Source organism: Camelus ferus, chromosome 10, assembly GCF_009834535.1.
Source record: "Camelus ferus isolate YT-003-E chromosome 10, BCGSAC_Cfer_1.0, whole genome shotgun sequence".
Classification (NCBI taxonomy): Eukaryota; Metazoa; Chordata; class Mammalia; order Artiodactyla; family Camelidae; genus Camelus; species Camelus ferus.
Genome location: NC_045705.1, coordinates 56,576,055 through 56,712,583, shown reverse-complemented (window position 1 = coordinate 56,712,583; position 136,529 = coordinate 56,576,055). Strand labels below are relative to the sequence as shown.

Genomic DNA, 136,529 nt, shown 5'->3' with positions numbered 1-136,529 from the left:
AAAGAATCAATAGAGCCATGAGAAATGAATAAAGCACCAAAAGAATGAATATAGTGAGAGAAGAGACTCCAACATAAGAGGCTGGGACGAGAACTAGACAGTAAAGAGTATTCAGACGACATAGTGAGGTAAGAAGAAAACTTTAGCAGACAGTCATTTAGGAAACAAGGAAGTAGGGAGTGTGTGTGTCTGCCACATGTTGCCAGAGAGCTGGGTAAGATGGGGTTTAAGAACTGATTATTTGTAGTTACCAATACTGTATCATTTCCCTGATACTTGACTCACACTTAATTTGTCACTCACAACCTTAGCCCACAGCTCTGTCCAAATCAAATAAAAAAAGTGAGTGGAAACCCTGAGCTAGCTGTGCCTGCACCCCATTTTATAAGTCGCACTCAGAAAGCCCCCACAGCAGGCGTCCGTTTGCGTGTTCTGAGGAGGCTCTGTTTCTCAGCAGGCACTGCAGGGAAGGAGGGTGAGGGTGGAGGGAGGCTCAGCGGTTGCTGAAAGGAGACTACGCTGTGCCTCAAGGGAGTCGTGACTGACGCAGTAGAATGGTGAGGGAGGGCAGGAGCAAGAGCCCCGGAAGACTAGGGACTGGGACAGAGAAAGTCCCCAGAGCCACCCCCAGGAGGACACCAGGCCCATCGTGGGTCCCTTTCAGGATGTGCTTTGGGGACAGGCCTGCTGTTTCCTTTTTCTTTTGGGAAAAGAGTAACTGATTATGGGGACGCAGCCAGACCGCTTTATAACTCCGTTTTCCCCACCCTTCTCTCACAAAGAGAGGAGAACGGCATCAGCTTGTCCTGAAGCTGCAGAAAATGACCTGAGCCTCATGCTGCAGGGGGAGAGCATGCTGGGTCTGCAGTGGTCGGGGAAGACCAGGGGTACACAGGGCACAGGGAGGGAGCTGGCTCAACTCGGGTGAGAGGCAAGCAGACCAGGGAGGGGGACTTATGCTGGGGTCTGCTGGCTGCTAGAGGGCTGGAGCAGGAGACCTAAGGGGCCCAGGGCAGGGAGAGAGGCTGTGTGAGCTGCAGCCAGCAAGAAAAACTAGGACAACCAGGATAATGGCAGAAATCAGGCTGAAAATAGTAGTCACTAGAGGGAGTCCCCAAAGGCTGAGTGAAGGGCCCATAGAAGGAAGAATGCTTAATGGTTGAGGGGAGTAGGCTCGGTCAGGGCATGAGCTGTGGAATGCACAGGGCAGAGGCATCTCTCGTGTACCATTCATGCCCAGACAGATCGTTTACCCTTGTCTTTGGCACCACCTCATCTCCTGATTTTCTTGTCTTCTGTCATCCTTATCCTTGTAAGTCTGTCTCCATCTAACAGGATATTTTCTCTTTAGCCTCCTCAAGTGCTTTATCTTCTACAAGCCTCAGATCCTTCCATCCCACCAGTATTAGAAGAAACACTTTTCTGTCTCCCAGGTCTGTTCTCCTGTACTGTGTGTTAGGGAGCAGCTCAAGAAGACCTTCTCTAAATAACCTGGACCAGGGTAGTCGCATCCTTCCTGTTAGGGCTACCTGCTCTCCTCCTGTTTCACAGTCTTGCCCCACCTCCGCCATAGCTGCTGTAATAGTCTGGGGCAGGGAGGGGGGGGGGGAGAAATCCAAAATAAGGAGATAGAAGAGACAGGTTAGTTATCTTGCTTATTGAAGATTTCAGCAACAACCAGCTGTATCTTTTCATTACGGTCCTATAGACAGAATCCTGGCATAGGAGTCAGAAGATGTGGAATTTAGTCCTTTATCTACTACTTACTTCCACCATGATCATTTGGGGACTCAGTTTTCCAAATATGCCATTGTAAAGTTCTCTCAGGACCGAGGTGCAGCCCACCAAGTGGTTTACAGCTCTGACTGAATAGTCTCTAGGTAGGGAGCCACATCCACTTTGGGGAAGAAATGACAGGGGCTTTCGTATGTCATTTGCTGACATCTTGGCTGTGGGGGCAGGAAATGAAAGACAAGAACATGTAAGGACCAGACAAAACACTCATGCCAAGCAGGGTGACAAGTGTTGGGACTCTGAGAGGAGACCAGATAAGCAGAGTTGAATTGTGAATGAAATTATAGGTATATCTTTGTTGCATCTGGAAAGAGGGAAGCTTGTGGATTATTAGGCATTCTAAGCAGAATAGGGAACTGTGAGACTGAGGTGTGGGCAGATGAACTGGAGGGCCAGTGATGGTCAGCAGAAACACTCAGGTTGCAAGGGAGACAGGGGCACTCAGGGAGGAAGAGAGCCCTGTCTGGAATTGGAGAAAGCACATTCATTTAGGATAAGGGTGACAACATGTATAAAATGCTATTCCTTTATTCATTTAGGAAGTATTTAGGAAGTGCCTATATCCATGTGATGGATATAGTGGCAGTAAATGTAAACACAGCCCCATTGTCATGGGGCTTCCATGCTGTCCATGCCAATGCTGAGTCCTAGAGAAAATGAAGATATCCATTAGACTTGGAGGAGGAGTTTCTAATAAAAAGTGGGCTTTCTTCGTAATCTAGTTAATCAAAACTGATGGAAGATTTCATAGAACTTCCATCTGTGGAGGGAATTAAAATTGCGAGATACCCAGTGAGTCTCAGTTTGGATTAGATGGTGATGAACTGTACAACAGCAGAAAGAAGGCAGTTTCTCCAGGAAGGGAGTCATTCATGCATTTATTTAAAAAGCACTTACTGAGCACCAACCATGTTCTGTGAAAGTAGACATGAATAAGTCACAGTCCTTGTAAAACTCTCACAGTCCAGTGAATGGACAGGTAAGTGCGTTGGTGTCATAGATCATAGTCTCCTTGTGTTAGTTAATTCAGCCTATTAATGAGTCCTCACCGAAAACACGGAGAAAATCTGCCGGGAGGAGTCTGAGACGGCTTCACCGAGCAGGTGGCAGGATCTTGGCCTGGTGTGGAAGTGGGCAGAAGGAAATATTCCAGAGAAATAACTGTGAGCTTACAAGCATGACTTATTTCAGCAAGTGGCAGACAATCCAATGTGGCTGAACCTAGGATGAATATTTAGAATGTACTAGAATTCAGGCTAATAATTTAGGCAAGAACAAATTTATAAATACGTTGAATAGTCTTAAATATTCCTCGTAGTAATGAGATCTCAGGTGGTTTTCAGTAGGTCTGTCACACTGTGGTGGATAGATTGAGTGGGGGTAGAAAACTATAGGGGAAGACTTTACAATGACACAGGCAAGAGACTATGTGGCTTTGGGAAGACAAAATGGCACAGAGAGAAGCAGTGTGAGAGAATTCAGGGTAAGGATAAAAGGGCATCATTATTGAGAAAGAGCTGGCCAAAGGCTGTGTGACTGGAGCATAACAGAGAAGGGAGAGGTGGAAGGGATTGAAGCTGAAAAGTGGTTAGGTACCAGACCAGGCAGAGACTTGTAAACCGGGGCTAGGAGTGTGGATTGCATCCTTAGTGCAGTGGTAATTCCAAGAAGGTCTTAGGCAAGGCCTGGCATAATATAAATTTGCCTTTTTAGTAGTCTCTTCAGCTGCAGCACGGAGAATGGATTATAGCTTGCCCAAGATTCAGACCAGGGAGGCTAGTGAGGAGGCTTTTGCAGTCTGGATGAAAGGTGATGGTGAGTCAATAAAGATGATGGCAGGAGAAAAGGAAAAGAGTAGGGAGGGAAACACATTTTGCAGATTGATAGGATTTGCTAATGAACCAGGTATGAAGAGGAAAGGATTAAATTAAGGATTATCCCTGGGTTTCTGACCTGCTACAGGATGGATGGCAGTAACACTTACTAAGATGGGCAAGTCATTGGGAGGAAATAGTTTGTGGGGAGATAAAAAGATTTGTTTTGGCTGAGCTTTGTTTGAGATGCCTGAAGAACATCCAGGTGGGGATATCGCATAGGCAGTAGGATGTACTAGTCTGAAAGAGAGAGTAGAAGCTGTGCACTTGGGAATTCCCTGAACAGAGATGGTAAAGATGCCAAGAGGAATGAAAGAGAACACCTAGAGAAGTGTGAGAATAAAAAGAGAAGGAGGGAGAAGGAGAGAGTTGGGGGGAAAGGAAGTGATGACAGTGGACGGAAAGGAAGTAATAGAGATGGAAGCCAGGTTGGAAATGACTGGAAATTAAATGAGACGAGGAAGCAGAGATTTAATACAGTCAAACTTTTAAGCAAGTTGTGCTGTGAAGAGGAACAGAAATAAAGGGTGTTAGATGGAGGAAGATTTGAAGCCAAGGGATACAGGACTGTGCTGGTGTTAATCAAGATAAGCCTTTTAGAAAACAGGCAGACTTGTGCTAGGAAGGAAAAGAGTAAGGACAGAGAGCATGTGTGCAGTGCCGCACAGTTTTCAGGGTCTGTTCTCACGCGTGATGGCACCTTTCCTCATGATGAAAGTCAGTAAGGTGGTCATGGGAGGTATAGTTATTGCCTTTATTTATAGGTGAGGAAGCTACAACTTCAAAAATATCAATGATTAATGTAAGTTTCTGCTGATGGCCTTACATGGGCCCAAGTCCTTAGATTCTAAAGCTTTTCCCTGTATTCTGGTAATGAGTTAGAGTTTTATTTATTTAACATGATCACTCTGGATTTGAACTGTTTGTGGAGCAACAAGGTGGAAGCAGAAGAGTATAGTGATTGAAGACACTGAATTTGAAGGCAGGGAAGCAGAATTCTCCAAATTCAAGTTTACCAACCATGTGATGGTCAGGAGGTAAATTAACCTTTAGTTTTCTCAATTAAAAAAAATATGCTCACATTTACTGAGCCCTTTTTAATGTTCTAGATTTGCACTATGTTTTTTTAGTTAAAAAATTTCCCGTCTTATAGAGATATAGTTGACAATGACATTGTAATAGTAAACACATTGATTTGATATACATGTATATATTGCAGAATGATTGCCACTAGTTAACATCTGTCACCTCACATAGTTATAATTTTTTTCTGGTGATGAGAACTTCAAGAGCTACTCTCATAGCAGCTCTCAAATATGCAATACAGCATGGTTAACTATAGTGACTATGCTGTATTTACATCCCCAGAACTTATTTATCTGATAACTGGAATTTTATTCCTTTTGACCACCTTCACCCATTTCCCCCAACTCCCACCTCTGCAACCACCAATCTTTATTTTCATGAGTTCATTTTTTTAGATTCCACGTATAAGTGAGATCACACAGATTTTTTTTCTGTCTGACTTATTTCACTTAGCATGATGCCCTCAGTGTCCCTCCACATTGTCACAGATGGCAGGATTTTCTTATTTGTTGCGGCTATATAGTATTCCATTGTGTACATACCACATTTTCTTTATCCACTCATCCATTGTGCTAAGTGTTTTAAAACATTATCTCAAAAAATCCTCAGAAGAATCTTTTTATGTAGGAACTGAGAAGAAAAGAGAAGGGACACAGGTCAAAATTGGGGAAACAAATGACTATGCATTTTCAAAGTAAATGATGATAGAAGAGGGGAAAAGGAGACAAAGGGACCCCAGAAGGAAAAAGAATAATGTGAAATTCCAAGAAATTCAGGGGTCAGTCTTGCAAAAAGGTGAGAGTGGAGCATCTCTTCTTCTGAATGTCATGAATGCTAGAAAGAAAAGTAGGTGAAGTTGGAAGTCTATAGAGATGAAAGTTAAAGTTGCTTGAAGAAGAACAATAGGACTTCTCACGTTCTCAAGTTAGCTGGAGGTGGGGCTTTATGGCGAGATTTCTGAGTATCAACTAGGGACCTATTTAACCTCTCCTAGAATCTATAGAACTTGGAGGGAAGTAAATTATTAGAAGGTCCTGGGCTTAATTGTTTTTTATACAACCAAGCGTGACATTTCAGGACAGAGACTCCCCTTTCATAATTGAGGCTGAGATGGGAGGAAGAAGGAAGACAGTGAGTGTTCTGGGGTAAGATTTGAATTAGACAGGTGCCTATATCCTTTATAAAGCTGTCCTTGGCCACACAAAGACCACAGAAAGCTCTTCATCCACTCAGTTCGTTTATGAAGGCTGCCTTCCAGCTCATTTCTATGTAATGTCCTGACCACCCAACAGTTTTATAAGCATCTTGAGGGCAGAGATGATGTATAATGTTCTACAGTGTATATTAGGATTATTGTCTAATCTCTTTTAAGGTCCAGAAATAGGATCAAGGGTTAATTCTTCCACATAAATGATCCGAGTTTTAACTTGAACACTGTAATTCTGCTGACGTTGGATACTCCCTGGAGGGGCCCTGTGGAATTAGACAAGAGAAAGAATTCCCAGTGGCCATGTCAGCCTCCAACATCACCTCAACTCATCCGGCAGTCTTCTTTTTGATGGGGATCCCTGGCCTGGAGCACTTGCATATCTGGATATCCATTCCCTTTTGCTCAGCCTATACACTGGCCCTTCTTGGCAGCTGCACCCTCCTCTTCATCATTCAGGCCGATACAGCCCTCCACAAGCCCATGTACCTCTTTCTGGCCGTGTTGGCAGCCATCGACCCGGTCGTCTCATCTACAACGCTTCCCAAAATGCTGGCTGTTTTTTGGTTCAGACATCGGGAGATCAACTTCTATGCCTGTCTGGTCCAGATGTTCTTTCTCCACTCCTTCTCTATCGTGGAGTCGGCAGTGCTGCTGGCCACGGCCTTTGACCGCTATGTGGCCATCTGCAAGCCACTGCACTACACCACAGTCCTGACTGGGCCCCTTATCACCAAGATTGGCATGGCTGTTGTGACTCGGGCTGTGACACGAATGACTCCACTCCCGTTTCTGCTCAGCCGCTTCCACTACTGCCGAGGCCCTGTGATTGCCCACTGCTATTGTGAGCACATGGCCGTGGTAAGGCTGGCCTGTGGGGACACTCGCTTCAATAGTATCTATGGCATTGCTGTGGCCATGTTTATAGTGGTGTTGGACCTGCTGTTTGTTGTCCTGTCTTACGTCTTCATCCTTCGTGCAGTTCTGCAGCTTGCCTCTCAGGAGGCCCGCTACAAGGCCTGTGGGACATGTGTGTCCCACATAGGTGCCATTTTAGCCTTTTACACACCTGTGGTCATCTCCTCGGTCATGCACCGTGTAGCTCGCCAGGCCGCCCCACATGTACACATTCTCCTTGCCAATTTCTATCTGCTCTTCCCGCCCGTGGTCAATCCCATCATCTATGGGGTCAAGACCAAGCAGATTCGTGAGCGAGTCTTAGGACTATTCCTGAGAAAGGATGTGTAAGTGGACAGTGAGGGACAGGCGGAGAGAGAGTGGGACAGACTGAATGCTGGAGTCGGGGTGAGGGAATGATAGTAAGTAGAGGGCTCCAGAGTTGCCTTGTGTTTAGTTAGTTTATAAGCAAGCGTGTGCATACACATACACACATAGAAATAATGTTCTACGTTTAGTTCGTATATGGTCAAAACCTTTTGCTTGTTTGTTTTGAGTATAATTGGGATAGATGGAAACCTTAAAAATAATAGTAAATACTAAAACACATAAACATAGAGTGTAGCATGCCTTAAAAGAAGCTGTTTCCAAAACAAACATCTGCTTATCTTTATTCTTACACAAGGAATGTCACCAGCCAATAAGTCACATATCACTCATAAAGAAGGAATGGCTTTGCTTCCAGTACGAGTCCAATATTCTAAGGCTCACCTAGCCGGATGATACCTCTAACACCAGAGCAACCATGATTAGTCACAAACATGAAAGGAAATTTTGTTACCTGATGTATTCACTCATTTGAGTTTAGCATTCCAACAAAGCACGAACACATGCAGCCCATAGGCACAAAATTTTCCCATCACACAGGGAATATGAAATTAGGAAACCTGGTGCTGTAGTCTGGGTCTAGTGACAACATTTCCAGTCACCTAACGAGGACTTCCCAGCATCCTAAATGAGGGTGCAGGGCTGCATGTCATCCATGAAGTAGCAGGGACAGTGCTTAAGTGTAGGACCCAGTTCAGCTCAGTGATCCCACAACTCCTTCCTTCCTGCCACTCAAAAGTCTTGTGTTACCTTTGAATCTCTTTTCTCTCACACTGTGTATCTAATCTGATAAGAAATGCCATTGGCACATTTTACAAACACACACAAAATCTGATGACTTCTCAGCACATACATGCCACCACCTTGGTTATGAGCCGTCATCTTCTCTTTTCTGGATTACTGTAGTTTCTCTTTACTTATTTCCTTATTTCGTCCCTCAACCGTTTGTGCTATTCCCATCATAGAAGACATAAAAAACTTTTAAAAATACATGTCCACTTATGTTATCTATTGAATTAAAACTCTGGTTTTTATTCTGAGAGAAAGGTCGAACCTTGAAAAGTCCTTACAGTGGTACTTACAAGGCCTTGTGTGATCAAGAAGTTCTGGTAACCCCAGGAAGGCTAAATAGAAATAAAACTATACCTAGACACATTGAAAAAGTGCAGAAAGTTAAAAAAGTTTTAATAGCTAGGGATGGTGGGTTCATTATAGTCAAGGGATCCACAATTAGATTGACATTTGACTTCAACATAAGCAGTGGAGGACAGAATGCAGTGGAATTCTATCTTGGAATAGATAAGAACTACCACTTTAGAATTCTAGTACCTGTGAAAATGTCTTTCAACAAAGAAGATGAAAGGATGGGTCGTAATAACAAAAATTGATGGAGTGTGTCACTATTAGGCCTGCACTAAAAATGTAAATGTAGTTCTTGAGGCAGAAGGAAAATGATCCAGACAGAAACCGAGACGTACGGGTAGAAATAGTTACTCAAAGCATCAGAAGCCATGTTCTGACAGCAGAGTTTCTCCCTCAGGCTTACGGCCTTGTGAGGTGTTTCCTATGACTAACGGGCAGCGGGAAAAAGAACTAAGGCTTGGTTCACAAATGGGTTGGGAGACGTGCTGGTGCTAGCTGAAAATGGACTGCCGCTGCGTTACAGTCGCCGTCACGATATCCCCACGTGCCGCTCCTAAGTGCTGGAAGTAAGCTTGGCACTGCGTTCAGTCACCAATATCTCATGGAGGGAGAAGTAACCTAAGGTTCAAACACACACTAACTACCCAGCGGTAGCACAGGCTGAATAGTTTGTCCGGGACCTGAAACAATAAGGTTGGAGGATTAAGGACAAGCATGTCAGGGAATAGATCTGTTAATGGGGCCATGGCAGTGGGCGCAGAGCATTCAGGCCTTTTTCTTCTCACCTAGTGCCCACCAGAGAGCGCCCGCTCTTAAGTAGGCTCTCACCTACTTGGGATCTCATCTACAGGGGCAGATGACTTACCTAATGAATGTCTGCCAGCTTCCCTCTCTGGCCCCCTAATGCTGGCTCAGTATGTCCATGAACAGGGTGGCCATAGTCACAGAGGTGGAGACTATTCACGGGCCTAACAACATGGGCTGCTCCTCATCAAGGCTGGTCCAGTTATGGCCGCTGTTGAATGCCCAGCCTGTCAGCTGCAGAGGCGGGTGTCATACCCTCACCCCACCCCATGCCTCCAAGCAGTAGAGCAAATACATCAGACACCTTCCAGGCTTAAGTGGGCAATGATCCGCCCTTGCTAAGTATATTCTTTCTCTACATATGGATTTGCCTTCTTTACTCAGAGTACCTTCTCCAGTACCACCATCAGTGTACCTCAGTGTTCTTGACCCATCAACATGGCGTGCTATATAACGTCATCTTTAGGCTAAGTGGCTGAAAGGAGGTGCAATGACAGTTTAATGGCTATAGAGTTTACTGAACTTACATATACCTCCTTAGAAGGAGCTGGTCGAATTGAATGCTTGAATGGCTTTATCAATGGTTTAGCCAAGATGTTAGTTTGGGAAGGCCTTGCGGAGCTGGGGAGCTGTGCTCCAGAATGAAATATTTTCTAAACCGACATCCAGCATATGGAACCATGTCCCTAATGACTAGAACTCATATTCCAGTAACCAAGAAATGGGAATGGGTTTAAATTTTCTCATCATCACTCCCAGAGTTCCAGTTTTGGTATTTAAACTTCCTGTCCTCGCAGTCTGAGGATCTGTTTGGTTTGAGGGAATATTTCTACTAGAATTCTGGTTAAACTTCTATTGAGCTTGAAGCCTCAACTACCACCTGGTCTCTTTGTCTTTTTCATGTCAGTGCACGAGCAGGTAAAACGTGTATCTCTACTGATAAGCTTACTTGACCCTGGTTACCACGATGAGCTAGGGCTGTTGCTGCACAGTGCAGGCAGAGAGGAGCACACCTGGAACCCAGGGGGTTAACCAGCATGTCTTGATTTTTCCATGCTCAGTGGTAATACTGTATGGGCAAAGGAAGCAACTAGCCTGACAAGGACAAGACATAGAAGAGTTCAGTCTCCGTGGGAGTAAAGATCTAGTTTACCCGCCATGCAAGCAACCTATACTAGTTGAAAGGTTAGATAAGAATAAGAGAAATCTACGAGTGGTGGAGGAAGAGGAGATGAATATCAAATACAACCTTAGGGTCAGCTATGACATTAGAGATTATAGCTTGTTTTACTCATTCTCAAGCCATAAATCCCACCAGAGATTGCAGCTGCCTACTACCTCGAAGGGGAATATATAAGTGACCGAATTCACACCTTCTATTTCTAGGAAGAAGTGAAAGCATCTTGTTTTGACAGAAAAGCTACATACTGTGGTGTGAGCGCTGGATATAATGGATGGCGTGGGTAGATATGCGTGGTGTAAGGAGAGAAATATATTGAACACTTTGTACACACCACTCTGGCTCTTCTCATCGTCATCTGTTCCCTGGACCTTTGTCCATTTGTTTCATTCCAGCCACTGCTGTGGCAACGGCTCTGTGTGGGGTCTGCTCAAATTCATGTGGGCTGGGCAGTTGCACACAGTCCTTCACCTCATGCCCAAAAGGCTCATCTCTACATCCCCACTCTAGGCTTCCTTGTTGACCCTGTCTTAGGGTCCTGTAGAACCTACTTGGTACTCATGTATGGGCAACCGAGAAATAGGACAAGTTAACACTTAATGCAGTCAGCCTTTATCAACAGGACATGGAAGCTAGAAGATAAATTCGCCTCGCCCTATCCCTACTCCAATCAGGTTTTTATAATATGACATCGTTCATGTGCACTTCTACATGATGCTGCCATGCTGCTAAGCATTCAGTCACACTTGTTACAAAATGGTGATCAGCTTGGTGAAACACTGTTACATTGGCTTGCCTTTCTTCTGTACATTGCTTTACCTTTTCCTCACTCCTGCTTTCCTGAATTACAATCCTTAATTAAGTACCAGTAAATAAGCTTTTCACTCAGGCTCGCCTTTCAGAGGAACCCAGGCAAAAATAATCAGTTTCATTTCTCAAGCTTTTACTCTAGAATGTTCTTCTATGCAGGTAGGGACTGTGTCTTTCTGGTTTCTGCCCTTTTTCCCCAGTGAAATTTGGCTTGTGTAGCAAAAAGTTAAATATTAGTTGTTCAACATAAGCATAAGTTCAACAAATATTAATGTTGCATTAATTCTATTGATGTAATTTAAAAGAAGAGGTATTTCAAGAATGAAAGAGGCTGAAGGTAGAAATATCGGATGATCCAGGGGCACTAACCCTGCTTTCTAGCCCTTGATGAAATTGTTGCCTTGTTGACATTGAGTCTGCTTCAGCAAGCCAGAGGGCCTGATTTTACAAACATTCCTTTCAATGATGTACATAAATTAGTGTTTGTTGCTGAAGATTTTTCTTGAGTGGTGATATAATGTCCGAATCAAAAGTTCCAGTGCAACAAGTTTTGAGCTTCCAGATCCAGGGGTATTCTAAGTGTGATTCCCTCCTTCCCGAAATAGGAACCCTTCTGAGATATGGGTATCCACTTCTTCTCTGGATACTCTTAATCCAGACGCTTAATCTGTGATAAATTTCTACTTCCAAGGTAGGGGGAAATCATGGTTTCAAATAGATTTATAGTAAATACATATGCGATCTCATTTTTTCTAATCTGTGACCTGTCAGGAATGCTTTGAAAAATGGATTGCATTAATAAGTTAACTAATGTTAACCTATTTTTGCATTTTTGGATTAGAATCTTTGTTATGTATATATTATCTTTATAATGCACCTTTGGTTGGGTTTACTGATTTTTATTTTGGGGTACTTTTGTATCCTTTGTCATAAGTGAACAGTGTATAATTTTGTTTGTTTCTTTTCTATGCTATTGTTCTGTTTCGACTTTAGGATGATGTTACCTTCATAAAGTGAATTGTGAAGCTTTCTATATTTAACATATTCTACAGGTGGCTCCCTTTGAATTTCTATCAAAATTTTTCCATAGAAATTACCTTTTGTCTATGCTTAGTAGTTTTTGCTACATAGATGTTTGAATGTCTACTTATCATTCATTGATGTAATAACTAATTGAACAAGAAATTCTGCAGTGCTGCTGTTGAGCTGCTGGCCTGCTCCTTTTATCTCTAGCAAATTAGATAATCTTAGGAAAATAAAAAACAAAACAGTGCTAGGAGGCTACCTCGGGTTAATATAGTTTAAAATCTTCCTTGTTTAGCTAGGGAAGTAGAAGTGGTCCAGAGAGAAGGTCTTTTCTTCACACGACAAAGAAATGCCTCAACTGTGGTCTCCTACATGTAGAATTGTGCTTATGTTCTATGACACTCTCCTTTCAGAATTTTCTATATTGTGTGAATCCTAGCTCCTCTATAATTTCCAGCAGTCCATAAGTTACTTTAAATCACCAGTCATGTCACACTTCAAGTCGGCTGATTCTGTTTAGTGATGAACTGCTGGCAGTGGCGGGGACAATAACAGAGTGTGGTTATCATCAAGCAAGTCACCTTCTTGAATCTGGGCTTGGACATGTGTTAAATGTTTATTTTTGAGTAGGTTATTTAATATCTAAAAGCCCCAGTTCTTCAAATATTACAGGGATATGAAAATAGCTACGTCACAGAGATGAAATAAAATGGTAAATTGTAAAGCACTCAGCACTTGGCCCTACATGAAGTTAGTTCTCTATAAATCAGCTGGATATATTGGCCTGAGGGTGATGAAGGGAGGTCAGGACCTGAGGTAAAGATTTGGTAATCACCTTCGGTTTGCACTGAGATGGTAACTGAATTTGTGAATGATGAAGGCAGTGGTTAACAACCTGGGCTGTACATAGAAATCACCCAGAGGACTTTACAGAAGCTACTCTTGGTGTTTAGAAAAGCAACACAACCCCTGCCCACCCCCCACAAGATTCTGAGGGAACTGGTAGAGAGCAGTGGTTCTCAGACTCCAGCCTGCATTGGAATCGCCTGGAGGGCTTGTTAAACCACAGTTGCTAATCACTATCCCAAGAGTTGCTGAGTCAGAAGATTAAGAATTTGCATTTCTAATACTTCTCAGGTGATGCTGCTGATGCAGCTGCTGGAGAGATTCGTGAACTTAGGAGTACTCTCCTGGCAGCATAAGCACCCCTGTACTAAGGCGTCAGAGTAAAATAGTAACTGCGCTCCAGCTGTCCTCATTAGAGATGTCAGCAGTTTTCCTAAGCTCACAGCTGAGGATCAGGATGAGGACGCATTGATGAGAAAAACTCTAAGCCATGGAAAGTGGGTTTTGATATCAAGTGCCGTCATCTAGAGGAACAGTTTGAGACCCTGAAGTGACTGAATGCCCACCAGTTACACAGTCTGGTTTTGCCCAAACAGGTTTCTGGAGGAAGGGGGATGGACCTGTACGTGGAAGCCATGCAACTGAGGGAGTTAGCGATGTTTTCTGCTCAGAGATAAGGGATATGCCTCTTCTTCTATAATAATTAAGGAAAGAAATATTTACTACGTTTCAGGTGGAATGGTGTAATATCACTGTTTCTTGAGTTTATTTTCATTCATATCAAATTTAAGATTCTAGGCCATTTCCAACAAAAGCTGCAGCTTTTTTCCCCCCTTGTTGGCTAGTGAATTATACTGTAGTTACAGATGGACATACTCAGAAGTCTCCCAATTAAAAAAAAAAAAAAGGTAAGCACCCGTCTTCAGCTGCCACTTTACCTCTAGTTTAACAGATCCAGGAAGCTCATTGGCTCCAGCCTGACCAATCATGTCCGGCCTCCCCGCTCTGACCAATTAGGCTCCCTCAGCTTCCTCTTAGGTGAGCCTGGCCAGCTTGCCTCCTTCCCTGCTGTGCACTGAGCTGAGGGGCGGGTTGATGCTAAGTGTTCGCTGAAGAGAAAGGAGTTTTCAAACTTAGGTGCTCTTTTCTGTCAGGGTCTGTTTTTCTCTGCCTTCTTTGAAAAACAGTGAATTTCCTGCTGCTTGGCTTCGGGGAGGGGGAGGACAGACAGAATGAACTGAAGAGACGGGTGATCCTAAGAGTTACCTGAAGACATGGGAGTTACCGAATTTAGATTCTCTTTTCTGTCAGGGTCTGTTTCTCTCTGCTTTTGTGCTTCTGCCTTCTTTGAAAAACAATTTCCTGCTGCTTGGCTTCAGGGAGGGGGCCTGGGAAGACAGACAAAATGAATAAGGCGCCTAGATTTTAGTCCCTTTTCTTTCATCTCACTCTTCACAAAACATTTACAAGAAGTCAAGTCTTGGGCTTTCCTTCCAATAATGAAAACAGGAAAAGTTGGTACTGAGTAAAGGAAACCCTTGAGGCTGATCAAATACTAGAAACTACCTCTTGAGGGAGTTCTCTCCTCCTATACCTGCTGCCTTTACTTGGCTCCTTTGGGCTCTTGGAAAACCTGGGGTGGGAAATAGTTCTCCAAGATGATGCTAGCTAAGGGGCAGAGCTGTGAGCACCAACGCTGCTTCCATTGGGAAGGGCGTTTCTGACGCTCCATCTAGAGCCCCTTACAACGAAAGTCTGCAAGAAGGACCTTCTGTGGTTGGGTCAAGCTTTGTTTCTAACTCTTGCGTAGTCTCTTAAAATTAGCCTCACTGTCCCTGACAAGGGTGGCTTGTGGGCTCTCCTGACTCTTCAGTATCTCACATCAGAGGAAAACTGCATACAGCCCACTGTCTTCCTGGTGCCTTCACTACGCTTGCTTTATGGTTAGCTTCTGCCCCAGAGCCACCCAAACCTTCCAGGAAGGACTCGGTGTCTACTCCATTTTGCATCTAGACCTTTTTGCCTTGTCTGAGATCCAGTTTTCAAGGCTTTTTCGGGACACGAGGGCTGTTGGCCTAATTTAATTTTGGTGTTTCTCTCCATGTCTCTTAATCAGGAAGCTTGAAATTGGGTATTGATTCTGATTCCATTTGTCTTGCTGGAACTTGGGGGACACAACACAAGACCAGGAATGACTTTCACAGGGAAATGGACTGCACCCCCATGATGCCCTCTCCTTTCTGCTGTTGAGCTCTCCCTCTTTACCCCTCAGGCTTGGGACTTAGCGTTTTCCTCCTCATAGAAGCACCTGGTTCCTCTCGTGCACTTTCTTGGCCCCTAGCTCTTAACAGTCCTTAAATTCTTTAATTCTGTCTGAAGTAGCCTTTATCTTCTATGGCCCTAGGATTTTAGACTAGAGTTAATCATAACAATACTGCTGAAATGACAGTCTGAAACTTTCTTTAGGGTCCCCAGACCCAGGAGTTCCCTTCCATACTTTATGTTCAAACTACAGATCCTTGAGTTCAAGAATCTCCACCTCAGAGCTGTTTTCTGGTAGGGTTTGCTGCTGCTCCCCAGCCTGCAGCTGAGCCTCTCCTTGACCTCACAACTGACTTGAACAAGATCCCTGTCGTGTACATGGGCTGGGGGTTGGAACTGAATTAGTAAATGGGATGGTGACACTGATCTAGAAACTTTCCTTCTTCCCTCCTGCTACTTCTGTCCTCGCAGAATGGAGGACTCCTGACATACAGGAGAAGCTATGAAATGCTTTGAGACACTGTTGATAAGTGAAATCTAAGTTTACTTCCTATAGGACTCCTTTGTCTATTGCTTAAAGGAGATGGAAAGTTTTCTCCTTAGTGCATGAGTAGTTGCTGCTGAGGGCTGAGCTATGTCGTTAATTCGGAAGCTCACAGATGCTGTTCATCACTTAATGAGACTTAACCCGCAGGCTTAAATAGCCTCACCTGTGGCTGACTTTCCAGAGCGTATCGTCTATGCAGAATAGACGCTTATTCCTCTCATGAGCCATCACAACGTGAAGCAGAATATCTTAGGATCCTGTTTCCTATGAACTTAACAGAATTGTTAACTTAAAGATGTCGTGGGGCAGACCAACAACCCACTAATGATGCCAATTAGTGTGGGAGTGGCAGCTGCCATATTGGAGGGGGGAAGGGCGGTGGTCAAAGCCTGGATCAAAGGGTGGGGAGGGAGCTTGGAGCAGGGACAAGGAAGGGGACCTGCCAGGTGCAGGAGAAGGTGCTCCTTGTAATAGGGTGAAGTAGGTGTTTGTGGCCTCAGGGGCTCCCCTTACAGAATGCAGCAGTGCTATGGGAGCAGGAGTTGCTGCTCAGCCTAACATGTATCTTCAGCTGGCATGCAGACAAGACATTAGATCCCACTGGGAGCTTCCTACTTCCTGTTTTGCTAACAGTATCTGGGACTAAAATCCTAAAACGAGCCCAAAGAAACTAAAGGTTGCTGGTTTGAAGGTGTTCACCAGATTTGTGTCCCTGAGTAGATGTTCTCCCAGCTGAAGACTACTCAGGTCACCTGGGAGCTTTTTGTTCCTGGTCATGTGATAACTCCTGAGCCGGATTCACCTCGGGGTGCTGTAAAGCCGTCTTTAAAGCTTCTTCAGTTGTCTCATTTGCTGTGTTGTCACTGAGGATTCCAAGCCCCACCACGTGGGGCTTCTCCAGGGTTTGCATGTCCTATGGTGATATCAAGAATTCTCTTGAGTTGACCTAAATAGGAAGCAATTCTTTTGGGGAATAGGGAGGTGCGGACTCACTGCACATAAGTTATACTGAAGGCCTTTCTGCAGTTGGATACCTGCATTTCCTACATTCCTTACGATTGTGGTTTGAAAGACTTTCCTGAACCCATTCTCCCTAACCCACCTTCAAAAGTGCTTGGTTTCAGGCTATACTGAATTGTAATAGTTGATAAAACTCACGATGCACACTATCACCTTGTTTCCTTCCTGTTCCTGTAAGCAGACTTCAGGTTGGCTGCCTTAACTCCAAGTTCTTCACAGAGGTGGTGGCATCAACAGCCATAAGAGTAGGGGGATGTGTGTCCGTGGGGACTTAATGCTACCTCAGTACATGCTTTTTCCTTCTACCTGCTGTTAGACTCGTTTCTTGGTCGGCAAAATTTGTAACATCTCTTCTTCAATGATCACCAGCTAATGCATCTTCTTAAACTATCGCTCTAACATGACTGTCAAATAACAAGTCGTGAACATCCATCCCTCTGACAGAGTACCTCTTACAAGGAGTCGTCACCCCACCAATGACTGCCTGACATTCAAAAAGCTTCCGTATCCTTGATCTCAAGAGACAATATTCGGATTTATCCAGGTTCCTTTAAAACCTTACAGTTTGGTTCCTGAAACTGGAACTTGGATTAACAATCTACAGTTTCCAGAGTCAAAAAACTCCTGGTGTTGTGGCATAGGAATCCTGCTCCTGCTGGCTCCTGCTGCTTCAGCAATGTGAGAAGGGCGCCCAATCTCCCTGGTTCCGTGAAGGAACTTTACTCCCCTGAGGGGGGGCAGTATTAGAAGGAACTGCTGACCCTTCTCTCTCCGTATCTCCCTGGCCCGGCACAAGGGATGCGTATCATCTGTTGAGTGGAGATTGCAAACACCAAATACTACTTGCCCCCATTCTACCGAGTAACCGTCTCTAATCCTGTGGCTCGCTGCAGCCCGCAGGTGAAAAATAGGTGTTTCTTCGTGAAGCTGGTTAGTGTCTCCTCAGTCCATCAAAATACCACCTTGTATTGTGAAGCGAGCAAGTAATGACGGCTTTAGATCTTGGTCCCATACTCCATTCCAGTTTAATTAGCCAAACCAATATTTTCATTCCTGTGGTGATGAAATACAGTGTGTGTTAAAAGCATGGGATTCTGATGTCACACTACCTGCGTTTTGATACATGACTTATTACCTGTGTGTCCTCTGAAACTGCTTAACCTCTCTGTTCCTCAGTATTTCCTTGCCTGTAAAAATCAGGGTAATACACTTCTACTGTAAGGTGGTTAATGGAAACTAAGGCAGCAAAGAAACCTGAAGAGCTGAGAAGTGTTAAACTGATGTCAGGCACTAAAATATTTACTTGGCTCCCAGGTCTTAATTGTCTCAGTACTTACAGGAGAAAGGAATGTAACTATCACTTAGGAACCCCAGTTCTTAACTCCCACAGTTCACTATGCCACCTTTTTTCCTGGGGAATACCAAACTCTTCTCTCAATATCTTTACATTTCCAGTTCCTTCAGTTTGGTAGATGGCTTTAAGTGTGGTTATGTCCTTCATCACTTGATCATTAGCTCAGATATGTCTTAGAGGAATCATGCTTGAAGTCATGTCTTTATGCGGCCTTTTTCTCCTGTTAGACTATGTTATACTGTGAGAACGTGTTCACGTTTATACGACCAATGGCTAAAACGTTCTAGCAGCAGAAGATACTCCAATATATTGAGGCCCAGAACACTCATCAAGGGAGCAGAATGTGAGACCACCTGGATGTTGTGGGTTGCAAGTCAAGGATGATACTAACCGTGTCCCAGGTGACAGTGTGGGCAGCACTCAGTTCGAGCCGGGACTCAGGCTGAGGACGTTCTGAGGTAGCCACCCTCTCCCTGAGGGACCGGGCCACACTAAGCAGTCTGGACTTTCTTGATGTGATAGTGGAGGCTTAGAAAAAGCCCAAGGATCCTTGTACCTCAGGAAGCAGTGCTGTGTTGTATCACTGACAATGTGGTGGTTACTCTGCCAGTCAGCAGGAAAATAGAACCAGCTCACAGAAGTTAGCTGACAGAATTCATAGGATGAATTGGATCAGGAGGAATGACATGGTTAAGGAATCTAGTTATGCACCCAGTTGGCCTTCTGCTCTGCCTTCCCACAGGATTAAATCCTCATTCAGCAACAAGAGATCACAAGTTTTTTCCTTGAAGTTCATGAAAAGTTAATGTTTGAGGGCTGAGGTTTGTCCTCCCTAATTTCAGAAGATCCGTAATCTTCTCGTAAATTCTGACACCACTGCCTCAATATTCATGCAGAGGCTCACAAATACCTTTCAACATTTGCTGATGAAACTGCTGACCCGGCAGGGTTAGATTGTCCTCACCTGCAGCTTACCTCTTAGAGAGCTGATCTGGATCCAGTGTCGCACAAAGATTCTTCTGTTTCAGGCCGGGATGGCTCTTGATGGGATTATCTCAGGATCCTGTGATTTTTCTACCACTTGGCACTGCAGCAAAGCAGTCTCTGCTCCAAGCTCACTGTGCTCTGTAGCCTGAGAAGGACAGATGTAGTCAGCAAACAGCTCAGGTTTCGTGAGTGCTGTGCACGGTCACTTCGGAGTTTCTCTCTAAACAGATGGGAATAGATGTTATCAGTTCTCCCAAATTACCAAACAACTTTCTTCCCTTCTGCAGTTATCCTCACCAATTGAAAAAATGCAAACAACCAGATCAGAATGGAGTATTAACTTGAATGCACAATCTAAATGTCTTTTTTTGTCTCCTGGGGAGGAAGAAGACCAGGAGACCAGCATCGTCCATTTTTGGGGAAATAGAGCAGAAGTTCTCATGGGGACAGGGGAAAAGAACAAGGAACAGGGTTTCTCCCACACGCCTGTCCCCAGGTGTGAATTCTTTCATCTTAACTATTGAGCTTAATACAAGTTGTAAATCAGGCTGGTCCTTCCGGTGCGGTCGACCATCTGAGTAATACGATGGTCCTTACAGTGACGTAAGTATTTCACAGGCACCAGTCACTGCTTTCATATTTAGGCTAGTGGTGATTAGTTTCATTATTCCTGAAAGGCTTTCAAAACAACATTAAACAACTTGGACCAACTGGCATAATGCTGCCTTTTTTGTGCATAGTTCTGGATACTTTAAAGTCCCATATCTCAACCACTGCCCTCTGGATCACAAACTTAGTTGATTTTTTTTTAAATGGTTAAACTCTGAAAACATAATCTTGACTTAAAATTGATTAAAAAAAAAGATGAAGATCTGGTAAAATTATTTCATCCACCAACTCCTAAAAAGCCTGAATGAAGTCTCTAGCTTTATTCACCACGTGAGACTAAAAGCCCTGGAATGTATGGCTGTCCATTCAGTCTACGGTCTAAAGGGAGGCTTCTAACCCTAGGAAAACTTCTTTGCTCCAGACTCTCCCTTATCCTGGGAGGTAAGGGTAACTTTTCCCCTTCTTATACTTTAGCTTCAGTCCTTCAAGTTGTTGTAACACAGCATACTCAGTGATCATGATTTATGTCTGTTTTCTGGGGACAAACCTCAGATATCCTATTTTCTAAGTTAACTAATGATGGCGCAGTGCTCTCTCTAACCTGGAATCTGATCACATGTAAATCATAAGAATGTGTCCCAACCTCTAATACGTTTTTAAATCCCACAACCTCCCAGAGGTGCTCGCCTCTGCCAGTAACTAAGCCATTTGTTTCCAGGCAGTGTTTATCAATCAGTCCCAGTTCCATCACTTCCCACACTCTCACCTGTGACTAAGATGCTGTGGGAACTCTTCCTACCTTGTAGGTACTTGTCTCAAATGCTGGCTAAATCCCGTCCAGCTTAGGTTGAACTACTTCAAGGACAGTGTGTCCCTATTACAGAAGCCTGTGTTGGATGAAACTCCTTGGCAGGGATAATAGGAAGACTGCATCCTATGTTCGTGCTTGGACTCAGTGGGTGATTCCCTTACCATAAGCTGAATTTACAAAGTGACAGGAAGAGAGGACTAGAAACCAAAGAACAAATCCAGTATTTGGATAACATACATAGTATGTTTAAGGCATAAGCTTAAACTGCCAACCTTTTTAAAGAAAACAAACAGCTAAACTTAAGTGTCAGAAAAATTGACAGTACTCCTCCCACTTCTTTCTCCACCAAACTAGTAATAAAGAGAATGAAAAAGGAATCAAAAGTTGCAAGCCTAAACGCAGTGGGTATTCTGGGTTACAGGGGTTTAACCTGGATTGAGAGTCCAGGAACAGACATGGAGAACAGAAAGGGCTCTGTGTGGACGTGCAAGTTAGAGTAGTTAAGAGAGTGTGTATCACTCAGTTCTCCAGGGAAGCAGGGCAAATGGGTGTGTATATAAAAGCTATTTTTTTAAACACTTTTTATTGATTTATAATCATTTTACAATGTTGTGTCAAATTCCAGTGTTCAGCACAATTTTTCAGTTATTCATGGACATATACACACTCATTGTCACATTTTTTTCTCTGTGAGTTATCATAACATTTTGTGTATATTTCCCTGTGCTATACAGTGTAGTCTATTCTACAATTTTGAAATCCCAGTCTATCCCTTCCCACCCTCCACCCCACTGGTAACCACAAGTCTGTATTCTCTGTCTGTGAGTCTATTTCTGTCCTTTATTTACGCTTTGTTTTTGTTTGTTTGTTTTTGTTTTTGTTTTTTAGATTCCACATATAAGCGATCTCATATGGTATTTTTCTTTCTCTTTCTGGCTTACTTCACTTAGAATGACATTCTCCAGGAGCATCCATGTTGCTGCAAATGGCATTATGTTGTCGGTTTTTATGGCTGAGTAGTATTCCATTGTATAAATATACCACATCTTCTTTATCCAGTTACTTATTGGTGGACATTTAGGCTATTTTCATGTTTTGGCTATTGTAAATAGTGCTGCTATGAACATTGGGGTGCAGGTGTCATCCTGAAGTAGATTTCCTTCTGGATACAAGCCCAGGAGTGAGATTCCTGGGTCATATGGTAAGTCTATTCCTAGTCTTTTGAGGAATCTCCACACTGTTTTCCATAGTGGCTGCACCAAACTGCATTCCCACCAGCAGTGTAGGAGGGTTCCCCTTTCTCCACAGCCTCTCCAGCATTTGTCATTTGTGGATTTTTGAATGACGGCCATTCTGACTGGTGTTAGGTGATACCTCATTGTAGTTTTGATTTGCATTTCTCTGATAATTAGTGATATTGAGCATTTTTTCATGTGCTTTTTGATCATTTGTATGTCTTCCTTGGAGAATTGCTTGTTTAGGTCTTCTGCCCATTTTTGGATTGGGTTGTTTATTTTTTTCTTATTGAGTCGTATGAGCTGCTTATATATTCTGGAGATCAAGCCTTTGTCGGTTTCACTTGCAAAAATTTTCTCCCATTCCATAGGTTTTCTTCTTGTTTTATTTCTGGTTTCCTTTGCTGTGCAGAAGCTTGTAAGTTTCATTAGGTCCCATTTGTTTATTCTTGCTTTTATTTCTTCTAGGAGAAAATTTTTTAAATGTATGTCAGATAATGTTTTGCCTATGTTTTCCTCTAGGAGTTTTATTGTATCTTGTCTTATGTTTAAGTCTTTAATCCATTTTGAGTTGATTTTTGTATATGGTGTAAGGGAGTGTTCTAGCTTCATTGTTTTACATGCTGCTGTCCAGTTTTCCCAACACCATTTGCTGAAGAGACTGTCTTTATTCCAATGTATATTCTTGCCTCCTTTGTCAAAGATGAGTTGACCAAAAGTTTGTGGGTTCATTTCTGGGCTCTCTATTCTGTTCCATTGGTCTATATGTCTGTTTTGGTACCAATACCATGCTGTCTTGATGACTGTAGCTCTATAGTATTGTCTGAAGTCTGGGAGAGTTATTCCTCCAGCCTCTTTCTTTCTCTTCAGTAATGCTTTGGCAATTCTAGGTCTTTGATGGCTCCATATGAATTTTATTATGATTTTTTCTAGTTGTGTGAAATATGTCCTGGGTAATTGGATAGGGATTGCATTAAATCTGTAGATTGCCTTGGGCAGTGTGACCATTTTAACAATATTGATTCTTCCAATCCAAGAGCATGGAATATCTTTCCATTTTTTAAAGTCTTCTTTAATTTCCTTCATCAATGGTTTATAGTTTTCTGTGTATAATTCTTTCACTTCCTTGGTTAGATTTATTCCCAGATATTTTATTACTTTGGGTGCTATTTTAAAGGGGATTGTTTCTTTACTTTCTTCTTCTGTTGATTTATCGTTAGTGTAAAGAAATGCAACTGATTTTTGAACGTTAATTTTGTAACCTGCTACCTTGCTGAATTCTTCAATCAGCTCTAGTAGCTTTTGTGTGGACCTTTTAGGGTTTTCTATATATAGTAACATGTCATCAGCATATATTGACACTTTTACCTCTTCTTTTCCAATTTGGATCCCTTTTATTTCTTTCTCTTGCCTGACTGCTGTGGCTAGGACTTCCAGGACTATGTTGAATAGGAGTGGTGATAGTGGGCATCCTTGTCTTGTCCCAGATTTTAGTGGGAAGCTGTTGAGTTTTTCACCATTGAGTACTATGCTGGCTGTAGGTTTGTCATATATAGCTTTTATTATGTTGAGATATGTTCCCTATATACCCACTTTGGTGAGAGTTTTTATCATAAATGGGTGTTGAATTTTATCAAATGCTTTTTCTGCATCGATTGAGATGATCATGTGGTTTTTGTCCTTTCTCTTGTTGATGTGATGTATTACACTGGTTGATTTGCATATGTTGAACCAGCCTTGTGTCCCTGGGATGAACCCCACTTGGTCATGATGTATAATCTTTTTTATGTGTTGTTGGATTCTATTTGCTAAAATTTTGGTGAGGATTTTGGTGTCTATGTTCATCAGTGATATTGGCCTATAATTCTCTTTTTTTGTAGTGTCTTTGCCTGGTTTTGGTATCAGGGTGATGGTGGCTTCATAGAATGAGTTTGGGAGTATTCCCTCCTTTTCAATCGTCTGGAAGAGTTTGAGAAGGACTGGTATGAGTTCTTCTTGTATGTTTGGTAGAATTCCCCGGTGAAGCCGTCCGGTCCTGGACTTTTATTTGTAGGGAGGTTTTTAATTGCTATTTCTATTTCCTTTCTAGTGATCGGATTGTTCAAGTGTTCAGATTCTTCTTGATTCAGTTTTGGTGGACAGTATGTTTCCAGAAATTTGTCCATCTCCTCTAGGTTATCCAGTTTGGTTCCATATAGTTTTTCATAATATTCTCGTATGATATTCTGTATTTCTATTTTGTTTGTTGTAATTTCTCCATTTTCCTTTCTTATTTTGCTAATTTGTGCTCTCTCTTTTTTCTTCTTTGTGAGTTTGGCCAGAGGTTTGTCGATTTTATTTACTTTTTCAAAAAACCAGCTTTTGGCTTGGTTGATTTTTTCTATGGTCTTGTTAATCTCTATTGTATTTAATTCCTCTCTGATCTTTATTATTTCCTTCCTTCTGCTGCTTTTTGGGGCTTTTTGTTCTTCTTTTTCTAATTCATTCAGGTAGTGGGTTAAATTGTTTATTTGAGATTGTTCTTCTTTTTTGAGGAAGGCCTGTATCGCTATAAACTTCCCTCTTAGCACTGCCTTTGCTGTGTCCCATAGGTTTTGAGTGGTTGTGCTTTCATTATCATTTGTCTCAAGGTATTTTTTAATTTCAGCTTTGATTTCCTCATTGATCCATTGTTTTTTCAATAATATATTGTTTAATCTCCATGCTTTCCTTTTTTTCTCCTTTGTTTCTCTGTTGTTGATTTCCAGTTTCATGGCATTGTAGTCAGTAAAGATGCTTGAGATAATTTCTATCTTCTTAAAATTGTTGAGGTTTCTTTTGTGCCCAAGTACATGATCGATCCTGGAAAATGTTCCATGTGCACTTGAAAAGAATGTATATCCTATTTTTTGGGGGTGTAATGCTCTGAAAATATCCACCAAATCTAGTTTTTCTATTGTAGTATTTAATTTCTCTGTTGCCTTGTTTATCTTCTGTCTGGAAGATCTGTCTAGTGATGTTAATGCAGTGTTAAAATCTCCAACTATGATTGTATTCCCATCAATATCCCCCTTTATCTCTGTTAGTAATTCTTGTATGTACTTAGGTGCTCCTATATTGGGTGCATATATATTAACGAGTGTAATATCCTCATCTTGTATCACTCCTTTAATCATTATAAAATGTCCTTCTTTATCTTTCTTTATGGCCTTTGTTTTAAAGTCTATTTTGTCTGAAATCAGTACTGCAACACCTGCTTTTTTGGCTTTTCCATTTGCATGGAATATCCTTTTCCATCCTTTCACTCTCAATCTATATGTGTCCTTCTCCTTAAAGTGGGTCTCTTGTATGCAGCATATTGAAGGTTCTTGCTTTATTATCCAGTCTGCCACTCTGTGTCTTTTGACTGGAGCATTTAGTCCATTAACATTTACAGTAATTAATGATAGATGTGTGTTTATTGCCATTTTGAACTTATCTTTGCAGCTGAATTGGTATATCCTCTTTGTTCCTTTCTTCTTCCTTTTGTGGTTTGGTAATTTTCCTTTGTATTATCATGGATTTTATTTAATTTTTGTGACTCCTTTGTAAATTTTTGGCTTGTGGTTACCCTTTTTTGTAAATCTGTCAACCCATTACTATAACTGTTTTTATTAAACTGATAGTAACATGATCTCAAACCCATCCTACTGTTAAAAAAATTTAAAAAAGAAAGAAAAAAATATTCTATATTTCCCTGCCTCCCTCTCCCACTCTCAGTGATTTGTATGTCTTTTATAATTTCATGTTTACTTTATTTGTAATTCATGAGTTATCACCTTTCCAGTTGTGTGTTTCTCATTTCTGTAGCATCCTGCTGCTTTTCTATTTAGAATAGCCCTTTCAATATTTCTTTTAGCATGGGTTTAGTGTTGCTAAACTCCTGCAGCTTTTTTTTTTTTGGTCTGTGAAACTCTTTATTTCTCCTTCTATCCGCAAGGATAGACTTGCTGGATAAAAGATCCTAGGCTGCATCTTTTTTTCATTCAGGGCTTTGAATATATCTTGCCACTCCCTTCTGGCCTGTAATGTTTGTGTAGAGAAATCAGCTGAGAGCCTTATGGGGGTTCCCTTGTAACTTACTCTTTGCTTTTCTCTTGCTGCCTTTAGAATCATTTCTTTATCCTTGACTCTGGCCATCTTGATTATGATATGTCTTGGTGTGGGTCTATTTGGGTTCTTCCTGTTTGGGACCCTCTGAGCTTCCTGTACTTGGATATCTGATTCCTTCTTTAAGTTTGGGAAGTTTTCAGTCATGATTTCTTCAAAAACCTTTTCAATCCCCTTTGATGTTTCTTCTCCTTCTGGGACCCCTATTATGCGAAGATGGGACGCTTTATATTATCCCATAGGTCCCTTATGCTATTTTCATTATTTTTTATTTGCTTCTCTTGTAGTTCTTCTGAATGGGTGCTTTCTATTGCCCTGTCTTCTAGATCACTAATTCGTTCCTCTGCATTGTCTAGTCGGCTTTGCACAGCTATTAGATCCTTCCTCATCTCTGTCAATGAGTTTACCCATTCTACTTGGCTCTTCTTTATAGCTTCAATTTCATTTTTGACATATTTTATATCTCTAAACACTATCTCTTTTAATTTCTTCAGCAATTCGATCACTCCTTTTTTGAAATCTTGATCTAGTAGGCTATCGATGTCTATTTCGTTGATCTTTCTCTCAGGGGATTTCTCTTGTTCTTTTAATTGGGAAAGGTTTTTCTGCTTCTTCATCTTGCTCATACCTCTTTGGCACTGTGGTTTATGGAGTATCAGTTGTTTATTTTGGTCCTTAAGGATTTTATCTATCTGATGCCTATTTATGAATAGAACTTAGGGAAAAAAGAAAAAAAAATAGAGAATTTTAAAAGAAGGGAGAAAGAGGGTTTGAAAACAGTGTATAATGAATAATAGAAGAGTGAGTTGAAGCAGAGTATTAATTGGGTTGAGACGTCCTTTTGAAACCTTTACAAAAAAGGGGGGGGAGATGTATAGATGTATTTGAAACCTGTGTCTAATCAATAGCAGGACATCAAAACCCAAGAGAAATAGAAATGAATTAAGAAGTAAAGATTAAGAGAGTAATAGAAAATAGAACAGGTAAAAACAGATTTAAAAAAAAAAGGGGGGGAGGTGTTTGTCGGTGTTCTCCTGGAGTCTGTGTGCTTTTAATGTGAAGTCTTTCTGTCTTCGTCCTGCTTTGGAAGCTCAGCTTGCTGTTTTCAGAGGCCCTCCGTTGGCGCCCTCTTCTGTGCTGCTCCCAGCACCTGTCGGCAAGCAGATCGCGCCTCCTCCTAACACTGGGTCAGGTGCAGCTCTCTGCTGTGGGTGGGCGGGTCGCTGCCCCTCCAGATGCCGCAGTCAGATGTTGCAGACTGGCAGGGTAGGAGGGCGGGTCGTGCCCCCTCCCAGCACCTCGGTCAGGGGCTGTGTTCCTGCCAGAAAGGCGGGGGGCCGCTCTCGCCCTACCTGTGCCGCCGCTGGTACCTCAGCTGCTCTGTGCGGCTGCGCGCTCCGCCCTGGTCGGCGCTCCGCCCTGGTCGGCGCTCCACAGGTGGGCTCCGGGAAGACCGAGGGACAGCCCTGTCCCTGCTCCGAGCCAAAACCCAGCTCCTTGTTTGTCTTTGTGGAGCAAGTTCTCTGAGGGACCAGGATGGAAGGATGCTATCTGCCCCGGGCTGCAGGCCAGTCTCAGTCTGGCCTTTGAGGCTGCTAAGCCCTTCGGTGCGGATGCAGGTTTCGCCCCCGCCCCCGCCGGAGTGCTCAGCGCGGAGGATATGGTGGCTGTGCCTGAGCCCCGCCTCTCTTCCCCCGAAAACTTTCCGCGGGTTTTCAGAGATGGGGGTGTGCACCCTTCCCTCGAGAGCACATCAACCTTGCTGTTTTATGGAGGGCCCAGGTTGTTCTGCCCTGTGCACCCACAGCCACGGCGCGCAGCCCCTTGCGTTCCCCCGGGGCTGCCTCCATGCAGCCCCTCCCGTCCTCCGCCCGGCTTGTGCAGCCTGGCCCTGCCCGCCGCTGCCGGCCCGCGTCTCAGGCTGGGTGTCGGGGGGACGCTCTGTGCCGTTTAACTTAGTTCTGTTAGTCAAGGGCTGCTCTGTACAGATCCGAGCCTCGGAGGCTCCCCCTCCGTCCTGCTGGCCTCTCAGTTGGAGAGGGGAGACCCAGCAAGCGAGCGCCAGTCCTCCTTTGCCACTCCCTCCCCGCGGGACCCGTCCCGCGCTCCTTTGCCTTTTGTTCTTTCTTTTTTCCTTTTCTCCTACCAGATTTTTGGCGTCTTTATCTTTTGAAGAGGGCGATGTTCTGTCCGAGTTCCACAGGTGCTCTGGTTGGCTGAGTGGGTCTGTAGATGTGGGTCTTGGTGTATTTGTGGGAGAGGGTGACCTGCAAACGTCCTTCTACTCTGCCATCTTCTCCGTCTTTATAAAAACTATTGTAAGGAACTGTCTTATACAATTAGTGTCCAAGAATTCTGAACCTACAGCTGTCGAGCTGGAGACCCAGGAGAGTAAATGTTGTACTTCCAATCCAAGATCAAAAGCCTGTGAACCAGGGAGCCTATAGTGTAAACTCTGCCTCTTCTTAGGTCTTGGGCCTGCAATGTTTCAGCTGGAGTCCAGGGGCAGGGAGAGACCAGTGTCCTGGCTCAGGGTAGCCAGGGGGAAGTTCCCCCTTACACAGCCTTTGTTCTGCCCAGACATCCAGCAGTTTGAATGAGGTTCACCTGCTTTAGGGACGGCATCTGCTCTGTTCTGTCTACCAATTCAAGTATTAATCTCATCCATAAACACTCTCACAGATACACCTACAGTGTTTGGGCCATGGGGTGCCCAGACATTTGGTCAGTCAGGTGTTCACGTAAATTAAACATCACATGATGGGTCAGAGGGCACAGAATCTGATAACTCAAGACGAAGACAACTGGAAGCCCAAAGACCAAGTGATGACTGGGCAGGAGACAAGGCACTAGGACTGGAATACAGAGAAGACCCAGTGCGGGGAGTTAGCTGGGAACTGAGAGGCTGGAAGAGGTGAGGAGGCCTAGAAGAAAGGCTTTAAGAGGAGGAATGGAGGTTACATTTTACTTAAATGTACCAAATTCATAATATCTATACCTTGAAATACTGTCTTGAAGCTTCAGAACGATGCTTATTGTGGCTCCAGGGCACAAACCTCAGTGTCCATGCTACCTGGGCCTAAAGACTCTGAGATAATAGAATTAAGAGAACAGCACTGCTATGGAACAAATGATAAATTCCTTTCCCTCCACATGTCTGACATTCAGGTCAAAGGGCATTAAGTCGTTCTTGTCCATTTCCCCAGCAGCTGGAAGGTGGCATTCCATGTGGCACAGCAGGGCTTAACATGCCAATCTGTTTGTACTTCTGTAAACCTGTGTTGAAAATTGGGATGAACTCCTTCAGGTACATCTTTAATGCATCTGGACTTGTGTCTTAAGACTGGATTAAGTGTCCTAAAAACTTCAAATATACCAGGATGAACAGAAATGAAAGAAGCCAAGATACTTTGGTGAACTGGATTTCAGTATTACCCATCTTCCTTCCCTGGTGCCTTTTCCTAGAGTTCTGCAGTTCCATTTACTCATGTTCTCTCTGACCCTTTAAAGGCCTTGCTAGCCTGAACCTATTTCCAATGGAATTTATATTTCCTGGACCTCACGCCTTCTACCGGTGGGGGCAATGTAACACCAGCTTCTGTGGCTTGGCGGATTTGGTCATGCTTGCTTTGTGGTTAATGAGGCAGACTTGGTGCAGATAGCTGTGTAGTAGGCTGTGCTCATTCTTCCGGTCTGGGGAAGTGATCACCCCTGTGGTTTCTAGCTATATATTCCAGAGACTTCTCAGTGCCCCAGACTTCACAGACACAACAGCGATGTCATGGTCTTTACCCTGGCCTTAGCTCTAATTCTGTAGCTGGTAGTCATCCTCACCCTTCTGGCCACATTGTTCTTTTGGCCTCTAATAGTATGAAATGAAGTGCTTATTTCCAAATTGCTAAATACTGCAGGATCTTCATATAGTATCTACTTGACGAGAGTTCTTTTCTGGTACCTGCTCTCTGCTGGGTGTTAGCATGCCCTATGAAGATACTTTGGTTTATTCCCATATGCCCATCCACATGCATCTACTGTACACCAACTTGTCTTGTTTTTTTCCTTTGAGACCTGTAACCAACAGTCAAGCCATTTGCCACTACCCACTGGTATATGTGTATTTAAACCTCAAAGTGGAGTTTTTCCCACACAAAATGAAAACCAAGTGCACAGGCTAAGCTGTGCCCATTGGGAGGGCTCCCCCCCATCACTGTCAGTCAAGGCCTCCCTGGAGTGGGATTGTCGTGCAGCAGCCATCCAGCCTTGCCTTGCACTCACAAGTAGATCTATCCATGAATCAAACTTGACCATTTTCTTTTCTCATGTTCTGGAATGCATGTGACTCAACAAGGTCTCCAACATGCTACATTTCACGTGCTCAATAGCCATGTGTGACTCGTGACTACTGAATTAAACAGCATTAGATGTTAGAGTTGTGCAGGATGTTAGAGTGCCCTGTATTATGGGAGTTAAAAAGTCTGCAGAGAAATCAAACTATTATACAGATTGAATGGTAGCCTGGGCTAATTCTATTTTTAGAATGGCCATCCAGCTTTCTCCAGAGTTGGGCCACATCAACAACATTCTACCCCCTCATTGGTCAGTCATTGGGCTGCCCTAGAAGAGCTGTGGCCTTGAAGTTTCTGAGGCTGAGACAGTCCCTGGAGAAGCCGACAGATAGTCTGCTTGGTAACAACAGCTAAGGCAGCGGGTGCTTCACTAAAGGGAAGTCTGGTGGCACATCAGTGTCTGCTACACTGGACCAAGGGATCCTCACAAATCTGTTTTAGACTTTAAAACCCAAGTTCTTAGGTTCCTTGAATTCTACCTATGCAGAATTCTAGATAATATCACTTCATGAGATATTTGATGGTCTGACTTTTTTCCAGAATCTTAATGCAAATAGATCAATCCTTGTTTGTATGATTGAAAGGGCTACAAAATCTTCATATTTTTATGGATCAAGAAAAGTGAAAAAACTAAGTTTAATCAAGCCAGTGGCTTTGCCTTTTTTTTTTTTTTTTTTTTTGGAATGGAGCCCTGTAACTTCCTTAAAGGGGCCTAAATACCAATTTTGCCAGATTGAGTACTCCTGACATAATGGACTCTTTGGCCTATGGAAGGTCCTTACTTCCTTTTTCCATAAAAAAAAACCCCTCCTGCCCCTTCTCTCCTACCTCGGATCAGCTGAATAGAGAAAAGGGAATGGCCACAGGCAGATGGTGTTTCAGGGGGGTTGATGGTAGAAGGCCGTGGATAGGCTTAGTGGGAAGAGTGGGGACCCCCCCGTTTCTGGTTACTTTCAAAAGCCAGCCAACTCTCCCAACCCCATTTTCTCCCAGTGGTCCTTTTAGTCAGTCCCTGGCTTAAGGCCTAATTTTTGGGTCCACTTGGTAACATTAACAATACGTGATATTTCTGAAGCAGAAGTTCAGTCCCTGTCCCTTGGTTTCCTCAGGCAATCTTTTAGCATTCCTTAAGGATTTGCTTCAGTGACATTTTATTGGTATTTATTCAGCTTACCTGAAGATTGAGCAAGCCGATGCATGCCTACCAGTGATTTCCTGTTATCCAGGTACCCTAAGCCAGTTTGAGCAGGTTTTTTTTTTTTTTTTTAAACGGGAAGTATGTCTCCGCCTCATGGGCTAGTGGAACAATACCCAAACCCTCAGGCTGAGCACTGTATTAATCTCCTGGGGGATTTTTTCATCTCATACCTTGTTTCTGGGTCTAAGTAGGGGAAAAATTGCTTAGAAATATGAAAGATGTCTTCTCCTGAAATGGCACAAGTAAAGAATTTTTCAGGCTATAATTGAAGTCCTCTTTGTGGCAAGAACAACTTACTTTGCCTCACATCCATCTGTACATTTGTCCAAATGCAGAATTGCCTTCTCCATTGAAGTCATCCAAGTATATTTTTCATAAAATACAAGATACGCAGTACTGACTTGTATATTTCAGTAGCATGGCGCAAAGTTTAGGAAAACTAGGAATTGGTGTTCTCAGTGAGAAGCTTCCCCTCACCCCATTTTAATGATTTATCAACATTGGGATAGTCCCATTCATTTGTCATCAACCCATTCATCTGTAGCCTTTTCTCTTTGGGAGAAGCGATAAGCAGCTATCTTAAAGACACTGTTCTGGAGATGATATCCCCTAAAGAGACTTGTTCCCTAAGAAAAAGGACAAGGGCATATATAAACTTGTTGCCAAACTTTTTACAGAGGTATGTGTTACAGTAGGCATCTTGGACTTCAGGTTAATGCATTGTCATCTGCATCATGGAACAACTCCATCACTGGCTTCCAATGTGATGGCTTCAAGGTCTGCTCTAGTTAGAGATCATCATGAAGCACAGACTGGAAGCTGTATGCCCTTTTTCTATGAAGGAGATGAGATCTCTTTCCAAGAGGAACATGCATTCTGATTAAGTAGTTATTATAGCATTCTTCCTCCAAAACAGCCCTCGTACAGTGTTCTAGACTCTTGAGACTTCTTTCTTGGCCCCTTAACCTCTGCCACACACTTGCTGACCAGTTTCACCTACATTCTCCTGCACAAATACCCCTTTGCATACCTAAGAGGACAATGAAGCCACACAGTTTTCTGCCTAGTCCTTGATCAGAATTCTTGACTCCTACTTTTCCCTCACTGCCTCTATTTAGACCTTCTATCCTTAGTCTGGCTCAATCACTAACCTTGCTTATCAAAGACTGTCTCCTTCTTAGTAAACCTAATTTGATTTCAAAATGTAAAAACATAGGTCATTTGGCTGAAAACTCAGTATTTGGATTTCTAAAGCAAAAGGCTAGTTGACTTAGAACTTTGGATCCATGAGTGGTTCCAATGACTATAAAATTTTGTTTTAAAAATAGCACTTAGCAGCACTTCTCTATAGGAATTTAAAATCTTGTCAATTTTCATGTGACCAGTGTCTTTTAAATCATGAAATGAGGCATGATAACCACTAGATGTTTAAGCCTAGAAAGGCTAGACATGTGGGAGGCAATTTCTTAAGATCTAACTTTTAAAATGGGTGCCAGCTGGACCATGATCACTTTTTTGGACTATTTGAATCTTGGTGAATGTATTCCTAATCATTTTCTGTTTTCACTTTGTATCTTTAAATTTTACTTTTTAAATTTTGGTGTACAGCAAAGTGATTCACTTACACATACATTCTTTTCCATTGTAGGTTATTATAAGTGTGTATCTGTTAATCAAAACTCCTAATTTATCTCTCCCTCCCTCCCTTTTGGTAACCATAAGTTTGTTTTCTATGTTTGAGTCTGTTCATGTTTTGTAAGTAAGTTCATTTGTATCATATTTTAGATTGCACATATAAGTGATATCATGACATTTGTCTTTGATTTACTTCGCTTGCATTGACCTAGAGATTATCAAAGTATGTTCCAACAAATGGCATTATTTCCTTCTTTTTATGGCTGAATAGTATTCCATTGTGTGTGTGTGTGTATTTTATATATATACATATATATATGTACATATCTCACATCTTATTTATCTAATCATCTGAATTTGAGTTTTCTTCAGATGTATGCCTAGGAGTAGGTTTGCTGAAATACATGGTAACTCTATTTTTAGTTTTTTAAGGAATCTCCATACTATTTTCCACAGTGGCTGTGCCAGATTACATTCCCACCAACAGTGTGTGGGCAGGGTTCCCTTGAAAAGCATATATATGTGTGTGTGTGTATATATATATACATACATATATACATATATATATAAAATGGCTGGCACTGCAATCCATTTTTGCATTGCACAGATCTCCTGCAAACAGATTTTAGGAGCAGCTCCTCCATAGTTCCCATGGGGCCTCACTTGCTAAGTGCAAAATTAAAAGAGAAAGGCTAGTGGGATGAACTCTTATCCACCCAGTGTCTGAAACTCATCTCAGAGCCACAGTTACTATCCTGTCTATTTGGAATTCCCTTCACCCTCAAACATCACCATCGCAAATCTTGGGTCACTTCACAGGCAAGCCATCAAACCTTCATTCCTGGGAGGCTGAAACCTTACTTATACTCTTCTTACTTCGAGATGTTGTGCACGTACACTCATGGTTACAATGAAGTAAGGCAGTACCTGAAAATGCCCAAGGGGATCACCTGATTTCTGCACATGTTTACAAATTCTTGCCTGTATCTGTCCTATAAAAGCAACCCTATCTCTTCACTTCAGAGTAAATTACTCCTGCCAGTATAGTAACTCCTCTTCCTACCTGCTTGCTCCTGGCCATTGGAGTCCAGAGTAGCTTGATGGTAGTTGTAACTTAGCTCTATGGGACCCTTGCTGTGTCCCTTGGCAGTAGTGAACCCCCTTTGAGGACCAGAGTTTCCAATCCTGCAGGACTAAGATTTGTGGGGACAGGAAGCAAAAATCTCCTAGAGGATCACAAGGAGTGACATATGAAATACTCCTGCTTCTACCCCTTTCTTTCTTTACTCCTGTATTTTTCCTTTTAGGGACTGAGCACCATAGAGATCTGGTTCAATTCATAGTCTGAATCCTAAAGGATGGCTCTCTACTTCTGTGAAGAGCTGCCTTTTAAACTGCTTTTTCCCCACTGCTTTTGGAAGACGACTCTGGCGTCCTGTGACGCCAGCTGCTTCTGGCTGGAGAGGTAACATAATACCACCCGTGGGGCCCACGGTCATGAGACCTATCCTGCACAGCCTTCTCTAAAGAAGGTCTGTTCTCTCAGTACTGTGTCATGTGGGATGTCCTGCCTGTTAATCAGGCATTCAGGAAGCCCTCTAAGAGAAGTGTTGGCCCAGGCTCTGTGGGCATGAAAGGCAAATCCACACCCAGAATAAGTATGTATCACAGGCAGGACAGACCACTGTACTTTCTAGGGTTGAAGAGGCCCAGAGTAGTTGACTTGCCACCAAGTGGCCTTCGTGAGCAGTAAGTGTTCTGTCTAGGTTTTGCATGGACCTCAGGTGCTGACAGGCGTTCAGAGGCAGCAGTAGCTAGTCAGCCTTGGTCCGTGGGCATCTACACGGCTGGTCCACACGTGGTCTCCTTTGCTGCCCCTGTTGCCAGTCCCATAAGGCCTTAGTGGCAGTGATGCTTGTACCATAGTCTGGATCTGAAACAGTCCTTTCCTGCTCTGGGCCCACTCAAAGCTGTTCTTCCATGTCTTTTGGTACAGGGACTAAAGCAGGATTCCTAAGTGAGGAATACATTCTCTTCAGAATCCAAGGTGGCCAACCATGCAGTGTGATTTCTTTCTGGTAGAAAATGCAAGATGAAGACCTTTTACTTTAAGAATGTTTGTTTACCATTGGACTCCTAAAGTTCATTGAAGTTCTAGGTTTCTGAATATTCTTAGGAGTTATCTGCTACCCTCTGGAGCTATATGTGTCTTACTAAGGCCTCTAGTATACTAAACACCTGGGGCTCATTTTGCCAAGTCAACATCATGCTGCTGGTGGATCACTGGGGTGGCCTGTGGGATGCCCTGACATCTTAGAACCGTACTGTAGCACAGGAAGAGAGTTAACATGCCCCTGAGGCATACTGTATGTGAGAACTTTTGCCCATCCCCTGTTAAGGGAAACTGTTTCTGATCTTTTATAACTGGAATGGGATTAGACTTGAGACCTATTGGAGGTTATGCCTATGTGAAAAAATGCAGAGGGAGCTAAAGGATGCTGAATGAGCTGTTGGATCACAATGCCAGTCTCTCGTCTGCAAAGGACTGACTGGAGGATAAGGAGCGAACATCTTAGACTTTAATGTATCTCTAAAAGCTTCAGTAAGACCAATGAGTCCAGGAGCCGTAGTTACCTCTCACAAGTGTTCTGTCTTACAGGAATGGTCCTACTTTATGTCCCTCTCAAACCTAGTCACTGCCTGGGAAGCTGCTTGTGAGAAGCGTGGCCTCAGCAGAAGGTCGTGATGGATTTGCACACCATCGGCTAAGGCTCAGGCGAGCACATTCCCTCTCGTAGGCCATCTGGGAGGCATATTTAAAGGTTTCCACAGCGGTCCTCATGCCTGCTTGTATGCTGTGTAAACTCCTCAGGCTTTTCTGGTTAGGTAGTGAACTTAATGGGTCTGGGCTGCGTCCAGGTTTTACAACACTTATGTTAAAATGCAGAAGATATTAGAGCTGACGGACTGTACAGTCTGTGGAGAATAAAAGCAAACTAATTTATGTGGTAGGCTGAATTCCAGAGGAAGAGTGCCATAAATCGGGTCCGAGTTTGTGTAACTCCCTTTAGTATACTCTCCCTCAGGAAATCTGTGCTCTGAACTGAATGAGAATGTTTCTAGTTTTTCTCCTGCAGTTAATTTGGTGGTTAGATGATATATTAGAACAATTTTTAGAGGTAGCTCTGAGTTCTGGGCCTTGCCTTTTATCTTTTGGGATAAAGGAACCACAGGAACATCCCTGAGAGCCAGTGAACATACACTTGGCACTAACTCTAAACTTTTTCCCCTGGTCCCAGCCATGGTTGAGGTGAGCAAAACAAGAGTTTGCTTATGATTGCTTTTCTATTTATAGGAAGAATATTTGATTCCTCCAAACTCAGACATGAGTTTCAGGAACAAATACTAGGATGGAAGTTAGAGATGTTAGAGGAAATATGACTATAACTGGAACCTAAATGATCACACAGTCTAGGTATCCCAGTAGGTACATAAAATTAACTACAATTATTTCAATTAAGTAATTGGAAATACCCCAGTTAATTGGAATAACCAAAGCAAAACCAGAAGTCATTTTCTGATTGTTACGAAGTGATCTTTCCTTTACACTTGACTACTTGGTATCACGCCCAGTGATAGTTTGTATACCTGAAGCTTGGTATAGTCACTGCCTTCCTGCCTGTTTAGTTTATGGAGTGGTGGAGTTTGCCATTGGACTTGGATAGAATCCAGCTCTACACTTTGTCCCTCTGAGAACACTAAGAGGAGTGTGCTTCAGTGATCTGTGTACTCCCAGTTCTGGGAGTAATGCGCACAGCTAAGGTCTGCTGTGTTGGGAATCTTAAATGAACAGGATTCAGATTTTGGAAAATGCCTTTCAGCCCTTTCACAGTTGAGGCAAAGGAGGGTCAGAAAGACTAGAAACCTTAACATTAAAAACAAACGTCATAATGGCTGATTTTTACCTCTTAGAATTGCCCAAGGTCACTGTTCATATTATCTCTGGGAAGGTCAATTTCCTCATTTGCAAAGTAGGGATAGTAATTCTTCCCTTACAGTGTGGTTATGAGAATTACATTAATAGCTTTCAATCAACAGCAGCTAAGTGCTATACTTTCTAGATGGTGAGCTAATCTTTAACCTGGAGGGTAAAGTCAATGTTCCTATAAATGTTAGAATTCATAACAGTTTTTGGTGATCCATTTTAAAAAGACACATTACAATCAGGGATCCTACACATGGATCAGGGTTAAGGAGAGTTTCTGTGGGAAGGGCAAGGTTTTCTTTTTCATGGAGCCCTTTTATGCTTCAGGCTACCGGATGGAGCAGCTGGCAGGGAAAATATAAGGGCAATGTTGAGATGTAGTCACCTTGACTCACTCCCTTGTGTTGAGCTGTTGTTTTTCCCAGGCCATTCTTTCGTGAGTGGTATTCCTCATACTTACTAGACATACAGACCAGTCTTTCTAAAACACTTCATGTTTTTACTAATACAAGCAGTTTGAGCAGTATCTCACTTGTTAAAGACTTAAATCAGAAGATGCTTTTGTTGTAGCTAAGTCCACTTTGATGGAATGACCTAGTTTTTAGGATTTACATATTAAAGTACACACAGAAAACAGTAGTAATATTACATAACAGAAATTTTACAAACTCCAACCAAAACATTTGATCTAGGCAGCTCAAACTCTATATTCTGTGCTATTGTGTATGAAATGTGAACGATACACCCTACCTTGATATCTGGATATTTATAAGAATTACTTACATGCCTAGTAACCACTAACTGCTACTTGTGTTACTGATAGTGTTATCATTGTTTTGTCTTCTCTGTAGTTTAAATATCTTTGAGTAATTAAAAAACCATCTACCCTTAGAGTTTAGAACTGTACTTTGTGTTTTAGCATGACTTTGGTGATTTGAGATGTTAGATTAGAATTACAAAATCTAGAGACCACAGGGCTTAACATCTCACTTGCTTGAAGTTCCCAAATGGGAAGCTGCCCACTATACTTAAATACTTTCTCCATGAGCTTTTCTAAGAGAAGGAAGTATCAGTCATTGGATCTTAGTTGTTATCTTTCAGATTTGAGAAGTCTCTCTTGGATTTGCTTGGTGTGAACAGCATAGACAATGGGATTGAGGATTGGAGGAATGAGGAGGTAGAAGTTGGCCAGCAAGGTGTGGATTGGAGGAGGCACCTGGTGACCAAATTGATGAATGAGGGAAGAAACAGCAATGGGAACATGAAAGGTCAGGATAGCACAGATGTGAGAACCACACAGCCCCAGGGTTTTAAGCCTGGTCTCAGGAGTAGCTAGCCCCATCACGGCCCTGAAAATCATCACATAAGAGGCAGCAATGGCCATTAAGTCCAGGATTAAGACCAGAAAGCCAATGCTCAGGCCATATTTTGATTCCGATGTCACCACCTGCCAAGGTGACCACAGCCCTGTGCTCACAGTAGGAGTGGGAGATGACACAGGCTTTGTAAAGGGGCAGCTGCAGGCGGATCATCAGAGGCAGGGGTCCAATACAGAGAACTTAGGAAGAGGGCAGCTAGCCCCAAACGTCCCACCACAGTATGCGTGAGCACTGTAGCATGATGTAGTGGGTCACAGAGGGCTACACAGTCGTCAAAAGCCATAGCTAGGAAGATGCCCGACTGACCCGTGGTAAAGCAGTGAATGAGGAACATTTGAGCCAAGCAGGCATCCAAGCCTATGTCACTAGTGCCAAACCAGAAGATTGCCAGCAGTATGGGCATAGTGGAGGTGGACAGAACCAAGTCAATGATGGGCTGGTGCAGGCTGCATTCCACTCTTACCACAGCCAGAATGGTGACATCACACCACAGCTACCAGGTACATGGAGCCAAAGGGGATGGAGAGCCAGATGTGCAGGGGACTCCACTCCTGGAATGCCAATAAGTAAGTAAGTTCTTTTTCTGAGTTTCTAAGTTTCTAGGTTTGTTTCTAAGTTTTTTTCTAGGTCTCTAAGTTTCTTCCTTTCTTTCTGTTTCTTACATTCTGAGTTTCTAAGTCTCTAAGTTTCCAAGTTTCTCTGTTACTTTCTAACTTTCTCTATGTTTCTTTCTAAGTTTCCATTTGTTTCTGTCTTTCTAAGTTGCTTGCTTTCTAAGTTTCTTTCTAAGAAAGGAATTTAGAAAGAAAGAAAGGAACTAAGTTTCTAATTTTCTATTGTTCTTTCTTTCTGAGTTGCTTTCTTTCTAAGTTCCTTTCTTCCTTTCTAAGTTCCTTTATTTCTTTCTCAGTTTCTTGCTTTCTAAGTTTCTTGCTTTCTAAGTCTCTTTCTTTCTTTTTCTTTCCTTCCTTCCTTCCTTTCTTTTTCTTTCTTTCTTTCTTTCTTTCTTTTCTTTCTTTCTTTCTTTCTTTCTTTCTTTCTTTCTTTCTCTCTTTCTTTCTTTCTTTCTTTCTCTTTCTTTCTTTCTCTCTTTCTTTCTTTCTTTCTTTCTTTCTAAGTTGCTTTCTTTCTATATTCCTTTCTAAGTTCCTTTCTTTCTTTGTCTTTCTAAGTTACTAAGTTCCTGTCTTTCTAAGTTCCTTTCTAAGTTGCTTTCTTTTCTAAATTCCTTTCTAAGTTCTCTTTGTTTCTTTCTTGCTTTCTAAGTTCCTTTCTTTCTAAGTTCCTTTCAAAATTTCTTTCTGTCTTTCTATGTTCCTTTGTCTTTCTAAGTTCCTTTCTAATTTCTTTGTTTCTTCTTCTTTCTAAGTTCCTCTTTCTTTGTTTCTAAGCTTCCATTCCTTTCTTTCCTTCTTTTTCTTTTCTTCCTCCCTCCCTCCCTAAGTTCCTTCCTAACTTCCTTTCTAATTTCTCTGTTTATTCTTCTTTCTAAGTTTCTTTCTTTGTTTCTAAGTTTCCCTTTGTTTCTAAGTTGCTTTCTTTCTAAGTTTCTTGCTTGCTTTCCTTCCTTTTTCTTCCTTCCTAAGTTCCTTTCTAATTTCTCTTTGTTTGTTCTTCTAACTTTTTCTTTCTTCCTAAGTTTCTTGCTTGCCTTTCTTTCTTTTTCTTTCTTTCTTCCTTCCTCCTTTTCTTTCTTCCTAAGTTTCTCTTTGTTTCTTTCTGTTTCTCTCTAAGTTTCTTGCTTTCTAAATTTCTAAGAAAGGAATTTAGAAAGAAAAAGGAAGTAAGTTTCTTTCTAAGTTTCTATTTGTTCTAAGTTCCTTTCTTTCTTTCTAAATTCCTTTCTAAGTTTTTCTTTCTGTCTGTTTTCTTTCTTAGTTTCTCTATTTCTAAATTTTTTTCTTTCTAATTTCTCTTTCTTTCTTTCTTCTTTCTTTCTAAATTTCCCTTTGTTTCTTTCTAAGTTTCTTGCTTGCTTTCCTTCCTTTCTTCCTTCCTTCCTTTCTAAATTCCTTTCTAATTTCTTTGTTTCTTCTTCTAAGTTGCTTTCTTTCTTTTTCTTTTTCTTTCTTCCTTTTCTTTCTTCCTGTCTTTCTAAGTTCCTTTCTAAGTTTCTCTTTCTTTCTAAGTTTCTAAGTTCCTTGCTTTCTAAGTTTCTAAGTTTCTTGCTTTCTAGGTTTCTTTCTAAGAAAGGAATTTAGAAAGAAAAAGGAACTAAGTTTCTTTCTAAGTTTTTTTCTTTCTAAGTTTCTCAGTTCCTTTCTTTCTAAATTCCTTCCTAAGTTTTTCTTTCTGTCTAATTTGCTTTCTTTTAGTTTCTCTTTCTTCCTTCCTTCCTTCCTAATTTCTGTTTCTTCTTTATAAGTTTCTCTTTCTTTGTTTCTAAGTTTCTTGCTTGCTTGCCTTCCTTCCTTTTCTTTCTTCCTTTCTAAGTTCCTTTCTAATTTCTTTCTTTCTTATTCTTTCTCTTTGTTTCTAAGTCTTTCTTTCTTCCTTTCTTCCTTCCTTTCTAAGTTCCCTTCTAATTTCTCTTTGTTTCTTCTTCTTTCTCTTTGTTTCTAAGTTTCTTTGTTTCTTTTTTGCTTTCTAAATTTCTTGCTTTCTAAGTTCCTTTCTTTCTAAGTTTTCCTTTCTGTCTAAGTTCCTTTCTAAGTTTCTCTTTGTTTCTTTCTATGTTCCTTGCTTTCTAAGTTTCTTTCTAAGTTTCTCTCTAAGTTTCTTGCTTTCTAAGTTTCTATTTGTTCTAAGTTTCTTTTTCTTTCTAAGTTTCTCAGTTCCTTTCTTTCTAAGTTCCTTTCTAATCCTTTCTAAATTCCTTTTTAAGTTTTTCTTTCTGTCTAATTTGCTTTCTTTCTTTTTCTTTCTTTTCCTTCCTTTCTTTCCCTTCCTTCCTAAATTCCTTTCTAATTTCTCTGTTTCTTCTTCTAAGTTTCTCTTTGTAAGTTTCCCTGTTTCTTTCTAAGTTTCTTGCTTGCTTTCCTTCCTTTCTCCCTTCCTTCCTTCCTTTTCTTTCTTCCTTTCTTTCTAAATTCCTTTCTAATTTCTCTTTGTTTGTTGTTCTTTCTTTCTCTTTTTCTTTCTTTCTTGCTTGCTTGCTTTTTTCTTTCTTCCTTTTTTTTCTAAGTTCCTTTCTAAGTTGCTTTCTTTCTAAGTTTTTTGCTTGCCTTCCTGCCTTCCTTCCTCCCTCCTTTTTTCTTCCTTTCTTTCTAAGTTCCCTTCTAATTTGTTTCTTCTAAGTTTCTCTTTCTTTCTTTGAAAGTTTCCCTTTGTTTCTTTCTAAGTTGCTTCCTTTCTAACTTTCTATCTATTTCTTCTTTCTTCTTCTTTCTTTCTCTTTCTTTCTTCCTTCCTTAGTTGCTTTTTTCTAAGTTTCTTGCTTGCTTTTCTTTCTTCCTTCCTTTCTTTCTAAGTTCCTTCCTAATTTCTGTTTCTTCTTTCTAAGTTTCTTTCTTTGTTTCTAAGTTTCTTGCTTGCTTTCCTTTCGTTCTTTCTAAGTTTCTTGCTTTCTAAGTTTCTTTCTAAGTTTCTACGTTTCTGTTTCTTCTAAGTTCCTTTCTTTCTAATTTTCTAAGTTTTTCTTTCTAAGTTTCTTTTTCTTCTAAGTTTCTCAGTTTCTTTCTTTCTTAATTGCTTTTTCTAACTTTCTTGCTTGGTTTCCTTTCTTCCTTCCTTCCTCCCTTTTCTTTCTGCCTTTCTTCTAAGTTCCTTTCTAATTTCTCTGTTTCTTCTTCTTTCTAAGTTTCTCATTCTTTGTTTCTAAGTTTCCCTTTGTTTCTTTCTTGTTTTCTAAGTTCCTTTCTTTCTAAGTTTCTAAGTTTCTATTTGTTCTAAGTTCCTTTCTTTCTAAGTTTCTAAGTTTTTGTTCCTATGCTTCTTTTTCTAAGTTTCTAAGTTTCTCAGTTCCTTTCTAAGTTCCTTTCTTTCTTTCTATATTCCTACGTTTTTCTTTCTGTTTAATTGCTTTGTTTCTAAATTTTGCTTTTCTTTCTAAGTTCCTTTCTAATTTCTCTGTTTCTCTTTCTTTGTTTCTAAGTTGCTTTCTAAGTTTCTTGCTTCCTTTTCTTTCTTTTTTCTTTCTAAGTTGCTTTCTTTCTAACTTTTGCTTTATGTCTGTCTTTCGAAGTTCGTTTCTAAATTTCTCTTTGTTTCTTTCTAAGTTTCTAAGTTCCTTGCTTTCTAAGTTTCTCTCTTTCTATGTTTCTCAGTTCGTTTCTTTCTAAATTCCTTTCTAAGTTTTTCTTTGTGTCTAATTTGCTTTCTTTCTTAGTTTCTTCCTTTCTAAATTTCTTGGTTTGTTTTCTCTTTCTTTCTTCCTTCCTTCCAAGTTCCTTTCTAATTTCTCTTTGTTTCTAAGTGTCTTTCTTTCTAAGTTTTTCTTTCTGTCTGTCTTTCTAAGTTCCTTTCTAAGTTCCTTTCTTTCTCAGTTTCTTTCTAAGAAAGGAATTGAGAAAGAAAGGAACTGTTTCTTTCTAAGTTTCTATTTGTTCTAAGTTCCTTTCTTTCTAAGTTTCTTTCTTTCTAAATTCCTTTCTAAGTTCCTAAGTTGCTTTCTAAGTTCCTTTCTTTTTAAGTTTCTTTCTTTCTAAATTCCTTTCTAAGTTCCTAAGTTGCTTTCTAATTTCTCTGTTTCTTCTTCTAAGTTTCTGTTTCTTTCTATGTTGCTTTCTTTGTTTCTTGCTTTTTTTTCTTTTTCTCTTCCTTTCTAAGTTCCTTTCTCTTTCTTTGTTTCTAAGTTTCTTTGTTTCTTTCTTGCTTTCTAAGTTTCTAAGTTTTTCTTTCTGTCTTTCTAAGTTTTTGTCTTTCTAAGTTTCTAGCTTTTTAAGTTTCTTTCTAAGAAAGGAATTCATAAAGAAAGGAACTAAGTTGCTTTCTAAGTCGCTTTCTAAGTTTCTATTTGTTCTAAGTTCCTTTCTTTCTTTCTGTCTTTCTAAGTTGCTTTCTTTCTGAATTCTTTTCTAAGTTTCTCTTTCTTTCTAAGTTTCTCTTTGTTTCTTCTTTTAAGTTTCTTTCAAAGTTCCTTCCTTCCTCCCTTTCTTTCTCTTTCTTTCTACTATGGGTGTGCATGTTATACTCTCAAAGTACAAATGTCATTCCATATAGATCTATATCTAGATGTTGGAAGTTCATTCAGTAAACACCTTTTCCATTTAATGACCTTTGCCCATAGAGTACCTGAATCTCTTGCATGATATTGAGAACAAATAATGCATTTAAGTTGAATCATGTTAATTTAAGGCTTCTACTTTTAATAATTTGATTTTCTGCCAGAATAGTTTATATATCTTAATAAAATGCAATCCAAAAATGGGCAGAAGACGTTAACAAGCAATTCTCCAATGAAGACATACAGATGGTAAATAGGCACATGAAAAAATGTTCAATATCAGTATCAGACATGCATATCAAAACTACAGTGAGGTACCACCTCACACCAGTCAGAATGACCATCCTTCAAAAGTCCACAAATGATAAATGCTGGAGAGGCTGTGGAGAAAAGGGAACCCTCCTACAGTGTTGGTAGGACTGTAGTTTGGTGCAGCCATTAAGGAAAACAGTATGGAGAGTGTTCAAAAAACTAAAAATAGATTTACTATATGATCCAGCAATCCCACTTCTGGGCATATATCTGGAGAGAACTCTAATTTGAAAAGATATATGCACCCCGATGTTAATAGCAGCACTATATACAATAGTCAAGACATGGAAGCAACTTAAATGTCCATTGACAGATGACTGGAGAAAGAAGTTGTGTATTTGTACAGTGGAATACTACTCAGTCATAAAAAATGAAAATGCCATTTGAAGCAACATGGATGGACTTAGAGATTATCACACTAAATTAAATGACAAAGACAAGTATCACATGATACCACTTATATGTGGAATCTAACATGATACCACTTATATGTGGAATCTAAAATGTAATACAAGTGAACTTAATTTACAAAACAAATAGACTCACAGATAAAGAAAATAAACATAGTTTACCAAAGGGAAAAGTGACCAGAGGTATAAATTAGGACTTGGGATTAGCAGATATAAACTACAATAAATAAGGTCCTACTGTACAGCACAGGCAAGTATATACAGTATCTTGTAATAATCCTATAGTTGGAAAAAATTAGTAATATGTATAATTAAATCACTTTTTTCATATTTTCCACAATCACTTTGCTGTACACCAGAAGCTAACACCACATTGTAAATCAACTATACTTCAATTAAAAGGTTGCTGCTAGTCAAAGATGTCACCATTAATGATTTTTAGTGCTTTTCTAGGTATGAGAAGATGCAAGAAATTGAGGTTCATAAAATTTCTTTAAAATAACCTGAAGGGCTGATCTGCCGGGTTTTTCCAGAGAACAGAGTGCCTCCGTCCAGATCTCTGCCGTAAACTCCTTTCAGGGTGTACTAACGTGTCAGTGACTGCAGTGGCTAGTGACTTCTTACAGGACAAGGTGACAAGCAACATTCTTTAGTTTGCAGTGCTCCCCCATGGTCACAAATTTGACCATGATTTGGGAGACATTTCATGACCGTTCTGTTCCATGGTGATAGGGATGCTCATTCCTAGGTCAGGTGAGGATTTTGTTGATAGGCCACTTAATGTGCTGTCACTGGACTGGACCCTAGTGACAGCAGCCAAAGCCTCTGGACCAGCTGTCTCACTTGTCTGGTGTGGTCCAGGAAATGATGCCTTCTTGTTGCTTCTTCCCCTGTGTAGAGTTATACCATTACAGTCATTGATCTTATAGAACTATAAATCTGGTCAACTGCTTCAGTCACCTACTCCTTTCATCAGAGGTTCAGTCATGTATTTGGCAATACAAGAAATAACGATCTTGTAAAATAGGGAGAATGTGAGTGTTACAGCTAGTAGTATCAGTAAGGTCATAAACAAGAATTTAAGCCAGGAACTTCCATGAGGTATGGCCTAGTATGTCCCCAGGTTGTCTGACTTAGTCTTTTCTGTGCTAATTATCTATAAGGGAAACATTATTCAGGCATTGTTCATAAGACACCCGGCCTAATTTCCTAGTGTTACTAGGCTGTTTAGCCTTAGTATGATTTAATTGCTCCCAACGTAAGTGGGGCCTTAAATGATCATAACCGGATGTTAGCCAGGTTATTCTTTGGCTAAATTTGTGCTTATTGCCCTGAATAAGCTTGAGTAATTTAAAAGAATTTACATTTATGGCCATGATCAGACCAAGTATGATTGGTCAAGTGAGGAAGTCCCAACTAATATCAATCGTGAAGCAAACAGAACTGTAACTTCTCCTAGAATAAACTTCCTAAGGACCATCCAATTAGAGCCTTGGAGTGGAGAAACCCACCACCATAACCCCAAAGTGCTGGATATAGGCAAATGACTACCATCCCAACAGTTGGATTAATTTTAAACTCTGCATAAGATTGTGCCCAAGAAAGAAATAACATTTGTAAGCAAAGGTCTGAGCAATCATCAAGGTAATTTGTATATAGGCCTGGTCTGGCATCAGCCGTCTAATTGGGATTTTGTCTTTCTCTTACCCTGGTCTGGTAGTTTCTGTTCTGGTCAAGCATTGTTTTAAGGTGATTTTGAGGTCATCATTCTTCTCTGTCCAGTACAGCGGCCCTTTCTAAGTGGGATATATTAATTCAGTTCTTTCAGTTAGGTTGTGCATGAGCTAGTGAAGAGTACCTGGTAAGTGTCCTTCCAACCTAGAGTTAAGATAGTCCTTTAAATGAGTTTCCAGTATGCATAATCTCCTGGTTGCATGTCATGGGGCATTTGATCTTCATCCAAAGATTGTTTCTGAAGCTTATCTCAGTAATCTAACTAGAATGTCCTTTTAATAATTCAATTAAACTTTACAGTAACAACAAAGATCTATCTAGAAAGTGACTCTTAATAAAAACAGACCTCTATTTAAAAACTTGAATTTAATACTCACTGAAAATCTTTTTTTCCTTAAAACTAACCTCATTTCTAAGAAATACAGCCAAATTAAGACTAATTTATTTGCAAAATAAGTCTGGTTTCAATAAACTTGGCCTTACTTACATAAGTAATTGATCATACAGGCTGTTTTAAAATTGACTTTGCTAGAACTTTTTAAGGAATCCCAGACTGAATTCTTAACAAGACCTCTCAAGGCCAGGAAAGCCATGCCAAAGACTTGTCACTGATTTCGAGTGTGGTACAATGGATTTGGGTAAATCCCTCCCTTTTCAAGGTCCCCAAAATACTTTAAGATCCTTGTACGTGTTAGGAGGTGGCCTTCCTAATTTACCTGATAAATCTGCTGGGAACCTAAGTTTCCAATCTCTGGAGGGATCAGGTAGAGAGAAAAGATAAGTGTTTCAGTTCTGCTTAACAAAGGTATAATTTACCAAATTGCTAACTCCTAATTAGATTGATGGGAAGGGGTTCCTTATATCTGGAAAACACAGGATTAAAAGCCAGTAATATTTCAGACAGAAACTATATTAAAAAAAAAAAAAACTATTTACCAGTTCATTCAGTCCTATGTAACTAGTCCTTCTTAAGTTTTATGAAGCCATCAGGTTTTCCATTAGAATTATTTAATTTCTTACCCAGTTCAGCAGTATGATTATCAGAAACCTGTACTTCTCAGAAAAGTCCTTGCAGTGAATCTTCTTGAAGAGGAAGCACTTTTGCAAAAAAATCAGAGAAAAACAGTAACTGTCTAGGAATGACAAAAGATGTAAGGCACAGTTAAAGACCTGGTTACAGTGCAATTGGCAATTTTGGTTACTGCTGTGACATACATTTTAAGATAACTACAATTATGACAACATTTTACCAGCACATATTCAAATTTTTAGAAATTTCATATAATTTCTAGAATGTCTAATATCATTTCCTCATACAGTATAACCTGAGATTTATTACTTATTTGACAATGCTTCCCATGTAATAACACAAAATGAACCTAATTAGTTAATAACTCACTTTGGGATGTTTCAAGGGCCCACTGAAGTATCCCCCAAATTAGCTAGAGGTGAGAGGAAGTTCATTAGAATTTAATTTGGAAAGTTTGACCCCCAAATATTAAAGATTTAAAATACTTGGTCAAATAGGATCACAAGTCACTGTGAAACAATACTTAGTCACTTAACCAAAGTGACAATAAAAGATTTCAAAGGCAAATACAGAATGGATCACTTAAGATTTTAAGTTTCTTTACTTTTTATCAAAAGTAGCTCAATAGTGCAAGAAAACTTTGAACAGAATGAGAAAATCAAACTCCAGTCTTGTATCAGCTTACTTTAATAACAAAATTCATTTACTTAAATTTAATCCAAACTTAGTCAGTCTTGACCATGCACAAAATTTTCTTCTCAGGGTTCTTCCTCCACAAACTTTTCATAACTTTCTGTATCCATATTAGTTTGCCCCTTATTTTTTTCATCAGAAACAACTAACCCTAGGACAAAATTACTTCTCCCTTATAAAAGATGCAATTCCATTCCTCATTCTTTTACTGAAAACATATCCTACTATCCTACTATATAATGAAATGTTTCTCTTATTTCTAGTAGCTTTAATTACACACTTAAATTATAACTTTCAATTCTTAAAAACTTTAACTTCTAGTGAAAATGAAGAAGTAAGCAATTATGAACTGTCTTTTATGCTATGTACTGTCTCTTATATTAACAGTCTGTAGATTGGCAAATACCAATCATTTCTAAAAACATGTGCTTTCTTAAAAGAAAATCACAGTGTGGCACCAAACATTTATTAATAGTCCTAAATAGCTTTAATTCTCTGTAAAGGAAGCTGGTGTTCAGTAATTAATTTTTCAGTATCTTATTTCATTTGGAAATGACCTAGATGTTCAATAAACTTCCATCATTTGACTTAACTTGAAATTTTAGAGTTTTGTTAAGTTATGAAAATAATTTAGTAGATATTCCTAAAACAATTATTCCTAAAGAGAACCTCACTCATGTCATTTATATTTAATTTGCTTATAAAATTTCATATCAAGTTGTTTTTATGCTGACAAATTTGCAACAGATATAAAAGCTTATTCAACTTCTAGTAAAGCTAGGTATAATAAAAGTATTATACTTAATGTTGATGATTCTAAAGACATATCTGTATTAAATCAACAAATAAACTTTAATATTAGGTATTAATTTAATACTATTTGCCAATTCACATGAGCCTGAAATTAATTTGGGTTCTTTTCTAATTCTGAAAGTTGATATAAGTGCTTAATTTCCTTTAAGCCAATTAACTAGAGCTCATTTACAAACTATGATAACACCATCCAAAGATGAAGGCATGTATTTATAATGCACACATATACTGACAGACAGAACTAGAGATCTCATTACTTTCTTTTATAACTTACTCATAAGTCAAGTATTATACTATAAAACTCAGTACTTTATAAATAGCAGCTGGAATAAGTGAAGCTTAAAAGGCCCTTCCCCATCCTCTCCCCAACCCTCAGTCACAGGAATGAGAGGTGGTTTTAAGGGTTTCTGAGAACCTTAGTAGAACATTTACATCTCAAGGCATAGAGAGTGGAAAGCAAGTTCTAGAAGGACTTGTTCTCTCAGGATTAAAATTCTGAAAATATGTTTTATCAAGCCAGCTTTATTTAACAACTGCATATGCAATGAAAGTGCCCATCTTGGCCATTTTCAGGGCACAATTTTTCTTTAATCCCCAATTAAGTACTTGTACATACAAAACTTACACTTACATAAGTGTAGCTGGGGTGTTAGTTGGAGGCTGGCTTTTTGACATTCCTCATTTCTGTTAGAGGGGCTCTATTTCCGATTTTAAAGTTGAACTTGTTGGGGATAAAATTTACTAATTCATTTCTGTGCTGGGCCAGTGTGCTGCTTTGAGCTTAACTCCTCTAGGTTGTCACCCTAGAGTTGTTTCAGCTCTTATGTGTCTGTTTCTCCCTTTGGTGGTCCAAGACCACCATGGGTGCTTGGATCAGCGAATGACCAATTCTTATACATGATACCTGGATGAGCATATCTTTTAATGAGTAAGTTTCCCTATGGGACCACTGCACTGTGTGAGGACTCTGCCCTCTACCACTCCCATAAATGTCTCAGTTGCCTGAGAAAGCCTTAATTGACCCAGGAGGCGGCTTGTCCCTCTTCTTCAGAGCAAAGCTCTCATGTGTTATCTCCACTTTTACTCTGACAATTACCTGGTAAGGCAGCCAAATTGAGGGAAAGCATCAGATCAGCCTCTTACCTAACCACTCAGTCCAGATTACTCAGGGTTTTTCAATCAGTCTCCAGCATCTTTCAACTGGACAGGCGGGCACCTGGGCCAGTGTCTTTTAACTGTACAGCCAGGTACCTATCATACACTGTCAAATAAAATTCAGGATCATTAATGAATAATCAGTCAATATAAGAATGAGACTCACCCAAATTTGGACTCTGCAAGGAGGTGGATGGGCACAAGAGGCCTTTGCTGGTACTAAGTCTTTAGATCCTTGTAGTGTTCAGGCCAAAGAGAGAAGTCTGCTTTGGGTTCCTTCATTGGTTGCCAAAGCTGGCAACTGAAGGAAAAAAGACACACAATGTGAGAGCTGTGAGTTCAGTTTTGTTTGGGACTTACTGAGAACTATAGCCTGGGACACATCTTCTCAGCTCTGAGAAACTGCTTCCAAGAGGTAGTGGTGTAGAATTCAGTATATATACGATTTTGGTGAAGGGGTTATTTGCAATCAAGCACAATTCTCAGTGGAAGGTTGCTGCTAGTCACAAGGAGCAGATGTCTCCATTAATGGTTTTAGTGCTCTTCTAGATATGAAAAGATAAGAAATTGGGTTCATAAAACTGATCACTGGAAGTGAAATCGAATTACCAATAAAAAACCTCCCTACAAATAAAAGTCCAGGACCAGACAGCTTCACCAGGGAATTCTACCAGACATACAAAGAACTTACAAGGGTCCTTCTCAGATTCTTCCAGAAGATTGAAAAGGAGGGAATACTCCCAAACTCATTCTATGAAGCCACCATCACCCTGATACCAAAACCAGGCAAAGACACCACCAAAAGAGAGAAATACAGACCAATATCACTGATGAACATAGATACAGAAATCCTTACCAAAAGCTTAGCAAACAGAATCCAACAGTACATAAAAAAAATTGTACACCATGATCAAGTCGGATTCATCCCAGGGACACAAGGATGGTTCAATATATGCAAATCAATCAATAAAATACATCACATCAACAAGAGAAAGGACAAAAACCACATGATCAACTCAATAGATGCAGAAAAAGCATTTGATAAAATTTAAAACCCATTTATGATAAAAACTGTCACCAAAGTGGGTATAGAGGGAACATATCTCAATATACTAAAAGCTATATATGACAAAACTACAGCCAGCATAGTACTCAATGGTGAAAAACTCAAAAGCTTCCCACTAAAATCTGGGACAAGACAAGGCTGCCCACTATCACCACTCCTATTCAACATAGTCTTGAAAGTCCTAGCCACAGCAATCAGGCAAGAGAGAGAAATAAAAAGGATCCAAATTGTAAAAGAAGAGGTAAAATTGTCACTATATGCAGATGACATGGTACTATATATAGAAGCCCCTAATAGTTCCACACAAAAACTACTAGAGCTGATTGAAGAATTCAGCAAGGTAGCAGGTTACAAAATTAACGTACAAAAATCAGTTGCATTTCTTTTCACTAATGATGAATCAACAGGAAAATAAAGTAAAGAAACAATCCCCTTTAAAATAGCACCCAGAGTACTAAAATACCTAGGAATAAATCTAACCAAAGAGGTGAAAGATGTATACATGGAGAACTATAAAACATTGATTAAGGAAATTAAAGATGACTTAAAAAAATGGAAGGATATCCCATGCTCCTGGATTGGAAGAATCAATATTGTTAAAATGGTCATACTGCCCAAGGCAATCTACAGATTTAATGCAGTCCCTATCAAATTACCTAGGACATATTTCACAGAACTAGAACAAATTATAATAAAATTTATATGGAATCACAAAGACCTAGAATTGCCAAAGCATTACTGAAGAAAAAGAAAGAGACTGGAGGAATAACACTCCTAGACTTCAGACAATACTATAGAGCTACAGTAATCAAAACAGCCTGGTATTGGTACGAAAACAGACATATGGACCAATGGAACAGAATAGAGCCCAGAAATGAACCCACAAACTTTTGGTCAACTAGTCTTCAACAAAAAGGCAAGAACATACAATGGAATAAAGACAATCTCTTCAGCAAATGGTGCTGGGAAAACTGGGCAGCGGCATGTAAAGCAGTGAAGCTAGAACACTCCCTTACACCATTCCCAAAAATAAACTCAAAATGGATCAAAGACTTAAACATAAGACAAAATACAATGAACCTCCTAGAAGGAAACATAGGCAAACCGTTATCTCACATACATCTCAGTAATGTTCTCCTAGGGCAGTCTACCCAAGCAACAGAAATAAAAGTAAGAATAAACAAATGGGACCTAATTAAACTTACAAGCTTTTTCACAGCAAAGTAAACCATAAGCAAAACAAAATGACAACCTACAGAATGGGAGAAAATACTTGCAAAAGAGGAAACTGACAATGGCTTGATCTCCAGAATATACAAGCAGCTCATATGACTTAAGAAAAAAACAAAGAAACTGATCCAGAAGTGGGCAGAAGACCTAAACAAGCAATTCTCCAACGAAGACATATGAATGATCAATAGGCACATGAAAAAATGCTCAGTATCACTAATTATCATGTTACAGAAACAACAGGCCAGTCAAGAAACAAGCACCACTCGGAGGGTTGGAGTACTCAGATGTATTACGCCGGCGGGCTCAGAGGGGCTTCTGCTCCGAAGCTCTGAGCACCTCCAAGACGTGTGCATGAGGTTTTATAGGGTAAAGTACAAGCTTGGGGTATTAGGCCAATAGGCATGGAACAGCTTTAGCAGCATTATCATCACAAAAGTGGAGGCGGGGAGGCAGCAAACCAAAATTCCAAAGCTAGATATGTATCTTTGAAAACCCAGCTGGCTAGCAAAAAAACATGAACAGCAAACCAACACTAACTAACCTAGATTTACAAGTTAGTCTAGCAGAACTCAGATCAGTATTCCAATACTTAGATTTGTGAGTTATCTTGTTAGCCCAGCCCAGCCTCTCCTTCACATTCCTAGACTTGTGAGTTACCTTGTTAGACCAGCCCGGCTTTTCCTTCACAATCAGAGAAATGCAAATCAAAACTATGATGAGGTATCACCTCACACCAGTCAGAATGACCATCATTCAAAAATCCACAAATGACAAATGCTGGAGAGGCTGTGGAGAAAATGGAACCTTCCTACACTGCTGGTGAGAACGCAGTTTAGTGCAGCCATTATGGAAAACAGTATGGAGATTCCTCAAAAGACTAGGAATAGACTTACCATATGACCCAGGAATCCTGCTCCTGGGCATATATCCAGAAGGAACCCTACTTCAAAAAGACACCTGCACCCCAATGTTCATAGCAGCACTATTTACAATAGCCAAGATGTGGAAACAGCCTAAAAGTCCATCAGTAGATGACTGGATAAAGAAGTTGTGGTATATTTATATAATGGAATACTATTCAGCCATAAAAACAACATAACTCCATTTGCAGCAACATGGATGTCCCTGGAGAATCATTCTAAGTGAAGTAAGCCAGAAAGAGAAAGAAAAATACCGTATGAGATCACTCATATGTGGAATCTAAAAAAAAGAAAAGGATAAATGAACATAAACATGAAACAGAAACAGACTCATAGACATAGAACACAAACTTGTGGTTGCCAGGGGGAAGGGGGGCGGGAAGGGACAGACTGAGTTCAAAACTTGTAGATACTGACAGGTATATTTAGAATAGATAAACAAGATTATACTCCATAGCACAGGGAAATATATACAAGATCTTGTGGTAGCTCATGGTGAAAAAGAATGTGACAATGAATATATGTATGCTCATATATAACTGAAAAATTGTGCTCTACGTTGGAAATTGACACAACATTGTAAACTGACTATAACTCAATAAAATAAAATTAAAAAAAAGATTGGGTTCATAAAACTTTCTCCTAAAAATATGTAACTATAAGAAGGCTTGTTTTGCCATGGTTTCCCATAGCACAGAGTGCTTCATTCCTTATCTCTGCCCTCAACTCCTTTCAGGGTGTGTTTCAGATCAATGACTGCAGTGGCTAGTGACTTCGTTCTTGTAGAACCAGATGGCGTGTGACATTATTAAGTTTGCTGACCCCTCTATTGTTTAGAAGTGTTTATCTCCCAAGTATTTGGGGGGGTTTTCCAGCTGTCTTTATTCATTACTAGTTTAATTCCATTTTGGTCTGAACATATTGTATAGGATTTTTATATCTGCTAAGGTGTGGGGTTTTTTTGGCCCAGAATGTGGTCTATTTTGGTGAATATTCCATGTGAGCTTGAAGAATGTATTCTGTTAAATGACAATATATAGATGTCAGCTAGACCGAGTTGATTAATGGTGCTGTTCAGTTTAACTACATCCTCTCTGTTCTGTCTGCTGAATCTGTAACTTGCTGCCAGGGAGGTGTTGCTCTCCAACTGTAATTTGAATTTGTCTACTTTTCCTAACAGTTTAAGCCTTGCATATTTTTATTGTTGTAAAGTGCATACACATTAAGGATTGTATTCTTAGGGAAATGACCAGTATCATTATTTAATGCCTCTCTTTACCCCTGATAATTTTCCTTGCTCTAAGCTCTGATTTGCCTGAAATTAATACAGCTTTTCCAGATTTCTTTTGATTGGTGTTAGTAAAGGGATAGTGAAACATATATATATGCTTTAATCTGTCTGTCTTTATACTTAAAGTAAACGAAGACAACATCTAATTGGGTCTTGCTTTTCAAATCCACTTTAACTGCCCTCCCCACTCCGTTTTTAAAAGACAGATTTAAACCCAAGAGTGTAAACATTCTCCAGGTCTCAGACCCTTATTAGTAAGTCAGAGCTGGCATATAAATTCTAGCTAACAAATCATTTTTAGGTACCTGATCTTTGATCCTGAGCAGTCTCTGAAGTCTCATCATGAGGCTGGAGATGTCTTCTGGAATATCTAATTCCTCTAGACTCTGACTCTTCTTTGCTAGTTCACATTGTTTTAGTATTTTTGTATCCATCCTGCACAAGAAAATTAGAATACCTTAGAAGCCTGGGGATTACTCCGATGCAGACACAGGGAGAAATGACAAGAGGGGAGCACAGCTCATGAATTGAGTATTGAACAAAAAGGCAACCTATAAAGTGTCAGTAACCAGGCTCCCAAGGAATCTTGAAGTGATTGTCATGTTTAGAAGACAAGTGCCCTCTATTCACAGTTGGTGTCCTTGACATCCTGCCCTCATCCTTAAGTGCTTCTCAAAAGTCTCATTAACATAAACTAGCTGTGGTGGAAAGGGGCTTTTTATGAATAACAAGATATCCATTTCACCTTTATGGCTCTGAAGCATTTTGAGGAACTGAGGACGAGACCAAGTATTATAGCAAAAGATGCTCCTATTGCTCTCAACACTCAGGAAATTCCGAGGGGTTTGGGAGCAGTAAGCCCAGGAACTACAAATGAAAATGATATATATCTGAGAAATATACTTAAGTCTTCCAGATGATCTAACCACAGTAAAGCTGTCCACCCCCTGGTCTTAGAAATGATCACACCTATCTGAGCACTTATATTTGGTGTAGCATTTATAGAACAGATATAATAGTACCCACAAAAGTATGACTCACTTGGAGAGGCCAGCGTAGGATAGGAATAGATTTAAAGAAGCAACTCCTTTGTACTACAGAGCCATTACATTTTTACTTTATTGTACTAGGTTGATTATTCTTTCTCCCCTTCACCTCCTGCTACTTGTGCCTTAAACTTCTGCAGCACTATTTAGCACAGAAATTAGCTGGGTGATTATCTAGATCCAATTCCTCCTCAGGCCATTCTCCTTAGGTATTATGTCCTGAGGAGGCTTTAATTCAACCTCTCAATATATCTGATCATCAACACTTGAATTTCCGTATCCTCCCTATCTAAACAGCCCCGTTAAGACTTCAACAACAGGTTTCAGAATCAGAGCCTTCGGCTCCTGTGTCAAGAAGCCCAGAAGTTTCTTCTTGCCCCATCCCACATTCTCCACATTTTGCCACTAAGAAATCAAGGGACATTCTATTATTGAGGACCACTCAAGGGAATGAGTACAAATGAGTTTATTGGGAAGTGATACTTTTAGCCATGTTCTTGGCAGTTTGTCCAGTTGTGGCAGTTATGAATCATCTCTGTATTGACAAACTCCAGCATCTGGTACAAAGATGCCAACTATACTTTATCCTATTTGTCCTCAAACCCTGACAACATCTCTCTTATAAGGTAGGGGTTTGATTTAGAGAAAGAAGTGCGGTTCCCTGGGCTGTGCAGGAGAAGAGGGGTTATACAGTGTCCCAGCAGGCATGACCCTTCAATTTGCCAGCTATCTAAGCAGTCATGTGCCCATCCTCATGTTGGCGAGTCACTCCCTGTACCACAAAGATATAACCTGGAGGGGTGCAGGTTATACCTCCCAGGATAGTGTCACTTTTGGGGAAGTTCAGAAATTCTTTTGGGGTCCTTTTTGGAGAGTTCCGAATTTATCAAGACAGGGGCAAGAGACATTGCAAGCCTTCCATAGTTTATGTGATGTCCAACTTGCTTGGCTCTCTGGCATAAAGTGACGTTATTTTTAGCCCTTACCCACCTGTCAGTTGTACATTTCAGGGGATTTGGGGGCATCACATTTTCTCACAAGAAATGCAAGGGACTGCGGAGGCCCAGGAGTAACTTCCCCTGAGATGGATACTACCTCAGACAGGTTGAAGCAAGGGACTGGGATATGTTGATCTGAATTAGGAATGTGAGGTTTGAAGGAAAAAGATTATAGGAGGTCATGGGGTCTGCTGCAGTATCAAAATGAATTGTCAGGACCACTGATGGGAGATTTTGTTCATGAACGGCTTGAGGGATCATATGACATATCCAACAACCACTTAAATTTCCACCTCTGGCTACACTGAGACAACATAGTTATGAGTATTTTCATTCCAGGAAGCAGCAGACACCAGTGAGATGAGACAGTAAAGAAAAATAAGAGCCATTGTTTCACTCAGGGCCAGCAGCTTACGTGAGAAAACAGTGGTGACTCTAAATTTTGGAACTAACCCCATTATTACAAAGGTTAAATTAGAGCCGGGGTTAAGTGTCTCCTATCAATATCATGACAAGTAACAATGACTACCATACCATCAGATAAATGATTAACTAGAAGAAAGCTAAGGATATAAACAACTATCAGAAAAATGCTATTATGAATGGCTATGAGTAATTCATTACTTACCTAAGATACTTTAATTTTAACTAGAGCCCCCTTACAGACTTGCAGGAGTACTGACTTTCAGCTAATGTCGATGTTTTCTTTATAACTGTGGAACACTATAGATTTGTAGTTGGGTCAGGAGCCAGCTTCACTCATGTGATGGGCCCACAGCTTGACTCCTGCCAATTTAATACATGTGAATGAGTTACTAGCAGATACTGATAAGGCCCCACCCACTGGGTTGGAGTTAGTATCCCATGCTCTTAGATTGGAAGAATCAATATTATTACAATGGCCACACTGCCCAAGGCAATCTACAGATTTAATGTGATCCCTATCAAATTATGCGTGATATTTTTCACTAGACTGGAACAGATAATCCTAAAAATTATATGGAAGCACAAAAGACCCAGAATTGCCAAAGCAGTACTGAAGAAAAAGATTGAAGGTACAGGAATAACCCTCCCAGGCTTCAGACAATACTACAGAGCTATAATAATCAAAACAGCATGGTATTGGCACAAAAACAGATCAATGGAACAGAATAAAGAGCCTAAAACTAAACCCACAGACCTATGGTCAATTAATATTTGACAAAGGAGGCAAGACTATATAATGGAGAAAAGACAGTCTCTTCAGCAAGTGGTGTTAGGAAAACTGGACAGTTCCCTCACACCATATACAAAAATAAACTCAAAATGGCTTAAAGACTTAAATATAAGACAAGATGCTATAAACTTCCTAGAAGACAATGACAACCTATGGAATGGGAGAAAATTTTTGCAAATGATGCAACTGACAAAGGTTTAATTTCCAGAATATATGAATATCTCACACAACTTAATAACAGAAAAACAAACAACCCAATCCAAAATGGGCAGAAGACCTAAACAAGCAATTTTCCAATGAAGACATACCAATGGCCTATACAGGCACATGAAAGAATACTCAGTATCACTAGTTATCAGAGAAATGCAAATCAAAACTGCAATGAGGTATCATCTCACACCAGTCAGAATGACCATCATTCAAAAGTCCACAACTGATAAATACTAGAGAGGGTGTGGAGAAAAGGGAACCCTCCTACACTATTGGTGGGAATGTAGTTTGGTGCAGCCATTATGGAAAACAGTATGGAGAGTCCTCAAAAAACTAAAAATAGACTTACCATATGATCTAGTAATCCCACTCCTGGGCATATATCCAGAGGGAACTCAAATTCAAAAAGATACATGCACCCCAATGTTCATAGCAGCATTATATACAATAGCCAAGACATGGAAACAACCTAAATGTCTATTGACAGATGACTGGATAAAGAAATTGTGATATATTTATACGCTGGAATACTACTCAGCCATAAATAATACCATTTGCACCAACTTGGATGGACCTGGAGATTGTCATTCTAAATGAAGTAGCCAGAAAGAGAAAAAAATACCATATATCACTTATATGTGGAATCTAAGAAAAGAAAAAAGACACTAATGAACTCATACTAGACAGACTCTCAGACATAGTAAATGATCTTATTGTTACTGGCAGGAAAGGGGGTGGGAAGGGATAAGTTTGGGAATTTAATATTTGTAAATATTAACTATTATATATAAAATAGATAAAACCCAAATTTCTTCTGTATAGAAAAGGGAACTATATTCAATATCTAATACTATATATTGAATATAGTTCAACATAGATAATATTGAATTAGATATAATAACTTAATGAAAAGGAATGTGGAAACACATATGTATATACATATGTATATGTATGACTGGGACATTATGCTGTACACAAGAGATCAATTCAATGGACTATACTTCAATAAGTAAAAAAAGTAGGAGTTGTCATCAGAGCCTGAGGAAATGTGGAGTTGGTAAAGTACTAAAGAAATCATGTAGTGATAGATTGTCCATATACTTACTGTAAAAGCAGAAATCGGAACTATTGAAGATGTATATATACATATTGTATTTGTATGTAATAAAGCATATACATATATACATACAATGACATATACCCTATCACATTCCATTATGTTAATATATTATAAAATAATAATTTACAATAATGTAAATATTAAAAGGCTTAAGAAAATAACAAATGAAAATTTAAGATTCTTTACCTGAGTAGAACACTTTGTGCCCTAATTTGCAGACCAATCATTTTAGACAATTGGGTACTTTGGAATCTATGAGACAATATATGCACAACTTTGACATCTTCAACAGTTTAAGTTCAGATTTCTGCTTCTACAGTATGTGGACAGTCTGTTGCTTCTTGATTTCTTCAGCTCTTTATCCAACTCCACACTTCCTTAGGTTTTGATGACTACTCCTGTTTTTATGTCATCATTGATTTTTGTTTTGTTTCATGGAGGTAGAAATGCCAGGATCTGGCCATGGTCTTGGATTTGTTTTATACTCTTTCAGTGATCACATACACGTTAAAAACAAATCTGACTTCCAGTTTTATGCAGGTGATACCGCCAAAATATATCAAACATAAACATCCAAGGGAACTAGGGTTCATAGGGAAGAGGACCAGAGAAGAGACAGCTGAAGACACAGCGAACGCATTGGAGCTCTTCAGTCTTTATCTGAGTGCTGTTCAGTGCTTACGTGGGAGGAAATCATCTGAAACTAAGGAAAGACCACTTAAGATTAGAGGAAACAATCTCTAGTACTCATACAAGGTTAAGAATAAAGTTTCTGTTCCCACAAGCCAGAGTGGAAAGCCTCATGGCTTAGAGTCTATCAGATAGATTAAAAAAAAATGTTTTTACTTAGTAGTGGTAACAAATTAAGCCTAAACTAAAAGCTTCTCTAGTTCTGACTAACAAAATCTAAAAGCAAAATCTGAAAGGATCAAACTGTTTAACAACTTAACCATGTACCAGAACAAAGCTCAAGAATATACATAATACAGAAGTATCCAGTACTCAAAAATAAAACTCAGCAATCTGGCATTCAGTCAAAATTAACAGGAAAATATACATAATAAAATCAATCAAAACAAATTGATAGGTACATATGATAAAATTTGCATGTGAAGATATTAAACAGCTATAAATATATTCTGTACATTCAAGTGGCTAGAGGAAGGACGGAGTATGTTAGACAGAAGCATCGGAAGATAACCAAATCAAACCTTCAGAGGTGAAAATCACAATATTGGAGATTTTTAAAATGTACATTTATCTATGAAAATTACAATAAGAAAAAATGAAAACATCTGAGAAAAATACAGTGGAGGGAAGTAACAAGCACAACTGTGGTGCAGAAGTATTCCAGTCGAAACACCACGTGCAATGATATTCAAGTAACTTTGGTTACTTCCAATATGTTTGCTGAAACGTAGACTGAAGCTTGCCTTCCTTGCTTTGTTTATTGGTATTCTAAGTCTGTCATTTGGTCATTCCCAAGGACTCAATGGGCTGCAGCTGTCCTAGCTAAAAGGGATGTCTAGGTCAGGTAAGGAGTCATGTAGAGGCATTGTTTGGGCAACATTTATACTGCCTCCATCCTTAGCAAAAGACCTTTTCTGGGGCAAGTAAAGAAGATTGGAAAAGCTGCCAACACAGTTGTTTTCCAGACCTTTAGTAAAAGAAGTTGTAAACTGTCTTCACAGTGTTCAAGTATAATTTTACTTTCTAGAAATTGTGGAAAGCTTTCCTCAAAGAGACCAGAAATCCTTTACCAAAAAAATTCAAAAGGATAAATGAGCCTACTTCTGTGGTCTGCATACTTGTGTCTATTGTGCTTAATTTTGTGAAGTGAAATAGGAAAATATTATATAAAAACTCATGCCTGATTTTTCCTTTCAAGTATTTCCAATATTCCCCTTTCTACTTTGAGGAAATCCATGGTCAAACAGAATACATGCTAGCCCCTCATCTCCACAACTCAGGTAGGACTTGGTGGCATGGGTCTTATTTCACTGGATTCCCTGGTCAGAGCTTTTTCCTACCATCACTAAGTATTCTGTATGCCCTACAGGTACAGAACTGTCACTTGGATTGAGCCCTTGCCTTAAGAACGTGGAGAAGTCTCTCTCGAATTTGTTTGGTGCGGACAGCATAGACAACTGGGTTGAGGATAGGTGGGAAGAGGAGGTAAAAGTTGGCAAAAGGATATGGATATGGGGAGGCACACGATGGTCAAATCGGTGAGTGAGAGACGAAACAGCAATGGGGATGTAGAAGACAAGGATAGCACAAATATGAGAGCTGCATGTCCCCAGGGTTTTAAGCCTCGCCTCAGGGGTGGCCAACCCCATTACAGCCCTAAAAATCATCACATAGGAGGCAGTAATGGCTAGTGAATCCAGGATCAGAACCAGAAAGCCGATTCCCATTCCATATAAGTTGTTAACTGTTGTGTCACCGCATGCCAAGGTGACCAGGGCCATGTGCTCACAGTAGGAGTGGGCAGTGATTTGGGTCCGGTAAAGGGGAAGCCTCAGGCGAATCATCAGGGGCAGAGGTCCAATGTAGAGTACTCCACGGAGGAGGGTGGCCAGGCCCAGACGTCCCACCATTGCATGGGTGAGCACCGAGGTGTGGTGTAGTGGGTCACAGATGGCCACGTAGTGATCAAAAGCCATGGCAAGGAAGATACCTGACTCTACGGTAGCAAAGCAGTGGATAAAGAACATCTGGGCCAAGCAAGCGTCCAGGTCAATGTTGAGGGCACCGAGCCAGAAGATGGCTAGCATTTTGGGCATAGTAGAGGTTGATAGGACCAAGTCAATGACAGCCAACATGCACAGGAAGAAGTACATCGGCTGGTGCAGGCTGCATTCCAACTTTACTGCTGCCAGGATGGTCACATTTCCCACCACAGCCACCAGGTACAGAGAGCTGAAGGGGATGGACAGCCAGAGGTGCAGGGACTCTAGCCCTGGGATGCCAGTAAGCCAGAAAGAAGTAGGCACCGAGCAGGCATTATTAGACATGAACATGTTCGATGGTGTAGAGAATCTAGGAGACAGCTCTTAGTCTTAGATTTTTACTCCTATGATAGACATTGCCTCTGGAAACTGGACTGCTGGATCCTTATTTCCATCCTAGGTAAGCGGTGGAACCTATAATAAAGAATTCTGAATGCCTACTTGAAAATGGACATATTACATATTTGATAAAAGAGACTGTGCATGAAACACCCACTGGTAAATGCAGAAACAAGCCTGCTCATGAATTCACTGCTAAATTGCCCTGTTCCAGTGTACAAGTCCCCAAATTGTTCATCCCCTTTGATCCAATAACTTTTGTGTTTTCCCTTTCCTTTAGGAAATGTTTCTCAAAGTTCTGTGTGCAATGATTACATGCAATGATTAAGTGTAAGTCCATGCAAGCATGCTTCTGCATATGCCTCTTATCACTGTATGAAGAGTAACATCAGCCAACAACATTATTAGCTGTTTGCTTCCAACTTCTCATTATAAAATCAAGAATTGCAATGTGTTAAAAAATACAGCATTGTTTAAATTCTGGTAGCTCCATTTAATGAATTACATTATGTTTATTACATTTAGAGCTATATGTATTTACCTAACATTTAAACATTTAAAATGTTTACATCATATTACAGTAAGTGAAGAGGGGATGGCAGAAGGCAGATTAAAGTATGATATTTCATTAAAATGTGTGTTATATTAATATACCTTGGATGTAACTCTAATTTTCTCCCTTTTGTGTATATGTACATTCTTTTTTGAGAAATAGCCAAAAGCTTAAAAATCTTAAGATTACCAAAACCCAATAAAAAACATAAGGGGACAATTTACTAAGGAAAGTATTAGTGAGGTACACAATTCCCTTGTCTTTAATGGTTTAGCAATGGTTCAATCAGATTATTGACTCTGACTTTTTCAAGAGGTATTTGGCATAGGACCTAATTTTTCAAAGAAAAAATTCTTATTTAAGGTGGCCCAGATCTAATGGGTAGAAAGATGAATAGCTAATATTCCTTAAGAAATAGTTACTCTAAGGACAGACTGTTCAGCTTTCTGAGAATCTGGGCATTATCTGTAATTTGAGATAAAAAAATGCACCTTGTCTTTTACTTATGAGCAAATCTCACTAGACATTTGCCTATTATCTGATGATAGCAATTTAAACACGAAATGGACCGATAGAAAACAGGTAACAGGACCCTTCTTACTGATCACATCCTTCCTGGTTCCTATTCTTTAAAGAGACAGTACACTAAAGCACTGGCCAGTACTTGTTAAAAAAGCCCCGTCCACTTCTTGCTCTTCTGCCCTTCAGGCCCTCTAAGAATCTAGCAATGGCTCCTATTGCTTCATCTCCTCAGGGTTCAGAACCTGAGAGCACAGGGTCTAATTTGGGTCTTGCCCTGTCTCGGGCTTGCACTCATTTTCCCCACTGATTCTCAGCAGGGTCAGCTCAGTAGGGAGTGTAGACTCCCTACACTCATGTGATGGTGACATGGTGACTGTCTTCACACAGCCATGTTTCTGCTGAGAGGGCTCACCACCTTCTTAGTTTTCACCCAGGCAAATTTCCCTCACCCTTCAAGGCACATTCCAAACCATCTATCCTCTACGAAGCCTTCTTGGATATCTCTAGTCTATACCAGAGTAGCTGGGCAAGTGGTCACTGAATTCCTCTCAATTGTCTCAAATTCATGCACATTTCAAATTATTTGTGTCTAAAATATAAACAGCAGTTACATTTCCACAGCAAAGTAGTATAAGGAAGGCCCCTATAGAACCTCATGGGTTCATAATTCAGGTTCCAACACACAATTTTAGATTTTTTACGAGTTTGCTTACTTCTGGGTCAGGTATTGAGTGGGTGTTAAAAGAAAAAGTTCTGTGAACTTTAAAATGGTTCACAAATGTTCTTTTATATTAACTCTGACTTCAGCAATTCTGTGACTTGAGTACTTGAATGTGACAATAAATGATGACACGTGTGAAGTTACTTCCTCGGGGATCAAATGTAAAGGTTCTGTGAATCTACAGGATAAGATAGGAAAGGGCAAGGACAGGAGGCAGAAGAATCACAGAGGCAGCTTAGGGCACCAGCTTTGCCATCCAACAGAGTGCAAAACCAGGTTTCCCATGCCAGACCATCTAACCCTGTGTGTGGGTAATTGCCTAACCTATTGAAGTCTCAGTCTTTTTCTTATGAAAAATGGGGAGACTATCAGCTGCAAAGGGTAAGGATAAAGAACAAGATTATACTGTATAGCACAGGGAAATATACACAAGATCTTATGGTAGCTCACAGAGAAAAAAATGTGACAATGAATATATACATGTTCATGTATATTGTGCTCTACACTGGAATTTGACATAACATTGTAAAATGATTATAAATCAATAAAAAATGTTAAAAAAAAAAAAACAAGTGAAGTGAGGATGAGGCTCTTGGCACATGGCAGCAGCCTCCTTTCCTTCAAACTCTTAGTCTTTTCTATGGGATGGAGGGTAGACCATAAATTTACACTCTACAAATTGGAACAGTTTCCTTTGTTTCACTATCATGTGGGGCACCTTTGAAGATTCCTCAAAAGTCTAGGAAGTACAGGTGATAGGATTTATGGGGAACACTAGCTGCTATTTTTTTTTCTCAGAAAAGGGAGAATATCTGAAGTGTTCTATAAAAATACTGTGATAGACCACCATCCTAAAACAGAAAGGAGGCTAATTACTCAAAGTCAGGGTAGGTAAAAGCAGTGGCTACTTATCATTAAAAACAAACAAACAAACAAACAAACTGTGTTCATGGGATGGAATTAAACACAGATTTCTAACTTTGATTTGTGCCAGACCCCATTTAGTCAATGAAATCGTAACTGAGTTTTAGGCTGGGACAAAGAATGTGAACAAATGTATAAACATAAAATCCACCCAGTTGATAATTGGCATCTTAAGCAGTGGTTTGAACTAGGTTGCGGCATCTAAACCTTGTTTCCCTGGAATGTTCTAGAAAAAGTGACATTTTCCGTATCAGTCACGTAAGGGCAACCTTACCTGGACACCACGGACATGCCTGCAAGTCCTGGAAGAGGTATTCTGATGCTGAGCCTGAAGTTCCTGAGATGTTCTGTTGTGAAAAACGTGAGTTAGTAGAGTTAGAAGGAAGACACAATTAGTTCAAATACTGTTTCTGGCTCTGTGACTTAGACTGGCAAACAGCATAGCAAGCAGAGGATTACACTGCCTGTGAAATGCAGGGAGTGACAGCTACCTTAGTTGCTTCGTATATTACAATGAACTGTTTGTGACTGTGTCTGCACACACACGGAAGATGAAGTGTTAGGACGCCTGGTCTCTGGAATAGGTATTGTATTTCCTCCTTACCTAAACCTCCGTCTGTTTTTGCCCCCAGCCATAGAACACAGGCACCACTATTTTCATATGACCTTAGTAACTCCATGTTCTTCTTTCCCAACTGTATGAATAGCCTTTTAAACATGGATAAAAACAATTAAAGAGACCTGCTGATAGTGTAGAGATGTGGTTGAGGTAGACGGACGGTTGCCCGACTGTGGAGCAAAAGACAAGAGGTGTAATCAGGATGAAATAGTTCAGTCTTTCATGTGCCGATGGGGAGTACTAGGAAAAGCTCTCTAGCCTGGGGTTTCTCCTCCTCGATTCATAACCCCGTCCAATTTATACTCAACTTATTTCTTCTACTTTTGATTAGAACTGTGAAAATAAGCTCTGGATGGATCAAATGACATATGTAGTTTCCAAAAACTGGAGTCTGATTCCAAGTGACTGTCTTCGTGTTTAGAATGTATGTACCCATTTGAGTGCTGTCCACAGAGCTCTAGGCTCTGTTCCTTACAGTGGTCACCTCTTGTCTGGATGCTTCGATTGATTTAGTTCACAGTCAAGGAGAAGCCATGGCCCTGACCTCTTCAGTATTTTCTTCTGTGTCCCCTCTTTATCCAGGTACTGAAAATGGCCAGTTACTTCCCAAGGGTTGCATGAAGAGACCTGCACCTGCCCTCTGGATCTTGAATTACCCTCCAGGGGAGTAGTTGTCACTCCTTATTTCATTCTCCCTCCCGGGACTAGATAAGACTTTTTTATTCCTAGTCTTCTACTGGGGATCTTGGCTGGTCCCAAGTCTCTGACTGTCATCCCTGAAGTCCAGAGGTATTCAAGGACTTTAAGAGTGACATTTGGAGAGAATTCACAGAAGGATGGGGGGAAAAAAATCAGATACGGGTATAACCAACATGGACACTTTTGTTAATTATTGCTTATATTATTTTAAAATGTTAAGATCTAGGTTATACAAAAATAAAACTACTTAAAATCTGTCAATATTGTCTTTTTCATTGTTATTTTTTCAATTTGTGTTCGCTTAAATATTTATACTAACAAGTTACAATAGCTGTGTCCATGGCTGTTACTTTTCCTACTACTCTGGAAAGTGTAGGTCAGGCTCATTTCATTTTTTCCACTATGTGGCACAGACATATTTGTCAATAACCTTTTTCTCCTCAACCGTAGGGTAAAAACCCAGAAGTAAAATTACTGACCATTGTGCAGGCCTCATAAATCCTGTTGTCAAACTGTTCTCCGAAAGTGGTCCAGTTTGTGTTTAACCAAGCATCAAGTGAGCTCATTTGCTAAACTGCCCTGTAATCAATTTAAAAATATTATACAGAGAATAAAAATGCAATATTGTTTTCATTTCTTTGATTTCTACACAGAATGAATGCTTCAACATGTGAACAATTTGTGGCCAGTGTATTTATTTTGAACAATTTCTCTCCAATTTTTTTCTACCATATACTTAATATTCTTAAAGTACAGAGAGTGATTTTAGAAAGTCTGGCAAAGTCATTTCTTACAGGAAGTTCTGACATATATACAGAGAGGTACTTACACAATCACGATTAGAGATTCAGAATATTCCATCTTGATTGTGACAACCCTCCCTGAGATTTCCTAAATATTTGTACACTGTTCTCTCTTCCGTATCCATCTTACTAGGCCCTGAACTCTTATTTTAACCTTTCCTAATTGGCTCCTGCCTTACTTTTCTGTTCTCCTGTTACTTGGGTGCCATTTTGAAAGTGCAAAATTGATTGCTTATACTAAATGTTAATGAAATTATCTGCGATTTATTTTTTCATCCAGGTCTAATTTCCCAACCAGAAGATACCTGGTTTAACACATTAATATCTGCTATTCTAGGAGGTTATCTCTATCTCCCTGTTAGAGGAATTGTTAAAGTCTTAGGCAAAATTGGAAGGATACAGAGATCTAGATGTAGATTAGAGGAGTTAGGTCTGATTTTAAAGCTCCTTTTCTCCCCCTACCAGGTTTACTGAGCTACAATTGACATAAAATTATGTAACTTTAAGGTCTACAGTGTGATGATATAATATACATATATTATTAAATGATTAACATAATAAGGTTAGTGAACACATCCATCACCTAGTGACCATTTGTGTGTGTGTGTGTGTGTGTGTGTGTGTGTGTGTGTGTGTGCAGCTGCAGTGGGTTGTGACTTAACCCTCTGTAGAATGGGATGATGAGTGATACTTTGTTTATAGAAGCAACTAAGATGTCCCTCAGTAGGTGAATGGATAAACTATACATCTGGACAACAGAGTATTATTCAGTGCTAAAAGGAAATGAGCTACCCAGCCATGAGAAGTCATGGAGTGGTTGGGTTCTGGGATGTAGGAGGCTCCAGAACTCACTTTCTCCCATAGGCACACCAAATCTACAGCTACGTATGGAATGATTCCCTCTGGAAGAAATCCAGAAACTAGCTGAGCAACTCCTACACAACAGGTGAACAAAGGAAAAAACCTACACTGAAACAGGTAGGGGAGGCCAGGAAACAATTTCGCCACAAGCTCCATCCCCTGTTACAGCAACACACAACTGGGAAGGAACTCACAACTGCCAGCTTTTCCCTGAGGAGCTAAGGGTTTAGACCTCATATCTGGTGTCCTAACTTTTAAGGCATCCACCTGAGAGTTGAGCCCACAAAACATCTAGTTTTGAAAGCCAACAGGGCTTGCCCCTCAAGACCCACGAGGCTATAGGGAACCAAGAGTTCTTAAAGGGCTTGTGCGAACTCACCTGAGCTAATGCCCCGGGGCCAGCACATCTGCGGCAGACTGGAACACCAGTGTCTCATGAAAGAGGTTTATCTGCTTGTATTTTCCATTTCTGCTGGAGGGGCGGCTTCTAGTTTAATGTACATCTAAGGGCCAAGCACAGTACTCTCCGAGACTAGGAAGGCCCCTAGGCGCCATCTCCACGCTCTTTGCCTCACTCCTTGTTGCTGGTATCTCAGAAAGGAGCTGGTGCACACGTGCAGCTTTCTGGCTTTCGTGGCTGACACTCCTTGATTGCCTGTCTCCGGTGGCCACCAGGGCATTATGTTTGTAGGTCCCACAGAACTGTGACAAAAAGCTAGACCTAACTCCTCAGGGCACAGTACAGAAGCGCCCAGTCATTCTATGAAAGAGGCCCATTAGCTTATCTTAATAGCCGAAGCCAGGCTAATTTAACACACATGAAGGGGCCAGCAGTACTTCCCAGAGATGGGGAGGCTGGCAGTCATCTTTGTCGTGCCTCACTCCAGATTACAAGCATCTCCTGTAAAGGAGCTTGTGCACACGCTTGGCACCCAGGTTTTTGTGGCTGCCACTAAGGGAGACACTCTTTGATCATGAGGCTCTTGTGGCCAGCATGGCTTACAGCCTGGTTGGACCAGCAAACGTAACAGAAATGGTTCTTAACCAGCTTAACCCCAGGGCACAGCACAGAGGTAGCAGACAGCAATGCTCATCTCTCAGTCTTCCATTGAGAGCACTCAGAACTTATTGTGGTAATCATCTCACAATATATACATGTATCAAAATGTTATAAAGTTATGTCAGTTTTAGGTATACATTCATTACATGTTAATTAAAAAGTTAAAGACATGGAGGAAACAAGTGAATATTACTAAGTGAAAATTCAACCTGAAAAGACAACATACCATATGATTTGACCTGTGTAACATTCTGGAAAAGGCAAACTATGGAGACAATTAAAAGAACAGTGGTTCCAGGGATTAGGGGATAGGGAAAGATGACTTGGTAGCGAAGACGGATGTTCGGGCAGTGAAAATACCTTGTATGATACTATAATAGAGGATACACGTCCAAACCCATACAACACCAGGAGAACGCAGATGTGAACCATGGACTTTGATTATGATGTATCTATGTAGTTCAGTTTTGTAACATGTACTGCTCTGATCGGAGGTATTGCCAGTGTGTGGGAGCAGGAAATACAGAGGAAGTTTGTACCCTCTGCTCATTTTTGCTGTAAACCTAAAACATGCTAAAATATAAAGTCTGTTACATTCAGAGCCTTCTCCTTCAGTAAAACTTCTAAGGGTCCAGTGATGTGAAGCATGCTGAGAATCCCTTTCTAAGGGGATGGATAAGTTGGTGCATCTGGCCCCTCCTACAACCAAAAGAGGAAAGAAAAAAAGGCACAATGCCTAGTGGGCTTCTCTGAGTTTAGGAGAAAAACATTCCCCATTTCAGTGTGTTACTCTGGCCCACTTACTAAGAAAAACCAAAAGCTGCTGGTTTTGACTGGGATCCAGAAATAGGATCTGCAGAGGCTGGGGCTGCTGAACAAGCTGCCTTGCCCCCTGGGCCATATGATCCAGCAAACCCCATGACATTTGAAGTCTCAGTGGCAGACAGGCATGCTGACTGGAGCCTTTGGCAGACCCCGATAGGTGAACTGCTCTCGGGGCCTTAAGATTTTGGAGTAAAGCCCTGCCATCTTTTGTGTTAGGTGAACGTGATAACCACTACGCTATGGAAACCAGACGTCAGCCTGCTGTCTTTGGTGGATAACTACTCTCCATTTAAAAAATAGCTTGTAGCCTGCTACTGGGCCTTAGTAGGGGCTGGATGCTAGAGCGTGGGCCAAGTGACCATGTGACTGGAGCTTCCTGTCACAAACTGGGTTTGCTCTGACCCACCAGGCCATCAAGTGGAGCTTGAACGGCAGGACTCCATCAAACAGAAGTGGTGCACACGTGACCAGGCCCACGCAGGCCCTGACGGCACAAGCTACCCAAATGGCCCCAATGCCCATTGTCTGTACTGCAGTCCTGCGCGCTTTCTCCATGCCCACAGCTGTGCCTCAGGAGGAGTTCCCTAGGATCAGGCTACAGAGGAACAGAAGACCTGGGCCTGGTTTATAGAAGGTTCTGTGCAATGTTGTACAGCTACCACCAGAAAATGGACACCTGCAGTACTACAATCTCTCTCTGGGTCATTCCTGAAGGCCAGTGCTGAACAACATCCCCCTGTGGGAAGAATTTTGATCTGCACAGCTGGTTGCCTTTTTTGGGAAGGAGAAATGGCCAGAGGTCCAAATATTTACTGATTCACAGGCTGTGGCCAAAGGTTTGGCTGAATGGTCAGGGACTTGGAAGGAACTTGATTAGAAAATTGGTAACAAGAAAATTTAGAGAAAAAGATAGGCAAGGGCAGAAAAAAAAAAAAAGGAATATTTATGTCCCATGTGAATGCCCAAAGGATGACCTCAGCAATGGATGATTTAAAAATCAGGTAAATAGGGTGACCTGTTAAGAGAGAGATTAGCCTCTTTTGAAATTGAGCAGGACCCTGTAGGGATTTCCCAGGTACAAGCTCCTTTATGTCCACTGCTTCTTGTTTGTAAACAATCTTTAGTTTCCTAGACCATCTGAGTTCCAAAGGGCAGACTAGAGCAGTTAATAGGGAAGTGAGAAAATGCAGAAAAATGAAAAGCAGTTGAGTAAGAAAAGTAATAGTTTGAATAGCAGTTCAGCCATAGAACAGTCACAGGACTCCTAGTTTCTCCCCAAGGGATAGAGCTGACAATCTGGTGCATATCCTTGAGTCATTTTAGAGAAACCAGGACCCCACAGGATGGAAACTGCTGATCACAGCCACGGAGAACCAGTCAAGTTGGAGCCAAAAGAGTGATGACCAAGATGCCAGAAATTTTTTTTTGTTGCTTAAGACCCAACTAATCAGAAGAACCCATTGGCTGATCATGTGTTAGGAAATTTACCCTTTAAAAACCCTTGCCTGAAAGCCATTGGGGAGTTTGGGTCCTTTGAGGATCTGCTGATATCATTAATTAGAATTTGCTTTCAAAGATTTAAACAGTCAGGAGAAAATACAAGACCAACAAAGTACCAGAAAATGAAACAGCAGATGTCCCCTTTGGTGGCAGCATTCAAAGTAAAAGGGAGCAAGAAATCTGAGGAGAAGGTAAGATCCTGGGGCCCAAGGGAGTGAAAGATGGCCCACAGCAGGGAGACCACAAAAAGGGACATGTTAAGATGGGTCCCCACTGCCTATTGTAAACAAGAAAGCTAGAGCAATTTCCCTCACATTGGCCTAGGAAAGAAGCTGAAAGAGGAAGAGAAAGCATTGCTTGTGCCAGAGAGAACAGAAAGTGATGAAGAGTGAGGGAGCCCGGAAAGTCTGTCTGGGGAAACGGGCTCCATCCCAATTTCCACCATGAGCCTCAGGTAAACATTTTGGTAGGAGACAGACTTTGGTTGATACTGGAGTCAGTTACTGTTTTGAACACTTGATTAGCCAAGTTAACCCAAGAAGACACAGTAGTGACCACAGTTACCAGAAAGTTTCTCCAAAATCTTTTTGCACCCTCTCAACTGTCAGATGGGGGCTACTAATTTAAAACACAGTTTGCATACATGCCAGAGTGGCCAGTCCCCACTGCTGGTCATGAGCTTTATTTACTAAATTGAACGTTAAAGAGGCTTTTGCACCTGGGTGACTGGAAATCGAGGTGCCCACAGAATAAACCTGTATCCTGCAGATGGCCCTTGGTCAAGGAATAAAGGAGTCCGCCAACAGCATTCCTGAAGACATCCTTCAGTGGGATGGGCTGTTGTGGGGCCGGGAAGAGCCAGGACGACTGGACCAGAGAAGATAAAGCTGAAGCTCCGAGCCTAAGGCAATACCCCTTAGAGGAGCAAGCAAAGCAAGGATCCAGCCTTTGACAGGGGTGAATAAGCTAGTATTTGAAAAAGGCAACCGTATAATACATCCATCCTGCCTGTTAAAAAGCCCTGCACTGAGGAGTACTGATTTGTTCAGGACCTGACAGCCATTTATCAGATGGTGGAAGATGTTTATCCTGTGGTCCCAAATCCCTATACTTTACTGACTGCGTTATCTGGAGAGTTCTGTCTGTTCATTGTGCTATACTTAAGACATGTTTTTCCTGTATTCCTCGAGTCCTGAGTCTTAAGAGTTACCTGCTTTTGAGTACTGCTAACAAGTATTGCAGCTTCAAGGATTTTAAAACTCCCCCACAGTATTTGGGCTAGTGCTAGCTCAAGATTTAAGAGATCTCCAGCTACAGGAGCATTCCAATATGTAGATGATTTATCTTAATAGCAAGACAAAGAAGAACTCAGAGACACTGACTACTTGGAACTTTATGGCTGAATAAGACTATAAAATCTCAGAAAAAGGCCCAAATTTCCCCCTTGCAGTGAAATACCTAGGATTCAAACTGAAAAGAGGCCAGAGGAATCTGCTCCCAGATCACCAAGAAGCAGTAGCCAGAGTGGCAGTGCCCACCACCAAGGAACAGTTGTGCTGGTTTCTGGGAACGGCAGGATTCTGCCACATTTGGATCCCCAAATTTGGGCTAAGAGCTAAACCCACTGTATGAGGCCCTAAAGGAGGCTGAAAATGAGCCCTTAGTGTGAAAAGGAGAATGTCAAAAGGCCTTCCAGACAGTTAAAACTACTGACTGCCCCTGCTCTGGGGTTGCCAGACTTGAAAGAACTGTTTCAAGCTTTTTGTACACGAGACAAGGAGTGGGTCTTGGGGTATTGACCCAGGATCTGGGGAATACGAAACACCCAGTAGCCTATTTCTCAAAGATTTCGGACATTATAACCAGGATGGCCAAAGTGTTTGAGAGCCATAGCTGCTCCTCTTGATTTTCTGCAAAGGCAGAGAAATTCATTCTAGAACAGCCGTCATGGTGCCTACATCCCACTGTGTGTTGCTGCTTTTGGAACAAAAGTGTGGATATTGGCTTACTTCAGGCCGCGTGCAAACTATCAAGTAAAATTGCTGGGTATGTCTACATGTGACTGTAAAGACTGTGTCCCTCCTTGAACCTAGCCGCATCGTTCCCACCCCGTTGAAGGGGCTGTGTGCGAGTTTTTGCAGTGCATTGAGCAGGTATGCTCCAGCCACCTGGACCTGACCATCGTTTCCTTGGGAGATACAGACTCGGATGTACACTGATGGAAGCAGTTGAGAACCAGAGAAATCAAATGGCCAGATACGCGGTGGTAAGCTTGCAAGAGATCCTAAAAATGGAAGCTTTGTCAGATATCTTGGCCAAAGGCTGAAATGATCACCCTCACTCTATTTTTACATCTTAATAAGAGTAAGAAAATTAACATCTGTACTGACTCAAAATATGCCTTTTCAGTTGTGCATGCACATGGCACAATTTGGAAAAAGAGGACTGCTCACCTCAGAGAAAAGAAATCAAACATGCCCAAGCTGTTTTGAAACATCTAGACCCAGTGCTCAAGCCAAAGGATGTGGCAATCAGGCATTGCCTGGGACATCAGAGGTCTGACTAGTTTCAGAAACAAAGCTGACCAAGCTGCTAAAGTGGCCGCCAGGACAAATACTCTTCTGGCTGTGACTCAGATCCCGAGTGCACTCCTGACCCAATTTAGCCCGAAATGCTCATCTGAGGACCTTGAAAGGTCACAAGAATAGGGGTTTGATCCCACCCATCTAGAATCTGGGGCATGGCTGGTTAATGACCAAGGAATGATTTTAATTCCTGAATATCTAATGGAGGAGATAATTAGATCAATACAGCAGAACACCCATTATGGGCATGATGCCACCCTCCAGTGGACACAGGACTACATTAAAGGACCAAATGGGCAAAGGAGAGGCCAAAGAATTATACAAAAAAGTGTGATCTGTGATAAAAATAATTCCCAAACTGGGCCTCCCCTACCCTGCATGGGAATCCAAGCAAAAGCAGAAAGCCTGGTGGAAGACTGGCCAATCTTTATGGTCCTGCCCAAAGCAAGAGGGAATTTTTGCTACCTACTATAGATTACAGACATCTTTGCAGCCTGGGTAGAAGCACTCCTTTGCCAGGCTGAGAGGGCTTCAGAGGTAGTAAAGGCTTTGTTCAAGGAGATGTCTTAGATTTGGGCTACTCTGCTAAATTCAAAGGGATAGTACAGGCACCTGTATTGTGAATGTGACTCAGGAGGTATCTAAACAGCTTGGAATAAAATGAAATTTGCATGCATTTTGGAGGCCTTCATCAACTGGAAATATGGAAAAGATGAATCATACCTTAAGGAGTGTGGCCAAAATCTATCAAGAAACTCATTTAACCTGGGATAGAGCATTGTTGGTTGCAGTGCCCTAGAAGCAGGCTCTAATTGAGTCTTTATAAAATATTATATAGGCAGTTTATCCTCTACTCTGGGTAGTTAATTTAATTTAAAAGTAAAAGTACTAGACACTAAGTACAAACATTCTGATTAGTTTGAAAGGTTATTCATAAAATTACTAGTAATATAACTGTTCCACAAATGTTTCCCTCCAAAAATTTAGACCTGGAGACTGGGTGCTCCTAAAAACTTGGAAGAATGCACATCTGGAGAACCAACTCCAGACCTGGTGGGTGGGGCCTTACCAGTATCTGTTAGTAACTCACTCTTGGGTTAAATTGGCAGGAGTCAAGCTGTGGGCCCATCACATGAGTGAAGCTGGCTCCCGACCCAACTACAAATCTACAGTCTTCCACAGTTATAAAAAAAACATCTGCAACATTAGCTGAAAGTCAGTACTGCTCTTCGAGTCTGTACTGGGGGCTGTAGTTAAAATTCAAGTATCTTAGATAAGTAATGAATGACTCATAGCCATTCATAATAGCATTTTTCTGATAGTTGTTTATATCCTTAGCTTTCTTCTAGTTAATCGTTTATCTGATGGTATGGTAGTCACTGTTACTTGTCATGATATTGATAGGAGACACTTAACCCTGGCAGTAATTTAACCTTTGTAATAATGGGGTTAGTTCCAAAATTTAGAGTCACCATTGTTTTTTCATTTAAGCTTCTGGCCCTGAGTGAAACAATGGCTCTTGTTTTTCTTTACTGTCTCATCTCACTGGTGTCTGCTGCTTCCTGGAATGAAAATACTCATAACTATGTTGTCTCAGAGCATAGCCAGATGTGGAAATTTAAGTGGTTGTTGGATATGTCATATGATCCCCCAAACTTATTATCAACAAAATCTCCCATCAGTGGTCCTAACAATTCATTTTGATACTGCAGCAGTATCATGACCTCCTATAATCTTTTTCCTTCAAACCTCACATTCCTAATTCAGATAGTCAGGGGACCTCAGCATATCCCAGTCCCTTGCTTCAACCTGTCTGAGGTAGTATCCATCTCAGGGGAAGTTACTCCTGGGCCTCCGCAGTCCCTTGCATTTCTTGTGAGAAAATGTGATGCCCCCACATCCCCTGAAATGTACAACTGACAGATGGGTAAGGGCTAAAAATAACGTCACTTTATGCCAGAGAGCCAAGCAAGTTGGACATCATGTAAATAAACTATGGAAGGCTTGCAACGTCTCTTGCCCCTGGCTTGATAAATTTGGAACTCTCCAAAAAGGACCCCAAAAGAATTTATGAACTTCCCCAGAAGTGATACTATCCTGGGAGGTATAACCTGCACCCCTCCAGCTTATATCTTTGTGGTACAGGGAGTGACTCGCCAGCATGAGGATGGGCACATGACTGCTTAGGTAGCTGGCAAATTGAAGGGTCATGCCTGCTGGGACACTGTATAACCCCTCTTCTCCTGCACAGCCCAGGGAACCGCACTTCCCTCTCTAAGCAAACCCCCACCTTTAAAGAGAGAGATTGGTATTGTATGAACACAATATGAGGAAGTATTGCCATCTTCAGACCAAGTGGTGGAGTTCATGTCAATACAGAGATGATTCATAACTTTGCCACAACTGGACAAACTCTGAGGACATGGCTAAAAGTGTCGTGGCCCAATAACGTCTTTGGACTCCTTGGTCTGAGTGTTCCTTGATAAGAGAATAGCCCTTAACTCCTTATTGGCAAAATGAGGAGTATGTGCAGTGGCTCACACCACGTGCTGCACGTATATAAATACCTCTGGAGAAGTTGAAACTTGAATAAATAAGTCAAAAGGCTGCTTGGTTACAGGATGCATGTAAAGAAGACTTGCTCCTGGACTTATTTTCCTGGTTGCCATCGGGGATAGGACTTCTTTGGGCATTGCTTCAAGGCTGCATTTTGATCACCATTCTCATTGTAATGCGTCTGTTAATTCTCAAGTGTTTATCCAGGTTTTATGACAAAGCAGAGGGAGTGAGTGTTTTTATAATACAAAATACTGGTGTTAGGTCTGGGACTCAGGAACTCTTTGAAATGAAATCCTTTCTCTCCTCTAATCCTGGCAAGTTAACACCATCCCCATTCAGCAGGACATAGCCAGAGCTGTGTCATCCCTGTGCCCCGCAGGACTGAGGAGTATCAAAGGAAAATGTGGACTGAAACCAAGCAGAACCCTGTGAGGCCTTCCTGGGTATAAGCCCCTCCATGTTGCCTGCTTACCTGTAGAAAAAGCTTTAGTCTCCTAGGCCTTCCGAGTTCCAAAGAGTAGACTCCAGAAGTTAATAATTGGAGAAGTGAGAAAACGCAGAACAGTGGAAAAATCAGCCAACTGAGAAAAAACTCGAACAACAGTTCAGCCATAAAAGTCACAGGACTCCTAGTTTCTCCCCAAGTGGGACAGGTAACAACCTGGCACATATCCTTTAGTGGTTTTAGAGAAACCAGGACCCCATGGGATGGAAAGTGCTGGCCACAGCCCCAGAGACCCAGACAATTTGAAACCAGAAGAGTGATGACCAAGATGCCAGAAATCTTTGCTGCTTAAGATCCAACCAATCAGAAGGACTCACAGGCTGATCATGCACTTAAGACACTTACCCTTAATTCTAGTCTGTAAAAACCCTTGCCTGAAAGCCACTGGGGAGCCTGGATCCTTTTGAGCATTAGCTGCCTATTCTCCTTGCTTAACACCCTGCAAATACACTGTAGTTTTTTTTTGGTCGTTGTTTTGTTTTTCGTTTTTTAAACACAACCTGGTGCCAGTAGGTTGCATTTGCTTACCCAGCGTGCAGCAAACAAGAGTTCAATTTGGTAAATTGATGACAGGGGCCCGTGTCTTCTGGTCCCACCCCAGCCAGGGACCCAAGGTCCTTAGCACATGTGCGGGTAAAATGGTGATGCAGGGGAAGAAGCAGCACTTCTGGGAGTCTTGACACAGGAGCCCAGGGCACTGTGATTCTGAAATCTGTGGTGAAGTCTTAACCAGGGCTAAGGTTAGATTGGGAAGATTTGGAGATACAACTGTTGATGGGATTAAGGTGAATGTTTAGATGAGAGCTGGGATTTTGTGTAGGCTTTGAGGTAGTCACATCTGCTTTACCTGAGTCACTGGTATGGATAGTATGGCCAGCTGGGGATTGCTTCCCTACCTAACATAGTAAACAGAAGCCAGGAGAATCTATTCTCAGGCCAGTTTTAACCGGACATGCTAAATGGGAAACAGTAAAATAGCCCAAACCCATACAGGTGGTTAACTTAAACCAATGTAGAAAACCTAGTGACAAGAAGAGATTAGCATTTTAACTGCATGCTGGAAGTTGGAGTACTGTTACCTACAAATTCTCTGTACAGTAGTTCTGTGTGGTTTGTGAAAAAGGTAAAGGGCTCATGGAAACTAACAGTAGACTATTTTTTAAATAAAGGTTTAAATAAAGTTTGAGGGCTATTAAAACAGTAAAGTAGTTTAGTGAGAGCCAGAGTGTTGGGTAACAGACAAAAAGGCCCTAATGTCTTGCAATGACACACTCAGTCTGAACAGCAGGCTGAAGACAATTGTCACAGGCACAGAGCACAGGAGATGTTAGAATATCAGGCTTTTAGGGCTGAGCATCCAAAGATCTGGGCTTTATTTGGGAAAACCTGGGACACTTAAGACATGGCATGGGGACATCTGCATGGTTGCCCTTAAGGCTATTGGCACTGTAGTTACCATAAATCCTTTGGGCTTTCAGAGGTGACCCACTTTTCCTTAGTAAGAATTACCACTTTTATGAGGCAACAGGTGTCCTGAGGAGCTGCTCTCACTTCCTCTTTTGGGGCTGCCAGGCTAGTAACTAGGGTTAGAAGTCAGCATACCCTTGCTGGGGGCAGGCAGGGTCTGATAAGAGGGGAAAGTAATTGTACAGCAGGAGAGTTCTCAGAATTAGCACATACTGACAGGAGACAAAGGTGCCCTGGGATTGGATTTTGAAGGTTTATTTGAGTAAGAGGGATATAATTGAATGTAAGACTAGATGGAAAAATTCAGCTTGGGGACACAATTCATGGGATGTGGGATTAACCTTGCAAAGACCCTAGGAGTTAGCATGAGCTCACTGCTAGAGTGGATCTCTTAAGCCTGGAAACAATCATGGCTAATGCTCAGCAAAGTGAAAATACTTTTGTCCTGGAAGAAAGTGGAAGAAGAAAGAGGGATTGATCTTGTTGTAATAGATGTGTCATGTATGGGCAGAAGACCCATCAGAGATTTATGTTCAGTGGGAGGACACGGAGGACACCACTCTCAAAGCCATCATAAAAAGCCTAGTGACATGGGCACCAGCACCACTGAGAAGTCCAATGGTGGCTCTCTCCCCTCTGCATACCACAGCTGATGGAAGCAAAGGTATTTATAGCTATGGGATTAATATCTATGGGGCCATAATAAAGGCCAGGTGGAAGTGATTTACCCCAAATCAGAAGGCTGAAGTTACTCTAAAAACTGGCAAAATCAAAGGGGCTTGGCTCACAGGGAATTTTGAAGATGGTTAACAAGGTACTGTGTCCCAAGGGCCAAAACAGATGAGCAGTCAGCAAGGCCCTGCTTACCACTCATAAAAACAAGGCAAGAATGGAGATTAGGAGGCTAGGATGGTCACTTCAATAAAATCAGTTTGTTGCTCAGTTCCCAGACCTGTGCCAATTTTCAGATCTAGAACTCATTAACTAAAGAGGTGCCTAGATTTCTAAGTGGAAGAATGATGAAAAGCTATGCTCTTATATACCATGATGATTTCCTGAGACCTTACTCAAAGGTAACTATGGCGACTTACTCAGGCAATTTTATACTAGAAAGAGGGGAATACCAAGACAGTGAAGGTTATCCAGGGTTTGAGTCGACACTGATACCAGAAATAAGCAGCACAGTCACGATCCCTCTGAACAGAGCAGGGGCTCTACTCTGCAGTAGTGTGAGGTGAGTAAATGGAGTCCTGGAGAAGTCAGTTCTCGGTCACTTACTGCATAATTAGATTTACCATACTTGATAGTTGAAGTAACTAACATGTGGTGTCCCTGGCCTATAAGGGAAGAGTCAGAGTAGGGAAGGAAGGCCAACTAACCTCTAAAACTTCTCTCCACCAAGATAGTAAAAAAATGCTTGCCAAGTGCATGGTAGAGAATTTGGCAAGTATATTGTTTTCCATTTTAGTTAAGAGAAAATCAGGAACAGTTTCCATTAACAGGGGATGAGCAACACTTGTCATGTACAGTTTGCCTCAGGGGCATGTTAACTTTATTCTGCGCCATCATATAGTTCTAAGACATAACTGGGCACCCCACAGAGCACAACGGCCTACCTATGGCGCGTTGATTTGTCACAATGAGCCAGAGGTGTCTAGTGCAACAGAGCTCCTAGTAGGCACACATGTTCCAGAGGGTAGGAGGCAAATCTTACAATATTCTGGAACCTAGAATCTCTGAATTTTAGGGGTTCGATGGCCAGGAAACGTTTCCAAAGTAAAAGGTCTTCATCTTGCAACTTCTAACAGAAAGAAAGCACACTGCATGGTGGGCAACCTTGCGTTCTGAAGAGAATGTATTCCTCACTTAGGAATCCTGCTTTAGTCCGTATACCGAAAGACATGGAAGGCTCACTTTGGGCCTGGTGTGGGAAAGGAGTGTTTCAGATCCACACTACGGTACAAGCGTCACTCCTACTGGGGTCTTATATGCTGGCAAGAGTAGCAGCAAAGGAGGCCACGTGTGGACCAGCCGTGTAGATGCCCACTGACCAAGGCTGACTAGCTACTGCTGCCTCTGAACGCTTGTCAGCACCAGAGGTCAATGCTGAAACCCAGACGGTGCACTCAGTTTTTCAAGGAGGCCACCTTGTGGCAACTCAACTGCTCTGGGCCTCTTCCATCCTAGAAAGTACAGTGGTCTGTCCTGCAATGATACATACTTATTCTAGGTGTGGATTTGCCTTTCTTGCCCACGGAGCCTTGGCCAGCACTTCTCTTTGAGGGCTTCCTGAATGCCTGATTAACAGGCAGGACATCCCACATGACATAGTACTGAGAGAACATTCTTCAGAGAAGGGTGTGCAGGATAGGGTTCATGACCATGGGATCTACTGGTAGTATTACATTACCTCTCCAACCAGAGGCCATTGGCCCCACAGAATGCCAGAGCAGTCTTGTGAAAACATAGCTTAAAAAGCAGTGTAAAAGGCAGCACTTCACAGAAGTGGAGTGCCATGCTATAGGATGCAGACTATGAATTGAACCACATCTCTGTATGGTGCGAGGTCCTTATCAGGAAGAATCAAGGAAGCCAGGAACAAAGGAGTGGAAATAGGAATATTCCCCATGTCACGCTGAATAATCCATTAGGGAATTTTTGAATCCTGTCTTTGCAAACCTTGGTCCTGCAGGATTAAAGTCCTGGTCCTCAAAGCAGGTTCACTCTTGCCAAGGGACACAGCCAGGGATGAAGAATGTGGGAAAGCGCACAAAAGGAGTGAAATTTACAGGTTGGTATCAAATACGGATGAGGGTAAAGAGTTCAAGTAAAGGCATAACTTGGCCCAAAACACATGTCCACTGTCAGTACTAGCGATTAGAATCAGGCAGGTGTGGGCTCATGTCTGTGACCTCAACCGCTGTGGCATACAACTTCCCTCAAACAGGGATGAGCTCAGATTTCATGCCAAATCCCGGCTGTACCCCTTAAAAGTCAGTATTTTGACAAAATGCTTTACCTATATGAGCATTAGTACTCTTATTTGTGAATGAGCATTTATTTTCTAGCTTCAGAAAAGATGAATTTTTACGTGACTCATTTATTCCTACATAGTCCAATTCAGCACCTAGTCTAACAAGCTGAGATTCCATTTTTCTCCAGAGTTGAACATGAACAATGGCTTATTTCAGAGCAAGAGTAACAAGTCATTGATAAGACCATAAACCAGAAATTCAATATTCAATTTATAAATGGAAGTGGAACTACATATTTTGGGTTCCTCTTATCACTATGTTGGCCTGAATCAGCACATTCTCTTCAACTCTAATTGACCTATATGGGAAGCCAAGTTCCAAGATCACTTTGTCTTATTCAATTAGCCCTGTGTTGGAACATTCAAATGAAGGGTTAAGATATTTAATAAACAGCAAGCTTGATGTTCCTTTGTTTTGTAGAGCTCAGTCTGCCATTGCTATCTCGTCCTCAGGCCAGGATGCTCTCCTGGACAGTGTTCGAATGAGCACAGATCAGGTTTGCTTCCGATTCATCACTGTTTCCAAGGCTTAAAACACATCTGAATTCTTTAGTATATATTTCAGATACAGCCTCTGGAGAAAGTTAATCTCTCTCTTCTTCACAGCTTATCTGCATACCTTTCCATCAACTGAGAAAGACTGTTGTGAGTTCATCTGTAAAGTCAAACTATTAAAGGGAGAAACCTTATTTTAACTTTAGATATTATTCTATTTAAATGCATTGATTTGTTGAATGCTTATTTCTAAGGATCATGCAAGAGATCCAGATACAAGGAAACATGGCTCACCATTTAAACTCTTAAGGGCAGAGTTCATCAGCTGGACGAGGTGATTATGGAACCAGGTTTCCAAACCTAGATATGAATCTGTGTGGAATGACATTCCTACTTTTGCTTGGCTGAGTATAACATGTGCACAGGCACTGAAGGAAGGAAGAACCCTGTATATTACAGCAACTACCAGCAGTTTTACATAGTACATAAAGTTTAAGTATGGGGAGCAGGCAGCAAGCTTCTAGAAGTTCTTAGCTTCCTGAGGTGCCAGAGAAGTAGGATCCTCTGAAAGGGGAATTGGAGTAAAAGTTAGATTCTTTCTGTATTGATTCTACTTTAATATGCCCTACTCTGATATATCGGCTTCTGGTCTGAGGGGACAATTAAGGATGTCTCTCCCCAGGCTTAAGCACTGAGTTTTGTCTCAGACACAAAAACAAGTGATGGTAATAATACTCGAAACGCCTGGCATGCTTGTTCTCTTACAAGCCCCTTCATATACAGTATCTCAATTGTAAGAGCTGCCCAGAGGTAGGTAGCATTTCCACTTTATACTTGGAGATTAAAATAACTCCTTCAAGGTTACATAGGGTGTATGTAACCTTGCTGGTTTGCAAACTCAAGCCTTTGGAGCTTCAAAGTCCATGTCTTGCCATGTGACCTAAAGGATGACGGCAGCAACCCATGAGCATCCCTTTAGTTCACACAAGGAGATAAACTGCTTTCTTTGGCTTTCCTCCTTTCAAAGAAATGGGATTTTAGGTTGGGAAGGTTGAGACAAAGGAGATGCACTGCTCCACAAAAGTCCATGGGATCCTTCCTTCACGATGTAAACCAGTGTGAGGGGGAAAAATATGGTTATACCTAAAAATTAGACATGGTATTTGTCTGTCTTAAAGTTAATTCAGGAGTCTGCCCTCACCAGGTGCTGTAAGGATATGGAACGCCATTAGATTGACAGCTAGGCTGAGCTCTAACCCCAAGATCAGTCTTCATACCTCCTCTCAGAGGCCTTCCTGACTTCTACTTGGTGTCCTCAGAATAGCTGCAGAATCTAGCCACTCCAGATAACAAGCAAGACCAGGATGTAGATCCACAGTTCGTGACTCAGTTGAAAAAATCTGTCTTCCTTAGACCTAGACTTCTCTGGACCAACCCAGATGTGCCAGGGATAGCTATGTTTAGATTTAGTCTAGATTTAGAGTCTGTGTCATTCCTTTGGGGACAAAGTCTGCTATTTTCCTTTTCCTCTGAGGAAGTGGGAAGGTTACAAGTGGAATTCCCTTGACCCCTGAGCAGAATGCTGATAAGTGCCAGGCCTCAGAGGCATTTGCAGAGTCTTGCTGACACTATCCAGCTAAGAGCATCTTAAAAAAGAAGAATCTAGAGAAGGAGCAGAGGTCATCAGTAAGAGTTCCCATGGTATGAAGATGGACAGACTGGGGGCCCTTGGGCACCCCATTTGAGATAGTGCTCCTTTATAGTCTCCATGACCTAGAAAGAATGAATTCTCTTAGAAGGGGATTTTGAAAGGGAGGAATCCACACAGAACCACATCCAAGGAGGCTGAAGAGGCCTCTAGTTCACTAATGCTAACACAGGACCCTTGAAAACACCTCCAGATGCTTTAAGAAGAACGATATTTTATTCTCACTCAGCGTAGCCAGGCACTGTGCTTACACTTTTGTCTAGCACAAGGATTACGCTAGAGACGAGATAGACAGGCTCCCTACCCTCCTGGAACTTACTTTCTCTTTGGGCAAGCAGTTCAGAGAACTATGTGTGCAGAGCCAGGACAGGCTTCTTTAAGATGATACCTAAGCTGCGGCCAATCCACGAGGATTAGCCAGGCTAGGAAGATGAGGGTATGCCACTCCAACACCAGAAGAGAACATCAGTAATTATCAGAGGCAAAAGAACATGGCACAGCTGGGAAATGGAAAAATTCAGCCATGCAGGAAGGTAGTGAGCAGCGGGAGAATGGTAAAAGCTGTGGCTGGTGGTGGCAGATGTATTTGGATGTAGCTCAGATGGGAGCTCAGGGGGCAGTGAGTGATTCCTTACACTCACTGCCCACCCCCCCTCCAGGAGCTGCAGTAGCCTCCTGTGTGTTTAAGGTGTCAGGGGTGGCCTCTGACTAGGGAGGCAGAAGTTAAGGAGTGTTAGGATCTTATGGGAAGAGAAAAGGTCAGTAAAGCTAACCCGAAGGCACAGCCCACCTCTCTCTAGCAGCTGAAGTGCATCTATTCAGTCGTTGGTGCCTTTGAGATTCATGATGTGATCCTGGAGATGGACAGGAGATGAAATGGAGATGGAACATCCATCAGGGAAACAGCTCTGTGTGTTGTCAGATATGAGGAAGGAAAGGGATAACCATCAAATCCGATCTCTCCAGGGCTTGAGGCCCACAGGACTGAGGACATTTGGTTTGGATCTAAGAAGATCTAGGATATGGTAGAAGCCTGACTACTTTTGAGAGAAATCACTTTTGTGGGAGGTGGGGGTAATGAGCTTTATTTTTTAATGGAGATACTAAGGATTGAACCCAGGATCTTGTGCCTGCTAAGCATGCACTCTAACACTGAGCTACACCCTCCCCCTCGTGAATCACTTCTTATGCCCATAATTCACTAGGTATAGATTTATCCTCTTATGTCATTTGGACCATGAGATCCTCCTCCAACATGATTTCTCTGCCCAAACCTAAAAGGGAACCACTGCCCCAGAGTGTGTGACTCAGTAGTGATGGGACTCAAATGGCATCAGAAGGAAAGATAGACACTGAAACAGCTTCCCCACTAACACAGGCATTAAGGTATTCACTGTAGGGGGGAACTAGAGGACAGAAGACAAGTTCACTTGGCAAGTCCTGCTGGTTTTTCTATGGAAGGACGTAGTCTTTTCTGTAATAAAACAAGATTCCTTCATGTGATCACACTTTTATTTAGTATAATATCAAGTTATGAAAGCCAGTTAAGTAGGAGGAAGGGGTGAAGTAGACAAGTCCCCTTTTATTGTGTATCTTGAAATCATGATAAAGATAACTTCTCCTGACTACCATGAAAGTATAGCTCTTTTGCCTTTGCAACTAGTTCCGTGAGGTTGTCGACTTTCAGATTACGTGTCCTGCTGAGGAAGCAGACAGCTTTAAGAGGCAACACTGGTGAAGACTGTATACTACTGGGAACTTGTCTGATATATCCAAAGAAGTGGTATGGTCAAGGGGGCAACTGAAGATACTATCTACAGAGGCCTGAGAAGGGTTAAGGAAACTGACAAGGGATGGTGGAGCCCCAGGACTAACCACGGTGAGCAGCATCACCTAACTCAAGCCTATGAGGTAAGGGAAGATGCAGTTGCCACAACACAAGTGTTTGTGTGTAGTGAGGGGGTCACTTTTCAGGCTCTATGGCCTTTAGTAGAAAGCCATGGAACTACCATTTGTGCCTGGCAGGAATGGAGCTGGGGAATGAGTTCTTGAGCTCTAGTCTCACCGTCTTACCTCCTGCTTCACATTGGCTGAGCCCATCTAGAAATCAGAGAAAAAAGCAGCGGCCCATAAATGTCAGCTTCTGGGGACATAGAACAGGGATCTAGAGAAACAGATGGAGAATAACCAGCACTTAGGGTAAGGAAACCACGACAGGTTTGTCCCCAGCCTAGCACCTTGCCTCACCCGACCTGTTCACTTCAGTCACTGGCTGGTTCCTGTATGCTCATTTCCTACCCAGCCCCAGTGACTTAGCCTTTTCATCTTCCCTTTTTCCTGTTACTCCCAACACTTTCTCTATCCTCAATCATGGTTATCCATGAGAACCTTGAGATGGAGAGAGAAACCAGCTCATGCAGAGGAAATCTGTGGGAATAAGTCACCAGGACCTGCTCACAGGAATTGTTATCCTCCAAGCACCATTGTTACCTGGAGAGAGATACATTCAATAAACTTCAAAGAACTTTGGAATGTATTTTAGGTTTAACATGCCTAGTCTCAACTGCCAAAGAGGTAATGCTTACAGTTACTATGTCACACAGTGCCTTCTCTAGGACATGCCTTTAAACTTTTTGTAGAATGAAGTCATTTGTACTTAACTATTGGGATGAAGTAATTTGCCTCAAGTTCCTATTGCCAAGATCTGAAATCAGATCTGGAAAATTCCAAAGCCCAGACTGATGACCATTTTGCCATATCCAAGCCAACTAGGCTCAAGATATAGAGGACAGTTTCTCACATGCTTCTTTTCTTGACATTCCTCTACTATACATGGGAACCACATTCTGCTATGATCCTTTAGACCTGAGGAAAATACAGAACTGTTTCCATGTTTTCTTTCTAAATATACATCTCCCCTTTAGCCAATTGCTCTGGAATCTGAGTAAGGGCATTTCTTTGGCCTAATATTCATCTAGGCTTCATGCTGCCCTGCAGTGATTGTTCTTTTTCCTTTTGGAGATAACCCTATTGAATTCTGGAATTGCATCCTCATATATTCAGCCTCCAAGAAGGCACGAAGCCCTTGCATGGATCTACCTTTGGGCAGACATACAAACTGAACTCTAGTCATCTGCTATCACCTTTCAGAAATCACTCTTTTCCACCCTCTGGGAAATGTCTTCGCCAGCCTACATCTGTATTTAGGAATATATTAAAGTCTAAGATGTTCACTCCTTTCCTCCCCTCAATCCTTTACAAAGGAGAGATGGGCATTGTGATCCAATGGCTCACTCAGCATCTTTTGAATCCCTCTGGATTCTCACATATGCATAACTTCCAATAAACTTCACATGTCTAATCCCATCTTGTGCTCTGCTTCTTCAAAGACCAGGAGGGGTCAGAGCAAGCAGAGGTAAGATGGAGACTGGGACTGGCTCATTACCAGGCTCATCTGCCTGGTAGATAAAAAGGATGTGATCATTGTTAGTAGGTAGGGCATAGGGAGTCCCTTGCACAAAATAGTGGCTCAATTGATAAAGATTCGACTGGTGGTGAACTAAGAAAACATCCTAGAAGGAGGAAATGCTGTTGCAGGTATGATGATTTGATCATTTGAAAAACTCAGGCTGGGAGTGGGTTTGGGGAACCACAGAGATAGTACAGGTTGGTTTTTTGGTTTTGGGTTTTTTTTTAAAATTTCACTGATGCCTGAAGGATGGTGAAATTCAGGGCTATTAACAAGCAGTCAGTGGTCAAGTGAGAGCCAGTGTCTGCTGGATAACAGACAAAAGGGCCCTTATATCTGGCAATGACACAGTCTGAGCAGCAGGCTGAAGATTGTTGGAGACAGAACTCAGGAAATGTCTGGATGCTCAGCCTTAAAAGTCTGATATTCTAAGGTCTGGGCTCTATTTGGGAAAACCTGAAATACCTTGGACACCAAAATATGGCATGAGGACATTTGGAAAGCTGCCACTGAGGATGTTGCACTGGAGATACCCTAAACAATTCTGGCTTTCAGAGGTGATCCACTTTTCCTTAGCAAGAGGTACCACTTTTATGAGGCAACAGGTGTCCTGAGGAGCTGCTCTCACTTCCTCTTTTGGGGCTGCCAGGCTGATAACTACGGTTAGAAGACAGCATACCCTTGCTGGGGGCAGGCAGGGTCTGATAAGGGAGGAAAGTAACTGTACAGCAGGAGAGTTCTCAGAATTAGCACACACTGACAGGAGACAAAGGTGCCCTTTAGATTGGATTTTGAAGGTATTTGAATAAGGGGGCTATAATGGAATGTAAGACTAGATGGAAAAATTCAGCCTGGGGACACATTCTTGGGATGTGAGATTTATTACGTTTGCAAAGACCCAGCGTTAACACAAACTAACAGCTCATGTGGCTCTTCTCAGCCCGAAAAACAATCATGGCTAATGCTCAGCAAAGTGAAAATATTTATGTTGCCCTGGAAGAAGGCGGAAGAAGAAAGTGGGAATGGTCATGTTGTCATAGACATATCATGTAAGGGCAGAAGACCAGAGAATTATCTTCAATGGAAGGAAACAGAGGACACCACCCTCAAAGTCAACATAAAAAGCCTAGTGACATGGGCACCAGCGCCACTGAGAAGTTCAGCGGTGGCTTCCTCTCCTCTGCATACCTCGGCTGATGAAAGTGAGGGTAGTTACAGCTGTGGGGGTCACAGTAAAGGCTGAGTGGAAGTACTTTACTACAAGTCAGAAGGCTGAAGTTACTCTAAAAACTGGCAAAATTAAGGGGGCTTGGGACACAATACCCTATTAACCATCTTTACAATTCCCTGTGAGCCAAGGGCCAAAAGAGATGGGCAGCCAGCAAGGCCCTGCTTACCACTCATAAGAACAAGGCAAGAATGGAGATTAGGAGGCTAGGATGGTCACTTCCGTAAGGTGAGTCTGTTGCTCAGTTCCCACACCTGTGCCAACTTTCGGACCTAGAGCTCATTAACTAAAGTGGTGCCTAGATCTCTAAGTGGAAGAAGCTATGAGAAGCCATGATTATATACCATAACGATTTCCTGAAATCTTCCTTAAAGGTGACTATGGCCATTTACTCAGGCGATTTTATACTAGAAAAAGGAGAATACCAAGACATCAAAAGGTATCCAACAGAGTTTGAGTTGTAATTGATACCCAGAAATAAAAAGCAGTCATGGGTCCCTCTGTTAGAGCAACAGCTCTAGGCTAGGTGGAGTCCAGTTAGTAAATGGAGTCCTGGAGAAGTCAGTTCTCAGTCACTCAATTCATAACTAGAATGAGTAAACTTGGTAGTTGGAGTAACTACCATGTGGTGTCCCTGGCCTGTGAGGTAAGAGTCAGTACAAGGAAGGCCAAATAACCTTTAAAACTTCTCTCCACCAAGAGTAGAAATTGTTTGCCAAGTGCATTGAAGAGAATTTGGCAAAGGTATTGTTTTACATTCTAGTTATAAGAGAAAATAAGGAACAGTTTCCATTAACAGGGGATGAGCAATACTTGTCACGTACAGTTTGCCTCAGGGGCATGTTAACTTTGCGTTCTGTGCCATAATGTAGTTCTGAGAGGTGACTGGGCATCCCACAGAGCACCACAATGGCCTGCCTATGGCATCATGTTGATTGGGAAAAATGAGCCCTAGGTGTTAAGTACACTAGAGGACCTAGTAAGACACACATGCTCTAGAGGGTAGGAGACTATCCTAGAATATTCAGGAACCTAGAACTTACGTGAATTTAGGGGTTCAATGGTCAAGACATGTTTCCAAAGTAAAAGATCTTCATCTTGCAACTTCTAACAGAAAGAAAGCACACTGCATGGTGGGCAACCTTGGGTTCTGAAGAGAATGTATTCCTCACTTAGGAATCCTGCTTTAGTCCGTATACCGAAAGACATGGAAGGCTTGCTTTGAGTGGGACCTGGTGTGGGAAAGGAGTGTTTCAGATCCACACTACAGGTACAAGCGTCACTCCTACTGGGGTCTTATATGCTGGCAAGAGTAGCAGCAAAGGAGACTAAGTGTGGACCAGCCGTGTAGATGCCCACTGACCAAGGCTGACTAGCTACTGCTGCCTCTGAACGCCTGTCAGCACCAGAGGTCAATGCAAAACCCAGACGGTGAACTCAGTTTTTCAAGGAGGCCACCTTGTGGCAACTCAACTGCTCTGGGTGTCTTCCATCCTAGAAAGTACAGTGGTCTGTCCTGCAATGATACATACTTATTCTGGGTGTTGATTTGCCTTTCTTGCCCACGGAGCCTTGGCCAGCACTTCTCTTTGAGGGCTTCCTGAATGCCTGATTAACAGGCAGGACATCCCACATGACATAGTACTGAGAGAACAGACATTCTTCAAGGAAGGGTGTGCAGGATAGGGTTCATGACCATGGGATCTACTGGTAGTATTACATTACCTCTCCAACCAGAGGCTATTGGCCCCACAGAATGCCAGGGTAGTCTTGTGAAAACATAGCTTAAAAAGCAGTGTAAAAGGCAGCACTTCACAGAAGTGGAGTGCCATGATATAGGATGCATCTACGAACTGAACCAGATCTCTATATAATGCTGAGTCCCCCTACCCCACATAGGAAGAATGTGGTAACCCAGGATTAAAGGGGTAGAAGTAGCAGTATTTCATATATCACTCCCTATAATCCACTAGCAGATTTTTGCTTCCTGTCTCAGCAAATCTTGGTCCTCCATGACTGCAAGTCCTGATCCTCAGATCAGGCTCACTCTTGCCAAGGGACACAGCAAGGATCCCACAGAGTCACAAGATATAACTACCATCAGGCAGACTCCTATGACCAGGAGAAAACAGGTGAGAAGATTTACCATACTGGCAGAAATAAATGAATTCATATTGAAGATATAGATCTCCTTTTATACAATGGACATAGCGAAGAATTTGTAAATATCCGCAGAAGTAAGATGATCTACTTGGGCATATTTAGTTATTCCCTTATTTCATTGTAACCATGAGTGTACCTGTGCAATAATCTTGAGTATGATTATTGTTTCAGCCCCATCAAGAATGAAGGTTTGGGTCACTCCATGGGCAAGCCACCAAGATTTACAGTGGGGATATCTGACAGTGAAGACAATCCCAAAGAGAAGGAGAGGAGGTGTAACAGTCATGGCTCTAAGATGAGTTTCAGAGACTGGGTCTGTAGAATTTATACCTTCCTTTTTTGAATTTTGTCCCTATCAAGTGAGGCCCATGGGGGAACTATGGAGGATCTGCTCCTAAAATCTGTTTGCAGGAGATCTGTGCAATGCAAGAATGGATGTGGTGGCCATAAAAACTATGCCTCTCAGATTAGTCTGCAGAGAGCATATTTGACTGACAGCCTCAGTCGTTGTGCTCTGAAGTTCAGGGTGTTGCCTAAGCTCCACTTACAGGCTGCTTCCAACCAAGGGATGAGCACAGCGCTACTAAGGCAGGTCTATTCTCGTGAGATACTGGAGTCCTCATGGGGTTTGGGGTTTTTTTTTTTTTGCTCAAGAGCTACCTGCAACCTTGTCAAAGTGTTCTTAGAAATGCACAGAACCTTAAAATGTTCCTTCACTTTCCTCCCTCCCTCTCAGGTCAGATCTGTGTTGTCATTTCATGGCTCTTCCAGCTCAGGATCCCTTCACTATCTTCCTTCGTTTCCCCTCAGTAAACCTCTGACACATCTAATTTCATGTTGGTCCCTGGGCCTCAGAGGGCCATTCTAATGCAATTATGGTAACTCCCACTGAAAAATCTTAAATTTGTGTTCACAAGTCTGTCCTCTGGGGAAAGCTAATACCTCTTGTGACTATAAACCTGATGGAAACATGGTCACATATTGAGGTACGTGGAGCTCGTTTTGGCTTATACTTGGTTCAGCATGAACTTTGTACAAACTAGAACAACCTAATTCGTGGCCTATCAAACACACAGCACATCTGTTTCATCTAAGATAAAGAATGTCCACTTCAAATACGAGGCTAAATAACATGGATGCCACAGGAAGAGAGTTAAGACTCCCTCAGAGGCATGGTTCCCTTCCCAGACACCAGGCTCCTGCTGTCTCACTGTGTGTACGCTCAATTTGTCTCTTTGAAACTTGCAAGGAATACCCCTGTCTTTTTCTATTTAATTCGAATACATCTGACTACCATAAGTGTTCTACAGCAGGGCAAGTTTATGTTCTCACTCACCAATAATACGTGCAAACTAAAATATATACTTATACAATGAAACGTCAGAGAAGTCAAAATGAACAACAGGAACACAGATAGTCTTCACATAGATTGTGTGAAGAAAGGGATTACACAGAACACTGTTTTAAAGTAGAAAATGACTAAGTTCTAATTCAGTATGTACTTTTAGATAAAGAAAAACATGGATTTTGTGCTCTTTATGTCAGACTCAATTCATTTGAGCTGCTGCAAAAACAGATTAAGTCTTGTGTAGACTATCAACTTGGGAGTACCACATCTTTTTTCATAGATATCTCATCTCCTGCTCTCCCCTGTTTTCTAAGCCATCTAAAATTGAGTTCTACTTGTCTATCTCCAAGTTTCTGTGGGAGGTGGGTAGCATCCTAACTTCAGCCAACACTTGGCTCGAAGCTGCTAATCTCATAAAAATGTGAGAAATGTTTTCTTTGGATAAAGGCCATTAAATATAGGTGACTACCCCAATTACCAGGTGAATTAAGGATAACTATGCCTGACTAATGGTACTATTCAGTCCTTAGTCATCTATCTTGATAGCATGCCTGTAATGGGATATATCAGCTTGGCTATATAAATGGACAAAATTCCTGTCTTTCTGATCTCTTTAGCTAGTTGCTTGTGGTATGCCTCACATGCTAAGTGTTTATTCAAAACTTCTCTTGTACCTTTTTGGAGAGGTTCTCTTTTGTCAGGAGGTTAAGTTCTATTTCCTTAAAACTAGTTAGGATGCTGAGTCAAGCCGTCAGCTAGACACTACAAGGCCCCAGGATTCAGTTCATCCAGAAAGTGTCTCAGTCTATCCATGAGTTTAATTTTAGGAAATCTTTCCCAGCTTGGAATGAGGCTTATTTCTCAATGACAATTGATCTTATATGACATTAGGAGGTCCTCTGATCCCATCGTCCACAATAGTCCATTTTATTCATAATAGATTGCAAAAAATTCTGGGAGATGGTGTGGTAACTGGATCACTTGTTAAAAAATCACACTGTTTCTCTCACAGAAGTAAGCAAACATCCTTTGCCAAGAGCTATGAATGTTGACAGTTTGTAATATTCAGGATGTTATTCATCAGAACAAATTTGTGATTTGAATTTGATCACTGACTTCCAGCCCCCATTTTCTGTATTCAGAATACAGTATATAGAGTAGGGCCATGTTACATTAGAGATCATTTCTGGTTCTTAGAAACCTGATTCCCATCCTAATTTTACAGTCTAGATGTTTGAAGCTACAGAGAATGACAAATTGAAATGCAAACTGAGATGCAACATTTTTCTCCTAGAGATCTGTATGTATAGTTGCCTCAAGATTTCCTAGATATTGGGAAAGTGTGAACAAAATGCCTCCCCACAAGGGCTCAAAACTCATGTGAAATATATTACCTTTGCTCCCAAGGAACACACATAGCATATTCATGTATGAGAGCTCCAGGTCCGTACCGTGTGTAATTTGTATGGCGGACCAAAGCAGATAGCTAGTCAAAGAACTGGCATTTAGCAGTGTTCAGTATTGAGAATAGAAAGTCTTTCAGATTCAGTAAACTTTCATAGTTCACATGCAGGTATTAACCAGTTCGACAAAAGTAACCAAAAGGACATTTTTATATTCCAGATAGGCAAAGATAAAACTGTTTAGTTTACCAGACAATCTACATTTGGAGGTGTAGTCCTGAAATTCGTCTGTACCTGAGTCAATTTTCAGCTCACATCGCACTAGTACATACGGTGGCGTCTTCATGTTTAGCATTTTTAAAAGTAGGCAAATCCTACTGCTATTTTAGCAGGTGGCTGTGAGGCTAGAGAGTCAGTGCCTAATTATACACCAAAAACTATCCTAGAATTAAAGACAAAGCCATAGAAACTTAAAGAAATGGGAAGTACTATTTCTAGGAAGGTAAGTTTGTGATATGCCACGAGTCACATCTAAATAAAAAGGAGCACTCAATTTTTTTCTTGTCAGAAGACTAGAAATTAGTCTTAAAAGACTTGCAGGTTTCAATAAGAAACTTTTACATAGTTGCGTTATTTACAAGAGTTTTTTGGTATTGATACAGAGTTCATTACATAGGATGTGGGTAAGTATCACTTTTTAAAAGTAAAACATTTGTTCAGAAGAAAGTCTAAATAATGAAAACCGAAAATATCAAGTTAACTGGTAAGGTGTAGCCTCTGTTTTGCTTAGTGTGGTCATGTAGCTACTTGGAAGAAATTAATGTGTATAACTTCATTTCCATGCGGAACAGATCCCAGACTTGACTGTGTACAGTTACTCAGGAAACTTCAAGGTAATATTTGAGCCCCACTGACATTGCTTCAGTGAGTCTTGGATGGGGTTGAGGAAAATCCACTTTCAGTAGGTACCACAGGTAAGTTTTGTTCAGCTGGTCCAGTTTTTGGTGATCTATCAAAAATGTTACTAAGAAGAGTGCTTCAATTATAACCTTTATACATACTTACACAGCTCAGAGGTAGAAATAGGTTGCTTTGAGAAAGTAGTCATTGTATTTTCAGGTATGTTTTTCAGCTACCTTAAAATGTATTTCAGTAGAAAGTGAGATTTTTTTCCAGGAGTTAGCTGTTTTTTTTTGTTTTTGTTTTTGTTTTTGTTTTTGTTTTTTTGCAGCTATCAGAGTAACATTCTTTTATTGGCTTAATGAAAGCAAAACATTGCATTTTGATATAATACAAGTATTATTTTTTTTAAAGAAATAGTTGGGTTTCAGATCTACTTAAAATTAAACTGAGAATCCTTAACTGTGGGATTTCATGGCTAATTCTTAGTTCTTAATAGTTCAAAAGCTCTCACTTTAGGGAGTTTTAAAGTAAGTGAAGAGTTGACTTCACTCAAATTGAGGACTGTCCTTTTCTCTGGTTTCCTGGGAAGTGATCTCTAAGTTCTTAGAATGCAATGCATAGTAAGTGTCTATCTTGGGGTTTGGGCCCCACCAGATAGTCCAACAGTGTGGTTTAGTGTGGTGGCCACAGAGTATTCACTCGACCTCTGGAGGGGCAGGAGACAAGTCAGCCACATGGGCAGTCAGCCTAGTCTATGTGACCAAGCCCCAGTCAAGTCTTTGGACACAGGGCTCAGGTGACTCCCTGGATGGAAAATATTCCATGAATGGTCACATGTTGTTGCCAGCAGAGTCTGTGCTTCTGTGACTCCACTGGGAAGAAACCGGAAGGTCCGTGCAGAGAACCTTTCTGGATTCTGCCTATGCTGACTTTCAACTGTATTTTTTTTTAACTGTAATACAGCGTGCCCACAAGTATAACAGCTTTCAGTGAGTTCTGAGTCCTTTCAGAGAATTACCAAATCTGAGGGTGGTCTGGGAGATCTCTTCAGAAGTGACAGTGGTTTTATGGATCCCAAACTCTGTAGTTATGATCAGAAACAGAGTGGTCTTTGGACGGCTTTAACTTCACAGAAATTCATTCTATCAGAAAATATGTTGCCTGTTTAAATACCAAATTAGCACTTTAACTTAATCCCCAATATTCAGATTCTTTCACTAGAGATCTTCTGACTCGAATGATTTCTTTTAATTTTCATGAGGTCATAAACACCTCTGGGAGCCTCAGACTTACATTGTCTAGTTCTAGTGTCTAAGCTCTCATGTTTCTAAAAATAACACTAAAACAGGGCTGTCCTCTCCAGTTTATAGTCTGATGCATGCTTTCATTGTGATCTTTAGGTATTTGTTTTGCTATGAAAGGCTTTGCTTTCAACTATGAAAATCAAGTTCACTAACATTATAAATGCACTGAGAAGGAAGTATCTCATTTCTTCCAATTGGCAAAATTGGCTTTGAGATTGGGCCTTTACACTTTCACATGCCCTGAGCAAGAGGCTGAGAACATGCAAAATTCAGCTCCAGTTGGTGTCATTTCCTATCAGGTGCTCTATACCTATGCAGAAGGATCACAGTAGGAAAAAAATGGTGGTGGTGCCTAACTTGGGATGTTTGGGGTTCAGATAAGGACGTGTGCTGTTAGAAATTACTCTTTGATATTTTATCTCCTGGCTTCCAATGTAATGTATTTGACTACTGAAAATGATTATGGTCCAGCTGTCATCTATTTTAAAAGTTACAGACCTTAAGTAATTACCTCCCACATATTTAAGTCTAGACATCTAGTGGTCATCATGCATGCTTCATGTCATGTTCAACACCGGCCACATCAAAACTGACAAAGTTTTAAATTCCCCAGAGAAGTGGCGTTGGTTTTCTTTTTACACAAATAGAACAGTGGTGACCCTGGGTGTCAGGTGGTGCCAATGATGTGTTTATGAACAATTCTAAGTCAACTAGCAGATTACTTTCTTTAGAAGTTTAGACACTGAACTTTCACCCAAGTGAGCTATGATCCCATGTTTTGAAATCAAATATGGTTTGCTAATAAGGAGACAATCTTTCCTGATAACCAAGGTTAGTAATTGAGCCTAAGGATAGAAGGTCTAAGAATATAGGTAGTGAGGAAAAGGCAGGAGTCCAGAATTCTGGTCAAGATGAATTTGGGTGTGTATTTCCTGGTTCTTCCATCTCCTGATTTTTGGCTTAGGAACATGAGTTTTATTTGGCAGGGTGTTGTATGTACCTGGTTGCCAAGTTTACAGACACTGACAGACGTGCCCGCGTAGTTCAAAGTCACTGGCAAAGTTGTCCTCTCTGTTCTAAGACACTGGGATTTGCTCGGGTGAAAGACAGTGAGCAGTTTGGGCTGAGTGGGTAGGTAGGAGGCTGGTCTAATGCTTTTCCTCAATTTATACACCTTAGCAGAAGTTGTTGGGATAAGAATGAAGATATTACATGAGAGCTTTGCTTTGAAGAAGAGGGACAAGTCTCCACCTGGTCAGTTATGGCTTTCTTAAGTAATAGAAATTTATGGGAGTGGTGGAGGCAGAGTCCTCATGGAGTGCTGTGGTTCCATAGGGAAACTCACTCATTAAAAGATATGTTCACCTGGGGACCCCATATGAGAACTGGCCATTCAGTGATCCAAGTGCACACAGTGGTCTTAGACCAAAAGGAGAAACAGACACTTAAGAGCTGAAATTACTAGGGTGACACCTAGAGGAGTTTAGCTCACAAGCAGCAAGCACACTGGCCACGACATGATTTTATTAGTAAGTTCTATCCCTGAAAAATTCAACTTTAAAATGGGAAATAGAGCCTCACAGACAGCGAAACATGGGGTGTCAAAAAGCCAGCCTCTGACAAACACCCCAGCTAAGGTTACAGACATACAAAACTTATGCTTCGAAGTAGTTAGAGAATTAAAAGGAAAATCTTGCCCTGGAAATGGCCCAGAAGGGCTATTTTCTTGGGTACACAATTGTTAAAGAAAGCTGGCTTGATAAAAACCTCTTTTAAGAATTCTGATCCTGGGAGAATAAGTTCTATAACTTGATTTCCACTCCCTGTGCCTTGAGAATGTTCTAGCAGGGCTCTCAGACTCATCCAGGCCATCTTATTCCTGAGAGTGAGGAGAAAGGGTTGGGGGGGAGGGTTCTTAAGCTCAACTTATTCCAACTTTTATTTATAAACTAGTGAGTTTTATATTGTAATGCCTGATTCAGGATTAAGTTTTAAGCTGAAGCCAAAAGATTTCTCGTGTCTGTTTACATGTCTATGTGTGCATTACAAATACATGCCTTTACCTTAGGATGGTGTTATCAACATTAGTTTGTAAGTGAGCTCTACTTAACTGGCTGAAAGGAAAATAAGCTCTTCGATCAACTCAGAAATATAGAAGTATCTAACCCACGTGCATTTCAGGTTCATGTGAAGTGGGAAATATTTAGCATTAATACCTGGCATGAAAATTAGTTTGTTGATTTGATTGATGTAGCTATGTTTTTAGAGTCATCAACATTAACACTTTAGTTTTATCTAGCTTTTAGTAGTTCAATAAGATCTTTTATCTGTTGCAAATTTCAGCAAGAAAAATAACTTGGTATGATGAAATTTTTATAAGTAAATTAAATATAAATGAGATAAGATCTTCTAGTTAAACTCTTTACGAATAATGTTTTAGGAATATCTACTTAAAAATAATCTTTCCAGATTTTGGTAACTTGAAACTTTATAGAGTTTTTCTAAGTTAAGTCAAATGATAGAAGTTTATTGACTATCTGGGTCATTCCCAAATAAGATACCGAAGTGGTCACTGAACACTGGCTTCCTTTTACAGAGAAAATAAAGATATTTAGGACTATTAAATGTTTGGTGTCACATTGAGATTTTAATTTAAAAAAGCACATTGAAAAGGAAACTACTGGTATTTACTTGCCAGTATACAGAATACCAATATAAAATGACAGGTCATAATGGCTTACTTCTTGGTTTTCACTAGAAGGTTAGGAGTTGAAAGTTGTAATTTAGATGTGTAAATAAAGCTTTTAGAAATAAATGAAACATTCCAGTATACAGTAGGAAAGAAGAATTTTAATTTAGATGTGTCATTAAAGCTTCTAGAAATAATACAAGAAACATTTTAGGATGAAGTAGGAAAGTAGGATGCATATTTTCAGTAAAAGTTAAGAATGGAATTCCATCATTCTATGGGAAGGAAAGTAGACTAGTTGTTTCAGGATGAAAAAAATAAGGGATGAACTTATGTATACAAAGTTATGGAAGGTCTGCAGAAAAGCAACCCTGATAAAGAATTTTGTGCCTGGTCAGGACTGGCTAAGTTTAGACTGAAGTTAAGTAAATAATTTTATTATTAAAAGTAAGCTGATGCAAGATTGGAGTTTGATTTTCTCTTTCTGTTCAAAATTCTTAGACTCTTGAGCTGCTTTCGATAAAAGGTAAAGAAATTTAAAATCTGTTAAGTGATCCATTTTGTGTTTGCCTTTGAAATCTTTTATTGTCACACTGGTGAAGTAGATTAAGTGCTGCTTCATGGTGATCTATGATCCTATTTAACCAAATGTTTTAAACTTTGATTTTTGGGGTCCAGCTTCCACTATCAAATTCTAATGAAATTCCTTTACCTCTAGCTAACTTTGAGATGCTTTAAAAGGCCCTGAAACCTCCCAAAATAGAGATAGTAAACTGATCAGGTTGATTTCGTATGTTAAATTACATGGAAAGCATTGACAAGTAGGTAGAAAATCTCAGGTTATATGGGTAAGTGTTATTAATATAGATAGTCTACAAAGTATATGGAATACCTAAAAATTTGAATATTCCTGTTAAAAATGTTGTCATAATTGTAGTTATTAAATGTATGTCACAGCAATAATTGCACCAATCAGGTCTCAGCTGTGCCTTCTTGAGTCTTTGGTCATGCATAGACACGTAGTTTTACTGTGATGTTTTTGCAAAAGTGCTTTGGCTTCAAGATTCATAGCAAGAACTTTTTGACAAGTACAGGTTTCTGGTAACTTACAGATCATACCTCTGAACTGGGTAAGAAATTAGAGAATTCTAATGGAAAACCTGATGGCTTCATAAAACTGTTGATTGAAAGGGTTAGTTACATAGAACTGAGTGAACTGGTGAATATGGTTATAATTTATGGTCTTGTCTGAAACACCTGGCTTTTAGTCTGCTTTCTAGGTGAAAGGAAACTTCCGCTCAAGTTGATTGTGATTTAGCTGTTTGGTAAATGTACAATTCTGCTTCCAAAGGGTTAATTTATCTCCTCTCTCCCAGAGATCAAAAACTTAGGTTCCCAGCAGCTTCATCAGGGAAATTAGGAAGGCCACCTCCTAACAGGCACAGAAATCTCAAGGTACTTGGGGGGAAATTTACACAAATCTACAGATACAGCAGGTGAAATCTGTGACAAGCCTTCGGCGCGGCTTTCCTGATCTTGGGAGGTCTTTTAAAAGTTCCATCTGGGAGTCCTCCAGAGGTTCCAACAACAGTAATTTGAAAAGAGCCTTTATGGTCAGTTACACTTACACACATCAGCCCCAGCTACTGAAGTAAGAATTACATTGCAAAGAAATTGTTCTTGTCTCAATTTGGCTCTGTTGGGTAGAAATGAGGGTATTTGAGAGAAAAAGATTGTTTCAGTGGTTATTAAGTTCTAGTTGTTAACCGAAGTCTGTACTGACTGCCTAAGACTCAATTCCCAGATAGTTCCTTGTTATTATTGTAAAGTTTAATGAAAGAGCTTAAATTATTAAAGAGACACGAAGTTAGATTACTGAGATAAGCTTCAGAATCAATCTTTGGATGAAGATCAGATGCCCCATGACCTGCAACCAGGAGATTCAATGATGTCTTTTCCAGTATGCATAAGAGGACTATCTCCAATCAAAATGGAAGGGCCTTTACCAAGTACTGTTAACTAGCTCTTGCACAGCTCAACTGAGAAGAACTGACTCTTGGATTAGTGTTTCCCACTTAGGGCTCCTGTGCTGTACTGGCCTATAGGGAGGGCCGCTGACCTCAAAGTCACCTTGAAACAATTCTCAAAGGGAAAACTACCAGATCAGGATGAGAGAAAGACAACATCTGACGTAGACAGCTCCCAGGATGCTGGACCAGGGCTCCATACTAGTCACTTTGATTGCTCACACCCTTGCTTACAAGCTGAATGTATTTCTTGGGCACAATTGTATGCAGAGTTTAAAATTAACCCAACTGCTGGGTTGATGGTCAATTACTGATATCCAGCACTTCTGGGTTACCTTGGTGGGTTTCTGCACTTCAAGGCTTTAATTGGATGGCCCTTAGGAAGTTTATTCTAGAATAAGCTAAACTTACATTTGGGCTAGCATTGGTATTACTAGATGGGACTCCCCCACTGGGCCAATCATACTTGCTCTGACCATGGCCATAAATATAATTTTCAAAGTTACTCAAGCTTAATCAGGGCAAAAAGAAAAAATTCAAAGATAAAACCTCCCTTGTTTTGGGGATGGAATTTATGGCTAACACCAACAGTCTCCAATCATTTAAGTCTAAGGTCCCCCGTATGCTGGGAACAATTAAATCATACTAAGGACCACCAGCCTAATAACATTAAGAAATTGGGCTGGGCGTCTTATGAACAATGCCGGTGTAACATTTCCCTTAAAGACAATTACAAAACAGACAACCTGGAGATATACTGGGCCACATGTAATGAGAGTTCTCAGTGTAAACTCTTACTAATAAACTGTTATTTGTATTCTCCATCTTTTAAGATCTATTTCTTGTATTACCAAATGTTTGACTGGGCCTCTGACAAAGTAACCAGGTCACCTGAAACAGCTGACCAGGTTTGTGGTTCTATATAGTATCAATGACTGTAACAGTGTAATGGGAAGAAGCAACAAGAGGGAATTGTTTCATAGACCACATCAGCCTAGGAAGACAGGTGGTCCAGAGACTTCGGGCAACTGTTAATAGGGCCAAGTCCCAGTAATAGCACACTGAGGGGCCTATCAATGAAATCTTCACCTAAACTAGGAATAAGCATTCCTAGCAACATGAGACAAAATGGTCATGAAATGCCCCACAAACCATGGTAACAGCTATGACCATGAGGGAGCACTACAAACTAAAGAATGCCACTTCCCATCTCGTTCTACAGGAATTAAGTCACTGGCCACTGCAGTCACAGACTTTTAACACTCCCTGAAAGAAGTTTAGGTCTGAGGTCAGGAGTGAGACACTACGTGCTCTGGAAATATCTGGCAGAACAGGTCTTCACGTAGATATTTTTGGAGAAAATTTTATGGACCCCAATTTGCTACATCTTCTCATACCTAGAAAAACACTAAAGTCCTTAATGGAGACATCTATTTCTCATGACTTGCAGCAACCTTGAGATGAGGAACAACCTTTTACTGAGAAATATGCTTGACTGCACGCAATGCCATAAAAGTCACATGTATTCTGACCTCCTGGACCCCACCTCTTTAGAACAGTTCCTCAGAGTACTCGGGACTACAGACTTTAGCAGCCCCCAAACAAAACAGCTCTGATGTTGTGCTTTATTTTTTATTCAGCTGACAGATCGTGACTCAAGTAGAATATTAAAATGTGTGGGCTACTGTGAAAGCAGTGCTTAGAGGAAAGTGTATAGCATTGAATGTGTATGTTAGAAAAAAAGATCTAACATAGCCTAAGCTTCTTGTTTAGAAAACTAGACCAAGAGTGACTTTAAAGCCTAAAGCAATTGGACATCAATAAAATTGAAAACAGGAACTCAATAGACCAAGTTAATGAAACCAAAAGCTGTTTTTAAAAAAATACTATCAGTAGAAGTGACAGATCTCTTAGCAGATTAAAAGTTACAAATTAATCTCAGAAATGAAAGAGGGACCATCACTAATGTTCCCATGAACGTTAAGATGAGTATTTTCAACAACTCTATGCTCATGCATTTAATAACCTGGATGAAATGGACCCATTCCTTGAAAGATAATCTAACATTCTCTAACAAAGAGAAATAAGTGTGATTATGTTCATTAAAGAAAACTAGTCAATTAATAACCTTCCAAAACAAGGCACCTAACCCATGTGGGTTTACTGGTAATTACCTCAAACACAGATGCAACAGTTCTCAGCAAAACAAATCCAACAATGAATATGCTCTGCAACCAAGTGCGGTTTATTTCAGGTGTGCACAGCTGACTCAGCATTCAAAATAAATGCTGTAATTTATCACAGGCTAAAGAAAAATGTCAATAGATGTAGAAAAATTTGACAACATGAATTTTAATACTCTTAGCAAACTAGGAATGAAAAACGTAGAGTTTGTATCTAGGGTGTATGAACCCTAAACTTTTGATTTTTCAACACTATCTATGTAAACCTCAGGCACATAGCCTCTCTGGGCCTTGCTCCATAATCTGAGAAGTGTGGATTATAATATCTCATCTCTCATATCATTGTTTGACTAAGAGTAAAAGGTTCAAAGCATGGTAGTCAAAGGAAGCAAAGTACAGCAGCCCAAGGCAATGAGGGGATGAGAGTATTAGACAAGAGGAATACTTGGTGATGTTGGATATAGATTTCACTCAATGGAAAGAACTGAAACTTTGTTCATTAGGATAATACAGCCTCACATTTGCCAAGTCATTCTGACACCTAAATTAATTGACATATGCAAGTGGTATCTAGCCAAATAGATTTATCGAAGAGGATATGTATCTGAAGGGAATTCTCATCTAACTGTAGATCCACGATTGCTTCAGACTCTAGCAGAATCCTCCCAAGTGCTGGGAAACAGGAAAGTGTACCCTATCAATGCCCCACGTACGGTGGCTACAGGGAGGCGAGGGACCGGATGGGTTCAGGCTCAGAGGAAGTTTATGGGCAGGATAAATATACAAGGAATCCATAATAAATGCAGGGAGCTAGATACAGGAATAAAGACGGTGGGAAACCTCATAAAAGGAGTGAAACTCAGGGGTGGAATCAAATTCAGATGAGGATAAAGACTTCATGTATAGGGGTAACTTGGTCCAGAACACGTCTAGTGTCAGTACTGGCAGTTAGAATCAGGCAGCTGTGGGCTTATGTCTAAGATCTTAACCACCAGTATACCACATCTCTCAAACAAGGATGAGCTCAGATTTGACCCCAAATCCTGGCTCTACCACTTACATGTCAGGGTTTGTCAAGATGCTTTACCTATACTGCGCATTAGCGTCCCTATTTATGAATGACCAAGAGGGGCTGGCGCCTGCCCACTGGTGGGTGGGGCTGGGTCTCAGCCCTCCGCCTGGTAACCATAAGTGTGTTTACTTTATCTGTGAGTCCACTTCTGTTTTGTAGATAAGTTCATTAGTGTCCTTTTTCAGATTCCACATAAGTGATAGCATATTGTATTTTCTCTCTCTTTCTCAACCAGTCTGTCTTTTGGTTGGAGCATTTAGTCCATTTACATTTAAGGTAATTTTCCATATACATGTTCTCATTGCATTTTTGTCAATGGTTTTGGGTTATTTTAGGTCTATTTTCTTCCTTTCTTTTGTTTTCTATTGTCGATTTTTGGTTTGCAGTTACCATAAGGTTTTGGTATAACATTCTGTATACATGTGATTGCTTTAAGCTCCTGTTCTTATCTTCAAATCTATTTTAACTACCCTGCATTGTTGTTCTCCTCTTGATTGTTTTTGACATCACATTTTACATTTGTTTTGTGTATCTCAACTTATTGTGGATACAGATGATTTTTACTACTGTTATCTTTTACCCTTCATACTAATTTGTGCAAGAATGATTTCCTACCTTTATGTATGTTTGTTTTTACCAATTTTCCATTTTGTGTTTTTCTTATTTCTAAGTTGTGGCCTTTGCTTTTCAGCCTAGAGAATTTCCTTTAGCATTTATTGTAAAGCTGGTTTGGTGGTGAATTCTTTTAGCTTTTGCTTGTCTGTAAATCTTGATTTCTCCATCAAATCCAAACTAGATCCTTGCTGAATAGAGTATTCTTGGTTGCATACTTTCCCCTTTCATCTTTTAAAATATATCCTGTGACTCCCTTCTGGCCTGAAGAGTTGCTGCTGAGAGACAAGCTGATAGTCTTATGGGAGTTCCCTTGTATGTCTGTTGTTTTTCCCTTGATGCTTTTAATGCTCTCCCTTTATCTTTAATTTCTGATATTTTAATTTTGTGTCTTTGTGTGTTCCTCTTGGATCAAACCTGTATAGGACTCTCTGCTTCCTGGACTTGGGTGACTGTTTCCTTCCTCAGGTTAGGGAATTTTTCAGCTATTATCTCCTCAAGTATTTTCTTAGGAACTTTTCCTCTTTCTTCTACTTCTGAGACCCCTATAATGCAAATGTTAGTGTGCTTTCCATGGTCCCAGAGGTCTCAGACTGCCTTTTTTTATTATTATCTTTTCTGTTCTGTGGCAGCAATTTCCACTACTGTCTTCCAGCCCACTGATTTGTTTTTCTGCCTCATTTAGTCTGCTATTGGTTCCTTCTAGTGTATTTTTCATTTCAGTTATTGTATTCATCTCTGGTTGTTCATTTTTTCTATATCTTTGCTAACAACGTCTATCTTCTCACCATTCATCCATTCTCCTCCTGAGATCTTTGATCATCCTTAGAGCCATAACTCTGAACTTTCTTGAGTAGATTGCCTACCTCCACATCACTCAGTTGTTCTCCTGGGGTTGTGTCTTGTTTCTTTGGAAAGTATTCCTCTACTGCCTCATTTTGTTTGTATACACTTCTATTTTTATTTTTATGTGTGTGGCAGGACACATATTTCTCCACCACGGAGAAGTGGCCCTCTGTAGGAGATACCCTATGCATCCCAGCAGTGCCCCACTCCCATCACCCAAGGGCCTGTAGCCACCTGGTCCCAGGGTACATTCCGGCCTGTGTCTCTGGACTTGTTTTGCAGGTTGAAAGATCAAGGTTTTCTAGCTTCTGATGTCTATCCCCTGGTGGGTAAGGCTGGTCTAGAGGGCAGTGCAGGCTTCCTGGCAGGAGGGGCTGGTGCCTGCCCACTGGTTGGTGGAGCTGGGTCTTGGCCCTCTGGTGGGCAGGGCCGTGTGTAGGGGCATGTATAGAGGCCATTGTGGGGTCAGGGATCCCTCAGGCAGTCTGTCTGCTGATGAGTAGGGATATGCCACCACCTCGCTTGTTGTTGGGCCTGAGGCGTCCCAGCACTGGAGCCTAAAGGCTGTTGGGTGGGGCCAAGTGCTAATGTCCAAGCAAGATGTCAGCCCCTCAGGAGAGTTCATTCAGATGAACACCCTGAATATCTGCCACCTTGTCTCTGTCTCCAGGGTGAGCCATAGCTGCCCCATGCCTCCCCAGGAGACCCAAGACTAGCACGTAGGTCTAGCCCAGGCTCCTATGAAATTACTGTTTTTGCCTTTGGTCCCAGTGAGCTTGAGATGTTTGTGTGTGACCTTCAAGCATAAAGTCTGTTTCGCCCAGTCCCACGGAGCCCCTGTAATCAAGCCCTTCTGGCCTTCAAAGTCTCACACTCCGGGGGCTCCTATTCTGGTGCCAGGCCCCCGAGCTGGGGAGCCTGATGTGGAACTCAGATCTCATTCCCATGAGAGCCACTGCAATATAAGTATTGTCCAGTGTGTGGGTCGCCCACACGGGGGGTGTGGGACCTGACTGCACCATAAGTCCACCCTGCCTGCCAGTCTTGTCATGGTTTAAGTTTTTATCTATAGAAGATCTTTTCTGGTAGTTTCCAGTAGTTTCCAGTCTTTTTATCAATTGTACTGCAGTAGTTGTGATTTTGGTGAGAGAGGAGGTGAGCTCCAGCAACCTGTACTCCACCATCCTGGCTACCAGTCTCTGAATTCTTATTTTTAAATATCATCCAAGAGATCTAGGTACAAAAAAACATTTAAACTCTAAGGGCAGAGTTCACCAACTGGGTGAGGTGATTCCCAAACCAGGTTTCCAAAGCTAGCTGTGAATCTGTGTGGAATGACATTCCTACTCTTACTGGACTGATGGAATAAAACGTACACAGGCACAGAAAAATAACCCTGTATACTGCAGCAACTATAAACTCTACATTCTGTGTAAAACTGCTTAAGTATGGGGAGCAGGCAGCAAGCTTCTAGAAGTTCCTAGCTTTTCCTGAGGTGCCAGAGAAGTAGGATCCTCTGAAAAGGGAATAGGAGTAAGAATTAGTTTCTTTCCGTATTGATTCTACTTCATTAGCCTCTGCCTTGTTATCTTGGCTCCTGGTCTGAAGGAGACAATTGAGGATCTCACCCAGGCTTAATCCCTCCCAGAGACAGGAGGCGTCGGTTGTATAGTGGCGAGCATAGCTGCCTTCCTCCCAGAGACAAAAACAGCAGTGATGTTAATAACAGTGCTGTTTGAGAACCTGGCGTGTTTGTTTCCTTACTAGCCCCTTTATATACAGCATCTCAGGAGAGTTACCACAGAGAGGTGTTATTCCCACTTTGCTCTTGAAGTAAAGATTACGTCACACAGTTGGCATGCCACCTCGCTGGCTTGCAAACTCAAGCATTCTGAGTTTCAACGGCCACATGACCTAAAGCGTAATGCCCCACCAACTCAAGAACATCCCTTTAGTACACCCAAGGGAGAACCTCCTTTGACTTTTCTCCTTTCTAAGAAATGGGATTTTAGGTTGGGACATAAATGTAAACCAGAGTGAGGGGGAAGTCTGGCTATTACCTAAAAGTAAGATATGGCATTTGTCCGTCTTGAAGTTAATTCAGGACTGTCATCTCCAAGTGCTGTAGGGATACGGAACATCTTTGGAGATCAACAGGATAAACTCTAATCCCAAGATGATTCTTCACACCTCCTCTAGAAAGGCCTGATTTCTGTTTGGTGTCCTTAGAAGAGCTGCAGAAACTAGCCAGTCCAGACAACAAGGGCAGAACTTGGATCCAGTCCTCCATAGACCTGGACGTCTCTGAACCGACCCTGACATGCCAAGGATAGTTGTAATTTAGATTTAGATTCTGTGTCCATCCTTCTGGGACAAAGCCTGATATTCTTCTTCTCCTTGGAGGAAGCGGAAAGGTTGAGTTCAGGAGAAATTCCCCTGACCAGAATGCTAATAGGTGCCAGAGGTATTTACAGAGCCCAGGCTCCTGCTGACACTGTCCAGCTCAGGTAACAACATCTTATAGATGGAGAACCTAGAAAAGGGTCAGAGGTCATCAGGAAAAGTTCCCAACCTGTAAGAATGAACAGACGGGGGACCCTTGGGCATCCCACTTCAGATCTTGCTCCTGTGTAAGTTTCCAAGGCATGGAGAGAATGAGGTTTCTTGTAAGGGGACTTCAAAAGGGAGCAGTCCGCCCAGAACCACACCCAAGGAGGCTAAAGAGGCCTCTAATTCGCCAACAGCCAACACAGGCCCCTCAGCAGCGCCTCCGTGTCCCTTAAGGAGGACTTTGTTTTACTGTCAACATAGCCAGGCACTGTGCTGGCACAGGGATCACGCTAGTGAATGAGACAGATGTGCTCCCTACTTTCCTGGGACTTACTTTCTGTTTGGGCAAACAGACAGGTAAGCGGGCAGTTCAGAGTGCGAAGTGCGTGCAGAACAAGGGTGGACCCCTTTAGGATGATACCGAAGCTGGGCCACATGCATGTGTTAGCCTGAGTGAGGAAGATGAGAGCATGCTATTCCAACACCAGAAAAGAACATCCGTAATTATCAGAGGCAAAAGAACAGGACACAGTTGGGAAATGGAAAAATTCAGTCATGTGGAAGGTAGTGAGCAGGGGTAGAATGGTAGAAGTTGTGGCTGGTGGTAGCAGATATACTTGGATATAGCTGAGCTGGGCGCCGTGATTGCTTATACTCACTGCATCTCTGCACAGGATGCTACACTCACCTTCTGTTGTGGTTGAGGTGTAAGGGGTGACTTTCTGACTAGGGAGGCAGAAGTTAAGGAGTGTTAGAATCTTAAGGAAAGGATAAAGGTCAGCAAAGTTAACCTTAAGGCACAGCCCACCTCTCTAAAGTACATCCCTTCACTCATGGTACTTTTGAGTTTCACTGATACGATCCTAGAGATGGGGAGAGGAGGAGATGAAATGGAGAAGGAACAGCTATCAGGAAAACAGCTGTGTGCTGTCAGGTATGAGGAAGGATAGGGATAAAAATCAAATCCACATTCTCCAGCGCTTGAAACCAGTTCACGTGACTAAGGACATCTGGCTTGGATTTATCAAGGTCTGGGACATAGTAGGGGGCCACCCTACTTTCAAGTGAAATCATGTCTTATGTCCGTGATTCACTAGGTGTACACTTCAGCCTCTTATGCCCTTTGGACTGTGAGATCCTCCTAGAATATGACTTCTCTGCCCAAACCTAGGGGGAATCACTGCCCCAAATGTGACTCAGTAGTGATGGACTCAGATGGCATGGGAAGGGAAGACAGACACTGAAACACCTTTGTGACTAACGGGGGAGGAAGATAAACACTAAGGGGGACAGGTGTCAGAACAGAATACATTCACTTGGCAAGTCCTGACTTTTCCATTCAAGGACTCCCTTTTCTGGAGGGAAACAAAATTTCTTCACATGATTACGTTTTGTGTAGTTTAACATCAATTTATGAAAGCCGGTTGGATAGGAAGAAGGGGTGAGGTAGACAAGTCCCCTTTTACTGTATACTGAGAAATTATGATAAAGATAACTTATCCTTGACTGCCATGAAAGTATAGCTCTTTTGCCTTTGGAACTAGTTTGTGAAGTTGTCAGCTTTCAGATTGTGTCCTGCTGAGGGAGCAGACAGATTTTCAAGAGATGATACTGATGAAGACTGTGTACTATTGGGTTCTGGTCTGATACACCGAAGAAGTCTCAGGACTATCTGAGGCCTGAGAAGAGTTAAGGAAACTGACAAGGGATGGTGGAGCCCCAGGACTAACCTCTGAGCAGCATCACCTAAGTCAGGCCTACCAGGTGAGCAAGCAGCAGCTGCCACAACACAAGTACAGCAGGTGGAGTCACTATTCAGGAGTTCTCGCCTTTTGGTAAAAAACTGCAGCACTGCCAAATGTGCCTGGCAGAAGTGGAGCTGAGGAATAAGTTCTTGGTCTCTAGTCTCACCCTCTTGTCTCCCCTGCCACACACTGGCTGAGCCCACCTAGAAATCAGGGGAAGAGAAAAGCAGTAGCTCAAATGTCAACTTCTGGGGACATAGAACAGAGATCTGGAGGGAAAGATGGAAAATACACAGAGCACACAGAGTAAGAAAAGCAAGACAGGTTGTCCCCAGCCTAGCCCCCAGCCTCAGCCCACCTGGTCACTTCAGTTACTGGCTGGTTCCTGTGCACTTATTTCCTGCCCAGCCCCCATGAGTCAGCCTTTTTATCTTCCCTTTTTCCTGCTACTCCCAACACTTCCTCTAGTTTTCATAGTCCTTCAGATGGAGAGGAAACCCAGCTCACGCAGAGGAATTCTGTGGGATAAAGTCACTACAGCCGGCTTACACTAGTTTATCTTACCAGCACCATGACTGCCTGGAGAGATAAAATTTAAGGAACTTTGGAATGTCTGCTGAGTGTATTTTTGATTTTACACGTTAGTCTTAACTGTCTAAAGTTAGTGTTACTGTTCTTCAGATAGTATCCTGTCATTTAATCCTCATGACTTCTCTAGGCCATGCTATGCAAGCGTTTTGTAGTATGAGGTCATTTGCACTTAACTAGTGGGATAAAGTAATTTGCCTCAGGCTCCTGTTGTCAAGATCTGAAATCAGATCTGGAAGGTTCCAAAGCCCAAACTCCTGACTACTTTGCTATATTCAACCCAACTAGGCTCAAGATCTAGAAGAAAAAGTTTCTCTTATAATTCTTCTCTTGACATTCCTCTAGTATACATGGGAACCGCATTCTGGTATGATCCTATAGACCCTGAGGAAAATACAAAACTATTTCCATGCCTTCTTTCTAAATACACGCCTCTCCTTTAGCCAGCTGATTCTGAGTAAGAACATTTCCTTGGCTAAATATTCAACTAGGCTTCGTGCTACTACTCTGCACTGATTATCTTTCTCCTTTTAGAGATAACCTTCTCAAATTCTGGAATTTGTATCTTCATATTCAGCCTTACAGAAGGAAGAAATCCCTTGCATGGATCTACCATTGGGCAGACACAAACTGAGCTCCAGTCATCTGCTATAACCTTTCAGAAGGTCACTTTGTTCCACCCTCTGGAAAGTTTGTCTTCTTCACCAGCTCACACCTGAATTTAGAAATACAGTCTGTTTGCTCCTTATCCTCCCCTCAATCATTTACAGAGATGAGCATTATGATCTGGTGGCTCACTCAGTGTCTTTTGATACCCTCTGCATTTTCTCACATAGAAGTATCCCTCCAATAAATCTCACATGTTTAATCATATCTTGTGCTCTGCTTCTTCAAGGACCAGGGGTGGTTACAGCAAGCAGAAGATAAGGTGGAGATCTGGGACTTGCTCGTGAACTGCCTGGTAGATGAAAAAGAATGTCATCCTTGTCAGTAGGCAGGGCACAGGTAGCTTCTTGCACAAGATAGTGGCTCATCTGCTAAATATTCCACTGGTGGTGAACTAAGAAAACATCCCAGAAAAAGGAAACACTGTTGCAGGGGTGATGATTTAAGCATTTGAAAAACTGAGGCCAATGGTAGGGTAGGAGGAACCCTCAGACAGAAGTTCGTTTTTAAATTTCTCTGATGTCCAGCAGGATAGTGAGATTGTGGGCTATTAACAAGCAGCCAGTGGATAAGTGAGAACCAGAGTGTGTTTGGTAACAGACAAAAGCCCCTCTTCTCTTGCAATGACACACATAGTCTGAGCAGCAGGCTGAAGATAACTGAGACAGACCTCAGGAGATGTTTGGGTGCTTAGCCCAAAGTCTAACATTTTAAGGTCAGGGCTCTATTTGGGAAAACCTGGAACAACAAGACTTGGCATGGGGACATCTGGATGGCTGCCACTGAGTATGTTGGCACTGCAGTTACCCTAGATGCTTATGGGTTTCAGAGGTGACCCACTTTCTCAAGTAAGAAAGTAAGAAGCAACAGTTGTCCTCAGGAGCTGCTCTCACTTCCTCTTTTGGGGCTGCCAGGCTGGTAACTAGGGTTAGAAGACAGCATACCCTTGCTGGGGGCAGGCAGGGCCTGATAAGGGAGGAAAGTAACTGTACAGCAGGAGAGTTCTCAGAATTAGCACACACTGACAGGAGACAAGAATGCCCCTGGGAGTGGATTTTGGGGATAGATTCCATTATATACCCCTTGATCAAGAAAAAATGGAAAAATTCAGCTTGGGGGTACATTCTTGGGATGTGGGATTTATTACCCTTGCATGGACCATAGGGGTTTGCATAAACTCACTGCTAGGGTGGATTTTTTAAGTTTGAAAACAATCATAGCTAATGCTCAGCAAAATGAAAATACTTATGTTGTCCTGGAAGACAGAGAAAGAAAGAGGGAATGGTCATGTTGTCATACACAGATCACATAAGGGCAGAAGACCATCAGAGAATTATGTTCAATGGGAGGACACACAGGATACGACACTCAAAGCCATCATAAAAAGCCTAGTGTCATGGGCACCAGCACCCCAAGAAGTCCAATGGTGGCTCTCTCTCCTCTGCATACCACTGTTGATGGGAGCAAAGGTAGTTACAGCAGTGGGGCCATAGTGATGCCACGTGAAGCACGTCACCCCAAGTCAGAAGGCTGAAATTACTCTAAAAAGTGGCAAAATCAAAGGGGCTCGCTCTACAGAGAATCATAAAGATGGTTAATAGGGTTTTATGTCCCAAGGGCCAAAACAGATGGACAAACAGCAAAGCTCTGTTTACCACGTATAAGAACAAGGCGATCATGGAAGATTAGAAGGCTGAGGATGGTCACGGATAGTCTCTTGCTCAGTTCCCAGATCTGTGCCAACATGAGGATCTGGAACTGATTAACTAAAGAGGTACCTGGATCCCTAAGTGGAAGAACTATGAAAAGCAATGTTTTAATATACCATACTGATTCCCTGAAACCTTCCTTAAAGGTAACTATGGCTATTTACTCAGGCAATTTTATACAGAAACAAGGGAATACCAAGACGTTGAAAGTTATCTGGAGTCTGAGTTGACACTGATACCCAGAAGTCAATAGCACCTGTTAGAGCAGGGGCTCTCCTCTAGGTGGTATAGTCTGGTTAGTAAATGGAGTCCCAGAGAAAGCCAGGTCTCAGGCACTTAATGCATAATTAGAATTACTATACTTGGTAGCTGACTGACTACCTTGTGGTTTTGCCGGCCTTGAGGTAAGAGTCACAGAGTGGGGAATGCCAAATAACCTCTAAACTTCTCTCCACCAAGAATGTAAAAGCCGCTTCCTGGGGGCATGCTAGAGAATTTGGCAATGTTTTTTCCCTCAGTCTATTTAAAGGAAACTGTTTGATATTCCCTTAACAAGGGATGGGCAATAGTTCTCATATATTGTATGCCTCAGGAGCACGTTAACTCTTTTCCTGGGCCATAATATACTTAAAATTTTTTAAAAAATTTTTAAAAATTTTGGGGGCAGTTTTGTTTGCTTTAGGGGGGAGATAATTAGGTTTATTTTTTATTTGTTGTTGTTTTGTTTTGTTTACATTTGAGTTAGTCATTTTACAATGTTGTGTCAAATTCCAGTGTAGAGCACAATTTTTCAGTTATACATGAACATACATATATTCATTGTCACATTTTTTTCCACTGTGAGCTACCACAAGATCTTGTATATATTTCCCTGTGCTATACAGTATAATCTTGTTTATCTATTCTGCATATGCCTGTCAGTATCTACAAATTTTGAAATTCGAGTCTGTCCCTTCCCACCCCTTGCCCCCTTGGCAACCACAAGTTTGTATTCTATGTCTATGAGTCTGTTTCTGTTTTGTATTTATTTACTTTTTTTTTAGATTCCACATATGAGCAATCTCATATGGTATTTTTCTTTCTCTTTCTGGCTTACTTCACTTAGAACAACATTCTCCAGGAACATCCATGTTGCTGCAAATGGCATTATGTTGTAGGTTTTTATGGCTGAGTAGTATTCCATTGTATACATATACCACACCTCTTCTTTATCCAGTCATCTGTTGATGGACATTTAGGCTGTTTCCGTGTCTTGGCTGTTGTAAACAGTGCTGCTATGAACATTGGGGTGCAGGTGTCATTTTGAAATAGGGTTCCTTCTGGATATATGCCCAGGAGGCAGGATTCCTGGGTCTCATGGTAAGTCTATTCCTTGTCTTTTGAGGACTCTCCATACTGTTTTCCACAGTGGCTGCACCAAACTGCATTCCCACCAGCAGTGTAGGAGGGTTCCCTTTTCTCCAGTTTTCCTCTGTAGCAGCCAACCTGGATACCATTATTGGATTACCACTTAAAGAGGCTTGCATTTTAAGTTGCTCCTTCCTCTCCCTTGCAACTCCTGTACTCAGAACGGATGGGAAGAGCATATAAGGGGATATATTACCAACTGCTTGGCCCTCATAGAGGCAAAACCTGTGAACAGCTCTGGGTTTTTAGAGTAAGCAGACTGCAGTACTCCTGGAGATTCCTCAGCATCCCAGCCACTCTGCTGAATTTTAGGCCCTGAGTTGTTCGGCTCTTCTTCCTATGTGGAGGCCCCTTTCTCCACCTGTTCCCTGAGGTTGCACGATCCTCATCTCTACTGAGCCCACTCTTGGAAATTGTTACTTAGTTTAATAGCTATTACCTACAGGGGTTTTCTCAGACCCAAACTACGGTTTGGTATTAAAACATTCACAGCTCATAGCTAGTGGTCTTCGCCCATTTTGGTGTTACAACTCACCCCAGGTAAGTGTTCCCACCCTTCTTACACTTTTAGGATTGACAAGTCATACAAGGACATTTCTGCCTCTCACCCCACCCCAGGTCTGCTTCTCCATAGTGCACATGGTTTTTTGTGGGGTAGGGGAAGATTTACTGTCTATATTTGGTGCCTTGAGCTCTTCATCCAAGGGGCTCATACACCCTTTGATTGATGCTGGGAAATTTGCAGCACAGGCTCAGTGTCTGATAGTTGCCAATACCACCAGGGAAGGTGAACTTACAGGACAGAACAAAGATATTTGAGAAACTAAGAAAAAAGACCCCACTGAATTAGAGTCCATCGGAAGGTGAATTATCAGGACAGATGGATGACTACCAGCAGTGGTCATGTGTTTGGATTAATGTCCACCAGACACAGTAGGCTTTAACTTAGCATAACATTGGCTTAGCTTTGTAGAACTACACAGGACAGGAAATAGAGCAGTTCTCCATACTCAATCCCATTTTGGGGCCCCTACAATGATGTAGCCTCTTGGACCCCTCATCCCTGCAGGGATATGAATTATTGAGGATAAGAAAGGGTGAGTCTAAAATGAATTACTTTCTACCTTGACACAGAGATCCGTGAATTGACTTCCCATTGGAATTGTGTCATTTCAATCACATAGGTTCCAGGATGTGTGCCGCTGACCCGGAGTCCAGGTATGGTCTCAGTCAAGACAATCAGCTCTTTGTACACAACATTAAATACAGTGGCCACCCCAATTACCTGCGAATTAAGGATAATTGTGTGACCAGTGGTGTTTTTCAGTATTTAGCTATCATCTATCTTGATAACATGCATGTAATTGGAACTATCAGCTTGGCTATAAAAATGGATAAAAATTTGTCTTTGCAATCTCTTTAGTTGCTTGTGGCATGTATCACATGCTAATGCTTATTCATAACTTCTCTTGTGTTTGTGGAGAGGTTCCATGTTGGCAGGAGGTCGTGTTATTTCCTCAAAACTAGTTAGGATGCTGACTCAAGTTGTCAGCAAGATACTACAAAGCCCCAGGATCCTAAGTGTAGGATGTTAACTAAGTTTCTTGGTATCTCACTCAGATTCTGTTACTTTTAACCAGAAGTTGTCTCACTACCCACAAGTTTAATGATAGGAAAATTTCCCCAGCTTGGAGTGAGGCTTCTTAAGTTATGTCTCAATGACAATTGACTTTTCCTAATATTAGGAGATCTTGATCCCATCTTCCACAATGGTCCATTTTATTCATAATGGATTGCAAGGAATTTGGGGAGTTGGTGTGGTAACTGGATCACTTGTTAAACAATCACACTGTTTCTCTCACAGAATTAAGCAAACACGCTTTGCTAAGAGCTATGAATATTGACAGTTTATGATATTCAGGATATTATTCATCAGAGCAAATTTGTGATTTGAATTTGACCACTGACTTCAGTCCCCTGATTTCTGTATTCAGATTCCAGATACACAGTAGGCCCATGTTACATTAGAGCTCATGGTAAATTACCACCATGACTTCTTTGAGGTCTTTTTCTGGTCTTTAAAAAAACCTGACTCCCACCCTAAGTCTACATGTTTTAAGATGCTACAGAGATTGACAAATTGAAACGCAATCTGAGGTGCAATATTCTTCTCCCGAAGATCTGTATTGATAGTTGCCTCCAGGTTCCCTAGAGGTTGGGAAAGTGTGAACAAAGTGCCTCCCCATGAGGACTCACTCATTTGAGGTACATTATCTGTGCTAAGGAACGCACAGTGTATTCATACATGAGAGCTGCAGGTTCCTGAAATGTGTATTCTAAGCAGATAGCTAGCTTGTCAGTGGAGTCTGATGTTAGCAATGTTCAGCACTGGAAATAGAAAGTCTTCCAGATTCAGTAAACTTTTAGTTCAAGTCAGTGTCACCCAATCCAACTAAAGTAACCAAAAGAACATTTAGTTTACCAATCTACATTTGGAGGTGTAGTCCTGAAATTGGTCTGTACCTGAGTCAATTTGCAGCTCACATCGCACTAGTACATACAGTGGCGTCTTCGTGTTTAGCATTTTTAGAAGTAGGCAAATCCTATTGCTATTTCAGCAGGTGGCTGTGAGGCTAGAGAGTCAGTGCCTAATCATACACCACAGAATACTCTAGAATTCACGTAGTACTTTCCAATTCCTTAAGAAAATTCCTATTTCTAGGAAGGTAGAAGTTTGTGATGTGCCCTTTTTTAGTTAGCTATGAACCTGGCACTCAGCTGTTCTCTCATCAGAAAACTAGTAATTAGTTTTAAAAGACTTGCTAGTTCAACAAGAAACGTATCTAATGGCTTTTTTTTTTTTTTTTAAATGGAGGTACTGGGGTTGAACTCAGGACCTAGTGCATGCTAAGCATGCACTCTACCACTCAGCTATACCTACCCCCATAACTGCAATCTTTACAGGAGTTGTTTGGTATTAATACTGCATTCATAACATAGGATGTAGTTAAAGTCATTTTAAAGTAAGACCTCTGTGTAGCAGAATATAAAGTGAAAACCCAGAATATCAAGTTATCTGTTAAGATGGCACCCTGACATTGCTTTAGTCTTGGATGGGGTTGAGAAAAGTCTACGCTTTCAATAGATACCATAGGTGATTTTGGCCCAGCTGGTCCAGTCTTTGGTAACTTATAAAAATTGTTACTATAGAGTACGTTCTAGTTATAACCTTTACATACAGTTACACACTCAGAGGTAGGAAGAGGTTGCTTTGAGGAAGTAGTCATCGTGTCTTCAGATGTTTTTCAACAATCTTAAAATGCATTTCAATACAGATTTCTCCAGGAGTCAGATTTTTTTTTAATATATTGAGAGATATTTATTTTAAGGAACTGGCTCATGTGATTATCGGGGCTAGCAAGTCCAGTATGTGTAGGACAGGGCGGCAGAATGGAAATTTCCAGCAAGAGCTGATGGTGCAGCCTTGAGTCTGAAGGCAGTCTGAAGACAGAATTCCTTCCTCTTCAGGTATTTTTTTTTCTTTTCTTTTTTTCTTTTATTTTTTTAACAGCAGCTATCAGAAGTAATGCTCTTACATTTGCTTGATGAAAGCAAAACATTGTGCATTTAGAACTCAGACATTTTAAAGAAATAGCTGGGTCTGAAGTCCACTTAAACTTTAACAAGAGAATCCTTAACTATGGGTTTTCACGGTTAATTCTTAGTTCTTAATTGTTCAAAAACTCTCATGTTAGAGAGAGCTTTAAAAAAGTGTAGTGAAGAATTGATCTCACCCAAATCTGGTGATTTGGTGGGCTGGCCTTTTCTCTAGTTTCCTGGGAAGTGATCTCTAAGCTTTTGGAATGCCATGCCTGATAAATGTCTTTACCTGGGGGCTTTGGGCCACACCAGGTAGTCCCGTGTGGTTTAGGGTGGTGGTCACACGGTATTCACCTGACCTCTGCAGGGGCTGGAGACAAGTCAGCCACACGGGCAGTCAGCCTAGTCTATATGACCAAGCCCCAGTCAAGTCTCTGGACATAAGATGAGCAACGCTAGAGGGAAAGTATTCCACGAATGGTCTCACATTGTTGCCAGGACAGTTAGTGCTTCTGTGACTCCACTGGGAGAAGGCACCTGGAAGCTCTGTGCAGGGCACCTTTCTGGATTCTGTCTGTGCTGACTTACACCTGTATCCTTTCACTGTAATACAGTGTGGCGACGTGTATAACAGCTTTTAGTGAGTATTTCGTCCTTCCAGAGAGTTACCAAATCTTAGGGTGGTCTTGGAGATCTCTGAACATGCAACTGGTGTCAGTAGTGAGGGTGGTTTTGTGGACCCCAAACTCTGCAGTTAAGATCAGAAATAGAGTCGTCTTTGGACTGCTCTACCTTCACAGAAACTCATCTCTATTAGAGAATATGTTGCCTGTTTAAATACCAAATTAGCACTTTAGTTTACCTAAATTCCAAATATTCAGATTCTTTCACACTGGAGATCTTTTGATTTCAGTGATTTCTTTTAACTCTGTAAGAGTCTCAGACTTACGTTCTCTGGTGTCTAAGCTCTCATGTTTCTGACAATAAGACTAAAATAGGGCTGTCCTCTCCAGTTTATAATCTTATATATGTTTTTATTATGGTCTTTAGGTATCTCTTTTGCTATGAAAGGCTTTGTTTTCAATTAGGAAGATCAAGTTCACTGACATAAATGCACTGAGAAGGAAGTGTCTCATCGATTTCTTCCAATTGGCATAATTGGCTTTGAGATTTGGGCTTTTGCACTTTCACATGCCCTGAGCAAGAGGCTGAGGACACGCAAAATTTGGCTGATTGGTGCCATTTCCTATCAGGTGCTCTATACCTATGAAGAAGGATCATAGTAGGAAAAAAAGGTTGGGGATGCCTAACTTGGGATGATTGGGGTTCAGGTAAGGATGCTTGCTGTTAGAAGTTACTGGTATTTTCTCCTGGCTTCCAATGTAATCTGACTATTGAAAATGATCACGGTCCAGCTATCACCTATTTTATATCTACAGACCTTAAGTAATTACCTCCCACATGTTTTCAGTCTAGAAACCCTAGACATCTAGTGGTCATCATGCCCCATGCCGTGTTCAACACTGGTCACATCAAAATTGACTAAGTTTTACATTCCCCAGAGAAGTGCTGCTAAGTGTTTATTTTTGTTTTTTTTACAAGTAGAATTCTTCATAAACACATCATTGGAACCACCTGACAACCAGGGTCACTACTTTTCTGAGAACTAGGAAATTGCTGTTCACATATAATTGAAAAATTGTGCTCTACACTGGAATTTGACACAACATTGTAAAATGACTATAACTCAATAAAAAATGTTAAAAAGAAAGATCAACTCAACTACAATACCACCAACTTAGAAGAAAAAAAAACTAGGAAATTGCTTTCTTGGACGTTTAAACACTGAGCTCTCAGCTGAATGACCTATGTTTTTTATGTTTACTAATAAGGAGACAATTTTTTTATTGAGGTATAGTCAGTTTACAATGTGTCAATTTCTGGTGTACAGCACAATACTTCAGTCATACATGAATATACATACATTCATTTCATATTCTTTTTCACCATGCTTACAAGATAATGAATCAGACAATCTTTCTTGATAACTGAGGTTAGTAACTGAGGCCAGACTAAAGATAGAAGATCTAAGAATATAGATAGGAAAAAGCAGGAGTCAAGAATACTAACCAAGGACTAGGCAGAAGACTATGGGTAGCCTCATTTTCTTCATAGGTATACAGGGAGTGCATGTGCAGGAGTGGGTGAAATAGTGCCAACAAGGGGGCGGCAGGGGTTTAGGGGCCAAGGAATAAATCCCAGTTAAGAGTACAGAACACTGTACCAGTGCTAAGCTTTGGAGGAAGAATATGGTACTTAATGAGAATGCATGTTCCTCTCGGAAAGAAATCTCATCTATGTGGCAAAGAGGCATACATTTCCCAATCTCTTCTTTGTGCTCATCTCCAGCTAGAGCAGACTTGAGGCCATACAACCCTGCAGGTAAGTGATGGAGTTTTTCCATAATGCATATAACAAAGCATGTCTTGAAGTCTAGGATATGCCCATTGTAAAACATATATAAAGTTGTTTCCAAACTTAGATATGCCCTTTAAGAAAATCTCTTTAGGGGATATAGACTCCATAACGTAAATTCTTTAAGTTAGCTGCATATTGCTTCTTCCAAAGAGAAGGGCCTACAGATGAGTGGGATACTTCCATTCACTAGTCATCAACCCAGTGGTGATGAAATCACTGAGATAGTGGGGAAGCTTCCACTAAGAACAGCAGTTCCCGAGGGTTTTCCTAAACTTTGTGCCATGCTACTGAATTATGCGAGTCAGTACTGAGCATCTCGTAGCTTATGAAAAATGCACCTGGATGACTTCAAAGGGGAAGGCAATTCTGCACTTGGACAAAAGTGCAGAAGGATGTGGGGAAAAATAAGTTATTTCCTTGCCACAAAGAGACTTCAGTTATAGCATGAAATACCCCTTACTTGTGCCATTTCAGAAGACATCTTCCATACTTCTAGCCATCTAAGCAATATCCCCCAACTTAGACTCAAACAAGGTATGAGATGAAAAATCACCCAGGACATGAACACAAGTGCTCAGCCTGAGGGTTTGGGTATTGTTCCTCTAGCCCATGAGGCACAAGCCTAATTCCCAGTAGAAAACCTGCTCAGACTGGCTTAGGGTACCTAGATAACAGGAAATCACTGGTAGGCATGCACAAGCTTACTCAATGTTAAGGTAAGCTGAATAAATACCAATAGAATTTCACACTGAAGCAAATCCTTAAGAAATGCTAGTAGAATGCCTAAGGAGACTAAGGGATAGACTGAATTTCCACTTCAGAAATGTGTTTAGTGTTACCAAGTGGACACAAGATTGAGATCTTATGTCAGAGACTGAGTGAAAGGAGCACTGGGAGAACGTGGGAGGAGGGGGAGATGGCTGGCTTCTGAAAGCAGCCAGAGACGGGGGGGGGGGGGGTCCCACGCTTCCCACCTAAGCCTACCCATGGCCTTTCTGCCATCAACCCCCCTGAAACACCATCTGCCTGTGGCCATTCCCTTTTCTCTGTTTAGCTTATCTGAGGTGGGAGAGAAGGGGAAGGAGGGGGGAAGGCAGAAAGGGGTTCTATTATGGATAAGGAAGAAAGGAATTTCAGTAGACCAAGGAGTCCTCAGAAGTACTCAGTCTGGAAAAATTCCCATTTGGGCTCCTTTGGGGAACTTCACAGGGCCCCATACCGAAAAACCAGAGGCAAAGCCACTGGCTGATTAAACTTAGTTTTACTATTTGACCCATAAAGGGTATCATGGAGATTTTGCATTCCTTTCCAATCATAAGAACAAGGAGTGATCTATTTGAGTTAGGATTCTGGGGGTAAAAAAGTCAGACTCAAATGTTTCATGAAGTGATGTATCTCAAATTTGGAACAGGCTGAATTCAAGGAGCCTAAGAAACTTGAGGTTTAGAGATCTAGAACTGGAGATTTGCGGGTCTCCCTTGGTCCAGGGTAGCAACACTGATGTGCCACCAGACTTCCCTTTAGTGAAGCATTTATGCCCCAAAAGCTGTTGCTACCAAGCAGCCTTTCTATCGGCTTCTCCAGGACTGTCGCAGCCTCAGACTTCAAGGCCACAGCTCTTCTAGGGCAGCCCAACGACTGACCAATGAGGGAGTAAAATGTTGTTGATGTAGCCAAGTCTGGAGAAACCTGGAAGGCCATTCTGAAAACAGAATTAGCCAAGGCTACCATTTGATCTGTACACTAGTTTGATTTCTCTGCATACTTTACTCCGTTAATGCAGGGCACTCTAACATCCTGCACAACTCTAACATCTAATGCTGTTCAATTCAGTAATCACGAGTCACACATGGCTATCGAGCACATGAAATGTAGCATGTTGGAGGCCTTGTTGAGTCACATGCATTCCAGAAATGAGAAAAGAAAATGGTCAAGTTTGATTCATGGATAGATCTACTTGTGAGTGCAAGGCAAGGCTGGATGGCTGCTGCACGACAATCCCACTCCAGGGAGGCCTTGACTGACAGTGGTGGGGGGGAGCCCTGTCAACGGGCACAGCTTTGCCTGTGCACTTGTGACTGGTGCCTGTGAAGTCCTTGTCACTACAAGGACCATCCTATTACTCAGATGGTCGTCTCCACCAGAAGGACCAGCCTGATTTACAACTTGTATTAAGCTCAACAGTTAAGATGAAAGAATTCACACCTGGGGACAGGTGTGTGGGAGAAACCCTGTTCCTTGTTCTTTACCCCTGTCCCCATGAGAACTTCTGCTCTATTTCCCCAAAAATGGACGATGCTGGTCTCCTGGTCTTCTTCCTCCCCAGGAGACAAAAAAAGACATTTAGATTGTGCATTCAAGTTAATACTCCATTCTGATCTGGTTGTTTGCATTTTTTCAATTGGTGAGGATAACTGCAGAAGGGAAGAAAGTTGTTTGGTAATTTGGGAGAACTGATAACATCTATTCCCATCTGTTTAGAGAGAAACTCCGAAGTGACCGTGCACAGCACTCACGAAACCTGAGCTGTTTGCTGACTACATCTGTCCTTCTCAGGCTACAGAGCACAGTGAGCTTGGAGCAGAGACTGCTTTGCTGCAGTGCCAAGTGGTAGAAAAATCACAGGATCCTGAGATAATCCCATCAAGAGCCATCCCGGCCTGAAACAGAAGAATCTTTGTGCGACACTGGATCCAGATCAGCTCTCTAAGAGGTAAGCTGCAGGTGAGGACAATCTAACCCTGCCGGGTCAGCAGTTTCATCAGCAAATGTTGAAAGGTATTTGTGAGCCTCTGCATGAATATTGAGGCAGTGGTGTCAGAATTTACGAGAAGATTACGGATCTTCTGAAATTAGGGAGGACAAACCTCAGCCCTCAAACATTAACTTTTCATGAACTTCAAGGAAAAAACTTGTGATCTCTTGTTGCTGAATGAGGATTTAATCCTGTGGGAAGGCAGAGCAGAAGGCCAACTGGGTGCATAACTAGATTCCTTAACCATGTCATTCCTCCTGATCCAATTCATCCTATGAATTCTGTCAGCTAACTTCTGTGAGCTGGTTCTATTTTCCTGCTGACTGGCAGAGTAACCACCACATTGTCAGTGATACAACACAGCACTGCTTCCTGAGGTACAAGGATCCTTGGGCTTTTTCTAAGCCTCCACTATCACATCAAGAAAGTCCAGACTGCTTAGTGTGGCCCGGTCCCTCAGGGAGAGGGTGGCTACCTCAGAACGTCCTCAGCCTGAGTCCCGGCTCGAACTGAGTGCTGCCCACACTGTCACCTGGGAAACGGTTAGTATCATCCTTGACTTGCAACCCACAACATCCAGGTGGTCTCATATTCTGCTCCCTTGATGAGTGTTCTGGGCCTCAATATATTGAAGTATCTTCTGCTGCTAGAACGTTTTAGCCATTGGTCGTATAAACGTGAACACGTTCTCACAGTATAACATAGTCTAACAGGAGAAAAAGGCCGCATAAAGACATGACTTCAAGCATGATTCCTCTAAGACATATCTGAGCTAATGATCAAGTGATGAAGGACATAACCACACTTAAAGACATCTACCAAATTGAAGGAACTGGAAATGTAAAGATATCGAGAGAAGAGTTTGGTATTCCCCAGGAAAAAAGGTGGCATAGTGAACTGTGGGAGTTAAGAACTGGGGTTCCTAAGTGATAGTTACATTCCTTTCTCCTGTAAGTACTGAGACAATTAAGACCTGGGAGCCAAGTAAATATTTTAGTGCCTGACATCAGTTTAACACTTCTCAGCTCTTCAGGTTTCTTTGCTGCCTTAGTTTCCATTAACCACCTTACAGTAGAAGTGTATTACCCTGATTTTTACATGCAAGGAAATACTGAGGAACAGAGAGGTTAAGCAGTTTCAGAGGACACACAGGCAATAAGTCATGTATCAAAACGCAGGTAGTGTGACATCAGAATCCCATGCTTTTAACACACACTGTATTTCATCACCACAGGAATGAAAATATTGGTTTGGCTAATTAAACTGGAATGGAGTATGGGACCAAGATCTAAAGCCGTCATTACTTGCTCGCTTCACAATACAAGGTGGTATTTTGATGGACTGAGGAGACACTAACCAGCTTCACGAAGAAACACCTATTTTTCACCTGCGGGCTGCAGCGAGCCACAGGATTAGAGACGGTTACTCGGTAGAATGGGGGCAAGTAGTATTTGGTGTTTGCAATCTCCACTCAACAGATGATACGCATCCCTTGTGCCGGGCCAGGGAGATACGGAGAGAGAAGGGTCAGCAGTTCCTTCTAATACTGCCCCCCCTCAGGGGAGTAAAGTTCCTTCACAGAACCAGGGAGATTGGGCGCCCTTCTCACATTGCTGAAGCAGCAGGAGCCAGCAGGAGCAGGATTCCTATGCCACAACACCAGGAGTTTTTTGACTCTGGAAACTGTAGATTGTTAATCCAAGTTCCAGTTTCAGGAACCAAACTGTAAGGTTTTAAAGGAACCTGGATAAATCCGAATATTGTCTCTTGAGATCAAGGATACGGAAGCTTTTTGAATGTCAGGCAGTCATTGGTGGGGTGACGACTGCTTGTAAGAGGTACTCTGTCAGAGGGATGGATGTTCACGACTTGTTATTTGACAGTCATGTTAGAGCGATAGTTTAAGAAGATGCATTAGCTGGTGATCATTGAAGAAGAGATGTTACAAATTTTGCCGACCAAGAAACGAGTCTAACAGCAGGTAGAAGGAAAAAGCATGTACTGAGGTAGCATTAAGTCCCCACGGACACACATCCCCCTACTCTTATGGCTGTTGATGCCACCACCTCTGTGAAGAACTTGGAGTTAAGGCAGCCAACCTGAAGTCTGCTTACAGGAACAGGAAGGAAACAAGGTGATAGTGTGCATCGTGAGTTTTATCAACTATTACAATTCAGTATAGCCTGAAACCAAGCACTTTTGAAGGTGGGTTAGGGAGAATGGGTTCAGGAAAGTCTTTCAAACCACAATCGTAAGGAATGTAGGAAATGCAGGTATCCAACTGCAGAAAGGCCTTCAGTATAACTTATGTGCAGTGAGTCCGCACCTCCCTATTCCCCAAAAGAATTGCTTCCTATTTAGGTCAACTCAAGAGAATTCTTGATATCACCATAGGACATGCAAACCCTGGAGAAGCCCCACGTGGTGGGGCTTGGAATCCTCAGTGACAACACAGCAAATGAGACAACTGAAGAAGCTTTAAAGACGGCTTTACAGCACCCCGAGGTGAATCCGGCTCAGGAGTTATCACATGACCAGGAACAAAAAGCTCCCAGGTGACCTGAGTAGTCTTCAGCTGGGAGAACATCTACTCAGGGACACAAATCTGGTGAACACCTTCAAACCAGCAACCTTTAGTTTCTTTGGGCTCGTTTTAGGATTTTAGTCCCAGATACTGTTAGCAAAACAGGAAGTAGGAAGCTCCCAGTGGGATCTAATGTCATTGTCTGCATGCCAGCTGAAGATACATGTTAGGCTGAGCAGCAACTCCTGCTCCCATAGCACTGCTGCATTCTGTAAGGGGAGCCCCTGAGGCCACAAACACCTACTTCACCCTATTACAAGGAGCACCTTCTCCTGCACCTGGCAGGTCCCCTTCCTTGTCCCTGCTCCAAGCTCCCTCCCCACCCTTTGATCCAGGCTTTGACCACCGCCCTTCCCCCCTCCAATATGGCAGCTGCCACTCCCACACTAATTGGCATCATTAGTGGGTTGTTGGTCTGCCCCACGACATCTTTAAGTTAACAATTCTGTTAAGTTCATAGGAAACAGGATCCTAAGATATTCTGCTTCACGTTGTGATGGCTCATGAGAGGAATAAGCGTCTATTCTGCATAGACGATACGCTCTGGAAAGTCAGCCACAGGTGAGGCTATTTAAGCCTGCGGGTTAAGTCTCATTAAGTGATGAACAGCATCTGTGAGCTTCCGAATTAACGACATAGCTCAGCCCTCAGCAGCAACTACTCATGCACTAAGGAGAAAACTTTCCATCTCCTTTAAGCAATAGACAAAGGAGTCCTATAGGAAGTAAACTTAGATTTCACTTATCAACAGTGTCTCAAAGCATTTCATAGCTTCTCCTGTATGTCAGGAGTCCTCCATTCTGCGAGGACAGAAGTAGCAGGAGGGAAGAAGGAAAGTTTCTAGATCAGTGTCACCATCCCATTTACTAATTCAGTTCCAACCCCCAGCCCATGTACACGACAGGGATCTTGTTCAAGTCAGTTGTGAGGTCAAGGAGAGGCTCAGCTGCAGGCTGGGGAGCAGCAGCAAACCCTACCAGAAAACAGCTCTGAGGTGGAGATTCTTGAACTCAAGGATCTGTAGTTTGAACATAAAGTATGGAAGGGAACTCCTGGGTCTGGGGACCCTAAAGAAAGTTTCAGACTGTCATTTCAGCAGTATTGTTATGATTAACTCTAGTCTAAAATCCTAGGGCCATAGAAGATAAAGGCTACTTCAGACAGAATTAAAGAATTTAAGGACTGTTAAGAGCTAGGGGCCAAGAAAGTGCACGAGAGGAACCAGGTGCTTCTATGAGGAGGAAAACGCTAAGTCCCAAGCCTGAGGGGTAAAGAGGGAGAGCTCGACAGCAGAAAGGAGAGGGCATCATGGGGGTGCAGTCCATTTCCCTGTGAAAGTCATTCCTGGTCTTGTGTTGTGTCCCCCAAATTCCAGCAAGACAAATGGAATCAGAATCAATACCCAATTTCAAGCTTCCTGATTAAGAGACATGGAGAGAAACACCAAAATTAAATTAGGCCAACAGCCCTCGTGTCCCGAAAAAGCCTTGAAAACTGGATCTCAGACAAGGCAAAAAGGTCTAGATGCAAAATGGAGTAGACACCGAGTCCTTCCTGGAAGGTTTGGGTGGCTCTGGGGCAGAAGCTAACCATAAAGCAAGCGTAGTGAAGGCACCAGGAAGACAGTGGGCTGTATGCAGTTTTCCTCTGATGTGAGATACTGAAGAGTCAGGAGAGCCCACAAGCCACCCTTGTCAGGGACAGTGAGGCTAATTTTAAGAGACTACGCAAGAGTTAGAAACAAAGCTTGACCCAACCACAGAAGGTCCTTCTTGCAGACTTTCGTTGTAAGGGGCTCTAGATGGAGCGTCAGAAACGCCCTTCCCAATGGAAGCAGCGTTGGTGCTCACAGCTCTGCCCCTTAGCTAGCATCATCTTGGAGAACTATTTCCCACCCCAGGTTTTCCAAGAGCCCAAAGGAGCCAAGTAAAGGCAGCAGGTATAGGAGGAGAGAACTCCCTCAAGAGGTAGTTTCTAGTATTTGATCAGCCTCAAGGGTTTCCTTTACTCAGTACCAACTTTTCCTGTTTTCATTATTGGAAGGAAAGCCCAAGACTTGACTTCTTGTAAATGTTTTGTGAAGAGTGAGATGAAAGAAAAGGGACTAAAATCTAGGGGCCTTATTCATTTTGTCTGTCTTCCCAGGCCCTCTCCCTGAAGCCAAGTAGCAGGAAATTGTTGTTCAAAGAAGGCAGAAGCACAAAAGCAGAGAGAAACAGACCCTGACAGAAAAGAGAATCTAAATTCGGTAACTCCCATGTCTTCAGGTAACTCTTAGGATCACCCGTCTCTTCAGTTCATTCTGTCTGTCCTCCCCCTCCCCGAAGCCAAGCAGCAGGAAATTCACTGTTTTTCAAAGAAGGCAGAGAAAAACAGACCCTGACAGAAAAGAGCACCTAAGTTTGAAAACTCCTTTCTCTTCAGCGAACACTTAGCATCAACCCGCCCCTCAGCTCAGTGCACAGCAGGGAAGGAGGCAAGCTGGCCAGGCTCACCTAAGAGGAAGCTGAGGGAGCCTAATTGGTCAGAGCGGGAGGCCGGACATGATTGGTCAGGCTGGAGCCAATGAGCTTCCTGGATCTGTTAAACTAGAGGTAAAGTGGCAGCTGAAGACGGGTGCTTACCTTTTTTTTTTTTTTAATTGGGAGACTTCTGAGTATGTCCATCTGTAACTACAGTATAATTCACTAGCCAACAAGGGGGGAAAAAAGCTGCAGCTTTTGTTGGAAATGGCCTAGAATCTTAAATTTGATATGAATGAAAATAAACTCAAGAAACAGTGATATTACACCATTCCACCTGAAACGTAGTAAATATTTCTTTCCTTAATTATTATAGAAGAAGAGGCATATCCCTTATCTCTGAGCAGAAAACATCGCTAACTCCCTCAGTTGCATGGCTTCCACGTACAGGTCCATCCCCCTTCCTCCAGAAACCTGTTTGGGCAAAACCAGACTGTGTAACTGGTGGGCATTCAGTCACTTCAGGGTCTCAAACTGTTCCTCTAGATGACGGCACTTGATATCAAAACCCACTTTCCATGGCTTAGAGTTTTTCTCATCAATGCGTCCTCATCCTGATCCTCAGCTGTGAGCTTAGGAAAACTGCTGACATCTCTAATGAGGACAGCTGGAGCGCAGTTACTATTTTTACTCTGACGCCTTAGTACAGGGGTGCTTATGCTGCCAGGAGAGTACTCCTAAGTTCACGAATCTCTCCAGCAGCTGCATCAGCAGCATCACCTGAGAAGTATTAGAAATGCAAATTCTTAATCTTCTGAATCAGCAACTCTTGGGATAGTGATTAGCAACTGTGGTTTAACAAGCCCTCCAGGCGATTCCAATGCAGGCTGGAGTCTGAGAACCACTGCTCTCTACCAGTTCCCTCAGAATCTTGTGGGGGGTGGGCAGGGGTTGTGTTGCTTTTCTAAACACCAAGAGTAGCTTCTGTAAAGTCCTCTGGGTGATTTCTATGTACAGCCCAGGTTGTTAACCACTGCCTTCATCATTCACAAATTCAGTTACCATCTCAGTGCAAACCGAAGGTGATTACCAAATCTTTACCTCAGGTCCTGACCTCCCTTCATCACCCTCAGGCCAATATATCCAGCTGATTTATAGAGAACTAACTTCATGTAGGGCCAAGTGCTGAGTGCTTTACAATTTACCATTTTATTTCATCTCTGTGACGTAGCTATTTTCATATCCCTGTAATATTTGAAGAACTGAGGCTTTTAGATATTAAATAACCTACTCAAAAATAAACATTTAACACATGTCCAAGGCCAGATTCAAGAAGGTGACTTGCTTGATGATAACCACACTCTGTTATTGTCCCCGCCACTGCCAGCAGTTCATCACTAAACAGAATCAGCCGACTTGAAGTGTGACATGACTGGTGATTTAAAGTAACTTATGGACTGCTGGAAATTATAGAGGAGCTAGGATTCACACAATATAGAAAATTCTGAAAGGAGAGTGTCATAGAACATAAGCACAATTCTACATGTAGGAGACCACAGTTGAGGCATTTCTTTGTCGTGTGAAGAAAAGACCTTCTCTCTGGACCACTTCTACTTCCCTAGCTAAACAAGGAAGATTTTAAACTATATTAACCCGAGGTAGCCTCCTAGCACTGTTTTGTTTTTTATTTTCCTAAGATTATCTAATTTGCTAGAGATAAAAGGAGCAGGCCAGCAGCTCAACAGCAGCACTGCAGAATTTCTTGTTCAATTAGTTATTACATCAATGAATGATAAGTAGACATTCAAACATCTATGTAGCAAAAACTACTAAGCATAGACAAAAGGTAATTTCTATGGAAAAATTTTGATGGAAATTCAAAGGGAGCCACCTGTAGAATATGTTAAATATAGAAAGCTTCACAATTCACTTTATGAAGGTAACATCATCCTAAAGTCGAAACAGAACAATAGCATAGAAAAGAAACAAACAAAATTATACACTGTTCACTTATGACAAAGGATACAAAAGTACCCCAAAATAAAAATCAGTAAACCCAACCAAAGGTGCATTATAAAGATAATATATACATAACAAAGATTCTAATCCAAAAATGCAAAAATAGGTTAACATTAGTTAACTTATTAATGCAATCCATTTTTCAAAGCATTCCTGACAGGTCACAGATTAGAAAAAATGAGATCGCATATGTATTTACTATAAATCTATTTGAAACCATGATTTCCCCCTACCTTGGAAGTAGAAATTTATCACAGATTAAGCGTCTGGATTAAGAGTATCCAGAGAAGAAGTGGATACCCATATCTCAGAAGGGTTCCTATTTCGGGAAGGAGGGAATCACACTTAGGAATACCCCTGGATCTGGAAGCTCAAAACTTGTTGCACTGGAACTTTTGATTCGGACATTATATCACCACTCAAGAAAAATCTTCAGCAACAAACACTAATTTATGTACATCATTGAAAGGAATGTTTGTAAAATCAGGCCCTCTGGCTTGCTGAAGCAGACTCAATGTCAACAAGGCAACAATTTCATCAAGGGCTAGAAAGCAGGGTTAGTGCCCCTGGATCATCCGATATTTCTACCTTCAGCCTCTTTCATTCTTGAAATACCTCTTCTTTTAAATTACATCAATAGAATTAATGCAACATTAATATTTGTTGAACTTATGCTTATGTTGAACAACTAATATTTAACTTTTTGCTACACAAGCCAAATTTCACTGGGGAAAAAGGGCAGAAACCAGAAAGACACAGTCCCTACCTGCATAGAAGAACATTCTAGAGTAAAAGCTTGAGAAATGAAACTGATTATTTTTGCCTGGGTTCCTCTGAAAGGCGAGCCTGAGTGAAAAGCTTATTTACTGGTACTTAATTAAGGATTGTAATTCAGGAAAGCAGGAGTGAGGAAAAGGTAAAGCAATGTACAGAAGAAAGGCAAGCCAATGTAACAGTGTTTTACCAAGCTGATCACCATTTTGTAACAAGTGTGACTGAATGCTTAGCAGCATGGCAGCATCATGTAGAAGTGCACATGAACGATGTCATATTATAAAAACCTGATTGGAGTAGGGATAGGGCGAGGCGAATTTATCTTCTAGCTTCCATGTCCTGTTGATAAAGGCTGACTGCATTAAGTGTTAACTTGTCCTATTTCTCGGTTGCCCATACATGAGTACCAAGTAGGTTCTACAGGACCCTAAGACAGGGTCAACAAGGAAGCCTAGAGTGGGGATGTAGAGATGAGCCTTTTGGGCATGAGGTGAAGGACTGTGTGCAACTGCCCAGCCCACATGAATTTGAGCAGACCCCACACAGAGCCGTTGCCACAGCAGTGGCTGGAATGAAACAAATGGACAAAGGTCCAGGGAACAGATGACGATGAGAAGAGCCAGAGTGGTGTGTACAAAGTGTTCAATATATTTCTCTCCTTACACCACGCATATCTACCCACGCCATCCATTATATCCAGCGCTCACACCACAGTATGTAGCTTTTCTGTCAAAACAAGATGCTTTCACTTCTTCCTAGAAATAGAAGGTGTGAATTCGGTCACTTATATATTCCCCTTCGAGGTAGTAGGCAGCTGCAATCTCTGGTGGGATTTATGGCTTGAGAATGAGTAAAACAAGCTATAATCTCTAATGTCATAGCTGACCCTAAGGTTGTATTTGATATTCATCTCCTCTTCCTCCACCACTCGTAGATTTCTCTTATTCTTATCTAACCTTTCAACTAGTATAGGTTGCTTGCATGGCGGGTAAACTAGATCTTTACTCCCACGGAGACTGAACTCTTCTATGTCTTGTCCTTGTCAGGCTAGTTGCTTCCTTTGCCCATACAGTGTTACCACTGAGCATGGAAAAATCAAGACATGCTGGTTAACCCCCTGGGTTCCAGGTGTGCTCCTCTCTGCCTGCACTGTGCAGCAACAGCCCTAGCTCATCGTGGTAACCAGGGTCAAGTAAGCTTATCAGTAGAGATACACGTTTTACCTGCTCGTGCACTGACATGAAAAAGACAAAGAGACCAGGTGGTAGTTGAGGCTTCAAGCTCAATAGAAGTTTAACCAGAATTCTAGTAGAAATATTCCCTCAAACCAAACAGATCCTCAGACTGCGAGGACAGGAAGTTTAAATACCAAAACTGGAACTCTGGGAGTGATGATGAGAAAATTTAAACCCATTCCCATTTCTTGGTTACTGGAATATGAGTTCTAGTCATTAGGGACATGGTTCCATATGCTGGATGTTGGTTTAGAAAATATTTCATTCTGGAGCACAGCTCCCCAGCTCCGCAAGGCCTTCCCAAACTAACATCTTGGCTAAACCATTGATAAAGCCATTCAAGCATTCAATTCGACCAGCTCCTTCTAAGGAGGTATATGTAAGTTCAGTAAACTCTATAGCCATTAAACTGTCATTGCACCTCCTTTCAGCCACTTAGCCTAAAGATGACGTTATATAGCACGCCATGTTGATGGGTCAAGAACACTGAGGTACACTGATGGTGGTACTGGAGAAGGTACTCTGAGTAAAGAAGGCAAATCCATATGTAGAGAAAGAATATACTTAGCAAGGGCGGATCATTGCCCACTTAAGCCTGGAAGGTGTCTGATGTATTTGCTCTACTGCTTGGAGGCATGGGGTGGGGTGAGGGTATGACACCCGCCTCTGCAGCTGACAGGCTGGGCATTCAACAGCGGCCATAACTGGACCAGCCTTGATGAGGAGCAGCCCATGTTGTTAGGCCCGTGAATAGTCTCCACCTCTGTGACTATGGCCACCCTGTTCATGGACATACTGAGCCAGCATTAGGGGGCCAGAGAGGGAAGCTGGCAGACATTCATTAGGTAAGTCATCTGCCCCTGTAGATGAGATCCCAAGTAGGTGAGAGCCTACTTAAGAGCGGGCGCTCTCTGGTGGGCACTAGGTGAGAAGAAAAAGGCCTGAATGCTCTGCGCCCACTGCCATGGCCCCATTAACAGATCTATTCCCTGACATGCTTGTCCTTAATCCTCCAACCTTATTGTTTCAGGTCCCGGACAAACTATTCAGCCTGTGCTACCGCTGGGTAGTTAGTGTGTGTTTGAACCTTAGGTTACTTCTCCCTCCATGAGATATTGGTGACTGAACGCAGTGCCAAGCTTACTTCCAGCACTTAGGAGCGGCACGTGGGGATATCGTGACGGCGACTGTAACGCAGCGGCAGTCCATTTTCAGCTAGCACCAGCACGTCTCCCAACCCATTTGTGAACCAAGCCTTAGTTCTTTTTCCCGCTGCCCGTTAGTCATAGGAAACACCTCACAAGGCCGTAAGCCTGAGGGAGAAACTCTGCTGTCAGAACATGGCTTCTGATGCTTTGAGTAACTATTTCTACCCGTACGTCTCGGTTTCTGTCTGGATCATTTTCCTTCTGCCTCAAGAACTACATTTACATTTTTAGTGCAGGCCTAATAGTGACACACTCCATCAATTTTTGTTATTACGACCCATCCTTTCATCTTCTTTGTTGAAAGACATTTTCACAGGTACTAGAATTCTAAAGTGGTAGTTCTTATCTATTCCAAGATAGAATTCCACTGCATTCTGTCCTCCACTGCTTATGTTGAAGTCAAATGTCAATCTAATTGTGGATCCCTTGACTATAATGAACCCACCATCCCTAGCTATTAAAACTTTTTTAACTTTCTGCACTTTTTCAATGTGTCTAGGTATAGTTTTATTTCTATTTAGCCTTCCTGGGGTTACCAGAACTTCTTGATCACACAAGGCCTTGTAAGTACCACTGTAAGGACTTTTCAAGGTTCGACCTTTCTCTCAGAATAAAAACCAGAGTTTTAATTCAATAGATAACATAAGTGGACATGTATTTTTAAAAGTTTTTTATGTCTTCTATGATGGGAATAGCACAAACGGTTGAGGGACGAAATAAGGAAATAAGTAAAGAGAAACTACAGTAATCCAGAAAAGAGAAGATGACGGCTCATAACCAAGGTGGTGGCATGTATGTGCTGAGAAGTCATCAGATTTTGTGTGTGTTTGTAAAATGTGCCAATGGCATTTCTTATCAGATTAGATACACAGTGTGAGAGAAAAGAGATTCAAAGGTAACACAAGACTTTTGAGTGGCAGGAAGGAAGGAGTTGTGGGATCACTGAGCTGAACTGGGTCCTACACTTAAGCACTGTCCCTGCTACTTCATGGATGACATGCAGCCCTGCACCCTCATTTAGGATGCTGGGAAGTCCTCGTTAGGTGACTGGAAATGTTGTCACTAGGCCCAGACTACAGCACCAGGTTTCCTAATTTCATATTCCCTGTGTGATGGGAAAATTTTGTGCCTATGGGCTGCATGTGTTCGTGCTTTGTTGGAATGCTAAACTCAAATGAGTGAATACATCAGGTAACAAAATTTCCTTTCATGTTTGTGACTAATCATGGTTGCTCTGGTGTTAGAGGTATCATCCGGCTAGGTGAGCCTTAGAATATTGGACTCGTACTGGAAGCAAAGCCATTCCTTCTTTATGAGTGATATGTGACTTATTGGCTGGTGACATTCCTTGTGTAAGAATAAAGATAAGCAGATGTTTGTTTTGGAAACAGCTTCTTTTAAGGCATGCTACACTCTATGTTTATGTGTTTTAGTATTTACTATTATTTTTAAGGTTTCCATCTATCCCAATTATACTCAAAACAAACAAGCAAAAGGTTTTGACCATATACGAACTAAACGTAGAACATTATTTCTATGTGTGTATGTGTGTGCACACGCTTGCTTATAAACTAACTAAACACAAGGCAACTCTGGAGCCCTCTACTTACTATCATTCCCTCACCCCGACTCCAGCATTCAGTCTGTCCCACTCTCTCTCCGCCTGTCCCTCACTGTCCACTTACACATCCTTTCTCAGGAATAGTCCTAAGACTCGCTCACGAATCTGCTTGGTCTTGACCCCATAGATGATGGGATTGACCACGGGCGGGAAGAGCAGATAGAAATTGGCAAGGAGAATGTGTACATGTGGGGCGGCCCGGCGAGCTACACGGTGCATGACCGAGGAGATGACCACAGGTGTGTAAAAGGCTAAAATGGCACCTATGTGGGACACACATGTCCCACAGGCCTTGTAGCGGGCCTCCTGAGAGGCAAGCTGCAGAACTGCACGAAGGATGAAGACGTAAGACAGGACAACAAACAGCAGGTCCAACACCACTATAAACATGGCCACAGCAATGCCATAGATACTACTGAAGCGAGTGTCCCCACAGGCCAGCCTTACCACGGCCATGTGCTCACAACAGCAGTGGGCAATCACAGGGCCTCGGCAGTAGTGGAAGCGTCTGAGCAGAAACGGGAGTGGAGTCATTCGTGTCACAGCCCGAGTCACAACAGCCATGCCAATCTTGGTGATAAGGGGCCCAGTCAGGACTGTGGTGTAGTGCAGTGGCTTGCAGATGGCCACATAGCGGTCAAAGGCCGTGGCCAGCAGCACTGCCGACTCCACGATAGAGAAGGAGTGGAGAAAGAACATCTGGACCAGACAGGCATAGAAGTTGATCTCCCGATGTCTGAACCAAAAAACAGCCAGCATTTTGGGAAGCGTTGTAGATGAGACGACCGGGTCGATGGCTGCCAACACGGCCAGAAAGAGGTACATGGGCTTGTGGAGGGCTGTATCGGCCTGAATGATGAAGAGGAGGGTGCAGCTGCCAAGAAGGGCCAGTGTATAGGCTGAGCAAAAGGGAATGGATATCCAGATATGCAAGTGCTCCAGGCCAGGGATCCCCATCAAAAAGAAGACTGCCGGATGAGTTGAGGTGATGTTGGAGGCTGACATGGCCACTGGGAATTCTTTCTCTTGTCTAATTCCACAGGGCCCCTCCAGGGAGTATCCAACGTCAGCAGAATTACAGTGTTCAAGTTAAAACTCGGATCATTTATGTGGAAGAATTAACCCTTGATCCTATTTCTGGACCTTAAAAGAGATTAGACAATAATCCTAATATACACTGTAGAACATTATACATCATCTCTGCCCTCAAGATGCTTATAAAACTGTTGGGTGGTCAGGACATTACATAGAAATGAGCTGGAAGGCAGCCTTCATAAACGAACTGAGTGGATGAAGAGCTTTCTGTGGTCTTTGTGTGGCCAAGGACAGCTTTATAAAGGATATAGGCACCTGTCTAATTCAAATCTTACCCCAGAACACTCACTGTCTTCCTTCTTCCTCCCATCTCAGCCTCAATTATGAAAGGGGAGTCTCTGTCCTGAAATGTCACGCTTGGTTGTATAAAAAACAATTAAGCCCAGGACCTTCTAATAATTTACTTCCCTCCAAGTTCTATAGATTCTAGGAGAGGTTAAATAGGTCCCTAGTTGATACTCAGAAATCTCGCCATAAAGCCCCACCTCCAGCTAACTTGAGAACGTGAGAAGTCCTATTGTTCTTCTTCAAGCAACTTTAACTTTCATCTCTATAGACTTCCAACTTCACCTACTTTTCTTTCTAGCATTCATGACATTCAGAAGAAGAGATGCTCCACTCTCACCTTTTTGCAAGACTGACCCCTGAATTTCTTGGAATTTCACATTATTCTTTTTCCTTCTGGGGTCCCTTTGTCTCCTTTTCCCCTCTTCTATCATCATTTACTTTGAAAATGCATAGTCATTTGTTTCCCCAATTTTGACCTGTGTCCCTTCTCTTTTCTTCTCAGTTCCTACATAAAAAGATTCTTCTGAGGATTTTTTGAGATAATGTTTTAAAACACTTAGCACAATGGATGAGTGGATAAAGAAAATGTGGTATGTACACAATGGAATACTATATAGCCGCAACAAATAAGAAAATCCTGCCATCTGTGACAATGTGGAGGGACACTGAGGGCATCATGCTAAGTGAAATAAGTCAGACAGAAAAAAAAATGCTGTGTGATCTCACTTATACGTGGAATCTAAAAAAATGAACTCATGAAAATAAAGATTGGTGGTTGCAGAGGTGGGAGTCGGGGGAAATGGGTGAAGGTGGTCAAAAGGAATAAAATTCCAGTTATCAGATAAATAAGTTCTGGGGATGTAAATACAGCATAGTCACTATAGTTAACCATGCTGTATTGCATATTTGAAAGCTGCTATGAGAGTAGCTCTTGAAGTTCTCATCACCAGAAAAAAAATTATAACTATGTGAGGTGACAGATGTTAACTAGTGGCAATCATTCTGCAATATATACATGTATATCAAATCAATGTGTTTACTATTACAATGTCATTGTCAACTATATCTCTATAAGACGGGAAATTT

The 136,529-nt window shown here is 41.6% G+C and overlaps 3 protein-coding genes and 1 pseudogene across 3 annotated transcripts; 1 reads left to right on the top strand and 3 right to left on the bottom strand.

Moving 5' to 3' along the window:
* Positions 1–6,264: 6,264 nt before the first annotated feature.
* LOC102522258 (olfactory receptor 52K1) lies at positions 6,265–7,216 on the top strand. Its single transcript, XM_006190231.2, has one exon. It carries the CDS (start codon positions 6,265–6,267, stop codon positions 7,207–7,209), a length of 945 nt encoding a protein of 314 aa, XP_006190293.2. The 3' UTR covers positions 7,210–7,216.
* Positions 7,217–37,169: 29,953 nt separating this feature from the next.
* LOC102511586 lies at positions 37,170–54,745 on the bottom strand (annotated as a pseudogene).
* A 6,226-nt stretch (positions 54,746–60,971) lies between these two features.
* LOC102511840 (olfactory receptor 52M1-like) lies at positions 60,972–62,002 on the bottom strand. The gene is given in 2 exon segments (XM_014563956.2): positions 60,972–61,090; positions 61,093–62,002. Coding segments are annotated over 2 exon segments (951 nt in total). The 5' UTR covers positions 61,925–62,002.
* Positions 62,003–134,113: 72,111 nt separating this feature from the next.
* LOC116666462 (olfactory receptor 52K1-like) lies at positions 134,114–135,065 on the bottom strand. Its single transcript, XM_032489212.1, has one exon. The coding sequence runs from the start codon at positions 135,063–135,065 to the stop codon at positions 134,121–134,123; it is 945 nt and encodes a 314-aa protein (XP_032345103.1). The 3' UTR covers positions 134,114–134,120.
* Between the last annotated feature and the right edge of the window lie 1,464 nt (positions 135,066–136,529).

Bases quoted from the DNA above. Each gene is read 5' to 3' on its own strand.
- LOC102522258 (XM_006190231.2), top strand. From the start codon at position 6,265: ATGTCAGCCTCCAACATCACCTCAACTCATCCGGCAGTCTTCTTTTTG.
- LOC116666462 (XM_032489212.1), bottom strand. From the start codon at position 135,065: ATGTCAGCCTCCAACATCACCTCAACTCATCCGGCAGTCTTCTTTTTG.